General features: G+C 45.0%; 3 protein-coding genes and 1 non-coding gene across 9 annotated transcripts; all 4 read left to right on the forward strand.

Annotated features, from left to right (window-relative positions):
- Positions 1 to 18,479: 18,479 nt before the first annotated feature.
- Positions 18,480 to 19,067, forward strand: LOC118663558 (cystatin-B-like). The gene has a single exon (XM_036323308.1). The coding sequence runs from the start codon at positions 18,507 to 18,509 to the stop codon at positions 18,816 to 18,818; it is 312 nt and encodes a 103-aa protein (XP_036179201.1). The 5' UTR covers positions 18,480 to 18,506; the 3' UTR covers positions 18,819 to 19,067.
- A 1,090-nt stretch (positions 19,068 to 20,157) lies between these two features.
- SNTA1 (syntrophin alpha 1) lies at positions 20,158 to 48,238 on the forward strand. Its single transcript, XM_036323102.1, has 8 exons — positions 20,158 to 20,596; positions 24,312 to 24,497; positions 39,679 to 39,883; positions 43,289 to 43,496; positions 43,633 to 43,763; positions 45,702 to 45,898; positions 47,338 to 47,525; positions 47,610 to 48,238. The coding sequence occupies exons 1-8, from the start codon at positions 20,287 to 20,289 to the stop codon at positions 47,700 to 47,702; spliced, it is 1,518 nt and encodes a 505-aa protein (XP_036178995.1). The 5' UTR covers positions 20,158 to 20,286; the 3' UTR covers positions 47,703 to 48,238.
- LOC118663869 lies at positions 23,356 to 23,480 on the forward strand. The gene has a single exon (XR_004970173.1). It is a non-coding gene; the product is annotated as a small nucleolar RNA SNORD22 (small nucleolar RNA).
- A 6,035-nt stretch (positions 48,239 to 54,273) lies between the features above and the next one.
- Positions 54,274 to 90,720, forward strand: CDK5RAP1 (CDK5 regulatory subunit associated protein 1). Of its 6 annotated transcripts, XR_004970027.1 has the most exons (15): positions 54,283 to 54,392; positions 57,658 to 57,988; positions 60,244 to 60,347; positions 61,504 to 61,538; positions 62,945 to 63,045; positions 65,589 to 65,799; positions 68,400 to 68,520; positions 72,952 to 73,182; positions 73,418 to 73,515; positions 74,347 to 74,402; positions 75,903 to 76,033; positions 79,246 to 79,395; positions 85,456 to 85,596; positions 89,952 to 90,269; positions 90,376 to 90,720. XR_004970027.1 is itself a non-coding variant. In XM_036322910.1 (14 exons), the coding sequence occupies exons 2-14, from the start codon at positions 57,679 to 57,681 to the stop codon at positions 90,039 to 90,041; spliced, it is 1,779 nt and encodes a 592-aa protein (XP_036178803.1). In that variant the 5' UTR covers positions 54,274 to 54,370; positions 57,658 to 57,678; the 3' UTR covers positions 90,042 to 90,720. The 6 variants fall into 6 exon arrangements, 5 of the variants coding, with proteins under 5 accessions (XP_036178803.1, XP_036178802.1, XP_036178804.1 ...); XM_036322910.1 differs by having other exon boundaries at positions 54,274 to 54,370; positions 89,952 to 90,720; XM_036322909.1 differs by having other exon boundaries at positions 89,952 to 90,720.
- Positions 90,721 to 121,160: the final 30,440 nt, after the last annotated feature.

The following is a 121,160-nucleotide window of genomic DNA, read 5'->3' on the forward strand; positions in this document are numbered from 1 at the left end:
CTGGGAAGAGAAGTCCCCATAACTGCAGGCTGTAAAAAGCAGTGGGGTTTGTGGCTGAGTGACATGGAGGCTGCTGGAGACCCACATGTCACTTTTAAAGGGCGGCAATTGGACTCCATCCCTCTGAGCTCCAGTGCTGGACAGCTTTGGGAGACCCAGACACATACGGGGAGGAACTGGATTGTCTGGCATCAGGGCAGGAACTCAGGGGCAGCTTTCTCCCAGACAGGAGTGCTCACAGGGGTCATTGTTCCTGTGCTGGGACCTCCCTGTTGAAGAGCTGATTGGCAGGAGCCATATCTGAGTCTCCATCTGCCTGGTTCATACTGTTTGCTCAGCCCTCATGATTTCCTGAGACCCGCCCCATCCAATTTGCAGCCCCACCCAAGCTGTTTGCAGCAGCTTTTCCATATGAATGGTCTGTCCTGGATCAGGCTTCAGACTTTACTAAAATCTCTCAAACAAGTTGCAGCTGGTGTCAGTGTGCCCCAAACCTATCAATAAAAGGCCCAAGGCCCAGTACTAGCACCAGCCTGCCTTGCTTCAGAACTGGGCCTGGCCTGGGTATTTCCAAGCCTAATACAAATAGCAGCCATCTGCAGATCTCTCTGTAGCACCTGCCAGGTGGCCCCCAGTCAGTAGCTGACTTTGCACCACCCTGGAGCCCCTAGAACCAGTGCACTCAGTGGACATCTTCAGACCATACCAGATCAATGTTCTACACATCCACAAATGACACACTCAAGGGGCAGACTCAGTGAGCACCAATGCCCACTGAAGCAAGTCCTCCATAGGAGTTTTTCCGGCACAGCAGCTCTCCCACTGTAGTCACATCTGGTCCTCACAGCCACTGGCTTGGAGATCAAATCCTCCCAGTGACACCAACAGCAATCAAGGCTCAATTACAAGACTGTACACACAGCCCATACAGGGGTGCACCTAGAGTGCCCAGCTCAGGTGACTGGGGAGGCTGAGCCACTGGGCCCTACAGGACACCTACTACACAAGGCCACTCTACCAATTCCAGGAGACATAGCAGCTCTACTTAATACATAGAAACAAACATAGGGAAGCAGCCAAAATGTGGAGACAAAGAAACATGTCACAAATGAAAGAAATGGAAGCAAACGAACTTCTAGATACAGAGTTTAAACCAGCCGTGGGCAAACTACAGCCCGCGGGCCGGATCCGGCCTGTTTGAAATGAATAAAACTATTGAAAAAAAAGACCGTACCCTTTTATGTAATGATGTTTACTTTGAATTTATATTAGTTCACACAAACACTCCATCCATGCTTTTGTTCCGGCCCTCCGGTCCAGTTTAAGAACCCATTGTGGCCCTCGAGTCAAAAAGTTTGCCCACCCCTGTTTTAAACCATGGTTATAAGGTTTCTCAAGGATCTTCATAAGACTTTCAAGGGACTTGGTGAGACTTTCATAGATCTTAGTGAGGATGACAAGGACATGAAAAAGGACCAGTCAGAAATTAAGCACACACTAACTGAAATAAAGAATAATTTACAGAGTTTCAACATAGAATAGAGGATTCTGAGAATTAAATCAGTGATTTGGAATATGAGGAAGCAAAAATCTCCCAATCAGAAGAACAAAAAGAATCCAAAAAACATGAAGATAATGTAAAGAGCCTATCAGACAACTTCAAGTGTACCAACATTCTCATTTTGGGGGTGACAGCTGGAAGGATGGGGCAGCCATCCTTTAGATGGGAACAACTGTGGGATTAACAGACACATCCTGGGAGCAACATCAAGACTTCAGGTTTAGAGATGCCAATAGGCCAGCAATTGTCAACCTTTTTCATTTCATGGCGCACATAAACTAATTATGTTCTAAATTCTGCAGCACACCAAAAAATATATTTTTTTCCGATCTGACAAAAAAATTTTGATCATTCACACAGGGCTGCTATTGTTGTGTTGGCTGTTGTCATTTTTTAATTTGACAGTCTAAGGGAAAAGAGATCAGTATCCCTGACTAAATAGTCAAGTATTGCATGTTTTAAAAATCTTGTGGTACACTGGTTGAATGTCGCTGTAATAGACCATCACATGGGAATGTTTTACAATTCTTGCTGTGGTGGTTAAAACTCCAGCAGTAAGGTTGGTGTATATAATTTGAAATAGTCTGAATGTGACCCATTTACTCCTTTCAGCCTCTGGTGCAGCTAAGCCTTGGCACTGAGAGGTTGCTAATCCTCCCCTCTGCTCCACACTGGGCCTCCCATCTGGTACACCTTCCCCAGGTGTCAGCTGTGCTGGAAACTGCTCATCCAGGCCCAGACGTGTTGCGTGACCTTAAACTGCCTCTGGGAGGTGGTGAGGACAGGGCCCTCATCCACATCCGGACCCAAGGAGGCTCCTGCTGGTGGCAGGGAGTTGGGTGCAGCTGTTTGCTTTACAACACAGACAATTGCGCCCACCCCCTAGGTCCTCCAGGGCACAGCTCCACACCTGTTCTCTACCTCCTGCCCAGGTGCAGAGAACAAAAGAACACCCACTCACCAAGGTCATTACCTTGATGGGGTGGGGAAAAAGACTGCAGATGGGAGGGAAAGGAAGAAAAGCTCAAGGGAATACAGAGTGTGAATCAGCATAGTCTGATACAACTTTATTGGATAATTGAAGTTGTTCTATATTTGTGCTGCTCAGTAGGACAGCCACCAGAACATGTGGCTATTGAGCACTTAAAATGTGGCTGGTGCTACTGAAGGACTAAAGTTCTATTTAATTTAATTTAATTCAATTCAATTCAATTTGAATTTAAGTAGCCACATGCACCTAGTGGCTATCTTATTGGACATCATAGGTTTTAATACTTGGCTGTGGAGGACATTAGGATGCTGATAATATGTTTAATAGCAGCTATCATCTGTTAAGCTCATACTTTGTACCAGGTACATTGCATGCGTTCTCTTATTTCTCACAACCACTCTAGAGGAAAGGTATTATTATTACAGATGAGGAAACTGAGGATCAGAGTGGCAAAGTCACTTAGCCAAAGTTCCAGAATAAGGAAATGCTGAAGGCTGAAAGGGAACGCCCAAAATCACATTCTAAAACGCCACTCAAATAAAATAAACCCAAAGATCCCTGCAGGCTTTGCAGCATCTAGCTCTCTACAAATGAATGAAGTGTGCAAATTGCTAAAGGAATGCAAATCATCCTATATTTAGGGGACAAAAGCTCAGACCCTCTGGTCGACCTGGAGTCTTTCTAGGCTGTGGGTGGGTGGGGGCGGAGGCTGAGTGACAGGGAGGGACCTGGGAGGAAAGGTTGTTGGGTGGGGGTGGGGCCGGCCAGCTGGTGTCGACAACTGAGGACATCAGCTGGCTAGCGGGCTGATGGCCTGGCAGGCTTAGACAATGCGTAGGGGGCCTGGTCAGAACGCTCTTCCCTCCACACTGGGCCCTCTCCTCCCACCTTGGCCAGCTGCCATGGGCATGTCTCTGGTCTTGGCCGAGGCCTGTGGGGCTGGTGGAGAATGCTGGGGAGGTCTCTCTGGAGTGAGTTAGGGTGGGAGACAGGGGAGGTTAGGGAGGTTTCTGGAGGTCTTCTTGGTGTGCGAGATTTGGAGCTGGGGTTTTTGCCTGCATCCTTCCATTTGCTCCTCCCAAAGTTCCCCTGGTAATAATAATAATCATTATCAACAATAGTAATCTAGAGTCTCATGCTGAGCTGGCTTGGCTGGAGCTAAAGGCTTTATCTTAGTTAATACTCTAGACTAGAGTCTAGACTACCTTAGGAACTAAAGTTTTTTATTATCTTCTTTTCCACTGGAGGAGCCCAAGACTCAGAATGGTCAAGTGACTTGGCCAACTTTACAGACCAGAGAGCACACTTCTTCACCTCAGTTTCCCACCCTTACTTTCTACTTAATAAAGCCTTATTTTGGGATTTTGGAAATTTATGAGGTGTTTACACTTTTTAACTGTTGGAAAAATCAAAGTAAGAATGTTGTTTGTGACGTGTGAAACATTAAATTTAAGCTTTAACATCCTTAAGTAAGGGTTGTTGTTTTTTTGAGACACAGCCATGCTTATTTAAATATTGTCTAAAGTTGATTGCTCCAACAGCAGGCAGACTATGTTTTACTATCTGTCCATTTATAGAAAAAGTTGCCCATCCCTACCTACCCTACCTCTTAACCCTGGAGATGGCTCCCGAAGGGAGGCTGGGGACCCACACTCACAGTCCCCTGAGGGTTTTCCTCCCTCTAGCATTCCCTGACCCTTGGCAGCTCTTTCCCTTAGCAGGTCCTGATCCATCCTGTCAGCAGGACTATGATATGGTATTCATGCATTCATTCCACAAATTGTTCTGGAGCACCTACTGTGTGCCAGACACTGGTTGAGGCATGAGGGATAAAGCAGATAGGGTCCTTATCTGCAGATATCAAACAATCATCCAGCAAATCTCTAAATACAAAAGGTAGAGAAAGCTGTGAACAGGGATCTTGGAAGTTAAAGAGCATTTGACAGGAGAGCCAAGTTAATCTGGCCATTAGAGAGAGCTTCCTATAGGTCAGTGGTTCTCAACCTTCCCAATGCCGAGACCCTTTAATACAGTTCCTCATGTTGTGGTGACCCCCCAACTATAAAATTATCTTTGTTGCTACTTCATAACTGTAATTTTGCTACTGTTATGAATCATAATATAAATATCTGATATGCAGGATGTATTTTCATTGTTACAAATTGGACATAATTAAAACATAGTGATTAATCACAAAACAATATGTAATTATATATGTGTTTTCCGATGGACTTCGGCGACCCCTGTGAAAGGGTCGTTCGACCCCCAAAGGGGTCGCGACCCACAGGTTGAGAACCGCTGCTATAAGTGATGGTAACATTTGGAAGTCTGAAAAAGTGGTAGGTTCTAGATCTTTGAGACTCACCTTTCCCCAATCCCCTTCATTGTAATTCCTTTCCCTCTCCTAGGAGCCTAGATCTTGACTCAGGTGAGATCTCTCTGTTTCAGGGAGAGAGGAGCATTGAGAGAGAGGGGAGAGACAATCCCTTTTTCAGCATGCTAGAAAAGGTATATAGATATACCTTATATATAGATAAGTTGACAGTCACTATTTTATTTTTTAATTTTTTAAATCCTCACCTGAGGATATGTTTATTGATGAGAGAGAGAGAGAGAGAGAGAAACATCTATTGGTTGCCTCCAGTAGAGCCCTGACAGAGGACTGAACCCACAATCTAGGTATGTGTCCTGACCAGGAATCAAATCTAAAATGTTTTTGTTGTACAGGACAAAGCTCCAACCAATCTAGCAACCCAGCCAGGGCGACAGTCACTATTTTAAAAAAATGATTAGAGCCCTGGCTGGTGTGTCTTAGTTGGTTGGAGCATTGTTCCATATACCAAAGTGGTGGGTTTGATTCCCAGTCAGGGCACATACCCAGGTTGTGGGTTTGATCCCTAGTCAGGGTGCATGCGAGAGGCAACCGACCAATGTTTCTCTCTCCCTCTCTCTCTCTCCTTCTCCCCCCCCACTTCCTCTCTCTCTAAAATCAAATTTTAAAAAATATTTTTTTTATTTGACTTCAGAGAAGAAGGGAGAGGGAGATAGAGATAGAAACCATCAGTAAAGATAGAGAATCATTGATCAGCTGCTTCCCTCACACCCCCAAACGGGGATCAATTGACCCTATAACCTGTGCCTTGACCAGGAATTGAACTGTGACCTCCTGGTTCATAGCTCAGTGCTCAACCACTGAGCCACACCAGTCAGGTTAAATTTTTAAAAATTAAATTAAAGCACTAGTAAAATATATTATAAACAAACAAATAAAAATTATTAGGAAAAGTATAAAAATGATTATATGGTACTTTTATGTAATAATTGCAACAGTTTATTCATTTATAAATATTCAACAAATATTTATTGAGTATCTGCTGTGTGACAGCACTGTTCCAGCCCTGGGGATACAGCAGTGAACAAGGCTGATAAAAATCCCTGCCCTGGTGGAGCTTCTTACATACTAGTGTAGGAAGCAGTAGTAATGTATTTGATATGAAGTGGCGATGACCACCATGGAGTAAAATAAAGCGGGAGCAGGTGGCAGACAGACAATTTGAAATAGTGAGGTGAGAGTGAGAAGGTGACAGTCTTTCTTTCTTTCTTTCTTTCTTTCTCCTCTCTCTCTCTCTCTCTCTCTCTCTCTCTCTCTCTCTCTCTCTCTCCCTCCCTCCCTTCCTCCCTCCCTCCCTCTCTTCCTTTCTTTCTGGGTCGCAGTTTGAGCTGAGAGCTGAGTATCCTATGTGGCTATCTGGGGGAGGCATGCATTGCTGGAACACTAAGATGCCATGAAATTAGAATCAATAGCATTCTCAACTTATAAAATTCTAAGTAATAGAATTCTGGGACCATGTAATGTTAATCAATAGTTCCCTGGTGCCATAAAATTCTAATCAATAGAATTCTCTGGTTGTGAATTCTAACTAAAAGAACTCTGAAGCCATGAAATTCTAATTAATTAGGAACCTTCCCTGTGAAAGCAGCTGGGGAGCTAAATTCTCAGTGTTCAGTGGGAGTTAACCAGGTAAGGGAGGAAGAATGCCCAGGAGGAGGGAACAAGGAGCATGTACAAGGATACTCTTGAAGGAGGATGGAGAGGTTGGGAGTTGGAAACTGTCCTTCACCCAGCCATTCAATTGGCTAGACAACCTTTGAGGGTCCATTTCTCTACCTTTGAGTGCTAACACCAGAGTTTCAACAGCAGACGGTGTGGTGAAAATATAATACTCAAAGGCACATCTGGGCTGAGCCAGTCCCATTTCCAGATTTTCTTCCAATCAGGTCTGGAACCTGCATAGTCCTCTCTCTGCTGCATGGAATCAGAGGACTCTGGAGTGACTGTGTCTAGGCCTCAGTTCTACCTCTTCCCCTTCTGAGTCTTAGCTATAATATGGTATTGTCCTGACTCTTCTCCCCACCCCGACAGTTATTATTCTTTGCTCTTTCCAATATTATTATTATCTACACTAATAAAAGAGAAAAATGGTAATTGGCGTACGACGCTACCCTTTTCATTGGCTAATCAGGGGTATATGCAAATTAACTGCCAACTAAGATTGGCAGTTAACTGCCAACAAGATGGCAGTTAATTTGCATATGTAGGCACAATGCAGGGAGGCGAAAGGGAAAGCAGGAAGAAGACCCCTGCCACTGACAGTGATCGGAAACCCAGGGGGGAGCTAAGAGCTGGGGGGCAGGGCAAAGGCGGCCCTGGGGCCGCCTTTGCCCTGCCCCCCAGCCATGATTGGAGAATCAGGTGCCTTTTCCGCCCTGGCCAGTGATAGCAGGAAGTAGGGGTGGAGCCAGCGATGGGAGCTGGGCATGGTCGAAGCTGGCAGTCCCGGGAGCTAGGGGTCCCTTGCCTGGGCCTAAAGCGAAGCCCACGATCGCGGGGCTGCTGCAGCTGCGGGTCCCCGCTGCCCGGGCCGGACGCCTCAGCCAGAGGCATCCTGCAGGGGCAGGGGCTGAGCCCGCGTGATCACGGCGCCCCCCGCTGCCACTGCGGGTCCCCGCTGCCCGGGCCGGACGCCTAGGCCAGAGGCGTTAGGCCTGGGCAGGGCGGAGCCTGCAACCGCGGGGAGCTGGGAGTCCCCTGCCCAGGCCTGACACCTCTGCTGGAGGCCTCAGGCCTGGTCAAGGGGCCGATCCGGTGATTGGTGATCAGAGGGTGATGAGGGTCAACTCCTCTGGCCGAGGCATCAGGCCTGGGCGGGGGGCTGGGGGTTCCCTGCCCAGGCCTGATGCTGGGTCAGAGGCATCAGGCCTGGGTGGGGGGCGGAGCCAGGGATTGGGGGGATATGATGGTCCCCTTGCCCAGGCCTGAAGCAAGCGATCAGAGGGAGATGGGGGTCCCCTGCCCAGGCATGATTCCTGGGCCAGAGGCCTCAGGCCTGGGCGGGGGCCAGAGCCAGTGATCGGGGGGAGATGGGGGTCCCCTGTCCAAGCCTGACACCTCTGGTGGAGGCGTCAGGCCTGGGCAAGGGGCCGATCAGGCGATCGGAGGGGGATGGGGGTCTATGCCTGAGGGCTCCCAGTATGTGAGAGGGGGCAGGCTGGGCTGAGGGACACTCCCCCCCCCCCCCCAGTGCACGAATTTCGTGCACCGGGCCCCTAGTTAATAATAAAAGCATAATATGCTAATTAGACCAGACGTCCTTCCAGATGAAGCCAGAGCTGCGAGGGAAGCTCGGTCCTGGGTGCCTGCCGGCAGCCAGAGGGAAGCCTGGATCCTGGTGCCGGAGGAAAGCCAGTGCTGGCGGGGGAAGGAAAGCCTACTCTTGTACGAATTTTGTGCATCTGGCCTCTAGTTATTAATAATAGCAATGACTGCAAGAAAGGTGTTTGCCAAGGTGAGCATAGTATTTGCCTAAACAAATTGGTTTACAAGAATTTCCTGAGGCAAATAGTGAAGTTATTTATTGGTTTACAGTCCTACCTTCTAAGGCAGTGGTTTTCAACCTTGGCTGCACATTAGAATCACCTGGGAATCTTTTTCTTTGAAACAGAATTTCTGGAGGATGAGGCCCAGAAACCAGGATTTTAAAAAGATTCCCAGGTGATTCTAATGTGCAGCCAAGGTTGAGAACCACTGTTCTAAGGTAAGAATTTCCTGGAACAAACAATCAAGTCATGTTGACATGGGGCTTCAGTTCTCAGACCCAATAGTTGAGTACCATTAAGAAAGATGGTCTAGCCCTAGCCGTTTTGGCTCAGTGGTTCAGTGTCCACCTATGAACCAGGAGGTCACGGTTCAATTCCCAGTCAGGGCACATGCTTAGGTTGCAGGCTCAATTCCCAGTGGGGAGTGTGCAGGAGACAGCCTATCAATGATTCTCTGTCATCATTGATGTTTCTATCTCTTGCTGCTTCTTCCTTCCTCTCTAAAATTAATAAAAATATATTTATTAACAAAAAAAAGAAAGATGGTCTAGGTTCTTGCATTTATTTAGTCCCCTACTGGTATCATGTTATTGCCAGTGTTTCACTATCTCACACAGGGCTGCAATGACACCTTGAGCGTGTGCCTGAGCTTTTCTCTAAAGTCCCCATATAGAAGTGAAATTGCTAGGTAGCAAGATGTGAGCATCTGCAATTTTCCTCGAGTTCTGTATTTCTAGCCCACTTCCCTGACTTCCAGAAGAGAAAGATTTCCCTCCAGGGCCACCAGATCAGACAGCAGGAACTGCCAGGGTGTTGCCCACACCGGCTGCCTGCCCACCCGCCTGTCCTCCCTTGTTCTGGCAGATTAACAGTGACCTGCGACCCCGACAGGCTGGCCACACTCCCAGCCAATTTCAGCCTGTCGAAAGGAGTCCCCAGGGATAGTCAGGGCTTGGGGATGTGTTGGCCAGATGGGCCTGGGAGGTCTTGGGTTGGCTTATCCCAGGAGGCAGAGCAGGTGGGCAGCCTCCAGCGCACCCCCCTCCTCCATTTCCCCATCATGCATCACTGGGCTGTAGCTGCAGCCAGATGGTGGGGATGGGGCAGCCTTGCAGTTTCTGGCCTGACAAAGGATCCTCTATTCTGCTTCCCCATGCTGACCAGCTTGGCTAGTCTAGTCTCTGATTGCCCAATCAGTCAGCCTTGGTCTGCCTTGCCCTGGGCAGCCTTTCTGCTGAGACTGTCCCTTCCCCCATCCTAGGCAATATTCTTGGGTAGCCTTGGACTTGGAAACACACTTATCCACTTGAGAGTGGGTATGACTAAGGCATGTTACTTCATGGTTATAATGGGTCACAGATTCAAATCTATACTAATAAAAGCATAATATGCTAATTAGACTGGACAGCCGAACTACCTTCCAGAAATCATTCTGGATGTCTTTCTGGATGAAGCTGTGGCAGCAGGGCTGAGGCAGAGGCGGTTAGGGGCGATCAGGCAGGCAGGCAGAGTGGTTAGGGGCAATTAGGCAACAGGCAAGCAACCTTCAGGACGTCATTCCAGACGTCCTTCCAGATGAAACCATGGTAACGGGGCTGAGGCAGAGGCGGTTAGGGGCTATCAGGCAGACAGGTGAGTGGTTAGGGGGGATTAGGCAGGCAGGCAGAGGGGTTAAGGGCGATCAGGCAGGCAGATGAGCGGTTAGGAGCCAGCGGTCCTGGATTGCGAGAGGGTTCACGCTGGGCACCTCCCCCCCAACCCCATGCACGAATGCACCAGGCCTCTAATTTATTAATAAGATCAAGTGCAATGGGCCACGAGGGATTGGGGCAAACTGGTGTCTGGCAAGTAGTGAGCTTTCATCCATGAATGATCCCTGTGATTACTACAGATAGGGAAACTGAGGCCTAAAGAGGAGGATGCTTGCAGAAGAGTCTCATGGTTAGGAGAATAGGCTTGGGAGTCGGGTCCACATGAATTCATTCCAGATCTGATACTGAGAGAGTAAGTCTTTGGGCAGATTACATAAACTCTCATTCCTCATTTAACATGGGGCTAATTACTAGTAAATCTTTATCATAAAAAAGAGTCCTGCCCTGGCCAGGTAGTTCAGTTGATTAGAGGATCATCTTTATATGCCAAGGTTGTGTGTTCAATTCCGGTCAAGGCACATACAAGAAGCAACCAATGAATGCATAAATTGAAATTTCTCTCACTCCTTTTTCTTTCTCTGAAATCAATCACTAAATTTAAAAAATTACCTGTAAAATAGGTTCAATAACAACGATGCTATGAGGATTAAGTAAGTTATCCCCCCGAAAGGTTATGGACCATTCTCAATAAATATTAGTTATTATTGGGAGGGAAGGGGAGGAGCTTGGGGAAGGTCTGCTAAGGAGTTTTTTGGGGTGGGCCCTGGATGCCCCTAACACCTGTCATCTGTGACGTTCCTCCTCTAGCTAAGCTTTGTAGTGTCTTCAAGTCAGATCTGTCTTGAAGTGTAGCTGAGGGGAAGTCCCTGGGTGACCAGCAACCCTAGGTCCCCTTCTAGGTGCTGCCTCTATTTTGCTGTGTGACTCGAGGCCTCTGGAGACTGGGCAATTTGATTTCTACCATTTCTCAGGAGTCAGGCTTGTCTCTGACATGGGCAAGAGCATGAGTGAGGGAAGGTGGGTAGTAGGGAAGTGAGCTGGGGTGAATGAACCGCAGGGTTGCTGCCAGGCCAGCTTTCACGCAGAGCTGACTCCAGGAGTCCCTCCCCACACATAGGGCCTGGGAACTTTTCAGTTGTCTTTTTGATGGCAAATGAAATCTATTAATATCAAAGTAATGAGATAATTACTGTGATTTGGAAAAATTACTCGTGAATGATTTTGAGGGGATTGCAGAGCAGAGGGGAGTGTGAGTGAAACATCTGTGGGAAGAAAGGAATAAAGGGTTGTTCTGAATGCAACATGAGGGTAGGTGAGCTCTGGGCCCAGGCGTGCTCCCTCCACAGCATGTGACTCCTGGAATCAGTTAAGGTTGGGGGGTTGGGGCAGTGTGTAGAACTCCCAACTCTGGGTCTCTGTGTGTGTATGTTGGGGGTTGGGGCCCTTTAATTTTCTCAGGTCATAGTATAAAGTTGTACACCTGAAATTTATATAATGTTATTAACCAATGTTACCACAATACAAAATTTAAAATGTATTCTTATTGATTACAGAGAGGAAGGGAGAGGGAGAGAGAGATGGAAACATCAATGATGAGAGAATCATTGATAGGCTGCCTCCTGCACACACCCCCTCCCCCACCACCATGGATTGAGTCCGCAACTGGGCATATGCCCTGACTGGGAATTGAACTGTGAACTTCTGGTTCATAGATCAACGCTCAAACACTGAGCCACGCTGGCCGAACTACCCCAATAAATATAATTTTAAAAATTCTTTCAGGCCCTAACCGATTTGGCTCAGTGGATAGAGCGTCGGCCTGCGGACTGAAGGGTCCCAGGTTTGATTCCGGTCAAGGGCATGTACCTTGGTTGTGGGCACATCCCCAGTTAGGGGGTGTGCAGGAGGCAGCTGATCGATGTTTCTCTCTCATCGATGTTTCTAACTCTCTATCCTTCTCCCTTCCTCTCTGTAAAAAATCAATAAAATATTTTTTTTAAAAAAATTCTTTCAGAGCCCTCCAGGCTTTTGTTTTATTATTCCCCTTTCATATATGTGGCAAGTGAGACTTAGAGGGGAAGTGAGTTACTTGAGTCAGTGGAAGAGCCAGGGTTTGAGGCCAAGTCTGCCTGACCCCCAAAGTGGTTCTCTTTCCATTGGCTGGGTCTGTGACTGAGGGGTGCAGGTGCTGAGATGGGAGGGGCTCAGTAAATGGTAGCTGGTATAATAATGGTAAGCATGATAATAATCCCACTTCCTCATATAAGGAAGGGAAGAAAGTGCTTCAAAAGTGGGAAGTTTAAGGATCCCCACTTCCCACACCATTCTAGACTCCCATCTTTCTTCTGTGGAGGCTTGATGGCCAGTTACCTAGGACTCTGCAGCCCTGACTCTCTGCTGCCCTCTGCTGTCATCTATCAGATGTGGTGCTAGGATGCTGAATCTATATGGCTCCAGCGTCAGGCTGTTTCCAGCTCATTGACAAATGTCTTTTTCAAGTGACTAATAGTGGGCTAGGGGTACAGGGGTAGTGAAACTCTCTAGGGCCTCTGGTTCCTCCCTCATCAAATGCTGGATTGGGATAAAAACTCTTAGACCATGACTATGAGTCTCCTTCTGCTAAGGTTAACACCTTCCTGGCTCCTCATTATCTTTAGGGAAAAAACCAAACCCATTGCCCTGGCTCCTGTTCCCTATACTTCCATTCTCTGAAAAGCCTCTAGATCAGTGATTCTCAACCTTGGCTGCACATTAGAATCACCTGGGAATCTTTTCAAAATCCTGATTTCTGGGCCTCATTCTCCGGAAAGTCTTTCTTTGTTACTAATGTTGTGGCCTCACCCCGTAACAAAGAAACAGAATTTCCGGAGGATGAGGCCCAGAAATCAGGATTTTAAAAAGATTCCCAGGTGATTCTAATGTACAGCCAAGGTTGAGAATCACTGCTCTAGATCCTCACATGAGCATCCTCAAAGCCCAGCTCAAACCATCACCATTACCCCCCCCCCCTCACCCCCCAAGCTTTATTTTCTTGTCCTGGGTCCAGAATTAGAGGGTTTAGGATTATTGTCTGGTTTAAGAGAAAAACCCTCTCTTAATTATATCCTCCCACCAACAAAAAAACAAACACCCAACAGCAAATGTCCTGCTTCCTGAGATGATCATCTGCTCCTCTTCTTCTTGATTTCTAACTCAGGACTCAAACCCTTGGTTTATTTTCTTTTTCTACATTCTCTTCCTAAGTTATCTTAGACCAGGGGTGGGCAATTTTTGACTCGAGGGCCACAATGGGTTCTTAAGCTGGACCGGAGGGCCGGAACAAAAGCATGGATGGAGTGTTTGTGTGAACTAATATAAATTCAAAGTAAACATCATTACATAAAAGGGTACGGTCTTTTTTTTCAATAGTTTTATTCATTTCAAACGGGCGGATCCGCGCGGGCCGTAGTTTGCCCACGGCTGTCTTAGACTGTCACACACTTTAAAAGTCGTCTGTTGTTGACTCTCCCTAATCTTCTTCACACAAGCCATCCTCAAGTCTTAACCTCCTCATAACCTCTTAATTATATTTACTCCTCTCCATCTTCTCTTCAGCCACCTCCCTAGTCCAGGTCACCACCATCTGCCATACTCAACTTCAGCAGTCTCTGTACAGATTGGACTTTCCAAAGAAGGCAGCAACAGTAGTTCCCATGCCATGTGCTCTTCTGGAATCTTGCCATTCTTCCATCAAGAGGTGGAGTCACATTCCCCTCCTCTTGAATCTGGGAAGACCTTTGTGATTGTCTTAACCAATAGAGTACAACAGAAATGATGTTGATATGACTTCTCAGCTTAGATCATAAAAACACTATGTCCTTTCACCTTGCTTTCTTGAACACTAGAACTTGCAACCCAACCACCATGCTGTGGGCAAGCCCAGCAGCACATGGAGAGGGCTAGAAACCACTCCATCTGACATTATGTGGAACAGAGATGGTCTGTCCCCACTGAGCCCTGCCCCAAGGCAAACAGTGAGAAATATAATTGACTGTCATTGTTTTAAGCCTCTAAGTGGGGTTGTATTTTGCACAGTAATATATAATCTGAATACTTCCCTAAATGATCTCTTTGCTTCCAATCAATCCATTCCCCCTCACATTGTCCACATTTTGTTTAGTGGCCATAAGGATCTTTTAAAAATATAAATCAGACTGGCCAGTGTGGTTTAGTTGGTTGAGCGTCATCCTGTACATTGAGGGGTCGCTTGTTTGATTCCCAGTTAGGGCCCAGGCCCAGGTTGCAGGTTGGGGTGAGTGCTCAATTTGCGGTGGTTCTCAACTTTCTGGCCCTTTAAATACAGTTCCTCATGTTGTGACCCAACCATAAAATTATTTTTGTTGCTACTTCATAACTGTAATGTTGCTACTGTGATGAATCGTAATGTAAATATCTGATATGCAGGATGGTCTTAGGCGACCCCTGTGTAAGGGTCGTTCGACCGCCAAAGGGGTTGAGACCCACATGTTGAGAACCCCTGGTTTAGAGGATTAGCTAATCTGAACAACTCTCTTGGTCAAAAAACAAACAACAAAAAAACCCCAAAAAATCTAAAAGTGGTGGGTAAAATCTAAAAACATACATTACTGAGCTGCTAAGCATGAAAGGGATATGGCAAAATGTATTTTTTTTAAATCAGCACCTGAGGATATGTTTATTGATTTTAGAGGGAGGGAGGGAAGGAGGGAGGGAGGGAGGAAAGTTAGAAAGGAGGGAGGGAGAGAGATCAATGTGAGAGAAACATTGATCATTGATTGGTTTCCTCCTACATGTGTCCTGACCAGGATCAAACCTGCAACCTAGGTATGTGTCCTGACAGGGAATCAAACACGCAACCTTTTGGTGCACGGGACAACACTCTAACCAACTGAGTCACCCAGCTTGAGTGCAAAATTTATTTTGATTCACAAGTATTTCTGCAACATCTAAATCATACAACTTATAAGATGTAAATAAAGGAGATTATAAATTTGTTAAGGCTTGCTACATGTAAATCTCAGTCATGACTGGACAAGAGTGATTGTATCATCCATTTTAGGTTTCTATCATATTTGGGAGCATGAGTCAAGTATGACAGTGGAATCTTTGGTTCTGAAAATGTTAAACCTTCCTTTAATTGTAGTAAAACTAGAACTATATAAATACAGTTTTATTGAGATATAGTGGGGAGATGGGTGATAAGTAAATATATGAAGCATGAAGTACAAAGTGTTATGAGTCCTGTGAAGGAAATAAATAGCATAGTTATGGGAGAATTATTAAAATTTCTCTCAACCTTGATTTGAACAGGCCTTTTAAGGAGACAGCACTGGGACAGCAAAATCAAGAAGTATGAGTTCCCTCTCCCTGCCTTGGCTTGGGTGGTGGGGAGTAGCTTCTTAATTGAAATGGGCTGCCTTGTGGAGAGGTGAGCTCCTTGTCACTGGAGGCATCCAAGCTCAGGCTAGAGGGAAAGCTCTTGGAGATACTATAAAGGGCCTTCTTGCTTGGGGTAAGGGAATTAGACTTGGTGACATTTGGTGGGTCCCCTCTTAAACACCAATATTTTATGGTACTAGCATTGCTTTACTCTAAATTTCACAAGCGTACAACTTGAATTCTCTGACAGTCTGAGAGTCTTATTTTAACTAGGATCTTGAGTAGCCCAGTAGAAGGGGCTAAAGCTAAGAAATCAGAAATAATCTGTTTCATATTCGGGTTCTGTCATTTATTGCCTGTATGACCTTGGACAAGTCGCTTTTTCTCTCTAACCTTGGTTTTCTCATATGCAAAATGTAGATTTTAGTGCCTGCCTTACAAGGCTGCAGTGAAGGTTAAAAGGTGACATATTAGGGAAGCACCTGGTTTAGTTTCCATCCCACAGGACACCATGGAGTCTTAGACTTTGGAAGCCTCCCAGCCTCCACTAAGATCCAAACCTCGCCTGGGGTACAGTATGGTGTCACAGTGATCTCTTGTGCCAGATTGCTTGGGCTTATTACATCATGTGTCTGAGTCCCAGTTTCCTCATCTGCTTAGTGGAGATAATACTAGGACCTACTTCCGAGGAGTTTTTAAAAAAAAAAATTTTTTTTTTATTGATTTCAGAGAGGGAGAGAAAGAAATAGAAACATCAATGATGAGAGAGAATCATTGATCGGCTGCCTTCTGCCCCCCCCCCCCCTCAATTAGGGATTGAGCCCACAACCTGGGCATGTGCCCTGATCTCCTGATTTGTAGGTGGACATTCAATCACTGAGCCACATCAGCTGGGCCCTAGGACTGTCTTGAAGGTTAATTGAGATGATCCAAGCAGTTAGTCCTGTTAACTTTCATTATTGCTGCCATCTTAGGGTCTAGGAGGCCAGGAGTGTAAAGAATCTCTGCTCCCTTCCTTGGAGCTTGTGCATAGAGACCTCTCTGTCTGACCAGAGTCCTCTCCTGGCCTCCTGGCCCAAAGGCTTGAGCCTGCAGGGCCTTCAGTGGGGAATTTGAAACTGGTGAACTGGAAAGTTCCCCTCCCTCCTTCCTTTTCCTTTCCCCACTCTTTTTTTTTTTCCAAATATATATTTTTTACAGAGAGGAAAGGAGAGGGATAGAGAGTTAGAAACATCAATGAGAGAGAAACAGCTGTCTCCTGCACACCCATTACTGGGGATGTGCCCGCAGCCAAGGTACATGCCCTTGACCGGAATCAAACCTGGGACCCTTCAGTCCGCAGGCCGATGCTCTATCCACTGAGCCAAACCGGTCAGGGCTCCTTTCCCCACTCTTGTCCCTTTGTAGTGAATGGGTTTCCTCTGGAAGCTCTGCCCTGAGGTTGGTGGGAAGCCAGGCGTGTGTGTGTGTCTGGGAGGACAATTTCTGAGCCACAGAGGAGAGGCATCAGCTGATCAGAGTGGAGGGAGAAGAAGAGCATTTCTCTAGCTATAGTGTTCCTGTTGGTGGGCTGAGAGGGACACAGCTGATTGGCACTGCCCATATCATGTGATCTTGCACATACACATATACACATACACACACTCATATCACTGTTTTCTTTGACTCTACATCCTTCTTCTCTGCTAGCCTCCTTTTATTCTGCACACATCACACCTCTCATTCTCCTCTTCACATTATAACCACAGAAAATAGTCCCCTAGGGCAGAAACTCTGTATTAGGGCTCTTTCTCACCAAGTTTGGCTCATTAAGTCTTTTTTAAGCAGGGCAGTACGTGGGGGGACTTTTAAGGATCTGGCTCCAGGCTTTGGTCCTGGGAAAGAAAGCTAACCTCCTCCTGTCCCTTGTCTCCTGCCTGATCCCTCTTCCCTTCCGAAGTTCCAAAAACCAAGTAGATTGTAATCCTCATTTATCACAAGTGCTCACCCCCATATTTCTTAGGCTGCTCTACAATCTTTAAGCACCATCATACTTTTAAAATATCAATGCATAAGTAATGCTATATTTCCTTCCTACATGCTTCCATCCTTTTCTCTCTCTTCCATATACTTGTTAAATATCATGTGTATGCCAGACCCTGGGTTCATTTTATTTTTAAAATATATTTTTATTGATTTCAGAGAGGAAGGGAGAGGGAGAGAGATATATAAACATCAATGATGAGAGAGAGAATCATTGATCAGCTACCTCCTGCACACTCCACACTGGGGATTGAGTCTGCATATGCCCTGACCAGGAATCAAACCGTAACCTCCTGGTTCATAGGTCGATGCTCAACCATTGAGCCACACCGGCTGGGCCCTGGGTTCATTTTATTTTTTACTTGTATCTCCCCTATTTTGACACTTATAACTATAAAACTATTTGATTGATGCTTGTGTTCCAAGATAATTACACTTCATATTTTTTCAAATATATTTTTATTGATTTCAGAGAGGAAGGGAGAGGGAGAGAGAGATAGAAACATCAATGATGACAGAGAATCATCGATCAGCCACCTCCCTCATGCCCCCCACCTGGGATCAAGCCTGCAACCCGGGTAGGTGTGCAGATGTGGTGAGATTTTTCTGATAACCATTACGCTTCACTTTATATTTGGCAACTGTCAAGCAGAGTGGGTCAGTCTCCAGGTACTGGTGTCAGAGAGGCATGAGTTTGAATCCCAGCTTTGCTCCCACTCACAAATGTGTGACCTGGGCCAATTAGAGCTTCTCAGTCCAGATTTTTCCTTTTGTATGTTGCGGGTATTCAGAGATACTCTGTGAGGCTACTGTAAAGATGAGATTACACATGAAAAATATTGACTTAGGCCTGGCCAGTAGTGAGCATTCAATAAATGGAAGTGATATTGATTCTATAGAGATTTATAGTTTTCTTTTTTAAAAATTTATCCTGAATCTCACTCGCAGGCCATTGCTCTATGCCGCTGCTCTACCGTGCCTGCTGCTCCGTGCCCACTGCTCCGCCATGAGCGCTACCCGGAGGCTGATTGGAGGGCCCTCCGAAACCCGGCCCGCCACGGCGGAGATCCAGGCCATTGCCGACAAGGTGAAGTCCCAGCTGGAGGAGAAGGAAAACAAGAAGTACCCCACTTTCAAGGCCACGGAGTACAAGAGCCAGGTGGTCGCGGGGATTAACTACTTCATCAAGGTTCAAGTTGAAGATGATGACTTCGTGCACATTCGAGTGTTTGAAAGTCTCCCTCATGAAAACAAGGCCTTGGCCTTGAACAATTATCAGACCAACAAGACCAAGCAGGACGAGCTAGCCTATTTCTAGTTCTGGATTTTGAACTGAACCTTCGCCACGTGGTTCTCTGTCACGTGTTCGCATGCTGGGGTCATAAATGAACAACGTCTCTATGCTGTGCCACTTTCAATGGAGGGGCTGCTCTGCACCAATCTGGTGTCTCTGCTTCTGCCTTTAAAAGCGTGATTTTCCTCCCAATCAGTGATCTTAACTAAATTGCTTTCCAAGAGGGCTGAGGTGATCTCTAAATAAATACATTTTAAAGTTTTTGCAAAAAAAGAATAAAATTATCTTTATTGTTAAAAGTATTATAGATGTGTCCTTTTTCCCCCATTGACCCCCATCCACCCCCACCTTCCCAGGCCTTCACCACACTACTGTCTGTGCCCATGGACTATGCATATATGCAAATACGTTCCCTGGTTAATCTCTCCACACCCACACACCCACACCCCTGCCTTCCCTCAGTCTGGAATTTACAGTTTTCAACACGTCTTCACATAGATTTAATCCTGACACATCCCTGTGAAATAGACATTATTATGACTCCATTTCACAGATGAGGAAATTGAGGCTTAGAGAACTGAAGTGATGAGACCAAGGTTGACATGGAACTAACAATGTCTGAGCAGGGATCCTAAACCAGGTCTCCAGACGTCCAGACTCAGAGCCCCACCTCCCAGTCCTCTTCCCTCACACCGGGAGTAGTTTTGGATTCTTATCCAGACAGGTCTCTCAGTGTGGGACTTCAGGCTTTTCTGTATTCGACTGTGAACAGAACAGGGAATTAATCTTCTGAACTCCCGTGGAAGTGGGGGACTGTATCCTCCCTGAACCTTAAACGGAACCAGCCATGCTCTCATCCCAGCAGGCGTGGCCGCCATAAGACACGCCCACACCAAGACACGCCCACAGACAAAAGCTCCAGACCCGGCGTGGGAAACCCGTTCCTTCCAAATCTCCCCTAGCAACCAAGCTCGCGGCTCGGTTCCTAGCTGGTAAACTCAAGCCCTGACCCTGGCGTCCAGTGCTCTACAAACGTAGCCCTGCTACAGGATTCCAAAGCCTTGCACCGGGGTTCCTGGGTCTTTTTCTTGTCTCTACGTGCGTGAGCCATGGCCCCGGACCCCGATGACCGTACCCAGCACAGTGTCTCCCCCACAGGATCCTAGGGCTCCGCTCCCAACACGAAGGCCCACCCCCGTGAGGCCCCGCCAAGCTCTCACACTTCACCGGCTCCACGCCACGATGCCCTTTTAATCCCACTCTCCAAGTGGTCCCACACTTTACAGTCTTCGGATCCTGGGCCCCGCCCCCGCCCCGCCCCACCGCTAGCCACACCCAGATAGCCCCGCCCCCAGAGGCTCCACCCCCAGCGGTCCTGGGCTGGGTGGCGGCTGGCCCAGCCGGGCCCCCGCTGCCCTCTGCCCTGGGCGCTCGGCTGGAGCTGGCAGGGGACTGCGGGGCAGGGCGAACGCGGCGGCCCGGGGGCTCGAAGATGGCGTCCGGCAGGCGCGCCCCGCGCACCGGGCTGCTGGACCTGCGCACCGGGGCGGGCTCGGGGGCAGGCGGCGAGCGGTGGCAGAGGGTGCTGCTTAGTCTGGCGGAGGACGCGCTGACCGTGAGCCCCGCCGACGGCGAGCCCGGCACGGAGCCCGGCGCCCCGCGGGAGCCGGAGCCCGCGCAGCTCAACGGCGCAGCGGAGCCGGGCGCGGCGCCCCCGCAGCTTCCCGAGGCGCTGCTGCTCCAGCGGCGCCGTGTGACTGTGCGCAAGGCCGATGCCGGCGGGCTGGGCATCAGCATCAAAGGTGGGCGAGGAGGCACCGAGGGCGTAGGGGTCTTGGGGGCTGGCAGCGCACCGAGGACATGGAGTTGGAGGGCTCCTGTCTGGGGGTAAGAGGGTTCGAGAGGACAGAGGGAACCGGAGCACCAAGGTCGTCGGAGAGGGTTTCAAGAGTCCGGTGTCTCAGTCGAAAGGCACAGGTGTGGAGGGGGTTGGGGACGCACCAAGGACACGTGGGTGGGGAGTTGTGTGTGGAGGCATAGAGATCTGAGAGCAGTTACAATTCAGGGGTTGCTTGGACATCAAGGACAAGATGGGCCCGAGGAAAGCAGAGGATGGAGAAAAGGGATTGGGGCCTGGGACTGGGAGGTTACTAGGGCCCGGAGGGGGAAGTCCCTGAGACACCAACAAGGTGGGAGCTGTGGGTAAGACCTGGAGTTCAAAGTATAGGGGTCAATTGGACACACCTGCTGGGCTCACAGACAGGGGGCAGGAAAAGACACAGAAATCTGAGAACCTAGTAAGGCTGTGAACCTAGGCAAAGAGGTGGGTTTGAGTTTCCTGATCTTACTGTCTCCTTGCACAGGACTGAGCGGGGTGGACATAGAGTTGTTACTCCTCTCTGGGAGCTCTCAGATCCCAATATTTATAAGTTTTTGTAAAAAAAATATTTTTATTGATTTCATAGAGCAAGGAAGGGAGAGAGAGAGAGAGAGAAGAGAGAGAGAGAGAAACATCACTGATGAGAGAGAATCATTGATCAGCTGCCTCCTGCATGCCCCACACTGGGGAATGACCCACAACCCGGGCATGTGCCCTGACTGGGAATTGAACCTTGAACTGATTCATAGCTGGACACTCAACCACTTAGCCACACCGGCTGTGCCTGACAGCTTTTTTTAGGGTGCAAGCAGACTGTTTTTGAGTCCAGGATCAACTGTGTGAACTCATATCACTTCCCATCTTTGAACCCCCCGTTTCCTCAACTATATAGTGAGGCTAATAATATAGTTGTGATTTTCTATGAGCACAGGAATCTAAAGCATTCACCCTGACAGCACACAGTAGGTGCCTGGTTAATTATTGCTGTTAGATGAGAGGGAAAATGGAGGCCAGGAGAGATTCCCAAAGCAACAAAAAGTAGTGCTTAAAATCTCTGCACACCCCCAGATGTTGGGTTCACAGTTCCTACCACAATTATTTTTCAGGGTCTCAGGCCAACCCTGCTATCATTCTGGATATGCTTTGTTCCTGTGCTTCCAGACCCTTTGGCCTGGGTGAGAGGGTGGGGATGGTGGTGCTAAGTGCTACAGTACTGTAGGCTCATGTCCACTTCATCCTGGCAATAAGTGGTAAAAGGTAGGGAGCATAAATCAATATTTTGCAGATAAGAAACTGAGATTCAGAAAAGAAACAATTTCCCCAGGATTCCACAGTCAATGAGTGGCAGAGCTGGGATTTGAACCTTAATTATCAGGCCACTAGATAGTGCCAGGGGAGCTGGTTCTTTCCCATGGAAGGGCAAATCCCCATGTAGTGAACCAAAAGGGTCTAAAAGAGGAAAATGAGAATCCAGGGAGTGAGCACCCATCTTAGCCCCAAACTCTAGCATGGGGTAAAAAAAGATCAATCCAGAAATTGTACACTTAATGTGTCAAAGCAGGAAGGAACTTAGAGTTCATATAAAGTTACACTTTGTAGATAGACAAACAGACTAGGAGAGAAGCAGGGACTTTCCAAGGTCACATAAAGTTACACCCTAGCGCCATACTTCCAGGTGATAGTGAAGGTACTTTTAGGAGGCATCAGGGGAAGTGCCAGCTCCATTTAATTCTTCATGTATGTAGATTGCATTCCTGTTGCCATGATGACCTGCCCTCTAGGGTCCAGTCCAGCCCAAGCAGCCAGGAATGATCATAGTTCCACATTGAACTGAAGTTCCCAGTTCCAGGCCAAGCAGGGCAGATATAAATAGAAACCTTTTCCTTTCCTTGGCCTCAAGCTCTGTGCAGAACAAGAAGCAAACGGTTAGGTCTACATGGGGATTAGGAGACTTCCAATTCTACAGCTGCCACACATTTGTTTTGTGATCTTGGGATAATGACCACCCCTCTCTATGCCACTAGTTCATCTTCAGTATTTCAGGGATGGACCAGTGGTGTGATGCCTGAGGGTCCTACTTGCAGTCTGCCATAGAGTTAACAGTATTGGTTCTGAAGCTAGGAGACCTATGTTCAAATATATACTGGCTTTGCCACTTACTAACTGGACAACGGTGGGTAACGGGCTTCTCTTCACACTTCAATTTTCCTCATTGGAAACTGAACATGTCTGTGTGATTGAGGTGTTGTGCAGATGCAATGAAACACCATTGACAATATTTAGCTCTTTGGCACTTGGAACTAACAGTAACTATTATCACTATTTTTTATTTTATTTTAAAAGGACATTCAAGAATTTAGCAACAAAGCAATTCAGTAAAAGGTATTAGCTATTTACTTATTTATCTAGGCTTTTGAAATCTCTAGATTTTAAGGTCTAGGTCTATACACTGGATTGCAAAATTTGGAGCCATGGCAATAGCTAATCCCATCATAATGCCAGATTAGGGGGTATCATTGGGTTTCCCTCACTGTGGGAAAATTGCTTAAAACCCAAAATATGTATTTAAGGGAAAATTACTGAAGCCCCTTGTAAATTACTCAAACACTGGTGAATACCCAAAGCATTGGACCAAAAGATCCAGTGACCAAACTATAACATTATGAATTTAGAAAATGACTGTCTCAGTGAGGAAACATTCGCATGTCTTAACTCCTGTCCTAGTCCCAGAGCCTGTCGAGGTGAACCTACTGGGGCTGGCTGGGGAGAAGAGGAAAGTTTGTTCCAGAAGGAACTGTCTAAGGCAGCGGTTCTCAACCTGTGGGTCGCGACCCTTTTGGCGGTCGAACGACCCTTTCACAGGGGTCGCCTAAGACCATCCTGCATATCAGATATTTACATTACAGTTCATCACGGTAGCAACATTACAGTTACGAAGTAGCAACGAAAATAATTTTATGGTTGGGTCACAACATGAGGAACTGTATTTAAAGGGCCAGAAGGTTGAGAACCACTGGTCTAAGGGGTCATAGGATTTCTAATCATGGAAAAGAAAAGAATAAATCACTTGTTGAAAGACTGCATATTTTTTCCAGGTCTAAAGAAAGAACAAAGCATGTATAATGGAATCCAACTCTTGGAAGACAGCAAAAAAGGAATTTTCAAAGAATTTATTGTATAATCTAGCTGCTCAAATTTGCATACAATCATTTCAGTCTTTATAAACAAAATGTTTTTTAACCTTCAAAAATGACATTATTATTTTATTTATTTATTTATTTATTTATTTATTTATCTATTTATTATCTTAAGTTTTACCTATGTCTCCTTTTCCCCCAATTGACCCCCCCACCCCCATCCAACCATTCCCACCCTGGGCAAGTCCCTACCGCCCCAGTGTCTGTGTCCATTGGTTATGCTAATATACATGCATACAAGTCCTTTGGTTGACTTATTAGTATTATTAATGTCCCAAACGTCTAAGATTCTTTGCTGAAATTCTCTTTACCCTCCTATCTCCCCTTTCCCAGCACTGGGCTGGACACTGCGGGAGGCCTTCAAAAATAATTTTGCCTCCATGTGACACCTAAGCATTGGAGTGTCTGCCTCAATTTCATCCTCTTTCTGTGCCTGTGCAGGGGGCCGGGAGAACAAGATGCCTATTCTCATTTCCAAGATCTTCAAAGGCTTGGCAGCTGACCAGACAGAGGCCCTCTTTGTTGGGGATGCCATCCTGTCTGTGAATGGGGAAGACCTTTCCTCTGCCACTCATGACGAGGCGGTGCAGGTTCTGAAGAAGACAGGCAAAGAAGTGGTATTGGAGGGTAAGCACTGGGGAACCCAGGGTGTTTAGCTCGTCCCTACCTCCTCCAGGCCTCAAGCAGTGGGGTCTGGGAGGTGGGCAGGATTGAAAACAGAAACAGAACTTGGTGACCTGCCTTGAGACTGCATGGGGAGGTGGGAGAGCCGGCGCAGAGCCAGGCAGACCTGGTTTTCATTTCCTCTGCCCCGCTCCCTATCTCTGTGGCCTTGGGTAAGTCCCTGCACTGTAGTTTCCTCATCTGTAAGTCAGGTCTGTAATTTTTGCCTTGCTGGGTTGTGTGAACAGAACAAAAGGTCCATGGCAGGATTTGTCACTCAATGAATGACTCTGGGGAAGAGAGAAGGGACTGGAGATGAAACTGCTAAGACTCTTCCCTGAGGAACCAGGAGAGCTCTGAAGTTCCAGTTCTTCCAGCACTCAGGGGCCCTAAGACCCTGACACCCATTCTCATTTGGGAGAAGACTTGGCCTTTATGTGCAGAATGTCAAATGAACAAGGATCAGAGAGGAGGTGTTTTTTTGTTTTGTTTGTTTTGTGGGTGGTTCCCCTCCACTATCCCCTCACTGTGTGGTCTTGGATCAGACCTTTGCCTTCTCTAAGCCTCCGTTTCCCCATTGGTTGTTATAGGCCTCTTGCTGTGGTTGTTGCGTATCTGCCTTTTGCCATCTCTCTCAAGAGATTTCTGCTTTGCTCAGCCCTTTCCTTCAACTTCAGCCTGCAATTTCCGGAAGTTGTGGGGGCCTGAGGAATGTGTCTGGCTCATGGCCCAGAACAGGCACAGGGAGGTGGCGGGGGCTGATGGAAAAGGCCATGCTGAGCTGAGCCCCAGGCCCAGATCCTGACAGGTTGCCTTTGTTTCCCCAAATGGGTCTCTAAGAGGCCACAGAAATAAACAGGCTTTGGGTCTCTGGGTGATCTTTGGCATTCTTGTTCTCTCTCAGTTCTTGTTTTTAATATTTTTAAGTGATATTTTATTTTATTTTATTTTATTTTTTTTTAGAGAGAGGAAAAGAAAAGAGGGAGAGGGAGATAGAAACATTGCTGTGAGAGAGAAACATCAATCAGCTGCCTCTTGCTCTCGCCCAGACCTGGGATTGAACCTGCAACCTGGGTATGTGCCCTTACCGGAATCGAACCTGCCACCTTTTGGTGCATTGGACGATGCGCCAACCAACCAGGGCTCTCAGTTTTCTTTTACTTTTACATTTTAGGTGTATCTATTTGAATGCTACTGGTGCAGTTTTTATTTTTTGGTGCACTTTTAACATATACAGTGTGTGTATTTATTTATTTATTTATTTATTTATTTATTTATTTATTTATTTATTTACTTATTTATTTACTTATTTATTTATTTATTTATTTATTTATTTAGAGAGTAAGTTTAGTGAAGCTGGGGACCGTGAAACAAGGAAGAGCCTAGGATAGAAGAAGCAACAGGAGAGAGACCAGTGGGGCTGCTTTGGTTCTCTAGGAACATTATGGGAAAGAAGTGAGCCAAGGCGGGGCAGCTGTCAGCTCACTAGAGAGTCAGAGAAAAGGGGGCCTTGGGGACAGGTTCTGGGAGTTACAGCCCATTGCTCCCCTGGTTGCAGGTCTGTGAGGACCCTTAGAGTTTAGGACAGGGATGGGCAAACTTTTTGACGCGAGGGCTACAATGGGTTCTTAAACTGGACCGGAGGGCCGGAACAAAAGCATGGATGGAGTGTTTGTGTGAGCTAATATAAATTCAAAGTAAACATCATTACATAAAAGGGTACGGTCTTTTTTTTTTTTTTTTTTTTTGAGTTTTATTCATTTCAAACGGCCGGATCCGGCCAGCAGGCCCGTAGTTTGCCCAAGGCTGGTTTAGGAGATGCATGCCTGCAGGGGAAGAAGAGGGGGAAGGGAAAGGCGCGGGAGTGCTCCCGGAGGGAGAGAGAGCGCCTACAGTGTATATTTTTAAAAAGCTGACGCTGCAGTGTTGGTCCCTAAAAGCATAAGTACACCAATCATATTTTAACAGCAAAGTTACATTAATGATATGGCTATAAGATACTTTTTCTCCCAGATGTCTTGTTACTTTGATATTTGTAGCCATTAATGCAATTTGAAACAGTTGAAATTTATCAAATTGTCATATTTTGGCTGACTTGAAAAGCTCTTTTAGTTTTTGCTGTTTGAAAGTCTAGCCTATAGGTGGGAAAATTTCTACTATAGACACATTTTTAATCCACATGGAGGTCCCCCTCAGCCCCTCACCTTTAGGTTGAGAATGTTTCTATTTGGGTTCTGAGTGTGGATCATTTTGAGAAGGTAGCATCTCTGAGTGTTAGATAGTTGAAGCATCTCCTGGTTTAGGAGCTAATATCCAAACCTTCCATCTAACTCATTAACTCTATTCCTTCCTCACTAAGTCAAGAAACATTTGCAGAGACCTACTGTGTACCTGGTGTGCAGAGCATTGAGTTAGAAGCTGAGCTAGACGCAGGCCTCTCTTGAAGGAGCTCACCATCTGGTAGGAGAGATAAAACATAAACACTGTCTCTTCTACACAAACTATTTAAAAATCAGTTTCTAAACTCCTGTCTACTTTGTGGCGAATCTCTGGCCTTGGAAAGACCTTTGCTTCTCTGGGCCTCAGTTTCCATATTGGCTAAGGTTAGATTAGATCAGAGATAACCAATAGCTTTCATTTTGAATGTCACCTTCTCTGGTGGTCAAGCCATACTGGCCTGGCAAGCTTGGCCTCTCTGTTGCCCAAGATAGGATTTGGCACATAGTAGGCACTTTATTAATGTTAGTAACTCCCCTCCTGTTTCACTGCATTTATATAGAATTGATATTATTTCCTCCTTAAATGTTTAGTAGCATTCTCCAGGGAAGCCACTTTTATAGAAATGTTTTTAACTCTGATTTTAATGTTGTTAATAGGGTAAGTTAGAGGATCTATTTTTTTCCTTGAATGAACGTTGGTAGTTTTTGTCTTTCAAGGAATTTGTCCTTTTCATACAAGGTGTCAGACTTATCGACATAAAGTCATTTATTATTTCTGCCTTTTAGATGAGAGCCCTCTTTTGCTTTCTCTTTTTCTCCCCTCCCTTTATGCTGCTCTACTCAGTGGTTTTGAGGGCACTTCTCAGTCTTATGGGGGAGAGAGCTGAGCAAATCTACCAGGTCACCAACATGTCACACATGCTGAGATAGGGTCTGCCCAGGGATTGGAGGAGGAAGTGGTTTCTTCTCTCTGGGTTGTCAGGAAAGACTTCCTGGAGAAGGGGTTGCTGCCACTTTATGAACAATAAGCAGAGGTGAGTACGGGGTGGAGGAAGGCATTCCAGGCAGGGGAACTGTGTGAGCAAAACCATAGAGGGGTAAAGTGACTTGACTTTAATAATTCAGCTTTATCTGAGCCTATGGTGTGAGGAAGGAAGTGGAAAAAAAAGAGGAGGCTAACCGGATTGACAGATTCTGCAGAGCCAGACAAAAGGAGCTGGACTTTCTCTGGAGAGAAAGGAGGAGCCATTACAAGGTGCTCGGCAGGGCTCACATGGCCAGCTCTGAGCTTTAGCAGCATCACTCTGGTTAGGAGGGAGGCACAAATAGATGCTCAATGGCAACGCGGAGGCGAGGCCATGAACAGGAGGGAGAAGGTGATGGGGCCATGAACAGGAGGGAGAGGGTGGTGGTTTGATTTAAGCAGGCTTGCGTAAGAAGAGTTTGGAGGTTGTGGCCTTCTTTGTTAATTTCCCCCTGGCTTTTTCTTAGTTGAAGTTTCTTTTGAGTTGCTTTCCTGGCCCAGCAAACTTACAGAAGGAGGTCATTTCAACCAAGGCAGTAAAGGGGTGGGAGTGGGCACTGGGGTCAAGAATCTTTGAGTTGCATGGATGATCTGAGAAGCTTGGAGGAGGTGAGGGAGCTAAGATGCTGGGTTGTGGCTGGTCCTTGAGATTTGGAGGAGTCTATGTGAAGGTAAGAACTGGGCAGTGGCCTGAGTCTGGAGCCAGTGCTCTTGAGAGCCTCTCTGGGCCTAGGTTCTCTGCTAGAACCCAGTCACTGGTCACATTGTTCAGAACTTCCCTGCCCCTATCTCACTCATAAGCTATCTCCAAGGGGCCATGGAAAGGGAGAGGGAGAGAGAGATAGAAACATCAATGATGAGAGAGAATCATTGATCTGCTGCCTCCTACATGCCCACAATGGGGATCAAGCCCGCAACCTGGTCATGTGCCCTGACCTTGACTTTCTGGTTCATAGGTTGATGCTCAACCACTGAGCCACACCGGCCGGGTAGGTGGCCTATCCTTTGGATGAGAACTTGGCAGGGCGGCTGGGCATCTTTCCTGAGGCCTGGGTCTTGGTAGGTACAGAGCTTCCTGAGAATGTCCTAGAAGGACAGATGTTACTGACAAACTCTAGGTGCCAGCCAGAGCCCTACTTCTTTGGCCTAAGTCAGGGGCTCATCTGAGCATAGCAACCCTAGTCTACCTTCTGTACCTTTTCCTCTGCGAGGTCAGGGGTTTACACAAATGTCTTGAGCCTGCTCTCAGTCACAGGGGTGTGTTTGTGACCAGTCTGGGCCCAAGCTGGCAGCCAACATACCTTTGCCTGCTACTTAGAGAGACCCATTGTGTGCACAGACCTGGAGCCAGGGCCAGCCTGGGCCCTTGGAGACCAAGCCTGTGGGAAAAGGGGAACAGCCAAATGCCTCCCCTCCCTCCACCTCCAGTGTGGCTGGCAAGACAGAGTCAACAGTGAGCCTGTGATGCATTAAAATATAATACTAGCCCTAGCCGGCTTGGCTCAGTGGATAGAGCGTCAGCCTGGGGACTGAAGGGTCCCAGGTTCGATCCCGGTCAAGGGCACATGCCTGGGTTGCGGGCTCGATCCCCAGTAGAGGGCGTGCAGGAGGCGGCCGATCAAGGATTCTCTCTCATCATTGATGTTTCTATCTCTCTCTCCTCTCCCTTCCTCTCAGAAATCAATAAAGAAATATATTAAAAAATGTATATATAATACTAACGGACAGTGCAAATTAATGAAGTCAATTTTGGTACTTTGTACAAAGGGAAAGTACATTCCACATAAAGATCAGGCTTTTAAAAGATACAGGAATAGCCCTAGCCGGTTCGGCTCAGTGGATAGAGCGTTGGCCTGTGGACTGAAGGGTCCCGGGTTCAATTCTGATCAAGGGCATATGCCCGGGTTGCGGGCTCCATCCCCAGTAGGGGGCGTGCAGGAGGCAACCAATCAATGATTTGTTCTCATCAGTGATGTTTCTATCTTTCTCTCCCTCTCCCTTCCTCTCTGAAATCAATAAAAATATATTTTTAAAAAAGAATCACTTAAAAACAAATTAAAGTCACAGGAATAGGGTAACATGTATATAAAAGGCACATGCCGTAATAGGAATTTCTATCATCCCTGTTACAGGCAAAGTCACCAAAGTTTGTTGAGAATAAATAACTTCCTTCAAGTCATCCAACCAGTAAATTGGCAGACTCAGAATTGAAACCAAGGTCAGTTTGGTTGCAGAGGCCACCATTGCCTCAGCCTTGAATAATACCTACCTGTATAGTTATTTGCAAGATTAAAAAATAATAGATGTAAAGTGTGTGTAACATGCTGAGGCCAGTGCCCAGAGTACATACTTATTCATTTTATTTGCTGTTTATAAGGATGAGACAATGCGCGTGAAGTGCATAGCACGATGTCTTCCACGTGGTAAGCATTCAATAAAAGTCAGCCTTTATTATCATCACATCAGCATCAGCAGATTATTGTTTTCTCCAGTAAACTCTGAGTCCTTTGAGGGCAGGAATCATGTGTAGTTTGTCTCAGAGCCCCCGGCCTGGCACTGGGCCCAGCACACATTAGATCTTGGTGAGTGTTTAGGGAATGATTACTAGGTACATCTCTGACCTTTTCTACCTTATCTTTAACCTTGTCGATTGCAGTTTACTTTCCTAAATGTTTAAGGTGAGGCTCAAGACTCAAGCTGGGCTTGATTGACTCCTGAGAATTTCTTTTCTTTCCTTTCTATTGAATTTATTGGGGTGACACTGGTTAACTGAGAATTTCTGTGATGAGTTCTTCTAACTCCACGTCTAGGCCCCTGCCAACTTCTCCCCTGGGAGATGGACACGCCAGGTGTCCTGACTGAATTTGGCTCAGTGCATCACCACCATCAAAAGTGGGATGTTATTAATGGTTGCAGCTGATTTGAGGTCACCCTAGTTGGCTTAGCCAAGTGATGCCATGCTCCTGAGGTGCCTGTGGGACTCTTGTCCTGGGAACAGAGTTGAGAATGTAGCTCCTATTCAGTCCTCCCATGGCCACAAAGACTTGTTGTTCTAATCATTGTTTTCAAGGGAACATTATTTGGCTACACACACACCACACACACCATAAACCGTACCACACCCACACAGTTTTAGGCCATGTGACTCCCCACAGACAAAATTTGGCTTAATGCAGCCCTGGCCTGTTCTCTGGATCTTGATTAAAATTCCTGTGGGGCTCTGGAGGGGGGTTCTGGCTTTGATTAGCTGTGTGAGTCTGGCTGCTGATGGTGGTAGAGGAAATAATAATGATAATGATGTAGTGTCTGCTGTTCATGGGATACCCACAACAGTGGTTCTCAACCAGTGGGTCGCGACCCCTTTGGGGGTCGAACGACCCTTTCACAGGGGTTGCCTAAATACATCCTGCATATCAGATATTTACATTACGATTCATAACAGTAGCAACGTTACAGTTATGAAGTAGCAACGAAAATAATTTTATGGTTGGGGGTTCACCACAACATGAGGGACTGTATTAAAGGGTCGTGGCATTAGGAAGGTTGAGAACCACTGACCTATAGTGTGCTAGACACTGTGCTAAGTGTCTTCCATATGTTATCTCTGTGAATTAGGTACATTATTTATTCCATTGTGCAGGTGAGAACAATGAAACTCAGAGAAGTGAAGCTACTTGCCCAAGGTCACACAGTAGCAGAGATAGAATTTGAGCTCAGATCTGTCAGATGCAAGAACCCGTGTTCTTAAATATTTATACAGCACTGCAAGTCATTAACCCCCGAGAGACTCAGCTTATTCAATTTATTCAACTGTTAAATAAGGACATAGATCCATTTCTTGAAATGGTGCGATTAGATGAAGATGTGTTTGTGAGAGTTAAGGTTGGTGTTTGGTATATAGTAGGCGCTCAATAAGTACTTCTTTTTAAGATCCTAGAACTCTTTGCTTCTGGAAGGGTTGATGAGGGTCTCATCCCCAAATCCTGGCTTAGATTATTTTGAATGTGGTGTTATATACATATTTTTGTTTTTTGGGTTTTTTTGTTAATCCTCACTTGAGGATATTTTCCCATTGATTTTTAGAGTGGAAAGGAGGTGGAGAGACAGAGAGAGAGAAACATCAATGTGAGAGAGACACATGGATTGGTTGCCTCTCGTGCTCACCTGACTAGGGCCTGGGATCGAGACCACAACCGAGCTATGTGCCCTTTACCAGAATCGAACCCGGGATCCTTCAGTCCACTGGCTGACATTCTATCCACTGAGCGAAACCAGCTAGGGCTATACATATATTTTAAAAAGTAGATTTTCAAAAAAATATAGAAAGTAATATATGCCTATTAAAAACCCAGGAGAATGAGTGTAAAGCAATTGTCTTTTCATAGAGATAACTGCAGTTGATATTTTCGCATTCTTCCAGAAAATTTCCACATTTGTTTTTATCATTTAACAAGTTGAGGACATATTTCCAACTCAGTACATGTAACTCTGTTTCGTTCTTTTTTTGTTTGTTTTTAAGAAGTTCTAGGAAACTAGAATTTCAGTGTTTCGTACTTGTATTTTTTCAAATATGTTTTTATTGATTTCAGAGAGGAAGGGAGAAGGAGAGAGAGATGGGAACATCAGTGATGAGAGAGAATCATTGATCGGCTGCCTCTTGCATGCCTTCTACTGGGGATTGAGCCCGAAACCTGGGCATGTGCCCTTGACCAGAATTGAACCTGGGACCCTTCAGTCAGCCGTTTGGTCGATTTGCATATTAGGGCTAACTAGTTAGGGCTCTGTTTCATTCTTTATAATGATTGCACAATATCATCCTATATAATAAAACCCTAATATGCAAATCGACCAAATGGCTGAACGACTGGCAGACAACAGATTCCTATGATGCGCACTGCCCCCTGAGAAGGAGGCAACCAGCGGCAGTGATGGGGGGGCAGGGCTGGTCAGCGAGCGCCTTACCTGTTGCCTCCTGCAAATCAGTAGTTGGATATCCCCTGAGGGCACAGGCGGGGCTGAGGGACCCGCCCCCCCACCCCCGCTCCCCTGCATGAATTTTGTGCACTGAGCCTCTAGTATTATTGATATTTGTACATTGATTTAACCAATATTTACTGAGTCCTGTCTGTGTTCCATGACTAGATGTAGGCACTGGTGATATAGCCAAGAATAAAACTGAATTAGGAGCCCTGGCTGGAGCTCAGTTGGTTGGGCATCGTTCTGTGCACCGATAGGTTGTCGATTTGATTCCTGGTCAGGGCACATGACAGGGTTGCGGGCTTGGTACAAGAGGCAGCTTATCGATGTTTTGCTTTCACATTGATGTTTCTCTCCCTCTCCCTTCCTCTCTCTCTAAAACTAAATTAAAAAATATAAAGTTAAAAAAAAAAGACTGAGTCAGAAAGCTCATATCTTATATTTAGCAGCCTCTACCCATGGACATTCAAGTTGTCACTAGTCTCTTGGACCAAAGACAATGGTGCTGTGACCCCTCTGTGCACTTATGAGCATTTATCTGAAGCAGGGCTCCTGCAAAGGATATTATTAGATCAAAGCTTTCACATGCCTTTAGGATCTTGGTAGATGGTGCCCCTTATGCTGCATAAGGGTGTGGTGAGGTGAGATTCTTTGGCTCAGAGTGTGGCAACCTAGGCTCTGTTGTTCAGTCCTGCTTCAGGGCCTGCCAGGGGCTGGGGACTATTTATAGTCCAGCCTTGCTAGACCAGCAGGACTTTAAAGGTCAGCCCTTCCAGAGCCTGTTGGAATCTCATGTCCACTCCATACCATTCTGGGTGGGAATGTGGGCAGCCCTGACTTGAATCTTTATAGTGCCTTACTCAGAGAGCTGGTGTATCAAGTGCCCATTATTTAGGCAGAGAAACTCAGGCTCAGAGAGACCTTGAGACTTGCCAAGACCAGAGAGCAAGTGACAGGGCCTGGATTAAAATCTTTGTCTGTCTGTAACCACATTGTGAGCTCATCCCCTTATACTGTTACACTAAGAACAGCAGCAGAAAGAATAACTATATTACTTATTGAAGATCTACTCCATGCCAGGCGGGGCGAAGTGCCTTTCAGGTGTTGAATATCAATATGCTTGAAGTAGATATATTTTGCTCCCATTATAAAGATGAGAAAATAGAGGCTTACAAAAGTCAAGTCAGCTGTCCAAGGTCACAGAGCAAGGAAGTAAAACCCAAGCCTATATCACTCCAGAGCCCAATCTGATGTCTCTTCAGGCTGAGAAGCCCCAGGCCTGTCAATATTCATTCATTTAACAAATTTCTTATTTACTGATTACTTGGTATATGTTGGTACTACTCTAGATGCTGGGGCTACCCTAATGAACAAGAAAACAGGTCTCTGCCCTCACAGGGCTGATATTTTGGTTGGAGGAGAAAGGCCATTAACTAGTAAACAAATGGACAGATCATGTAATTTCAGGCGGGGGCGAGTAAGTGATCACCTACTGAACAGATAAGGAACAGCTTGAGCTAAGAGAACAGGCTTCAGCCAAGACTCAATGCCAAGATGCTCAGTCCCAAACGTTTATTGAGCACTGGGATAAATACTGGGGATATTGTATTGAGCCAAAACAGATGCATCCCCTATCTCTTCTCAGCCTTTTGGCTAAGATCAAATGCAGATGTATTTCCTTTTCTTTGCTCCCTGGGCCAGGCAAATGGTCCTGCCTTATCTGTTCCTTGTGTTTTTATTTATTTATTTATTTATTTATTTTTAAATATATGTATTAAATATATTTTATTGATTTTTTACAGAGAGGAAGGGAGAGGGATAGAGAGTTAGAAACATCCATGAGAGAGAAACATCGATCAGCTGCCTCCTGCACACCCCCTACTGGGGATGTGCCTGCAACCAAGGTACATGCCCTTGACCGGAATCAAACCTGGGACTCTTCAGTCCGCAGGCCGACGCTCTATCCACTGAGCCAAACCGGTTAGGGCTTTAAATATATTTTTTATTAATTTCAGGGAGGAAGGAAGAGGGAGAGAGAGATAGAAACATCAATGATGAGAGAGAATCATTGATTGGCTGCCTCCCGCACACTGCCCACTGGGGATTGAGCCCACAACCTGGGCATGTGCCCTTGACCGGAATCGAACCTGGGACCCTTGCGTCCACAGGTTGACGCTCTATCCACTGAGCCAAACCAGCTAGGCATCTGTTCCTTGTGTTTTTAGAGAAGCCTGGATCCTTGGGGCCCTGGCTTCTCTCCTTGGGAGAGATGGGACTTGGGGCCTCGGGAATGGAATCTCATGTTTGTATCTGTCAGCTTCCCTGAAGAGGAAGGGCCCATGTGTCACTGCTTTATCAGGCTTCTGGGCCAGGATCTTGGCTGGGGTGGGTGTGGATACCAACTGTGCCTATCCTTGGAGTCTCAAGAATGCTGGCCACAGGACCATGGTCGTGCCCTCAGTTTTCCAGGCCATCATCTTTAGGCAACCTGGCCCTGCTTGCTGGGTGACTCAGGTAGAAATCAGAGCAGAGAGGAAGACTCAGAGCTGGGCTATTTATGGTCACACTCCGGGGCCCCACGACCCCACCCCCATCCTGGGGCAGGCCATTGGTTTGTGAAATCCAAGCCCTGTATCGAGTGCCAGCTGGTGTGCTGTCCATTTATAGCCTGTTCTTGTGGGAAAGGAGAAGGAGGACCCAGTTCTGGAACGGCCTGGGTGAGCAGGGGCTCTAGCAGTTTTTCTGACTCCGGAGTTGACAAATGTTCATTTGTGGAGCACATAGGATAGGAGATCCCTGCTGCATTCTGGGGACACAGAGATGAATCAGATGAGGTCCCTATCCTCACAATGCTCCCATCCTGGTGGGGGACAGATCTCCACACAGACACAGGAGAGTGGATCTAGGGGACTGCAGAAGTGATGGCTGAGGTGGAACCAGTGTGGGCATCTGGGAAGGCTACCTAGAGGGGTGAGTTTGAGCTGAGCTGGGACCTCTTGGAGTGTGGCACCTTCTCCCTCCTGATGAACAAATGTGTCCTGCCCTGGCATTCATGGAAACTGACTCTGGGTTTGAATTAAGCCCAGTTTCTGTTCTCTGGGAGTTCCATTTTGGTGGGAGAGACAACCCCAATGCACAAAATAACAATAGAGTTCTCAGAAGTGTGGGCAGAGGTGGCTGATAGCTAAGAAACATATTTTTTGAGTCCTTAACTTGTGCCACATTTTTTAAAAATATATTTTATTGATTTTTACAGAGAGAAAGGGAGAAGGATAGAGAGTTAGAAACATCAATGAGAGAGAAACATCAATCAGCTGCCTCCTGCACACCCCCTACTGGGGATGTGCCTGCAACCAAGGTACATGCCCTTGACTGGAATCGAACCTGGGACCCTTGAGTCCACAGGCCGACGCTCTATCCACTGAGTCAAACCGGCCAGGGCTGTGCCACATGTTTTACATAATCTCATTTAATTCTAACCTCTCTCTAAGGTAGACAATGTCATTCCTCTCTCTCTCTTTTTTTTTTAAATATATTTTATTGATTTTTTACAGAGAGGAAGGGAGAGAGATAGAGAGCTAGAAACATCGATGAGAGAGAAACATCGATCAGCCGCCTCCTGCGCATCTCCCACCGGCGATGTGCCCGCAACCCAGGTACATGCCCTTGACCGGAATCGAACCTGGGACCCTTCAGTCTACAGGCCGACGCTCTATCCACTGAGCCAAACCGGTTTCGGCAATGTCATTCCTCTTACATTATTATTATTATTATTATTATTATTATTATTATTATTATTATTCCTCACCTGAGGGCATTTAAAAAATTTAATTTTTATTTATTTATTTATTTTTAAAATAGATTTTTATTGATTTCAGAGAGGAAGGAAGAGAGAGAGATAGAAAGGGTTCTGTTGGCAAGGAGAAAAGAGCAGGGGGATGGCTTGAATGTCATATAGGCTGTGATGCGTCCCACCTTCATTGTCCCTTGAGACATAATCCAACATTCAGTTCTGGGGTAAGTCATTGCTATAATGATGATGCTGAGTTCTTTTTAGTCCTAGTCCCCAAAACTTTGGGCATAGGCTTAGTTCTGTCACAAAAACCTACTCTTATTTTCAACAAAACTTCTCTTTCAACCTCAGTAAAGTTTCTAACTCCCTCTCACTTTCACCCCTGTTTGCCTTGGGTCCTAGCTGAGCCTCCAAGGGCAGTCTCCTGTGACAGAACTAGCTTCCTATCTGGTTCTTCCAGGGATCTGGGCTAAGAACTGCTTCTTCACTCCATCTCGTCTGCCCGCTCATAGGAAGAACATACTGGTTGGGCCTTGACTGCATACATCAGATGACTAGCAAACCGGATGGCTGAAGGGAGAGGAAGGAAGGCTGCTCAAGGGGTAACAGGGATAGGTACCTTCAGTAGGGCAGTAGAGGGGACCACTTGGCTGGGGGAAGAGAGAGTAGTGCTTATAAGTCTTGATATACCATCTTCCTAGTAGCTCATTTTAGAGGTAAGGAGACTGCTGCTCATGAGAGTTGGGAATAGTTCCGATACCAGGGCACATGTGGCAGACACTGTTGCTTGCCTTCAATCATTTCCCCTTCATTATTGCTAACAGAAGCCTGATTTTTTGGGTGGATATATGCTCACTTCCAGAGGCTGAATTGTGATTGGTCTAAATCATGACTATTCCCTCTTAAAAAAAATTTTTTTTTATTGATTTCTGAGAGGAAGACGAGAGAGAGAGGGAGAGAGAGAGAGAGAGAGAGAGAGAGAGAGAGAGAGAGAGAGAGAGAGAGATATCAATGATGAGAGAGAATCATCCATTGGCTGCCTTCTGCATGCTCCACACTGGGGATTGAGCCTGAAACCTGGGCATGTACCCTGACCTGGAATCGAACTTGTGGCCTCCTGGTTCATAGGTTGATGTTCAACTACTGAGCCACATTGGCCAGGCATAACTATTTCCTCTTGGTAATAATTGTGCTAGAAGTGGGCCTGCACCCCACTTGGATCAATGAGATATAAGGCTTCATGGAAATACTAGTATTTCCCTCTCTGATAAGAAGAAGGTGTTAGGAGACAGTCTCTTTTCTGCCTGTCTCTTCCCTTTCTGCTTTGGGTGTTGTTGACTTGCTTGAGCTTTGGCCATTCTGTGGTCATGAGAATGGCAGGGCCAAGAGAATGGCACAAAGGTTTACCCTGAATCCAGTGTCATTGAGCCACTGAACCAATCCTAAAATTGCCTTCCTCTAGACTTCTTGTTATGTGAAATCAGAAATATCTTTATTGCTTAAGGCATTGTTTTGGTTGCAAATGTCATAACTTCTGTTGACATGGCAGCCTGACTTTCTAACGAACAAGTATTAGAAACTGGAACATTAGCAGGTGTTTCCCTCTGTTTCTTGGCATGCATCTCCACTAATTTTACCTCTCTGCAGACCAGCTTTCCTCTTCTTTGTCCCCACAGCAGAAGGTGGTTGACTCCCATAGCAAATCTATTCAAGACACCAGTCTCAACTGGGTAGCCTAGAGTGGGTTAGATGGTCACCCCTGGTCCAGCCTGCATAGCCAGGAGAGCAGGATCACATGTCAGAACATGACTTTATGGGTTAGTTGGGCAGAGGAGTAGGTCTGGGCTGCTCTTCTAGCAATATGAAGATGTACTGTCTAATATGGTCATAATTTGCTGCATGTGACTTTTGAATTTAATTTTAAATTAATTACAATGAAATAAAATGCCCACTTCCCTGTGTCTGTGTGGAGCTCCCAGTAGGCTGAGAGCACTGTGAAGGCGGGGACCTTATCTGACTTATAAAATAAAAACTGCAGTTCCTCGTTTGTACTAGCCACATTTCAAATGTTCAATAATCACATGTGGCTTAGTGCTACTGTATTGGACAATGTATATATATATATATATATATATATATATATATATAGAGAGAGAGAGAGAGAGAGAGAGAGAGAATATTTACATAATCACAGAGAGCTCTGTTGGACAATGTTATTCTCTAAGGCGTCCACTATACTCAGTGATGATTGTTCAGAGCTAAGAGGGCCCTTAGGCACCTATTTTGTTACAGTACAAGTTATGCTGCTATAATAAGAGACTCATAACATACTATGGCTTAAATATAATAGAAGCTCCTTGCTTTCTTAGTAACATCCAAGTCTGACATGACATCTTTAAAGTGTCAGCCTTCCTTAGAGTGTGGCTCATGTACTCATAGTTAAGATAATGCTCCACCAGCCTTTGTTCTAGCCAACTTAACCCTGTTGGGGAAGAAGTGGGGGAAAGGATCTTTCCCTTTCTTTAATAGACAGAACTTAATTGTTACACACACCCCTTCTGCTCTGACCCTATCAGCCAGACTTGATTACATGAGCACCTATATAGCTGCAAGGGAGACTGGGAAATGAAGTCTTAAGCTGGGAGGCTATCATTATACTGGAGGACAGTTAGCAGCCTCTACCACATGACTATCTCATTCAACCCCTCTTTTCTGAAGATGAAAAGACTGAAGAGAGAGAGGCAGACAATGGGATAGTGGCAGAGCAGTCACATCTCCTAACTTCCCTCTTGTTGTAGCTGTTGTCTGTTCCCTTTAAGCAGTCATCCCAAAGGTCCAAACACTTCTACTTACTTGGTTAGAACTTAGTCACATGGTGACACCTAGCTGCAGAAGAGGCTGGGAAATGTAGCCTATCTTCCAGGTGGCCATGTGTCTATAAACTGGGAAAAATGAGAGAATGGATGATGGAATGCATCTAGTATTTTCTACCATAAAATCAGAGACTTGAGCCTAGGGGAGGATAGTGATATTAGTCATAAATTGAAGTCTTAATGAATTAGTGAAAATTGTGATGTGTGCTGCATGGGAGCCCATGTCACAGTGGTAACTGCTGACCTGTCCCCTGACCAGTCAAGTACATGAAGGAAGTCTCACCATATTTCAAGAACTCTGCCAGCGGGACCTCGGTTGGCTGGGACTCGCCTCCTGCCTCACCCCTTCAGCGGCAGCCTTCCTCCCCTGGTCCCCCACCCCGAGACTTCAACGGTGCCAAACACATGTCCTTGAAGATGGCATATATCTCGAGAAGGTGTACCCCCAGTGACCCAGAGCCCAGGTAAGCCTGGAGTGGGGGGCACCGCAGACAGTCATGCCCTGGTGTTGTTAAGTGGTGGGGCCAAAGGAAAGATACAATGCCTGAACATGGTAGGTGCTTAAGAAATGTTTGTTGATTGGATGCAAGAGTGAAGTTATGGGGATGAGGGTGTGCTTGCTTTTCTCTTCTTCCTCTGGGCAGTTCACATCTGAGGAGGAACTTTGAATATGGAGAGCCCTGAATGGGATTCCAGTCCTGGTTCTCCTTGAACTAGTCCCTTTTCCTCACTGACCTTTAGATTTCCCATTGTGAAATAAGGTTGTCAGACTCAGTGATCCCCTCAAGTCTCTACCGACTCTGTTGCGATTCTGAGATGTCTGGTAATACTTGTTTCAGGGCCATCGTCCTTCACATCTGAGCAGCCCTTAACAGTTCATTGATGATAAGATTGATACCAGCCAACATTATTGTGTTTACCACAAACAAAATTATTTAGTTCTCACAGCGATCCTATGAACAAAGTCCTATTGTTTCACCCCATTTTATAGATGAGGACAGAGAGAGGAAGTAAACTGCCCAAGGTTAATCACACAACCAGGAAGAGATGGAACTTGCCTCTTTCCAGGTAGCTCTCTGCTTTAGAAGCTATGGGTGCCTGAGTGATGGTGGTGGTTGAATGGAGTGTATATTGATCAGGTGGGGTATGCGGTATTGAGGGTGGTGTATACATTGGGAGTGACAAAAAAGGTTGTGCTGTGGGTCCGAGTTATAGCTAAGGTTCAATGTCAGTCAAATGCCCAATATTGGCATCCAAATCTTCTGGCCCTACTTGATGACCCATTCCTACCCTGCCCCCATGAGGCAAGAAGTGGTAATTCACAGGTCACTTACAGGTGTTCCATCAAAGGGACTTTAGTGTTAGGTGAAGGTGAGGGTTATTAGTCCTTTCTGAGACTCATAGAACCTTAGGTTAATCGTGGTTTCCAGCCCACCTTGGACGTTACCTGAAGCATGTGTGTGCATGTATTTCTATGTGTGTGCATGTATTTCTATGTGTGTGCATGTGTAGATGACATGTAAATACAAGTGTTTGTGTGTATATGTGAGCATTTGCAATGATATTGGTGTAGATTAATGTATGTGTTGTGTATTTATGTTAATACTCATATGTGTATATGCATGTACGCATATGTGCTTGACCATGTGCGTGCATATGTAACTACATGTGTAAATTGAATATAACTGGGGTTCCATATCAGCACTATATCCCAGTCCAAGGAACACAGTCTGTTAACTAAAATATAATGAATAATATTTTACTTTTACTTAGAGTTACATTGGGCTGCAAGTATCAGAAACCCTAACAAGCAATGGCTTAAATAAATGAGAGATTTATTTTTCCACATATTTAAAAATTCTAGGGTTAGCTGTTTATTTAGGTTCTATCACTGCTCAAAATGCCCTCAAGGGATCAGGTTTTCAGCTTTTTTCCTGCCATCTTTTAAAAAAATATATGTTTTTATTGATTTTTAGAGAAAGAGGAAGGAAGAGGGATAGAGAGATAGAAACATTGATGAGAGAGAAACATCATCTATTGGCTGCCTCCTGCATGTCCCCAACCAAGGACTGAGCCTGCAACCCAGGCATATGCCCTGTCCAGGAATCAAACTGTGACCTCTTGCTTCCTGGGTCAATGCTCAACCACTGACCCACAATGGCTGGGTTCTCCTGTCATCTTTTTTTAATTATTATTAAATATATTTCTTTATTGATTTCAGAGCGGAAGGGAGAGGGAGAGATAGAAACATGAATGATGAGAGAATCATTGATTGGCTGCCTCCTGCACGCCCCCTAGTGGGGAATCGAGCCCGCAACCTGGGCATGTGCTCTTGGCCGGAATCGAACCAGGGACCCCCCCCACCCCACCCCAGTCCACAGGCCGACGCTCTATCCACTGAGCCAAACTGTCTAGGGCTCTCCTGTCATCTTTATTGTGGGTTTTCTTCTTCTTTGAGGCAAGATGGTGGCTGCACCTCCAAGCAGATGTCCATATTCTTGACAGGATGAAGGCAAAAGGGAAAGGAATTTTTCTCCTGGTATTTTGTTCTGTTGCTGCATAAACAAAGCATCTTAGATTTTAGTGTCTTAGGAGATAATGGTTTATGATTTCTCACAACTCTGGCTGGCTCAACTGGCAAGTTCTTCTGCTCTATGCAGTATCTGCCGGGGCTGGAAGCCCAAGATGTCTGTTTTATTCACATGTCTGCTGCTTCGGCTGGATGGTTGGAACAGCGAGCGGCTGGCTGAGCGTTCCTCTTTCTGTATGGCCTTTCCAGGTGGCTATCTTGTTCTCCCTCTCAGGGTAGTTGGATTTCATGGTGGCTTGGGAGTATGCCAAAATGTCACTTTTGCCACATTTTATTTGTTAAATCAGTTATAAGGTCAAGGAGAGGAGAAATAAACTTCCCCTCTTGATGAGAGAAGTTTGGACTGTGTGTACAGGGAGGGATAGATTAGTTGGAGGCCATCTTTGGAGACTGCCACATCCAGGAAAGTGTTACCCTTCATTCAGGAAGGGATTTCTATCTATATCTTATTGGTCACAACTGGATCACATGGTCAGCCCTAGCTGCAAGGGAGTCTGAGAATTAAAGTATTTTGCTTTCTAGCTCTGCAGTAGAGGAAGGCAAAGGTAAAGGGGGTTGGAGTGGGTGTTGTGAGAGCCATAATTTTGTTTATGTCCCACCTTATCTGTTACAGAAAGGCCAAAGGGGAGCGAATCTTTAATGTCCCACAAAACATTTAAAAACCCTCTCCCTGTTACTGTTCCTCTGGGTACCTCCCTGAAAACCTTCCCCAACACTTGCCTGCATGGCTTTTCATCTCCCTCCCTTTTCCCTACTCCATTACTCTAGCTCTTTTTATGTAGACCAGCTTGGCCTAATCAGTGCATCATAAAGGAAACCTGGGAGCTGACTCAGCAAGACAGTTCTCCTTAGAAACCAGGGAAAAAAGGGCAAGATAATGAATCCTCACACAGTGATAATTTTGGCCCCTATTGTATGTATTTTGAGTGTGTGTATTTGTGTGTGTATGCCTATGTGTGCGTTTGCCTATGTGTGTGTATCTAATGGTCTCTTGTCACTAGACCCCATGAGGCCTCAATAACAGGAACACAGTCTGTTACAAGGTTACAGGCTGGATCCCCAGCAGCAAGGGCTACAGCCCGGAACTCTGAAGTCTGTTGCCCAGAGAGGGCAGTGAGCTGCCCAAGGTTACAAGGCTGGATCCCCAGCAGCAAGTGTTGCTCTAATTCTTTCATGGACACCCCTGTGGTTTCTTCTGGTTTTGTGGTAGATGGGGTTTCTTGGGCCAGATCTCAGGGTTGGTCAGCTGCAGGAGTGGACACCTCATTTGTGCCTGCAGGTATCTGGAGATCTGTTCGGCAGATGGTCAAGACACCCTCTTCCTGAGGGCCATGGAGGAGGCTAGTGCAAGGTCGTGGGCAGCTGCCATCCAAGCCCAAATCAATGCTCTAATGCCCTGGGTCAAGGACGAACTGCAGGCACTGCTGGCAGCTACCAGCACAGCTGGGAGCCAGGACATCAAGCAGATCGGCTGGCTGACTGAGCAGGTGCCTGCTGGGCCAGGGACCTATTCTTTCCTCTATTCCCCTCCCCTGGAGCTGACCCCATTCCCATTGTCTCCCCACCTTGGCCCTCTGACCTTTCCCCTCCCTGCCCCTCTTCACTCTGCTTTGTCTTCTGCAGCTGCCCAATGGGGGCACAGCACCCACCTTGGCCCTGCTGACTGAAAAGGAGCTGCTCCTCTACAGCTGTCTCCCCCAGACCCGTGAGGCCCTGAGCCGGCCAGCCCGGACTGCCCCACTCATCACCACCAGGTACCCACAGGCAGGCAGGAGAGCATCACCCAGAGCTTGGGGGGATGATGCTTTAGATGGGCCTCAGCAGTTGGGGACTTTAGCCCTATTTTGCTCTGAGGTATTCCCCCCGTGGTCTGAAGCTAGTCTCTACCCTGTCTGGGTCTTAATTTCCTCATCTGTAGAATGGGGGCTTAAAACAGAAGGATGTGAAGTCCCACAAGTCACTCATTCATTGACACCTACTCTGTCCAACCTTGTGCTGCATGGTTTGGGGGACAGGGAGCTGACCCCAATAGTCTATGCCCGTGGTTGGCAAACTGCGGCTCGCGAGCCACACGTGGCTCTTTGGCCCCTTGAGTGTGGCTCTTCCTAAGCCTTAGGAGTACCCTAATTAAGTTAATAACAATGTACCTACCTATATAATTTAAGTTTAAAAAATTTGGCTCTCAAAAGAAATTTCAATCGTTGTACTGTTGATATTTGGCTCTGTTGACTAATGAGTTTGCCGACCATTGGTCTATGCGCTCAGGGAGCACCAGGTCTGGTGGGGAACAGCCTTTACAATGCAGAATTGCAGAATTACCTGGCCTGGTGGGGGAAGGCTTCAGGCAGGAGGTGACATTTGAGCTGGACTTCGACAGATGAGAAGACATTTGCTGTTGAAGAAAGGGGGAGAGCATCTCATAGAGAACAACATAGTCAAATGTTCAGAAGCATAAGGGCTATCGTGTGCTCTGGAGTTATGAGTGTGCTATATATAACCAGTGTGTAGAATCTATGCAGGAAATGGAGAGAAATGAGACAGAGAGTTGGCAGGGCCTGATTTTGCAGAGCCTCTGTTGCCAGTTAAGAAATGTTAGCTTTGTCAGAGGAGTTGTAGCAGAGTTGAAGAGTTTTAGCCTGGGTGGAGGTGACCCAGGTTGTGTTTTAAAAGAACCCCTGTGGCTGTCAGGTGGAAAACGCACCTGAGAGGCAGAATGGAGGCTGGAAGGCTGCTGCAGTCCTACAGGAGAGAGAGTGGGTAGAGGCAGCAGATGGAGAAGAAAGGCCACATTTGCATTGAAAAACACATGGGTGGTAAAATTAACCCTGGTTAGTACTTGCCAGATGGGGAGGGTGAGGGAGGTGTCCAGATGAACGGGAGGCTTGGAGCTGGTGTCTGAGCAGACAGTGGGACTAGGGGTGGGAAGATAAAGGGAGGGGATTGGAGCAAGAGGCTAAGTTGAGTCCAGAGTGTGTGGGGGATGGGTAGGGAGCTTGGGTAGGAAGCTTGGGGACTTGTGGGTCTGTAGCTCAGGGCTGGAAAGTGGGGGACTAGGTATCACCAGAAGCTCCAAGGGGAATCTGAAGCTCTAAGAGAGAGGGTATAGGGTGAAGAGCAAAGAGGGCTACAGCCCAGAACTCTGAAGTCTGTTGCCCAGAGAGGGGCAGTGAGCTGCTCGAGATTACACAGCAAGTGGGAGTCAAGGGCCCTTGTCACCTGGGCTAGGCTGTGACCCATGACAGGCATTGTTTTAGTTGCTGGGAAAATAGTGGTGAACAAATTAGTTAAAAATTTGTACCCTAGGTGATATTCTAGTGAAAAGGACAATAAAAAACCAACGGAAACAGAGATGACATTTGAGTAAAGATATGAAGGAAGTGAGGGATGAACAATGTAGATAATCAGGGAAGAACGGACTGGGCAGTGGGAACAGCATTGTAAAGGTGCTGAGGCAGGAGTGTGCTTGGTGTGTCTGAAGACACTGGTGTAGCTGGAGCTGAGAGCAAGGAGGAGGGTGGCAGAAGATGATCTCCTATAAGTCAGTCAGTGCTGGTCTGGAAGTCCTGTCCCCCCATTAGGTGGTGAAGGAGTCACAGTGTCCGTTCCTAGGACTTCCCTCTCGGCCAAGAGCTATTTCCCTGCTGCCAGAGGCCTCATGCTTAGCCCTCTGCCCTCCCCCTCCTGTGCCCCAGGCTGGTGCACTCAGGCCCTTCCAAGGGCTCGGTGCCCTACGACGCAGAGCTCTCCTTTGCCCTGCGCACGGGCACACGCCACGGTGTGGACACTCACCTGTTCAGCGTGGAGTCACCACAGGAGCTGGCTGCCTGGACCCGCCAGCTGGTGGATGGCTGTCACCGGGCCGCTGAGGGTGTGCAGGAGGTGTCTACAGGTGGGTAGGTTGGTCTGAGAGCGCCACTTTGGTAGTGAGTCTCTTATCCCCAGAGACACTCAAGCTCGCTTCTTTTTTGTTTGTTTGTTTGTCAATCCTCACCGGAGGATATTTCTTCCATTGATTTTTTTTTAGAGAGTGGAAAGTGGAAGGTACAGGGGTGGGGCGTGAGGGAGAGAGAGAGAGAGATCGGTGTGAGAGAGACACGTAGATTGGTTGCCTCCCGCACATGCCCTGATGGGGAGGCTGGGTGTGGAACCTTCGGTGCTTGGGGCCGATGCTCTAACCACTGAGCGAGCACACTGGCCAGGGCTCAAGCTTCTTTCCTTAGGGTATTTGCGGTGGGTGGAACATAGGGTTTGGGGTCTTTGAGGGTCCTCTGTTTTGGGCATGCAGGTGCCCTGGCCGGTAGTTGAGACTCGCCCCCCCCCCCCCCAGGGTTTTCCTTCCCCGAGGCTTTGTGAGTCTGCTGATGAGAATTTGAGAGATGGTATTTGGAATAGGGTTGCCAGAATAAAGGATACACACTTAAATTTGAATTATAGATAAATATTTTTTTAAGTATAAGAATGTCCAAATTATCCATTGTTTACCTGAAATTCACATTTGACTGAGCAATTCTACATGTTTCTAAGGCAGCCGTGGGCAAACTACGGCCTGCGGGCCGGATCCGCCCGTTTGAAATGAATAAAACTAAAAAAAAAAAAAAGACCGTACCCTTTTATGTAATGATGTTTACTTTGAATTTATATTAGTTCACACAAACACTCCATCCATGCTTTTGTTCCGGCCCTTCGGTCCAGTTTAAGAACCCATTGTGGCCCTCGAGTCAAAAAGCTTGCCCACCCCTGTTCTAAGGCCTCCAAGGGCCATGTTGGTGGGTCTGCTGATGCCTTTTTAGGAAGTGAGCCTCCTGTCCATGCAGAGTTTAAACTCCCACTTTCCACTTTTGGTGCTACTGGAAGTGGGACTAGAAGTGGGGTATAATTTTTCTGTGAGTCTTTCTTTCTTCCTTTCTTTCTTTCTTTCTTTCTCTTCAGAGAGGAAGGGAGAGGGAGAGAGAAAGAGAGAGAGAAACATCAATGATGAGAGAATCATTGATCACCTGCCTCCTGCACGCCCCCCACTGGGAATCAAGCCTGCAACCTGGACATGTGCCTTGACTGGAATTGAACCCTGGGACCTTTCAGTCCACAGGCCAATGCTCTATCCACTAAGCAAAACTGGCTAGAGCCCACCTTTCTTATGTTAGGGTAGCGGTGTCTCTGTGTGGGGTGGGTATACAGATGGCATGACAAGTAGTGAGCCTCCCATCCCTGGCGGTATTCAAGCCCCACTTTTGGAGCTACCAGTTGGGGTTGGAGGTAGGCTTGTGGTCTCTGAGGGCCAGCTCTGCCCATTCCACACACCCTCCCCATGCCCATGTGCCCTCCCTGCAGCCTGCACGTGGAACGGTCGTCCCTGCAACCTCTCTGTGCACATTGACAAGGGCTTCACACTGTGGGCAGCTGAGCCAGGTGCGGCCCAAGCTGTGCTGCTCCGACAGCCCTTTGAGAAGCTGCAGATGTCCTCGGATGATGGTGCCAGTCTCCTGTTCCTGGACTTCGGGGGTGCTGAAGGAGAGATTGTGAGTGGAGGGGGCGGGGGGCTATGGTCTCCTGGAGGCCAGGCTACATGGAGTTCCTGACCCTTCTCTCCATCCACCCTGCAGCAGCTGGACCTGCATTCGTGCCCCAAAACCATGGTCTTCATCATCCACTCCTTCCTCTCGGCCAAAGTCACCCGCCTGGGGCTCTTGGCCTAGAGGTCGCCAGATGCACTAGCCCCAAGGAGGGGATGTCCACCCCATGGCCTGACCTGGCCCTCCACTGACTGCCTGCTCAACACTGGGCTGAGGAAAAGGAGAGGAAAGGAACAAGGGTGCAGAGACCCCCAGCCCCTGAGGAGGCTGGGATAGTCTTGGGGACTGGGACCCAGATTCAGGACAGTGGATCCTGCTGTGATGGGGTAGTTTCCCTGTTGCCCCTGCCCCATCTCCCCACCAGTGCCTTTGCAGAGAGATATTTTGTGTACACAGAAGCCATTCCAAGCCTGGGACTGCCCCTGTGGGGATCCTGACCCCAGCCAGCAACTGCCAAGCCTCCTAGAGGCCCAAAGCCACCCCAGAGGCCCCATCTGAAGCTGGAGTTCCCTGGAGTCTGAAGCAAGAGAAAGAGGAGCCTTTCTGTTCATTGCTACCCTCAGCTCCACCACCTTGGGGCATGTGGTTTTCCCCTTCATCTTCTCTTTCCTCCTTATTCTTGGACAAATAAACAACCTGTGAGCACATAGGCAGTCTGACCTAGTGTCTGTGGTTTGTGCCTTGATCTTTGGGTCCTGTGGTGGTCCCCAAACTCCCAAGAAGGACCAGACCCAAGACTGGGGCTCCTTTCCTGGGAGAAAAGCAGGCCTTTAAGCACAGGATCAAAGAAAGTGTATTTGTTTTCTATTGTTGCATAACAAATTCCCCCCCAATTTAGCAGCTTAAAACAATAATTTATTATCTTTCAAGTTCTTTGGGTTAGGAATTTGAGAGGGGCTAAGCTGGGTTATTCTTGTCTCAGGTCCTACCATGAAGTTATAGTCATGATGTTGGCTGGGCTACACTTATCTGCAGGCTTGACTGGGGCTAGAGGGTCTGTTTCCAATATTGCTCACTCATTGCTGTTGGCAGGAAACTCCAGTTCCTCACCACATGAACCTAATCATAGGGCTGCTTAAATATGCTCATGACAGCTGGCTTCCACCAGAGTGAGTGACACAGAAGAGAGAGCCAAGAGGAATCCACAGTGCCTCTTATGATCCAGTCTTGAATGTCACTTTTGCTTTATTCTATTCATTAGAAGTGAGTCGGTAAGCCCAGCCCACACTCAAAGACAGGGGAATTAATTCCCACCTTTTAATTGATGGATTGGTTTGAGAGAGAGAGGAGAGAGGGGAGGGCGCGAGGGTGGGAGAGCAGGAGGGGGGGGGGAGAGAGAGAGAGGGAGACATTGATTTGTTGTTCCACTTATTTATGCATACATTAGTTGATTCTTGTATGTGCCCTGACCTGGGATTGAACTCAGCACCTTGGTGTATTGGGACGATGCTCTAATCAACTGAGCTACAGCCAGGTTAGTTTCCACCTCTTGAAGAAAAGAATGTCAGTGACTTTGTGGACCTATTTTAACATCATCAGAGAGAGTTGCAGGCCGCTTTCCTGCAGAAGGAAGGACACTTGGACCTGCTTAGTGGAACATTCTTTGGAAGCTGTACTGTGCTGGCTGGATATGAGTTTGCCATGTTTTTAACAACCTACTTGCTTACATTGTCCAGAAAATCACCGTGACAACAGTAATGAAAAAGTGGCTGCTGTCTGCCAGACAATGTACATATATTTCCTCCCCAGATCCTTAGCACACATCTTTGTGGTAGGCACAACGATCTCTATTTTACAAGTAAGGACACTGGGACTCAGATGGGGGGAGTGACGTGCCCAAAGTCATACAGCTATGAAATGTCTGAGCTTGAATTTTCAATGTAGGTCTTTTTGACTTCAAGCCCTTGTTCACCTTAGAGACTTTCTCTGGCCCTGCACTATCCATTAGAAATATAATGTAAGCCATACATGAAATTGCAAATTTTCTAGTACTAAAAAAAGTAAAAAAAAGATGAAAATAAATGTAATAATGTATTTAACCCAACAGGTCTAAAATACACTTCAACACATAATATAAAAATTTATTAATGAAGTGTTTTACGATTTTTCCTCATATTAAGTGTTTGAAATCTGGTGTATATTTTACACCTATACATTTATTTATTTATTTATTTAATCCTTACCCAAGGATATATTCCCATTGACTTTTAGAGAGAGTGGAAGAGAGAGGGAAAGACAGAGAAAAATATTGATATGAGAGAAGCACATTGATTGGTTGCCTCCTACACGAGACCCAACCAGGGCCCAGGCCAGGAGGAGCCTGCAACCAAGGTACATGCCCTTAACTGAAATCGAACCCGGGACCCTTTGGTCTGCCGGCCAATGCTCTATCCACTGAGCCAAACCGGCTAGGGCACACACATCTCTAGATGCCAAATTCTCATAGGAAGTACTTAATTTGTATTTAGATTTCATAAAATTTAGTTTAAAAAGTAGATTCATATATCTAACTTGTTCCTAAGTTTTCTTATAACTAAACTATCAGTTTTTATATTTAAATTAAATTAAATTAAATTCAGTTCCTCATTCTCACTAGCTGCATATCAAGTGCTCAATAGTCACATATGTCTAGAGGCTATTGTATTAGGCTAAGCAGTTCTAGTCAGACCTCTACAAGAGGAAACTGAGGCCCGCATTAAGTCATATAACAAGACAGAGTGGTTCTAGAAACCTGGGGAAATGCCATCCATCCTTCCATCTGCCTATCGATCTTTTAAAAAAGTTTTTATTGATTTTAGAGAGAGAGAGGAAGGGAGAGGGATAGACAGATAGAAACACCGATTGGCTGCCTCCTGCACGCCCCCTACTGGAGATCAAGCCCGAAACCCCAGCATGTGCCCTGACCAGAAATCGAACCCGTGACCTTTCAACTCAACCACTGACCCACACTAGGCGGACGGTTAATCCACTCTTCATTTAAGAAATATCTAGTGCTCACCTACTTTGTTCTTGTCCTTGGGGCAAGGAGCTGCTTTTCTGGCAGCCAGACTGACAGGTCCCTACATGCAGGGTAAAGAAAGCCAGCAGAAGCTCTCATAATCAAACGTGTGACTCAGATTGGGCAGACACATGGAGCTAGCAGAGTGGCCAGTGGGGATCCGACCTGCTCTGGGGGGTTAGAGTAGTTTTAGAAGGAGACCTGAAGCTGATGTCCATCTGAAGGAGCACGCTAAAGACCAGCTACTACTGCAATAATGCTGTGGAAGAAAACAACCCAATCTCAGTGGCCATCGCAACAAGCATTTGTTTTCATGCTTTTGAGGCTGCCGTTGACTGCAATTTGACTATTAGGAGCTGGGTTTGGCTGGGTGGTTTTGGTCCAGGCTGTGGGTTGGGCTCAGGTCTCTTCTATGTTCATTCCTTTTGGAGCCCAGGATGAAGGGCATAAGCTCTCAGGGCAGGCTTCTCTCATGGCAAGTCACTGGAGTTCAAAGACAAGCACCTTGCACAAGCATATTTACATCCTCTGTCTCTGTCTGCATTATATCTACTCTTACTTCATTGGCCAAAACAAGTCATGTGGCCGAGCCTATAATTATGGGGGAGGAGTAATTGCTCAGTAGCAATGAGAACGACCATCAACTTGTAGGAGTTAGTCAGGTGGAAAGTGTAATAGTATCCCAGGTAACAGATCCCAAGGTGGGATGGAACATGGCACTCCCAAACACCTGGTGAAGGATTTGTTTTCATCACCTTCACTGCTCAAGACTCCACAACATGGCTACTGAAAGTGGACCCTTTTGGTCAGAATGTGGTGAGTGATGGGAGTGGTGGGGGCAATGGTCTCTCGCCTCCATGTGGGTTCGTGTGTGTGGGGGGAAGGATAATAGAGATGTTGGGAATGACTGGTGTGTGTGTGTGTGGCGGGGGGGGGGGGGGAGCATAATAGGCACCAGACAACATCCCTCAAACTGCCAGCTTTGCCCCAGGGGTAATTAGAGCTGGTAAAGAGTAGCTCTAACATCCTCTGACCAGCTGCCCCCTCCTCTGGCCACAAAGGGAGAAGGTGACACCTTCCCATGGGACTGCTAGCAGAAGGTTCAGATTGGAAAGAGCACAGTTCTAAGAAGTCAGGAGACCTGGGTTCAAATCTTTCCTGACTTCTGCATTGGAAGCTCTAAAAGTGGCTTCCTTCTCTTCTAGAATTCCTCTCTTCTGTGATTCTAAGAAGATAAGACTGAGAATAAAGAGGGAGGGGCCATGGTGAAATAATAAGGGAATTGCTATGCCTGGAAGGACAGGCTCTGTGCTTGGGGGTCACCAGGGAAGGAGAAGGAATGTTTTCTTCACTCACTGTGGTGGGTGGGAGGCTAACCCCCTCAACATAACTTCTATTAGGACGTAGGTGCTGCCGCCATGATGGGGCTTCCCCATGGTCAAATTAGGACAGGACATCTTCCCTGGGCAGTACAAAATATGACAGTAAACCCGAATATTTCTCCATCGGGAATCTTTAGATCCCAGGGTGTCTAGGAACTTGTCTTTAGAGTTTAAGAATTTTTCAGGGGGAATTCTGGAATTTTGTACTTTCATGGTGCTGATAATTCCCCCAAATGACTTGATCACATCCTAAATTATCTGGAGAACCACAGTAAAAACAAGTACCATAATACAATGTTTTGGCCAGTGTTTGCCTTTGTATATTTGACTGAATCAGCACCCAACAATCATCTAAGGACACAGTGTAAACTTTAGAAATGTTTTTGTTTTATTGTTGACAGTATTATAGATGTCTCCAACTTCTCCCTTTTTGGGCCCTCCACCCAATGCCCACCCCACCTCATGTACACTTTTTGCAGTATGCTCAAACTCTTGAAATCCAGGTTTGTTTCCGTCATCCTCACTGCACCCAGACACCACACTGGTCCAGGAATCCACACTCTCGACAACGGCACAGCTCCCTAAATGCTCTCCTGACTTGTTCCCACTCCCACTCCCAATGCAGTGTATTCTCCACACAGCAGCCACTTTATAGGCAATGAAACTGGGAGTCAGCAGGGTAACTAACTTGACCATTTCTATAATGGTAAGCATCAGAGCCTCAGTGGGAACCCAATCAGATTGACTTTTGAATTCGTCAGTAAGAATAGTGCTTTGGGATCAGATTGGCTTGTGGCTGTCTCCCCTACCCTGTCTCATTCCCTGACTACTCCATCAGTGTTTCCTGAGATCACCAATATACATTCAAATCTGTGTCTCAGGGTATGCTTCTGGGGAATCCAAGTGAAGACATAAAACATCATTTATTAATTCAACAAATATTTATTAAGCCCTTCTATGAATGAGACTCTGGGCTAGAGCCTGAGGATATTGCAGTGAATAAGATAGAATGTGTCCCTGCTCTCAAGGAGCTAAAAGTCTGGGAATAGGCAAAGACAACTAAAAACAAACAAACAAACAAAAAGAGCTATCATTTCGCATAGTGACAAGTATTGTGAAGAAAATGATGTGATAGTGACAGAAGCAGTGTATATGGGGTGGTCAGAGAGGCCTCTCTGAAGAAATTATATTTAAGCTGATACATGAAGGATGAGAAGGGGCCAACCATTAAATAATTCAGGAGAACATTTCAGAAAGAGAGTACAAAGGCTTTGAGATAAACATGTGCTTGGGATATTGAGGGAATAAAATAAAATTATGTAGTTGCAGTTTAGTCAACTAGAGAGAACATGCTAGAAGTAAGTAGTAAGAAGTGGTTGGAGAAGTAAAAGTAAGCAGAGGCCAGACCATGCAGTTCCTAGGACACAACAGGAAACCTGAATTTATTGCAAGCCACCTTGAGTAGTCAGCCTAGGAGTGATGTGATCCGAGTTAACAAAACAAACAAACAAACAAACAAACAAACAAACAAACCCTCTTAGGCTCTGTGTGGGAAATGGTCTGTAGAAAACAAGGGAAAGGGCAGAATAGAAAAATGAGAAGTGGACAGATTTGAAACATTTTGGAGTTAGAGCTGACAGGAGGACTTGATGACAGATTGAGGAAAGGAAACAAAAATGACTTCGGTTTCTCCTAGTGAAATTGGGAGGATGCTGGGGTCATTCACTGAGATGGTCAGATTGGTCAGGAACAGGTACCACTTAGATAGCTGGACTATGTGTGGATCTGTAACTCCAACTGGGGTGAGAACTGGAGACTTGAATCCGGAATTCTTTAACCTAAAGCACAGCGCTGTGCAACAGAAATAGAATGTGAGCCAACTATGTAATTTAAAATTTCCCAGTAGCCACATTAAAAAGTAAAAAGAGCCTGGCAGGTATTGCTCAGTGGTTGAATCAGGAGGTCATGGTTGATTTCCCCTTTGGGCACAGGCGGGGTTGAGGGCTCCATCCCCAGTTGCGGGGCTTGCAGGAGGCAGCCCATCAACGATTCTCTCCCATCAGTGATGTTTCTCTCTCTCCCTTCGTCTCTCTGAAATCAATAAAAACATATCTATAAAGAGGAGACATTTTGCATTCTTTGTTCGACATTTAGAGCCCACTTAACTTGCATTCACCACATTTCAAGCGTTCAGTTGCCACATGCCGGCTACTGGGTATCATATAGTTCACCGAGTAGTGGAGGTTTTTCAAAACAAGGAACCTGCACCCACCCGGACCTTTCGGAGGAGGCACTTCCGTTGGAACCATCCGGACCGAAGTCGCGGCGGAACGGAAGTCGCGTGTGCGCCCGCAGCTGTTCGGGTCAGGCCGGGAGCTTTCGCTGCGCGCTGGGCGCTCCAGTTGCGGGAGGTGAGCCGCGCGCTGGACGAAGGTGTGCTGCGTACCCGCGCGGTGGCAGGAGGGCCTGCGGAGGCTCCGAAATGCGCGGGGTTCGGGGGGTGGGGGGTGGGGATGGCTTGCCGGTCCCGGTGCAGACCCTGGTGTCAGACTGTCGGGGTTCACACCCCAGTACCGCTGCCTACTCGTTGTGACCTTAGGCAGGACACCCTCTTCACCCTGAGCCTTAGCTCTGTCACCTGTGGAGGGGATGCTATTAGAACCTGCCTCCCAGAGCTGCTGTGAGGATTAAATACGGTAATCCATGGGACACGCTTAGCCCCACATTGTAACCACCCAGTAAAATGTTTGGGATGCTTCATTGTTTATGTTTAGATATACGGAGACGAGGCTGTTGTCTCATGGTTTTTGCCGACTACCAATTAATTTCTGAGCCCCTTATTGTGCCATGCAAGCGTTTTATTTGTAGGATCACATTTGAGCCTCACAACAGACATAGAGGTAGTACTGTTACCCCTATTTCACCCATGAAGAAATGGAAGCCCCCAGAGCTTAAGAAGCTCCCAGGTGCCCAAAGGTACCTGGCTGGGGGGCAGTTGGGTCAGACTCTAACTATAGGGTCTTAACCACAGTGTTCCATGGGAGGGGATGTGGGCTGCAGATGTGAAGTTACTGAACACTTGCCGCGTGCCAAGCTGGGTTTTTTAAGTCTTCTTTAATGCTCACATCGTCTCTGGGAGGTGGGACCTACTTTTATTCTTTTACAGCTCAGAGGCAGGGATTTGACTTGCCCAAGGTCACACAAGTAAGAAATTGGTAACTTTAAAGCTCACACTAAAAGCTGCTGTTCTCTGATACTTGAAAGTAGGTTAGCACTGTTCCTGCCTAAAGTACTGGTAGCATATACAGCAGGTGATCAGCTGGGAGAGGTAACAGGCCACGTCTGCTCAATTTACACGTACAGTGCCTGATGTAAATATGAATGAGATTGGTTTCCTGCTTTCAGGCACCTTCCAGCTTATAAGAGATGGCAAAGTGTAATGACTCTTGTGAAAGAAAGGTATAAGGAGGCCTTGGGGACCTAGAGGAGGACCCCAACCTAGATTTTGGGAGGGGGGTGGCCAGGACAGGCTTCCAGGAGGGAACAGAGACCTTAAAAGTATCATAGGAGTTGGCCAAGGCAGTAGAGAGAAGACATGCCAGCCAGAGAGAACAGCATGGGTAAAAGCCTAGAAAACTAGTGGCGATCAGTATAAAGATATCTGGTATGGATGGAGTGAGGCAGTCCCTTAAGAAATGTGGTGGAAAGTATGTCTCCAAATCTTGTATTTTGAATCATCTGGGTTTATTCCTGGGGGGCAGTTACTGTTTCTTATGCATTCTAGAGATACTGTGTATACTTACAAATATGCACCTTAATGTTCCGCCTTCCTTCCCCCACAGATTCAAGTATAGCATACTGTAGGTAGTCTCTAGCACTTTGCTTCCTTGCTGTTTTAGTTTTTTTAAAAAAGCATTTTTATTGATTTCAGGGAGGAAGAGAGAGATAGAAACATCTATAATAATAAAAGCATAATATGCTAATTAGACTGGACATCCTTCCGGATGAAGCCGGGGCTGCGAGGGAAGCCCGGGTCCCAGGTGCCTGCGGTGGCCAGAGGGAAGCCAGCCCAGGTCCCGGGTGCCAGAGGGAAGCCGGTGCTGGCAGCTGGGGGAAGGAAGGCCTACTCTTGCACAAATTTCATGCATCGGGCCTCTAGTCAATGATAGAATCATTGATCGGCTGCCTCCTGCACATCCCCCACTGGGGATTGAGCTCACAACCCAGGCATGTGCCCTGACCAGAATCGAACTCTGACCACCTGGGTTCAGAGGTCAATGCTCAACCACTGAGCCATGCTGGCCGGGTGCTTTTTTTCATTTTTTAAAAATTGATTTTTTTTAGAGAGAGAGGGAGATAAAGAGTGAAATATCGATGTGAGAGTGAAATATCGATTGGTTGCCTCCCACACACACCCTGATCAGGGACCAAACCCAAAACCTTGCTACATGCCCTGACCGGGAATTGAACCCACAACCTTTCGTTATACGGGACAGCACTCTCACCAACTGAACCACACAGGCCAGGGCTGCTTCCTTGCTTTTGCCATGTATAGATTCAGCCTCATTTCTGACAGTTCCATCTTATTCCATTGTATGGATATACCATGACTTACTTAACTAGTCCCCTATTGATGATATTTGATAGCTCCCATTCTTTTGCTAATAGAAACACTACTGCAACAAGTATCCTTATAAGTAGGTCATTTTGTCTATGTCAGAGTATATCTGTAGGATAAATATCTAGGAATGGGAACTGCATGGTCAAAAGGTTTGTGTGTGTCTAATTTGATGGAAAATGGCACATTGCCCCATGTAAAGGTAGTGCCATTTTCCATCCCACCAGCCATGGGTGGGAAGTTTGAAGGCAGTAATTTGAGACTCATGGAGGGTAGAAGGAGTCATTGATCAGGCATATGGTGCCCCATATTAGATATATTCCTTTGGTTTTCACAGTATTGGGAGACAGTGTAGGAAGGTGGCCAGCGCTGTTGCTTACTGGCTGTGGGAGCTTAGGTAAGTTCCTCAGCCTTTCTTGTGTCTTTCCTCATCTCTGAATGGCATAATAATAGTGTCTGTTGCCTATGTTGCTTAGGATTGCTGTGAAGATTTAATGAGTAAATATGCTTAAAGCCTTTCGAATTGTTCCTGTACAAGGTGCTACTTTATTTTGTCAGGGCTTCTCATCTCATCTCTACCACTCCTTTGTTTTGAAAATACAGTGGGGCCTTGACTTACGAGTGTCCTGACTTACGAGTGTCCTGACTGACGAGTTTTTCGAGATACGAGCCGTCTCTCGGCCGATTTTTTGCTTTGAGTTGCGAGCTAAAATTCGGGTTACGAGCCAGCTTCAGATACCCCACCGCTAGTTGGCGCAGCGAACGTCACAGTGAACGCCACAACATCAGCCCAGCATCACGTGTCTCACTCGTTCACTTTTTGATTTGACGAGTAATTTGAGTTACGAGCTCCGTCACGGAACGAATTAAACTCGTAAGTCAAGGCCCCACTGTACACTGCCTGGATTTGCATCTCATCTCTGGGACTCCTTTGTGTGATCTTGGGCAAGCTGCCTCAGTGTTTTCACCTGTAAAAATAGGGATACTATTGTTAAAGGTATCATCTACTTGAAGTCCTTAGAGTAGTGCCCTCTACATTGTGTTCAATAAATGTTGATGATGTCTGTTATTTTTTTGCAGACTTTGAGCTGTTTTAGCGCCATGCATCATTTCCAGTGTATCCTCCAAGCACAGAGGTGTCTGGGGTGGGGGCCCTTGGCCTCTGTGTCCTGGCTGCTGCTCCGGACCTGCAGGGCACACAGCAGTTTCTCCAGCACCACATGTCCCGGTCCAGAGGGACAGCAGGAGGATGGAGTTCGGGAGGATTTCAGCTCCAGGCTGGCTACTGGACCAACTTTTCAGCATTTTTTAAGAAGTGCTTCAGTTCCTCAAGAGAAGCTGGCTTCTTCAGATGTGGTGGACCCACCCCCATATCTCACAGTGGATGAACTTTTAGGAAGGCAGAGAAAAGGTTGGTTTTATTTCTTGTCTCTCTTTGGGCTTTCTGCTTTGCTCTTTTCCAGCATCCATAGCCTGATTCTTAACTGTTCTTTTATTACATACCTGGCTTTGGAAGTTTAACAGTGTGGGAAGGCTTGCTAAGTTATGGATTCATTAAACTCCACCAAGTGACATTAATATGAAGGAACTTATAGTGTTGGTACACACAACTAGGGGATAGAGTCCTGGGTAGTCCTCTCTTTGGTTACCTTTGGAAATCCTGTACTTTCTGTTCTAATTTTTAGATTGTCTTTAAGTTTTAAGGAAGCTTTCACAATTGGTATTCACTCTTTATACTTAGGTAGAGGTTTCCTTAGAAACATTATGCAATCAGTTAAATGCCTTAAAAAAGTTTGTAGAGAAATTAAGGGACAATCAGACCTTTCCCCCTTGCTCTGTTTCAAAAAACTATTTCCCTTTATAGTTCTTAAAGATTTGGTTGCAATCATAAGGTGAAAATTATTTGTAACTTGTTTTCATTTAACATTTTCCCCAAAACTACATTATTTATAATTAAATTTTAAAAAATTAGTGCAAAATATCACATTTTTTCTATATCATGATGTTTCTCAGTCTGTCCCCTATAGTTGGACATTAGGTTGCTTCCAAATTTTTATATTATAAATAATACTATGTGTCTCATCTCTATCTACATCTCTATCTATATATCTATCTATCTCTGTCTCTCAGACATCTGTTTGTTGTTGTTCCACTTATGTATGCATTCATTGGTTGATTCTTGACCATGATATATTGGGATGATGTTCTAATCAAGTGAGCTACCTGGTCTGGGCTATGCGTGGATTTAAATTTGTTTTTCTTCTGGATTGATAATCAATGCTGTCAGCTAATCCTGCTTTTCTGATTGTTTTTATAACCATACTAGAGGCCCCCGTGCACCGGTGGGGTCCCTTGGCCTGGCCTGCACCCTCTCGCAATCTGGAACCCCTCAGGGGATATCAGACTGCCGGTTTTGGCCCGATCCCTGCAGGCCAGGGATTCGTGCACCGGGCCTCTAGTCTATACCAGTGGTCGGCAAACTCATTAGTCAACAGAGCCAAGTATCAACAGTACTTCTTCAAAATAGACTCGCCCAGACCGAAAACCGACTTTTGCACATGGGCCATGAAGTTTCATTCGCACTGTAGGCACGCCCGCACGTGGTATTTTGTGGAAGAGCCACACTCAAGGGGCCAAAGAGTCGCATGTGGCTTGCGAGCCGCAGTTTGCTGAGTATGGGTCTATACTAATAAAAGGGTAGTATGCTAATTAGACAGGATATATTCCGATGACCATCCAGACGTCCTTTTGGACAAAGCCGCAGAGGCTGCCTGAGACTCCGGCAAGCCACGGATCGTGGCTGCTGCTGGCCAGGGCCGGCCCGAGACTCAGGCAAGCCGAGGATGGTGGCTGCGAGTTCAGGCAAGCCGGGGATGGTGGCTGCCCAGCTGCCCAGGGCCGGCCTGTGGCTCAGGCAAGCTGCTGATGGTGGCTGCCCAGCGGCTGGAGGCTCAGTTAGGGGGTGATCAGGCTGGCAGGGGAGCAGTTAGGGGATGATCAGGCCAGCAGGGGAGCCATTAGGGGCATCAAGCTGGAAGGCAGAGGCAGTTAGGGACATTCAGGCAGGCAGGTAGGCAAGTGGTTAGGACCCAGTGGTCCTGGATTGCGAGAGGGATGTCCGAATACCGGCATTCAGACATCCCCCAAGGGGTCCCGGATTGGAGAGGGTGCAGGCCGGGCTGAGGGACACCCCTCCGTGCACGAATTTCGTGCACCGAGCCTCTAGTATGCATATAAGATCTTTGGTTAATCTCTTCCCGCCCTCTCCCCTTCCCTCTGAGATTCAGCAGTTCCATGTTTCCATGCCTGTGCGTTGAGCCTCTTCCCCCTGGTGGTCAGTGCGCATCATAGCTACCAGTCGAACAGTCACTTAGGTTTTTATATATATAGATAGATTTCCTGATGCTTAGGTGCATGTTTTCCCCATATTTTAAGTGACATGACTTATATTTGGTGTGTGTATATAATGTAGTATTTCTTTTGTTCTGAAAAGCTGTCGTTAATTTGGTGATACATCTGGCAATTAATGGTGTCTTAGAATTGAGGCAACAGAGGACTTAGTGGATAACCAGTAGCATCAATATTTCTGGGACATTTGGGAAGGAGACCTTTGAGACATAGGGTCCCTTTTCGTCTGCCTACCATGGAATCTCCCTCTCATTGCAGTCTACCTTGAGACCTATGGCTGCCAGATGAATGTGAATGACACAGAGATAGCCTGGTCCATCTTACAGAAGAGTGGCTACCTGCGGACCAGTAATCTCCAAGAGGTACACGTATTGCCTGTTTCCCTGTTTCCTGGATCTAAGCTAAACTCTACTTATGTGCCAATTCTTAGATGCAGTTTCAGGAACAGGGTATGGCCTGGTGAGAATGAGTTCTTTTGAGTAAAGTATGTAGAATGGGGCCAAGGTGTACATTTGTTTCATTATTTTTGAAAATCTTATGGTGGTGCTCACTTTCAGGCAAGGAACTAAGTTAAAGATAGACTGCAGGGCCAGGGTTGGGAATTAGTGTTTAATAAGTACAGAGTTTTAGCTATGGAAGGTTGATGGTAATAATTGCATAACAGGGTGGATGTATTTAATGCTACTGAACTGTACACTTAAAACTGGTTAAAATGGTAAAAGATATATGTTTTTCCACAATAAAAGATGTTTGCCTAGTATGTGGAAAATAAGATCTAATACCACACCAAAACACATGGACTTCAGACAAATCTTTATCCTATCATTTTAGAAGTTGCTAGATTTTGGCTTTTTTAAAAATATATATATATTTATTGATTTCAGAGAGGAAGGGAGAGGAAGAGAGAGATAGAAACATCAATGATGAGAGGGAATCATTGATTGGCTGCCTCCTGCATGCCCCCACTGGAGACCGAGCCCACAACCTGGGCATGTGCCCTTGACCAGAATCAAACCTGGGACCCTTGAGTCCACAGACCGATGCTCCGTCCACTGAGCCAAACCGGCTAGGACAGATTTTGGCTTCATAATAAGCTCTGTTATCACGACATTACTATGTAGTTCATTTTCTTTCTTTTTTTTAAAAGGTAACATTTAAAAAATTTAAAGTATAGCTGTCATGGAGTATTATGATATTAGTTTCAGGTGTATAATGTAGTGAATTGACATTTGCATAAATTAACTATTTTTAAATGTACAATGCAGTGGCATTAATAATATTCACAATGTTGTACAACCATGACCACTAATTCCAAAGCTTTTTTATCACCAAAACCAGAAACTGTATATGTTAATGGTAGTTCATTTTCACTGATGATGAAGTACTCAGATTTTTACATTTCCTTAAAAGTGTATTTTCCATAAAAGTTTATAAGCAGGAGAAAAAAAAAGGGTCATGGGCAGTGATTCTATAAAGCTAATTTCATAATTTTCTTTTTTCCTCTTGCTCTTTACTCAGGCTGATGTGATCCTCCTTGTCACCTGCTCTATCAGGTGGGAATTTGTTCTTTACCTAGAGAGTGAATATATCTTATATAATAACTAGAGGCCCAGTGGACGAAATTCGGTGAGGAGTTCCTCAGCCCAGCCTGCGCCCTATCACAGTCTGGGAGCCCTTGGGAGATGTCTGACTGATGGCTTAAACCTGTGCCCTGTGGGGAGTGGGCCTAAGCTGGCAGTTGGACATCCTTAGCCCTTAGCGCTGCCGCAGAAGTGGGAGAGGCTCCCACTACCACTGCTGCGCTCAGCCGTGAGCCCAGCTCAGGGGGCGCGCACTGACCACCAGGGGGCAGCTCCTGCATTGAGCGTCTGCCTCCTGGTGGTCAGTGCGCATCATAGCGACCAGTAGTTCCACCGTTTGGTCGATTTGCATATTAGCCTTTTATTATATAGGATGCCAGAGCTAATGATGCCAGGCTGTCCTACCTGTGGAGATGAGCCAATGGATTTGCAATTTTATGCACTGGAGACAGTAATGATAGAACCAGTTGACATTTGCTGAGCACGTGCTGTTGTCAGGTCCTGTGCTGAGCACTATACATGCACTAAGTAATTTAATTCTCACAACAACTCTATGGGTTAGGTGATGTTATCAAACTCATTGTATAGATGAGGAAACTGAGAGTGTGCTGAGTCACCCAGCTTCTCCTAAGGTTTTTCTTGTAGCTAATGGCACATGTTTATGATGTTGTTCACATCGTAAGGGTCAGGGCGCAGTCAGTGGCTGGAGGACAGAGTTCTTCTGAACGCAGATGAGTGGCATCCATTAGAGGTGAACATACCATCTTTCATACTTTGTTTCTATGTACAAGGCATGTTATTCTTAATGTTTTCTCAACTGGGTGTACTATCAATTAATTAATCCAACATTTTTGTTCAGAGGGTTGACTCTGTTACAAGACGCAGAACTAGGTATTTTGGGAGATTCAGAAATGAACTCTTCCTTCATATGGAGCCTAGGAGCTTAGTCTCATATGGGAACTAAGATAAATATATTAGTAGCTCTAACATCTGGTGAAAAGCACTAGGTAAAAAAACAAAAAACCCCAGAAAGGATCAATGCTAAGTACTGGGAAAATACAGTTAAAGTGACAGAGAAGTTAAAAGGAAGGAGGATAAACACTCCAGCAGTAGTGTTGGGGAAGGCTTTGTGAAATAGATTGTTTCTGAGTTTGGCTTAAAGGCTTATCAGGATTTGGAGATGGGCAGCAAGGGCGTCATTCTAGGAATGTTATAGCAAATGGTGGTTCTTCAGTTGGCTCCCTGCCTACCTTCCCTAAACCTTAAGGTTAGGTATTCATTTAAAGAGTTGAAGGTTTTTATTTATTCCCATTGTCCTACGCTTTTAGATTGCTGTGTAGTTTATTCGCAGGCTTAGGTCTACCTCTTGATCTCTGCAGGGAGAAGGCTGAACAAACCATCTGGAATCGTCTACATCAGCTTAAAGCCCTGAAGACAAAACGGCTCCGTTCCCGAGTACCTCTGAAGATTGGGATTCTAGGTATCTGGTAATTTGCAGATTTTTGTGGGTTTTGAGACTTGGGCTCCATGTAGCTTTATGTACTAGGGTTTCTCCTAGAGGCCAGATTCCCAGTGTGTGAAGAAATCTTATATACCTCATGCAACTCTTGTACTTAATGTCAGAGACTGTAGGATTAAATGAGATAAAGCTCATAAAATGGCTTTTTATAAAGCCTTGAAGTAATAAGTACTCAGAAAGTGGTCTATTCTTCCTGGAGTCTAATGTGGCTCATGGTGACAGAGTTACGGATAGGAGAGCGTTGGGAGTCTGAGGGGCTGCAAGCATTACAGTGTAGGCACATTTCATCTTGACTCCTGAAGCATGCTCGGGTGAAGATCCAGATCTGTGTTGACCAATACAATAGCCAGTAGCCACATGTGGTTATTTAAATTTAATTAAACTTCAATAATACTACAATTTTACTTCTTTAGTCTCACTTGCCACATAGTGACTGCTCAGTAGCCACTGGCTACCAGTTTGAACAGCACAGGTAAAGAACATTTCTATCATCTTAGAAATTCTATTGGACAGCTCTCATCTAGATAATTTGGAAGCATATTTCAAAAATAAAGGTTCTGTACCCTCTTGTTTCAAGAATTTAGTTAATGTATGTAACCTTAAAACAGACTGTGTTCCTTGTAGAATAATTAAATTCCTCTTGATGGTTCAAAACACAGTTGGAGTATATTCTTTTACATAGATTAATGTGTTAAGTGATACAGGAAGATGGAAGGGTTAGTGGAAATGTTTTGTTTCATTCCAGTTCCTTCATTATAGAAATCCCTGGGTAAATATTGGAATTTTAGAAATCCCCCAAAGAGGTTTTTTTTTAAATGGTAAAAATATGTAACATAAAAGTTACCATTTTAGCCGAAACCGGTTTGGCTCGGTGGATGGAGCATCGGCCTGCGGACTGAAGGGTCCCAGGTTCGATTCCGGTTGGGGGCATGTACCTGGGTTGTGGGCATGTCCCCAGCGGGGGATGTGCAGGAGGCAGCTGATCGATGTTTCTCTCTCATCGATGTTTCTAACTCTCTGTCTCTCTCCCTTCCTCTCTGTGAAAAATCAATAAAATATATTAAAAAAAAAAAAAGTTACCATTTTAACCCTTTTTAAATGTACAGTTCAGTGGCATTAAATACATTCACATTGTTGTGCAACTATCACCACCATCAGTTTCAGAACTTTTTCCTCTTCCCAAACTGAGACTCTATATCCGTTAAACAATAATTTGCCATTCCCTCCTCACCTCAGTCCCTGGCAGCCACCATTCTACTTTCTGCCTCTTTGAATTTGACTAGGTACCTCACGTATAGAATAATACAATTTTATCTTTTTGAGACTGACTTATTTCACTTAGAATAATGTCTTTAATTATGTGTCAGAATTTCCTTCTTTGTAAGGCTGAATAATATTCTATTGTATGTTTATACCACATCCATTGATGGACACTTGGGTTGCTTTTACCTTTTGGCTGTTGTGAATGATGCTGCTATGAACATGGGTGTACAACCAAGAATAGTTCTTTAAAAGATTAAAAAAAATTTTTAGAGAGAGAGGAAGGGAGAGGGAGAAAGAGAGAGAGAAACATCGATGTGACAGTGAAATATCCATCGGGTGCCTCCTGCATGCCCCCTACCGGGGATTGAGCTGCAACCTGGGCATGTGCCCTGACCGGGAATGGAACTGGCAACCTTTTCAGTGCATGGATGATGTCCTACCAACTTAACCACACAGGCCAGGGCAAGAATAGTTCTTAAACAAGTATTTTCAAAGGGTGTTTGTTATAAAATTGACTTTTTATTAATTTGATAGTCTTATTAATAATAATGGTTTTTTAGCATATGGAAGATATCAGCATAGATGGCTAATTTCTTACAGGTTTTACCAGTATCAAGTATTATGGGCAGGAAGAGGGATAAAAAGGGTAGAAATGTATATTAAACTTTATTTTTTAAAACATTTTTTAAAAAATATATTTTTATTGATTTCAGAGAGGAATGGAGAGGGAGAGAGAGATAGAAACGTCAACGATGAGAGAGAATCATTGATTGGCTGCCTCCTGCATGCCCCCCACTGGGGATCGAGCCTGCAACCCAGGCATGTGCCTTGACTGGGAATCGAACTGTGACCTCCTGGTTCATAGTTCAATGCTCAATCACTGAGCCATGCCAACTGGGCTAAGCTTTATTTTTAAAAATAAATTTCTGATGCAAAATGTTTTTATTTGTAACAGCAAGTAGTTTTCAATGAAAAAAAGAGGTGGTTCATGTTTAGAAAGGTGTTTGAATGGTGATTTAGTTTTTTTCTGGGCATTTAATTGAATTGCTCTTGAGCCCTTTTCCTGTGGAAGAAGCAGGTTCCAGTGCTATGCAAATGTTTGGGCAAATATGAGGGATGATGCTAAAGTCTTGGAGAAATTCTTGTGCCCTGGCCTCCAATCCAGCTGGAGATAATGTGTGGCGAGAAGCCAGGAGACCCAATGAATTTGGGAACAGGTGCTTATTTCTTTTCCCTCCCAGGTTGCATGGCTGAGAGACTGAAGGAGGAGATCCTCAATAGGGAGAAAATGGTGGATATTTTGGCTGGCCCAGATGCCTATCGGGACCTTCCTCGGCTGCTGACTGTTGCTGAGTCAGGCCAGCAAGCTGCCAATGTGCTGCTTTCTCTGGATGAGACCTATGCTGATGTCATGCCAGTCCAGACGAGCCCCAGTGCTACTTCTGCTTTTGTGTGAGTCACTGACCAAGAGACAGGGAGTAAACTTCTTTCTAACTTTGAAAATAACATGTTGCCCTAACCAGTTTGGCTCAGTGGATAGAGCATCGGCCTATGGACCAAAGAGACCCAGGTTTGATTCCGGTAAAGGTCATGTACCTTGGTTGCAGGCTCCTCTCTGGCAAAGGCTCTGGTTGGGGCTTGTGCAGGAGGCAACCAATCAATGTGTTTCTCTCTATTGTTCTCTCTATGTTCTACTCTCTCTAAAAAAATCAATAGAAAAATATCCTTGGGTGAGGATAAAAAAATAAATAAAAATAACATGTTAATGTTATTACATTAAAAAAATTAAGCTCTGGCTGGTGTGGCTCAATTGGTTGTGTGTCATTCCATGCACTAAGAGGTCGCTGGTTCAATTCCCGGTCAGGGCACATGCCCAGGTTGCAAGCTTGATCCACAGGAGAAGGTGTGCAGGAGGCAGCCAATCAATGTTTCTCTCTCTCCCTCTCCCTTTCTCTGTCTCTAAAAAATTAATGAAAACATTAAAAAAATGTAATGCATGCACACAGTACAAAAGACAAAAAATGATGTATAAGACTTCCTCACACCTATCATCTCCAGCCTCCTAGGCCACATCCCAGAGGTGGCATGCTAGTTGTTTCTTGTATAATCCTTTGAGAAGTGGGTTTTTTTTTGGTTAATCTTCACCTGAGGATATTTTTGCATTGATTTTTAGAGAGTGGAAAGGAGGAAGAGAGACAGAGAGAAACACTGATATGAGAGAGACACATGGATTGGTTGTCTCCTGCATGTGCCCCAACCAGGGCTGGGGATCAAGCCGCAACCGGTATGTGCTGTTGACTGGAATCTTACCCAGGACCCTTCAGTCTGCAGGCTGACTCTCTATCAACTGAGTCAAACCAGCTAGAGCGAGAAGTGTTTTTTGCATATGTATTCATATACATAAAATGAGGTCTTTTCTACCCTCCCTTCTATACTTTTATTTTATCACATAGGCTTTTCTGATTCTTTTTTCTCTTCCCTGATCTTTAAAGTTACAAAAGTAATTGACAAAATAGTTTATATTTGTTGAAGAAAATGTGGGAAAGATAGAAAAACATAAAGAAGAAAGTAAGACTTAACTCTACCTCTACCACCTAATGATAAACACTATTATTATCATTTTGGTGTATATCATTGCTGCCCTGTCCTTAGTGCTTATGTGTGTATGCTTTGTGTATGTGTTTGTTTATAAAAAAAAATAGCTCTTTGTGTAATTGGTTTTATAACTTAAAAAAATATTTTTATTGATTTCAGAGAGGGAAGGAGAGGGAGAGAGAGAGAGAAAGATCAATGATGAGAAAGAATCGCTGATTGGCTGCTTCCTGCATGCCCACACTGGGGATCAAACCCCAAACCCAGGCATATGCCCTGACTGGGAATCGAACCATGACCTCCTGGTTCATAGGTCTATGCTCAACCACTGAGCCATGCCTGCCAGGCAGTTTTATAACCTTTTGTTATTTAAAGTGGTGAACATTTCTTATGTCATTATATTTTCTCTAACAGAGATTGGCAAATTGGCTTACAGCCTGTTTTAGTAAATAAAGTTTTATTGAAATAACAGCTGTGCCCATTTGTTTACGTAGCGTGCGGCTGCTTTCATCACTGCAGCAGCAGAATTGAGTATGTGGCAGAGATTGTATGCAAAGCCTAAAATATTTACTATATCATTTTTTGCAGAAAAAGTTTGCCAACCATTTTCATTTTAATGGCTAGACAATACTCTGTTGTTAGAATGCTTAATAAAAATAATAGCTAACATTTATTTAACAATTCTTCAATGAACATCTTTGATACATATTAGGGTAATTATTTCCTTACAATAAATTGAGGCTTTCATGTATACAAGATGCAAATGAAAGAAAGTGACTTAACTTAGATACCTAGCATTTGGACCAGGAATGTGAGAAATTCAGACCCCTATGTTTTATTTTTAATCCTATGTTTAAATCCTATTTTTAAGGATATGTTTTTATTGATTTTTTTTTTGAGGGGCGGGGGAGGAGAGAGAGAGAGAGGAGAGAAACATTGAGATGAGAGAGAAACATTATTGGTTGCCTCCCACCCTCGCCCTGACTGGGGATTGAACCCACAACCTTTTGTTGTATGGGATGATGCTCCAACTAACTGAGCTACCTGGCCAGGGCTGCAGACCCCTGTGTTTTAAATCCAATGTCTCTGCTCCTTATATACACTTTATAATATTTATTTATTTTTCTGGTCTAGAAGTGGGAAGTTCAAATAATATGTAAATATAAACAGTAGCAAGCCCAAGTGTGGTATGTCTTCACCCATTCCTTCACCACTGGTCCCTCAGGGTAATCACTATATCCACCAGTTACGGTTTGGTTTCTATCCTGGGGTTAAAGAATAGTTTTTAAAGATCAAAAAATATCTGCCTTAGTTTTTCTTAGATCTCGTATTGGTCCAGTGTGAGTACCTTGTCAAGAGAATTTAGAGCCAAAGGATAATGCCAAGGGAATCGTGACCTGCTCCTTGGGTTGGACCAAGACATGCTGCTGCTGTTACTGAGTCCTGTTCTTTCCCCCCAGGTCTATCATGAGAGGCTGCGACAACATGTGCAGCTACTGCATTGTTCCTTTCACACGAGGCCGGGAGAGGAGTCGGCCTGTTGCCTCCATTCTCGAGGAAGTGAGAAAGCTTTCCGAGCAGGTGAAAAGTTCTCCAGGCTTCCTTACGGAGAGTGTGTTTATGGGAGGATGAGGACAGCTTTCTAGTTTTGCAGCCTGTGCTGTTTTTAAGCTGTACAAGTTTAAAACGGTACCTGGCCAGAAAGAAACACATGCCACATCGATGCCACAGATTATAGGCAGATCCACTGGGAAGTTTGCTTAGGAGTCAACACAGAAGATTGGAGAGGGTATGAGAGCATGAGTGTAGAATCAGATGATTAAGTATGAATTCTGACTCCACCGTTCTCTGGCTCGGTGCCTGGGCACTGGTCATTTAATACCTTCTTCGAAACATAGTTTCCCCATCTATGAAAGAGGATAAAATAATACCTTTCTTGCCAGATTATTGGAAGGATTGCTATTGGAAGGTAGTTTAAATGTTTTTAAATAGTAATTTTTTACAGAATGATTTATTGATTTGTCCATTCTAGGGAAACCTCCCATATCTTTTGTTCATTTTACCACTGGGCCAGCTTGCAGAGAATAGATGAGGCTAGTGAGTCAGATCAGAGGCTAGGTACCTACTGCCTTCTTCCTATTGGGAGCTGGTCCCTCAGCCCTTGCGGAGGTCTCTCCTCAACCCTAGGCACAAATCTTCCAGCTGTGCAGAATAGGACAGGAGGTGGGAATGTGGAGTTTTTCTTCTGGAGTCTCTGTTTCCTGACTAAGGGAGGCTAGCCCCTCCTCCAGTTCTAAGTCAGCAGTTTGCTTGCTTTCTTACTCTCTGTCAGTGCTCTCTTTTTCCCCCCATCCCCTAATTCTCAGTTTTTGTAGTTTGTTCCCTGACTGCTCACATAGGTACTGTGAGGTATTCCCCATACACTTCCTCTAGAAGTGCTTCCTGGTCTAAAGTTGTCTCCTTCCTCTCCTCTTCCATCTACTCCACAGTACCAAAGCTCACTCTCTCAAGATAGCGAAATTCTGTTTAAGTAAACTGAGGTGATGACAAAAACTCGCTAACCTTTCTAAGGTATTTGCATATAACAAAAGGAACTTAACATTGAAGTGAATCTTAGTGAACTCAGAGCCCACTAACTTGTGAAAAACTATGATTCTGCATTGTGTTTTAAAGGATCTGTTAATCACTTATTTATTTTACTTATAGAGTGTGTGTTTTTTTAATTCACACCCGAGGATATTTTTCCCATTGATTTTTTTTTTTTTTTTTAGAGAGAGTGGAAGGGAGGAATGAGGGGGAGAGAGAGAGACATCGATTGGTTGCCTCCCCCACATGCCCTGACTGGAGATCAAGCCTGTAACCGAGACATGTGTCCTTGACTGAGAATCGAACCCGAGACCCTTTGGTCCTCGGGCTGATGCTCTAACCACTGAACAACTGGCCAGGACTAGAGTAACTTTTTATTTTTTTTATTTTTATTTTTTATTTATTTTTTTTAATTAAATCTTTATTGTTCAGATTATTACATTTGTTCCTCTTTTCCCCCCCATAACTCCCCTCCTCCCAGTTCCCGCCCTACCCTCCGCCCTCACTCCCCACCCACTGTCCTCATCCATAGGTGCACGATTTTTGTCCAGTCTCTTCCCGCATCTCCCACACCCCTTTCCCCCCCAGGAATAGTCAGTCCATTCCCTTTCTATGTCCCTAATTCTATTATAATCAACAGTTCATTCTGTTCATCAGATTATTTATTCACTTGATTCTTAGATTCACTTGTTGATAGATGCATGTTTGTTGTTCATAATTTGTATCTTTACCTTTTTCTTCCTCTTCCTCTTCTTAAAGGATACCTTTCAGCATTTCATATAATCCTGGTTTGGTGGTGATGAACTCCTTTAGCTTTTCCTTATCTGTGAAGCTCTTTATCTGACCTTCAATTCTGAATGATAGCTTTGCTGGATAAAGTAATCTTGGTTGTAGGTTCTTGGTATTCATCACTTTGAATATTTCTTGCCACTCCCTTCTGGCCTGCAAAGTTTCTGTTGAGAAATCAGCTGACAGTCATATGGGTATTCCCTTGTAGGTAACTGAGTTTCTTTCTCTTGCTGTTTTTAAGATTCTCTCTTTATCTTTTGCTCTTGGCATTTTAATTATGATGTGTCTTGGTGTGGTCCTCTTTGGATTCCTTTTGTTTGGGGTTCTCCGCGCTTCTTGGACCTGTAAGTCCATTTCTTTCACCAGGTGGGGGAAGTTTTCTGTCATTATTTCTTCAAATAGGTTTTCAATATCTTGCTCTCTCTCATCTTCTGGCACCCCTATAATTCTGATGTTGGTACGCTTGAAGCTGTCCCAGAGGCTCCTTACACTATGCTCGCATTTTTGGATTCTTTTTTCATTTTGCTTTTCCGGTTGGGTGTTTTTTGCTTCCTCGCATTTCAAATCATTGACTTGATTCTTGCGCTCCTCTGGTCTGCTGTCGGGAGTCTGTATAATATTCGTTATTTCAGTCCGTGTATGCTTAATTTCTAGTTGGTTCCCCAATATAGCATCGAGGGTCTCATTAGTTTTCTTGTAGATCTCATTAAGTTTATCAGCGGCTTCTAAACAGTTCTTGAGAGACCTTAAAAGTGTGGTTCTGAACTCTATATCTTCCATTGACAATTTTGTCCTGTTTCTTTGTCTCCGCATTTTGTTATGCTTCCTTGGTGCACCCCCTAGTGGTCTTTGTTCGCAGTCTTATAATTAAACCTTGATTGTTGTAGCTAATACCAGGGAGGGTTTGACCTCCAGGCCAGGTGGCTATGAGAATCAGCTGTGTCAGCAGTGAGAGAACTTCTGTCCTCTGGGGAGGTGCTAATCTAGCCTTTGCCTGAGGCTATCCGGCAAATGCCTCTGCAGGGCTTGGGCGGGGCGGGTCGCACAGGATCAACAGGGTGGGCCGGAGAGAGCAGTTATGGTGGCTCTCAGTCCTGTCCCCAGGGGCTCTGCCTCTCTGAGTCCCAGCACCCGCTGCAAAGCTCGGAGAGAAAGCTGCACTCGCTCTGACCGAAGCCAGACAGTCCCGCTTCTCCCGTTTGAGTCTGGGTCCCTAAAGACTCGCCCGGATCTGGAGCTCAGATTCTGCGACTCCCTCCCGATTGAAAACGCCAACCGCGCCCTCCGCCGCCAGCCCGCTCCGCGCACTCCGCACCTCAGAATTTGACTTCAGCACTGCGCCTCCTCTGAGTGTCCGTATGCGTTTCTCTTTCCTCCTAGTTGTAGGACTTCCACTCAGCCAGCGTTCCTGTGGTTCTGGGTGATGTCCCTTCCGTCTTTTAGTTTCACTTTTGAAGTAGTTGTTCAAAGCAGCAAACTCCGGCGTTAACCTATGCCGCCATCTTCTAGAGTAACTTTTTAAAAGATGTTTCTTTCATTTAGATTTTTTAGACTACAGTTACAAAGAGAATAGAATGTTTTCCTTTAACAGAATGTTGTTTATTCATTCAAACAATGGTTATTGATTGGAAGTCATTTAAGTATGCAGCCCTTTTTTAAGCCTCTTTATTATCTTTTTATATGAAAAAAATTTACACAAGAAAGAGAGAATAGTATTGTGGCCCCTTTTCCCTAGCTAACAGTCACTTAAATTTTTAAATTTAATTTTATTTAAAAAAAAATCCTCACCTGAGGATATGTTTTTATTGATTTTAGAGAGAGAGGAAGGGGGGAAAGAGAGAGAGAAAAAACCCCATCAATGTGAGAGAGAAACATAAATCAGTTGCCTACTGTATGCCCTGCCTGAAACCTAGGTATTTAAGTAAGCCCTGACCGAACCCACAACCTTTTGATGCATGGGATGAGGCTCCAACAAACAAAACTATCACTTAAATGTAATAATTGTTACATTTTGCCATAATTGCCTTATCTATTTTTTTGTTGATAAAATATTTCAAAGTATAGCATGACATTTCACCCTTAAGTTAATACATCTCTAAAAAATAAGGAAATTTTCATTACCATAATTCTTCTAATGAGATTAACAAAAATTACTAAATATCATTTTAATCCTAGCCCACTCATACTCAGATTTTCTTAATTGTCCCGTGACTCTTTGCATTTGACTGTTATGTCTTTTTATCTGTGTGTGCATTTTGCTTAGTTGTATATCCTTCTTTGTTTTAATAAACTTTTTAAAATAAAGTTTTGGAATAACTTTAAATTTACACAAAAGTTGCAAAGATCAAGTTACCTCTTAATGTTAACATCTTACTTAACTTTGGTACATTTGTCAAAACTAAAATGTACCAAATATGGTACATTACTATTAACTAACTTTAGACTTTTTTCCCGATTTTGCCATTTTTTAATGCCATTTTTCTTTTTCAGGATCCAATCCAGGATCCACATTGCTTTTAGTGTATCCTGTTTTTTTAAAGTTAACATTATGACACGGCTAATTTTAGTTAGTGATTTGGCATGAAGCTACCAAACTATTTTAAATTGCTCTCAAAATATTTATTTCCGGCTTTCCAGGGGCTGAAAGAAGTGACACTGCTTGGTCAGAATGTTAATAGTTATCGGGACAATTCAGAAGTCCAGTTCAACAATGCAGTGTCCACCAACCTCAGCCGTGGCTTCTCCACCAACTATAAAACCAAGCAAGGGGGCCTTCGTTTTGCTCACCTTCTGGATCAGGTCTCCAGAATAGATCCTGAAATGAGGATTCGTTTTACCTCTCCCCACCCCAAGGATTTTCCTGATGAGGTAAATATTGACAGTTAACTGTGCCAAACTGCTATCAGTATCCTTAAGCATTTCTGTCTGGGACAGACAACATGGTTTGAGCAAAAGTAGAGCATTTGGGTAATTCATGTGTTTGGTTTAATTAGCCTCTTAATTACTTGAAAATTAACTTTGGCAAAGAACAGAGGGAGTGGGTATTCCTTTCTGTAAGGTTCTTTGGTGAGACTTTGATGACTAATGTGTTCTATTTGACCAGGTTCTGCAGCTGATTCATGAGAGAGACAACATCTGTAAACAGATCCACCTACCAGCCCAGAGTGGAAGTAGCCGTGTATTGGAAGCCATGAGAAGGGGGTACAGCTTTTCAATGTCTCCTTTAGGAGCAAACAGTGTCTAAAATTCTAGCATAGTGTACGGCACATAGTAACTGCTCAATAAATATTTGTTATATGAATAAACCCAGGGACATTGTAATTTGCTTTTGTTCACTAAGAATGTATAGACTAAGGACTGGATCACTCATTTCATTTGCTTAGCATGTTTTTTTATTAAGCACCTACCATGTGGCACACTGAAATTTTAACATGAAGGTTTTTTAGGTCTTGGAATTTAGTATAGCTCTATCTGTTCACTTACTTTGGGGATAATAAATATTGCTGAGATAAGACTGAAAGGAGAATGTGACCGATGGCAAGCTGTATGGAACTAGTGTTTTTGACATTGGCAAAGACTTTTAGATATTTATTTATTTATTTTTAATCGGCCCCTCCACTCCCCCCCAAAGGTCAGAGTTCTCAGGCAGACTTGAAAACACTGTTAAACAAGTCCTTGTCAACCTCCAAGTTATTCTTGGTGATCTTGATATCCCTCTGGCCATCATCTTGGAACCAGAGAGCATATAAAATCATCTAGATCCTTTGAAATGTTTAATCTATTTTCATTACTAGTTAAATGCAGAAGGCTATTTAAAATAATTTATGTTCATGAACTAAACATTCATATGCCCTAAATTAGGTTACAGTATAAGTTTTGGATCAGAAGATCTTTTGGATAGTTTAACTGATGGTACTGTCCTGTGTGGGTGAGAAGTGATTACATGTGGTAGTTCATAGTGTTATCTTTTTATAGCATTCATTTAAAGAAGATTGGCTCATCTAAGTCTTTTCTTTCTGTTCTTTATTGTAGCTATTCAAGAGAAGCTTATGTGGAGTTAATTCATCATGTCAGAGAGTCTATTCCAGGTACATTTAAGAAATGTATTCTACTGAGCACATTACAGTGACCTTAGTCTTAAATACAGGCAACACCTGTGGTAGTATCTTGTGACACCTTTTACACTTATTTTGCTTCTCTTCATCTCTCTCTCTCTCATCTTTTAGAAGAAGGGGGAGAGAGAGAGAATCATCGATACGAGAAAGAAACATCAATTGGTTGTCTCTCGTATGCACCCCAACCGGGGACCGAACCTGCAACTCAGGTATGTGCCCTGACCAGAAATCAAATCCACGACCTTTTGGTGTATGGGACAATGCTCCAACCAACTGAGTCACACCAGCCAGGGCTCTTTCTCTCTTTTACTTCTTTCTGATTTTTTAATGTTTTGGCCTTGCTAGAAATACTCAGAGATGTGGATCAGCTTATGGCCTCAGGGCTAAAGAGATTCATTTTCTATAGTTTTTGTGTTTCTGAGCATATGGGAGAGACCTTGTTTTTTCTTGTTAGTTGGCAGAGTTATATGTGGTCTGAATTAGTTCTGATTTGGGGGCAATTGATATCTTTAAAAATGTGTACTTAGAGGTTATTCCTTTCCTATTTATCTTAACCCTTTTTCTTTCCTCCTAATAAAATTACTCTGTAGTCTTTTATTTTAGATTTGGTTGATAATGTCTACATTTTGTCCAAATTTCTAATGATTGTAACTTGTATTATGCATAAATACTTTCATTTTGATGGGACAGGATAATGTGGAAGTTCTCTAGACTGCAGTTTTCTCATCTATAAAATGCAATAAATACTACTCACCTCATTGGATTTTGGGGTAATTAAATAGGTTAAGTTGCCCTGGCTGGTTTGGCTCAGTGGATGGAGTGTTGGCCTGCGGACTGAAGGATCCCGGGTTCGGTTCCGGTCAGGGGCATGTACCTTGGTTGCGGGCACATCCCCAGTGGGAGGTGTGCAGGAGGCAGCTGATCGATGTTTCTCTCTCATCGATGTTTCTGACTCTCTATCCCTCTCCCTTCCTCTCTCTAAAAAATCAATAAAATATATATATATATATAAAAATAAATAGGTTAAGTTAAATAGATAGTAATGTGTAGCACTTAGTAAGTATTCAGTAAATAGTAGTCATTGTTACTATTTTAAATGAGCATTGTGTTAAACTAACTTCAAAAGTGTATTTATATGGGGCACTGCCATGTTTTTACCAGATATAAGTACAAAGCAGGACCAATTTGAAAAGGTGAACTCCTACTGTGCTCCCAAATCCCACATTTGAAGTGAAAATACCTTTTCTGGTACTGAGGGGAATGTAGCCTGAGAAGCCAGGCTCTGGCATGGGCACATTGTAGATAAGCAGGCCTATTCCCTCCTCGCTCCGCAGTGACCTGATGACACTTGCGCATGGGCTGAATAGCTCCGAAAGCCCTTACAATTGCTGTCCCTCCCTCTGTAGCCTGCAAGTTCCAAAAGCCTCTCTTGAAAGTAAGCAGCTGTCCTTTGTCCTTGGTTGTGTGTCGCAGGTGTGAGCCTCAGCAGTGATTTCATTGCCGGCTTTTGTGGTGAGACAGAGGACGATCACCTCCAGACAGTGTCTTTGCTGCGGGAAGTTCAGTACAACATGGGCTTCCTCTTTGCCTACAGCATGAGACAGGTGAGCTCCGGGATGGGGAGTAACTACTTCTGTGCTGAGACTGACCTCATTTCTGACCAGTTTGGGGTTCACTGTAGATAACTGGAAAGAAAAATAAAGGGCAGCAAGGCAGTCCTTGAGAAGCCACAAGGATCTTACCATTCATTTCTTTATTTTATCTAATCCACCTGTCTGCTATTTTACATCATTCAGCAATTGGAGACGAATAATAATTACCTATGCCAACATTTCTCTTTATTAGAATATTTGAAATTATGTGTAGATTGTTTAGAATTGGAATGGGGAGGGAGGGACATTATTCTCTTTACAAGAAATCTAAGCTCATTTCTCAACATGCAGAACTTCCTTTTGGCCTACAGACATGATTTGTTTTAGAGGCTCCTTGTCACCCTCCCAGCCATCCTCAACTATTTTTAGTTTCCATTTTTATAGGTCAGGTGACCTCACTGATACCCACTTTGGAGTTTCTCCTATAACAGTTTTCCCAGGTAAACAATACAGAAGGAGACGAGAAAGGAAACAGAGAATAATGTTTTCTTGTAGAAAGGGGATAGTCCTGGTCTGCTGCCTTTTTCTTGGTGGTAGGGATGAATTGCCTAGGTCCGAGGTTGGCAAACCGCGGCTCATGAGCCATATGCGGCTCTTTGGCCCCTTGAGTGTGGCTCTTCCATAAAATACCACGTGCGGGTGCGCACGTACAGTGCGATTGAAACTCCGTGGCCCATGCACAGAAGTTGGTATTTTGTGGAAGAGCCGGTATTTTGTGGAAGAGCCACACTCAAGGGGCCAAAGAGCCACATGTGGCTCACGAGCCGCGGTTTGCCGAGCCGCAGTTTGCCGACCACTGGCCTAGGTCATTTCTTATCCCCACAGTCACATTGGGGGTAACTTGCCTTGTGTTTGGGCTGGAGTTTGAGGAGCCTCTGCTGCCATGGGCTCAGGAAAGCTGACTGATGAATGAGTGAACCTGTGACCTTAGCCTCTATCAACTCAGCTGCCATCAGTCAAGCTAACTCATTTATTTTAAAGCCCACTGTCCCGTGTTCTGCAGGCAGTGTACGTGGGCTGGTGTGTATATTCATGTCTCTTACAGAATTATTTCAGGGATGAAGCTTTGGAGGAGCTCTTGCTTATTTTCCATGAACATCACAAACATGCCGTAGGAATTCTTATAAAGTTAGATTTGGGAAATGGGTTTTAAGTGTGTTATGGAAGCATATTCTATGGGCATTGGGCATTGAATATGAGTGTACACTTTGGGATCTAATTCCTGGGTTAGGGTTTAGGTTATAGAGACTTAATCAAATAGCCTGTAGAAGAGAGCAAGCACTTAAATGACTCTTCTCTCATTTAATAACTATGTGACCTTGGGAAAGGTCCGTGGTTTCTTCATTTGTGAAATGGAGATAACATTAGTACCAACTCAGGTGGTTTTGAGGATTAAATAAGATAATATGTGTAAAGCACCCAAGATAGTGTATAATAGAGGTAAGTTGTTAATAAGACAGAATAGCGTAAACCCTGTAAGTGAATTACATTTTAGGATTCTCTACCTATTCTCCATATTTTTCTGGATTTTGTAGTTCTCTCAAAGGCAGATTGATTTGAATACCCAGACTTTGGTGTATTGATTTTTCTCTTATTCCATAATTTTGTCTTGCTCATTGGTTCTCCAACTGTGTTAAGATTTTTAAAAAATATATCTTTATTGATTTCAGAGAGGAAGGGAGAGGGAAAGATAGAAACATTAATGATGAGAGAATCATTGATTGGCTGCCTCCTGCACATCCCCTACTCGGGATCAAGCCTGCAACCCAGGCATGTGCCCTTGACCAGAATCGAACCTGGGACCCTTCAGTCCGCAGGCTAATGCTCTATCCACTGAGCCAAACCAGTTAGGGCTGTTATGATCTTTGTGTGTGTGTGTGTGTGTGTACTAGTATAAACATGCACGCATACCATGGTGTTGGATGATGTAAAGGCTTTTCAAGGATACATTTTCTTTTTTTTTTTTAAAGAATAGTTTATTGATTTTTAGAGAGAGAGAGAAGGAGAGGGAGAGAGAGAAACACCCATCTGCTGCCTCCTGCACACCCCCTACTGGTCATCAAGTCTGCAACTGCTGTATGTTCCCTGACTAGAATTGAACTGGCAACCTTCGGTGCCTGGGATGGCGCCCAACTAATTGAGCCACACCAGCTGGCCAAGGATAAATTTTCTTTTCTTTTTTTTTGAACTAGGTAATATATGCTCATGGTATAAAACTCAAAAGGTCAAAATCGTATGTAGTGAGATTTCTTCCCAGGTTGCCTAGTTTTTTAGTTCCTTCCCTGAAGGCAGCTGCTCTTAGCAGTTTCTTCTGCAAACTTCTAGAGATAGTTCATGTATTTAAAACATATTTATATGTATTCTTTGTACCCCAGATTTATTATACATGTTCATTTGTACCTTGTTTATTTCTGTTAAGAGTATATTTTGGGGCCCTGGCTGATGTGACTCAGTTGGTTGGGTGTCATCCTGTGCATCAAATGTTTGCCAGTTTGATTCCTGGTCAGGGCATATGCCTGGGTTGTGAGCTTGATCCCTACTTGGGGCGCATATAGGAGGCAACCAATTGATGTTTTTCTCTCACATTGTTCTCTCTCTCTCTCTCTCTCTCTCTCTCTCTCTCCCCCCTCCCTCCTCCCTTCCTCTCTCTCTAAAAATCAATTTAAAAAATCTTTCAAAAAAGTATATTTTGGAGAGCAATCATATCAGTATATATAAAACAATCTTACTATTTTTTAACAACTGTATAATATCCCATTATGTAAATAATAATTTGTTTTACTAGTTACCTATTGATAAACATTTAGGCTGCTTTGCATCTTGTGACTTTATAAACACATGGCTAAGTAACTTGGTACATGAGTTACTTAGTATATGTACAAATGTAATCTTTATTCTTAGGAAATTCTATAAAAATGTCGAAAACAATTTTGAGTCTGTAATTTTCATGTGCTAAATTTAAAGTTTAGGCCTTGCAAAAATGGTGATTCCACTGCATAGCTACCTTTTTCTCTTAGAAGGCTCTCAGAACTAGAGAACCCTCGGGGTAGGGCCTGGGTTTCTTGTACACATGTCTGTAACTTGCAGGTGGAATGAACATGGTCTCCCGCTGTGAATTCTATAGGTCCTTGGTGACCTCCCTCTTTAAAAAATGTTTTTTATAGAAGACACGGGCATATCACAGGCTGAAGGATGATGTCCTGGAAGAGGTAAAATTAAGGCGTTTGGAGGAACTTATCACTGTCTTCCGAGAAGAAGCAACGAAAGCCAACAAGACCTCTGTGGGTTGTACCCAGCTGGTGCTGGTGGAGGGGGTGAGACCATATGTATCTACATACATTTTGTTTATTTTTTGTAACATAGTATGACTTCCTTTATTTAGATTTTCTTTGATTCCTTTTATCAGTTTTTGTAGTTGTCAAGTATACAGATCCTGTATATGTTTTGGTAGATGTACACCTACGTATTTCCTGTTTTGTTTTTTTTTTTTAAGGTATTGTAATTGGCTGTTGTTTTTAATTTCAGGTGTCTGTATGTTCATTGCCATAATGTAGACATAATTGAGTTTTGTATGTTTATCTGTATCCTGTGACCTTGCTGAATTCATTTAATAGGCCTAGGTGTTTTTTGGGTAGTTTTCTGTGTAGATGTTCTTTTTTCCTTCCTGATGTTCCAGGGTTCCCCCTGTTATTGTTTCCTTTCTCTGTGCAGCAGTCGCCAACCGATGGTCTGCGGACCACTGGTGGTCTGTGAGGTCTGAAAGGTTGGCGACCACTGGTTTAGAGGACTTCCTTTCGAACCTCGGGCAGCAGATTCCCTTTATTTTCATTTATCTTAGAATGTCTTGATTTCTCCGTTCGTTTCTGAAGGATATTTTTGTACTAAGTGAAAGCATTAGGGGAAAGTATGTGTGCTCCATCTTTCTGGAAGCTGTATCATATGTATATTTTTAGAACCAAAGTTACTGTCTGTCTTTAATTCTTTCTTAGAAATGTACTGAATTTCAGGAAGTTTGTGGTTTCTGTAGGCTTCTGTGGTCAAGCCTGGGGACCTTGCCATCATTTAGGGAGAGCACTAAACAGATGGGATAAGGAGTGAGTTTGGGACCCTGACTACTTGTGAAGCTGCATGCTGCAGCCAGTGGAGAAGAGGGAAAAGAGAGAAGCCCTTTCTGTGACCTTTTCCGAGTTCTGGTTTGGGAGAGGAGACTCCTGCTCCATGCCGCAGGATATGGCAGCATCAAAGCCACCAATTGCCTGGTGTTCGTGTTTGTTAGGACTCTCTGGTAGTGAGTAACAGTAGAAATTTGTTCAAGTCATTCAGGCTAAGCTAAAAAGAGTTTTGGGTTTTTTTGGTACAAAACTTTATGGAGCCCAAGGGCAGGAATACATACTGTCAGGGTCTGGAAGGGTCTCTATCCAGCCTGGGAAGCCCTTGAGGCTCAGACTTTCTTGTCTCCTTAGACCCGCTTTTCCTGCTTCTTCATTTGGGTGGCAGAATAGAGCAGTCCTGTAATTCATGCATTTTCATGTTATTATTCCAGCTATTCACAGACCAAAGTTTTATCTCTCAGCCTCAATTCAAATTTCTAGGAGTGGGAACCTGATCAGTTTGGCTTAGGTTAGGGATTTTCCTGTGATTCGGTCCAGCTGTGGCTGATGGATGGTGCTGCTGAGCTGGTTAATACCTCGGAAGGTGTTTGCCTCACTGAGAGCTTTGTGTCAGTTGTAATTCTGGAGAAGTGTACGTGTTCATGTCTGTTAGCAATCTACATTTTATCCAGTAGGAATTAGGTCTTATTATATTCCCAGCTCTCGTCACAAAAGGTATACTGTACTTGTCTTTTAAATGAATGAAGGTTAAGTATTGAAATGTTGCTAATCTTTGTTCCTGATTTCATTGGCCCCACAGAGAGCCCATAGTAATTAAATGAACCAAAACAAGGTTTTCTTATGCATCGCACATAAGCCATTATTCACTTGGGGCTAGATTGCTATATCCAGAGTGGCAGAGAAGATAAAGATAACGCATGTATACTGAGCACTTATGTCTGCCAGGAGATATACACTTAATGGTCATCAACACATGAGTCTCACCACAGTCCTTGGAGGTAGTGCTGTTATTAGCCTCCTTTTATACATGAAGAAATAGAAAAACTATTGATCAGCTGCCTCCTGCAAGCCCCACACTGGAGATCGAGCCTGCAACCCTGGCATGTGCCCTGACGGGGAATCGAACTGTGACCTCCTGGTTCATAGGTTGATGCTCAAACACTGAGCCACACCAGCCGAGCTCCTCCTTGTGTCTTTGATCATTTAAGAATACATGTAGTCAGAGCTTGATTTTCTAAGGGCAGATTATGTGCTCTTTGGATTATTATTTTAAACATTTTTATTGATTTTTTTTTTTTTTTTTTTTAGAGAAAGAGGAGGGAAAGGGAGAGAGAGAGATAGAAATATTGATGAGAGAGAACATCTGTTGGCTGCCTCTTGCATACCCCTCACCAGGGATTGAGCCTGAAACCCAGGCATGTGCCCTGACTGGGAATTGAACCAGTGCCCGCTTGGTACATGGGTCGACACTCAATCACTGAGCCACACCAGCTGGGCTGGAGTTTTGACCAGTTGTTTTTATCCCAGTCAAGGCATCACTCAACCTGTATAATGTAAGACCCTTACAGTAATGTTCTTCTGTCCTTTCCCCTTATCTTTTGTGCTCTTGTTGTTACAGATTTTTACTTTATATTTCAAAATATATTGATATTTTTGTTTGAACAAGTATTTTCTAAAGATATTTTTTAAATGAGAAAAAAATCTTTTGTATGTACCCCCCTTTTTTTAATCCCTTGTGTACATTCAAGTTTGTATTTGTTATCATTTCCTTTGTGCTTGAAAAACTTCCTTTCACATTTCTTTTACTGCAGATCTTTTGATAATGCATCTTCTCAGCTTCTGTTGGTCTGAAAAAAATGTTTTTTCATCTACCTTTTAAAATATATTTTCATTGGTTATCTATTTATTTTAATTCATTGATTTTAGAGAGGGGGGAAGAGAGAGAAACATTCATTTGTTGTTCCACTTATTTGTGCATTCATTGGTAGATTCTTTTTAAAAAAATTTTTGATTTTAGAGAAAGAGAGGAAGTGGGGAGAGAAAGAGAGAAATATCGATTTGTTGTTTCATTTCTTTGTGCATTCATTGGTTGATTCTTGTATGTGCCCTGACCGGGGATTGCATCCACAACCTTGCGTATCGGGATGATGCTCTAGCCAACTGAGCTCTCTGGCCAGTGTCTCATTTCAGTTATTGTATTCTTCTTTTCTGACTGGTTCTTTTTTATGGTTTCTATCTATTTATGCAAGTTCTTACTTATTTCATATATTCTTCCCCTAAGTTCATCAAACACCTTTAAAACCAGTGTTTTGTACTCTGTATCTAGTAGATTGCTTGCTTTCATTTTGTTTAGTTCTTTTTCTGGAGTTTTGTCCTATTTTTTCATTTAGGACATGTTCCTTTGTGTCCTCATTTTGGCTGCCTCCCTGTGTGTTCCTGTATGTTAGTTAGATCTGCTACGTCTCTCCATTGTGGCAGTGTGGCCTTATCTAGTGGGTGTCCAGTGAGGCTCAGTGGTGCAGATTTCCTGGGCTGGGAGGTTGGTGCTCCAGAGGTGTCTTTTGTGTGGCTGTGTATGCCCTCCTGTTTTAGCTGAGCCTTGATTGCTGTCGGCACATCAGTGGGTGGGATTGACTTTCAGCCTGACTGGCTGTGAGAACTGGCCGTGACTACAGCAGATGAGCTGTAGTGAGGGGGTTGACCCCACGGAGTGGGAGTGGAATTCGCTGTAGCAGGGCTCGGGTGCCTCCTGAGTTCACCCTTTGTGTGTGTTGTTTGTGCAGCTAATTGTGTGCTGCTCTGGTCTGAGGCCAGTCACCAGGTATTTTGTTCCTGGGCTTCTTGGGAGGGGCTCTCGGTCTAGACCTCCCAGGTCATTCGCTGCCTGTGCCTGGCCTGGGTCCACCTCAGAGGAGCTACAAAGTGATACGCAGTTGGATATGCCTGCTCTGGGTTTAAGAATGCCTGGGTGAGGCTAGCTGTGAGCTGAGGTCGGCTGCCACTAGTGCCAGGCTTGGGTCCGCTTAACAAGAGGTACAGTATATGCCAAGACCAGCCATTGTTTGGGGTTTGTGGACCTTTGAGAGATTTTAGGAAAGCCCTCAGCACGGGCTGAAGCCGGCCACTTGTGTAGGACTGCCACTAAAAGAGAGTCTGCTCCAGCACGAGTTGGCTGGGGTGGGGTCTCAGGGAATCAATCACCAGGGTGTTAGGCAGTTTGATGGAGGCTCAGACTTGGCACCCTCCTCTGCCTGTGCCTGTGGGCTGTGTGTGGGGAGGGCTCAACAAAGGAATCACGGTCCCTGCCAGCACTTCTGTCTGGGAGAGTGCTTTCCCTCCAGCCCTGGTTCTGAAGCTAGACAATTCAGTTCCTCCCTGTAAGTCCCTGGTGCTTTTTGAGCTGCTGTCTCTTCACTGGAGCTTAGGGTGAGTATGAGTCAGTGCGGCCCTGTGTGGGCTCTTTAAGAGGATGCCCGGGTCTACAGCAGCCTTCTGTCTCACCCAGTCGAGTCCCTGCTGATTTTTACAGCCTGATGTTGTAGGGACTCTGTCCTGGCACTGGTGCTCTGGGCTGGGGAGCCCAGTGTTGGACTGGGCCCCCTTGCTCCTCACGGGAACCTCCACAGCTGAGATGTACCTCCCGAATCTTCTAATTAAAAAAAAATTTAAATTATGGTTTACATTCAATATTATATTACTTTCAAGTGTACAGCATAGTTTTCCCCTGAATCTTAACTGCCACACATGAGTGTGGGACCAGTCTGTTTTGCATCTCCACCCCTCTTACCAGTTTTGATGTGGCTTCTTTTTTTCTTTAGTTATAGGAGTTCGTTCAGCTCATCTTCAGGTGGTTCTCAAGGGTGGTGGTTTTCTAATTTCCTGTAATTTTGATGTGGTTGTGGGAGGAGGCGAGCACAGTGTTTATCTACTCTGTCATCTTGACCAGAACTCGGTTGGTCTATTTCTATTGACTGGTTCTTCTGCTGATTGTGGGTCACATTTTCCTGCTTCTGGGTATATTTAGTGAGTTTTGATTGGATGTTGGACATTGCAGTGTTCACTTATGAGCGTCTGGATTTTGCATTTGGCTTTGTTCTGATAGGCAGTGATGTTACAGTTCCGTTTGATCCTTTCAAGGCTTGTTTTTAAGCTTTGTTAGAAAAGCTTTTTTGTTATAGGGATAGTTTAGCCTCATTACTAGTTTTTGGCTCTTGTGGAGTCAATACTGCGTGTCCCAAGGAATCAATGAGGACTATTTAGAGGTAGATCAAATGATTCCCAGCCCCATGTGAGCTCTGGGAGTTCTCAATAACTTCCTTTTGCCCGACTTCACGGAGTTTCCCTCTATAGAGGAGCATGTAGTAGTATTCAGCAAAGACTCAAGGGATCCCTTTGCACACTTCCATAGCTTTTTTCTGCTTATCTCCCTTGTGTCTAGAACTTGTCCCACAATTTCTAGTTATGCAGGCTTCCTTCCTGTACTCCAGTCCTTCAGTGCAGAGAAATCACCATGCTCTGCCTTGAGATCTCCCTCCCTGCTTTGCATACTCCGTGCCTTCTGGCAAAACGCAGGGGTGATTGGAGGGCTCATCTCATTTGTTTTCCTTCTCTTGGGGATCATAGTCTTATGTGATCTCTGTTCCAAATCTGAAAAAAGTTATTTCATACCTTTTGTCCAGTTTCCTGATTACTCAAGGCTTGAGGATAAATTTGGTTTTTGTTACTTCATCATGGCTGTAAGAAAAAGATTTGTATATAGTCTAGAAGTTAATTCCATCATTCTGGCTTTATTATTCTCCTGGCCTTGTTTTCTGCATGTGTGATGGAGACTCTGGTTTCAAGCCTATCTGTTCATCAGGGGCATGTAACCCGGGCCAAACAACCCCAGAACATTCCTGAGTGATTACTGTGAAACTGCTGGGTAAAGTGAACATTGGTTTGCGAAGAGCATCACCTATATGTCCTTGGTTTCAGGCCGGTTTGAGGGCCATTCCTGCTGAAATGAGTTCTGTAATCAGACTCATTGATTGAGTCATTCACTAATGTAGAGTCAGCAAAACTTTATTGAATTTCTGTTGTGTGCCACGTATTGCCCTTGTTGGTGGGGCAGTGGCAACACTTAGTCTTCTTCAGAGATTCCTTGGTGAAGGAATGCTCTCTGAGTAAGACCCTTGGGGTCTGAGACATAGAAGGTGTACTTTCTGCTTTCCAAGAACTGGTGACTATGACAGGTTCATACAGTCTCCTCTGTTCTTTCTGCAGCTCAGTAAACGCTCTGCCACTGAGCTATGCGGCCGGAATGATGGAAACCTTAAGGTGATATTCCCTGATGTAGAGATGGAGGATGCCACTGACTCTGGGCTCAGGGTCAGAGCTCAGCCTGGGGACTATGTGCTGGTGAAGGTAAGGTGTCCTTTTGGGCTTTTGGCTTGCCCTGTGAGTGGGGTGTTGGATTGAGTAATTTAGGGAAATGAAATTTTTTCTTGGAGAAATTCTTTAGTAAAATAAAAATCTCTTCTCAATCTAAACAATGGAAGAGCACCTTGAATTAAATTTTAGACTGTTTCTAACTAATGCCTTCTTGTTTTTCTTCTCTTTGTGGGGATTTGGTGAGGTTGGAGTACATGGTAGCATATAGTTTCTGGGTGCAGAGAGGCCAGGAAGGGTAAGTGATTTTTAGTGGGTTGGTAGTTCTCCGAAGCACCAGGAGTTTAAGTAGCTTGCTCAGGGTCACACACCAGCATGTGGTAATGTAGGGATTTAAACTGAGGCAGCTCAGATCCTGAGTCCGCATTTTTAACCATCGTACTATTCAGTCTTTCTCATAGTTCTCTCTGCCAGAGATCAGCGTCTCTGATGCTTCAAGGTCTCTGATGCTCCAGGCATCCCTAGCTTACATGTGCTCCAGTTTCCTGGGTCTCTTCCCTGGACTGACAGATCTAGCTGAATGGCTGTGGAATTTCGCCTTTCTTCTCCCCCACCACTCCCACCCCCCAACCCCTTCCCCTTCACTGGGATAGTCCTCTTTTCTTCTCTCCTTTCTTCTTACTCTTTCACAGGTCTGCTGTTGCCATCTTCCTTCCCTTCTGGTCCTCATGTCCGCTTTGCTCCAGAACCACACTAAGGAGGCAGGCAGGAGCAACGCTGCTTCTCCAACACTGAGCTCTGGAGCATCTGCAAAAGGGAGAGCGGAGAGAGGGGTTTCTTTTTCTGCTTATGTTGGTCAGTGTTTTGTTCTCTTACCTATTTCTTAGTGCCTTACTTTCTACTCTGCTTTCTGTGCGTGCTCTTACTGTCACCTTCGTCTTAAATCATGGGAGCCATGGTCCATGGCTTGCAGCTGAGGGAGGCTCATTCCCTGGCACATAACGTTTTTGAATTGACCAGGAAATTTTTACCAACATGGTACTTTTTCTGTCTGTCCATCTGACAAAAACTTACAACACAATCATTTAGCTAGTTGGTGACTTTATGATCCCACTCCCTTCTGTCCTTGTCCTGACTGGGGATTGTTTTACTTAAACGTTGCCTACACATTTTCTAAGTAGAATAATTCCTACTAGGCAGCAATATGATTCATCTAGAAACAGTCCCTACACTTGTTCTTTTTTTTACATTGTCTTATTTTCTTATTTCTCTCTCTTTTGAATGTTTGTTTCTTTGATTTTCAGTTGCCTTCCCAAACCTCTTCCTGTCTTTACACTGTAGCTAAGGGTTATTTGAAAAAAGGAATGAGGTTGGTGGGCTGGGTTTTAGTGTTAGTATGATATTCTTTTGTAAAATGGAAAAATTCCATTTGTTAAGAAAGGTGGAAAGTTATGCTGTGTTGCTTGGTAACTCTCTTTTATTCCTAAGTGACATAAGCCCCACAAGTCAGATTTAGTGGGAGCATTAAAATGAAAAAGAGCCATGGAACCAGGGATCTGTTGGCTTTTGCTCTCTGTTGCTCATCTCTGCTTTTCTCCTTTGTCTTCACTTAAAGTTTCTGGGCTGTGCTTTAACCATTGTACTACTCCCTCATAAATTTCACTTTCTTATCTCTCTTCTCTGGTGCTTATTTGATTAGACCTCAACCCTGGTAAAAGTTGTTATCCACATCTGCCACCCTATCAGCTGAACATTTCTGGGTGAAAGCACAAAGTTAACCTGTATTATGTAGATAGGTCAGATGATGGTGATTGAAAACTCAAAATATAGGGGGCTTAAATAAGGTAAGCATTCTCCTTCTCATAAAAATCTAGATATAGAAGGTCCAGGACTGGTGATTGTGATGGCTCCATGATCATAAAGGGTCCAGGGCCCTTCTGTTTGTGTTCTCTGTGTGTGTGTCACTTCTGTTCTGAAGGTTGCCTCATGATTACAGTGTGGCTGCTCCAGCTACCATCCCCATACTCTAGGCAGCAGGAAGGAGGAAGAAGAAAGGGGAAGGGCATGCCCTCTTTCTTTCAGGACACTGCATAAGTTCCACACACTATTTCTACCATAATAACATACCTCACCAGGCTTCAAAGAATCTGAGAAATGTGGCCTTTCATAACCTGGGCATGTGCCTTTGACCAGAATCGAACCTTTCAGTCCACAGGCTGATGCTCTATCCACTGAGCTAAACCAGCTAGGGCTCCCATTCTCTTCTTAAATCTTCATCTACCTATCCAAACCCTAGTCTCAGCTGATGTCTGCTGTATATTTTATAGAGAAAATAGATACAGTCAGATGAAACCTCATTGTGTCATTATTTCCACCAGCTCACTCACATCTCTACCATACATGCCGTCTGCTCGCCTGGCACTCTGCAGGGAGCATCTGCATCTTCTGTCAGTGCTGTTCCTTGTACCTTCTCTCCCTTCCCATCTTCTCAAGATAATTTCACTTTCCTTTCTCTCTTGCATCTTAATGAGGCTAAAATAGAATGAATTCTTCCCACTTTCCTGCAATTTTTGTCTTTTTAAGACTTCTCCATCTTAATAAATGGCACCACTCACATGCTCAAGGCAAAAATCTGAGAATCATCCTAGATACTTACTTTCTTGTACTCCCATCCACAGTCCATCTGTTTCAGCTCTTATGGAGTATATCTTGAACCTGACCATTTCTTTTCATTTCCAAGTCACCATCGTTTTGTAGCTGGGAGATTGCAGTATCCTCTTCATTGGTCTTCTGCTTCTGTATTTTAAAATTGAATTATTTTATTAAAGTATATCATAAATGTAGAAAATTGCCACATTATAAGTGTACTACTTGGTGAATTATCATAAAGTGAACCTACTCATGTAACTAACACCCAAGTCAAGAAATAGAATATTTTCAGGACCCCAGACACCCCCCTTATGTTCCTGCTAGTTGCTCTGCATCCTGATTTCTAATGACATAGTTTAGTTTTGCCTATTTTTTATTGTTATATAATTAAATCATACAGTACATATAAATTTTAAAAGTTTTTTTAAAAAATTTTAAAAGTTTTAAAAAATAAGTTTTTATTGATTTCAGAGAGGAAGGAAGAAGGAGAGAAAGATAGAAACATGGATGAGAGAGAAACATCAATCAGTTGCCTTCTGCAGGCTCTCTATTGGGGATTGAGCCTGAAACCTGGGCATGTGCCCTGATTGGGAATTGAACTGGTGACCACCTGGTGCATGGGTCAGTGGTCAACCACTGAGCACACCAGCCAGGCCAGTATATATTTTTGGTGCCTGTCTTCATTCCCTCAAACTTATGTTGTGCAGTTCATCCATGATTATACAGGAGTGGGCAAAAGTAGGTTTGCAGTTGTTTGTATGGAAAAAGACATGCAAGTTATGATGATTACAATAGCTTTATTAAATCTGTGTTTCAGGTACTCATAACTGTAAGCCTAATTTTGCCTACCCCTGTATTTATCCATATTATATGAATATACCACAGCTTATTTATGCATTATACTGTTGTTGGCCATTTTGGTTGTTTCCAGTTTGGAGCTATTACGAGTGGAATTGCTATGATTGTTCCTGTACGTGTGTTTTAGTGCACATACATTTTCTTTTCTGTTGGCTATATGGCTTGGAATTGCTGGGTTATAGGGTTTGTATAATAGAAATAGCTGAGGGGGGAGGGGAGGGCGAGACAGGAAGAGATTAACCAAAGAATTTATATGCATATATGCATAGCTTTTGGACTAAGACAATAGAGTGGTGAAGGCCTGGGATGGTGTGGGAGCAGGGTGGAAGGGGGGATGGGGAGGGGAAATGGGGGATATCTGTAATACTGTCAACAATAAAAAATTAATTAAAAAAAGAAATAGCCAAAGTGACTACCATTTTTTTCTTAATATTCACTTGAGGATATTTTTCCATTGATTTTTTAGAAAGGTACCCACTGGTACCTTTGGGGTTACATGCTTTTAGCTCTTCATTAGAGATGAAAGAGAGCCTTTCTCACCAAATTTTGGCCTTAAATATCCTAAGGAAGGATTTGACTGGTCCAGCCTGGATTACAGTTTACTCCGGAGTTAGGAGGGCAGGGTCTGTGATGGGCAGCTCACAGCTGAACCTTTGTTCAGCTGTTTGGGACTGACTGCTTTTGGACTTTTAAAATCATATGCATTACCATTGCATCAAGCATCTCTTCCTCCCTGGATTGGGGGCATACAGGAACCACACAGTGTCTGCTGGCCTGGCGCCCCCATCAGGTCCTTGTTGTGGCCGCTCCTCTGGAGGATCCACGTTATATACCTGTGGTGCAGTCTTGGTTACCTTGCCTTCTCCTGACTGGTTTCCTTTCAGATTACCTCCGCCAGCTCTCAGACACTCAGAGGACATGTGCTCTGCAGGACCACTCTGAAGGACTGCTCAGCCCATTGCTCACCTGAGTGATGGCTGCAGAGTTGATGGGGGCAGTCCTTCCACCAGGAAGGGGGATATGACTGGCCACTAATGAAAGAAGTAATGAAGCATTGAAGACAAGCTGCAAGTGGTGAAGCAACTTTGTCAAATGGAAAAATGCATCTCGTTGCTGCTATATGAACAGCCATTATAATCATTAAATGTATCTAAACTAAAGTGGTCCCTCTGTCTCTCTACATGATTATCATTTCTTCACTGGTAAGTGTTCCTGGGATTTTCTCTAGAATGTCTGTGTTAAGTGATTCCCAAGCCACTTTCTGCTGTGGACACTGCTAACCCCTCTGTTTTCTCCCCTGAATCCTAGGAATTAGAAACTGAAGAAGAGGCCAAGGTGGAGAGAATCATTTGCTTGGGAAAACTGCTCTAGATCTTTCTAACATTTTGGTTTGATGACATTGACTCACCTGCTTATCTCCTCATTTTATTCTCATATTTTACCTGAGGATTTCCCTCTGGGCCTCGTTTTTAGCCGTCAATTCATTCCTTGCCTTCAGGGCTGACAGCACCTGGCGTTTTGGAAGACATCAGTACCTATTAGTAGGCTTTGGACACTCATTCTTGGCCCATTCACTACTAAGGTTATGCCATTCTCTGAGTAGCATGTATTCTGAAGCTCTGTTAATAGGAGAATAAACATTTAGAATTTTTATGTTCCCTTGATTGATTCCTTTGTCATTATAAAATGACCTCTTTAACCCTAGTAATATCTTTTGTTTTGAAATCTACATTGTCTAATATTACTATAACCACTTTGGCTGACTCCTTCCCTGCCTTTTTATTGAGATTACTATTCACATAGCATTGATTTCACCATTTTAAAGTGTACAATTCACTGGTTTTTAGTATATTCACAAGGTTGTGCAACTGTCGCCACTATCCAGTTCTCTAAAATCTTCATCTCTCCAAAAGAAACCCCATATATGTTAGTGGTCACTCTTCATTTTTCCGCCCCTCCATCCATTGGCAAACATTACTATATTGTCTGTCTCTGGATTTGCCTATTCTGGACATTTTGTATAAATTTAATAATACAGACAGTCCTTGGGTTACATCAGACTCGACATATGTTGTTTCGTGGTTACGTCGCCATCTCCCATTTATTTATTTTTATTTTTATTTTTTAAATATATTTTATTGATGTTTTTACAGAGAGGAAGGGAGAGGGATAGAGAGTTAGAAACATCGATGAGGGAGAAACATCGATCAGCTGCCTCCTGCATGCCCCCTACTGGGGATATGCCTGCAACCAAGGTACATGCCCTTGACCAGAATCGAACCTGGGACCCTTGAGTCTGCAGGCCGACGCTCTATCCACTGAGCCAAACCGGTCAGGGCGTACTTATTAAAAAAAAGTTCCGTCATTTCAACGTATGTACATATGTGCTTTATGTTTTTTATTATTTATTTACCACAAGTAAAGGTCAGGAATTGTTATCTTTCTTGTAAATTTTTTTACTGTTTCACTTCATTACTGCTGTGTATGTGCTCCATGTGAGTGAGGTAGTGCTTATGTAGGTGGGTTCCAATTTATGGCAAAAATCACGTTACGTCGTGTCCCATAGGAACAGATTTCCAATGTAACCCGAGGACCTGCTGTATAATATGTGGCCTGTGTCTGGCTTCTTTCACTAAGCACAGTGTTTTCAAGGTTCATCCATGTTGCATACTGTGTCAGTACTTTGTTCCTTTTTAAAAAATATGTATTTTTTGATCGACTTCAGAGAGGGAGGGAGAGGGGGAGACAGAAACATCAGTGATGAGAGAGAATCATCGATCGGCTGCTTCCTGCACACCCCACACTGGAGATCAAGCCCGCAACCTGGGCATGTGCCCTGACTGGAAATTGAACCATGACCTCCTGGTTCATAGGTCGATGCTCAACCATTGAGCCACACCGGCTGGGCTTATTCCTTCTTTTTTAATGGCTGCATAATGTCAATGTAATGCTAATAGAATGTATTGATTATTAGTTCAATCTCCTTACTAGTTTTAGATCTACTTATATTTCCCATTTCTTCTTGAGCCAGATTTGGTAGTTTGTGTGCTTCAAGGACTTTGTTCATTTCAGTCAGGTTATCTAATTTGTTGGCATACAATTCGTCATAGTATTCTTTTATAATCCCTTTATTGCTCTAAGATTGGTAGTAATAGCTCCTCTTTCATTTCTGATTTAGTAAGTTGAGTTTTCTCTCTCCTTTGTCAGTCTAGCTAAAATTTTGTGAATTTTGTTGATTGTTTCAAGGAATCAACTTTTGTTTTCATCAATTCTTTTGATTTTCTATTCTCTAGTCTCTGCCCTAATCTTTATATTTCATTTCTTCTGCTTCCTTTGGGTTTAGTTGGTTCTTCTTTCTCTAAAGGCCTTCAGGTGGAAGATAGTTTATTTATTCAAGATCTTCTTTTTCTTTATCTTTTAAAAAAAGGATCTATTATTTTATTTTATTTTATTTTATTTTATTTTTTTAAATATATTTTTTATTGATTAAGATATTACATATGTGTCCTTGTCCCCACGTTACCCTCTACCCCCCCACCCCCCTGCTCATGCCCTCACCCCCCCGTTGTCCATGTCCATTGATTAGGCCTATATGCTTGCATATAAGTCCTTTGGTTGATCTTTCCCCCTTACCCCCACCCTCCCCTACCTTCCCTCCAAGTCCCGACAGTCCAATCAATGCCTCTCCGTCTCTGGATCAGTCCTTGTTCATCAGCTTATGTTGTTCATTATATTCCACAAATGAGTGAGATCATGTGGTATTTATCCGCTCTCCAGTTCCATCCATGCTGTGGCAAATGGTAAGAGTTCCTTCTTCTTCTTCCTCTTCTTAAAGAATACCTTTCAGCATTTCATATAATGCTGGTTTGGTGGTGATGAACTCCTTTAGCTTTTTCTTATCCGTGAAGCTCTTTATCTGACCTTCTATTCTGAATGATAGCTTTGCTGGATAAAGTAATCTTGGTTTCAGGTTCTTGCTATTCATCACTTTGAATATTTCTTGCCACTCTCTTCTGGCCTGCAAAGTTTCTGTTGAGAAATCAGCTGACAGTCGTATGGGTACTCCCTTGTAGGTAACTGACTGTCTTTCTCTTGCTGCTTTTAAGATTCTCTCTTTGTCTTTTTGCTCTTGGCATTTTAATTATGATGTGTCTTGGTGTGGTCCTCTTTGGATTCCTTTTGTTTGGGGTTCTCTGCGCTTCCTGGACTTGTAAGTCCATTTCTTTCACCAGGTAGGGGAAGTTTTCTGTCATTATTTCTTCAAAAAGGTTTTCAATATCTTGCCCTCTCTCTCCTTCTGGTACCCCTATAATTCTGATGTTGGTACGCTTGAAGTTGTCCCAGAGGTTCCTTACACTATCTTCATATTTTTGGGATCTCTTTTCTTTTTTCTTTTTCAGTTGGGTATTTTTTGTTTCTTTGTATTTCAAATCTTTGACTTGATTCTTGGGATCCTCTTGTCTGCTGCTGGATCTCTGTAAATTATTCTTTATTTCAGTCAGTGTATGCTTAATTTCTAGTTGGTCCTTTTTCATGTCCTCCATGGTCTCACTATACTTATTGAGGGATTCATTAAATTTATCGGCGGTTTCCATAAAATTCTTGAAAAACCTTATAAACGTGGCCTTGAACTCTATATCCAATCGTTTGCTTTCCTCCATTTCTGCCATTTGTGACCTGTTTCTTTGTCTCCGCATTTTGGTAGCTTCCCTGTGTTGATAGAGTGGCCCTGCGCACCAGGTGTCCTGTAGGGCCCAGTAGCTCAGCCTCCCCAGTTACCTGGGGTGGACACTCTTGGTGCACTCTTGGTGCCTTGGTTGTTGTAGAATCACTGGGAGGAATTGACCTCCAGGCCAATTGGCTGTGAGAATCAGCTGTGTCTAAAGTGGGAGAACTTCTGTGCTGAAGACACCCTTCTGGGGCAAGACTTGCTTCAGTGGGGCTTTGGTGCTCACTGAGTCTGTTCCCTGAGTGTGTCCCTTATGGATCTGAGGAGTTGCAGTCTGGATGGTCCCCCTCTGACCACTGGGTACAGTGGCTCCTGGATCTAAGGAGGTGCTAATTCAGCCTCTGCCTGAGGCCACACAGCAGGAGCCACGAAGAGGCTCAGCTGTGAAGCAATGCAAGCCGCTGCGGGGCCTTGGGCCTTCTCTTGGAAGTTCCGGGTCTGCCTGACTCGGCTGCAGTTAGGTACATTCACATGCAAAAGCCTCTGCCGCAGCCTGGGTGGGGCGGGGTCTCAGGGAATCAAAGGGCGGATCAAGGAGCTATGGCTGATTCTCCGCCCGGAGTCGCGGGTCTCAGTGACCCGCTAATTGCTGCAAGCACCTCTGAGGGAAAGCCGCCTTCAAGTTCGCCCGCTGCCGGACAGACCAGCTTCTCCCCGTATGAGTCCTGGGTCCCCAGAGACTTCCCGGAACCGGAGTTCAGAGCAGTCGGGAGCTTGTGATTCAAAAAGACCGCCACGTCCTCAGGTGCCACCCCCTTTCCTCGCGCGCGCGCGAGCCGCCGTACCTCTGCACTTCACCTCCGCACCTCTGCACTTCACCTCCGCAGCGCCTCTGGCTCTCAGCGTGCTTTTCTTTCCTTCTAGTTGTAGAATTTACACTCAGCCAGCCTTTCTGTTGTTCTGGATGATGTTTGCTCAGTCCTTTGCGGTAATTTTCAATTGTTGTGTGAGGCGACAATTTCCCGGTGTTTACCTATGCCGCCATCTTAGTTTCTCTCCGGATCTATTATTTTAGAGCAGTTTTAAGTTTACAGCAAAATTGACTGGAAAGCACAGAGAATCCCCATATGCCTCCTGCCCCCACACATGTATAGCCCCCTCACTATCACTGTCCCATATCAGAGTGTACATTTGATGAATCTACCTTGACTCACCATTAATACCCAAAGTCCATAGTTTATGCAAGGGTTCTCCATTGGTATACACTCCGGGGTTTGACAAATGTATAATGACTTGTATCCTCCATTAAAGTATCATACAGAATAGTTTCATTGCTCTAAAATTCCTCTATGTTCTGCCTATTCTGTTTTCCACAGAGGTTGAACCATTTTTACATTCCTACCAGCAATGCATGAGGGTTCTGATTTTTTCATAGACTCATGAGCACTGGTTGGAAGGTTTTCAAGTAGGGAATGTGTATTTTTATAAAGAGCACTCTGGCTGCCAGGTGGAGGATGGATTATAGGTGACAAGGGCAGGGAGGCCAGTAGCCCTACTAAATGATGTTGGTGACTTGGACTAGGATGGTGATGGAAAGAAACAGAAAAATGGGGGAAAATGGAAAAATCAACAGGACAGGATCTGTTCCTGGGAGAGGGAGGAATGGAGAACAATTCTCAAGTGGCCGGCTAGGAAAGCTGGGTGGATTGTACTGCCGTTTACCAAGATGGGATTGACTATGAGGTACTGGCCTGGGAAGAAATCAAGTCCTACGGTTTGGACAGAGCTGAATGTGATAGTGTGATTTGGACTTTATTTTGTGGGATGCTGCCCTTTACTGTGAGGAAAGCCCAGTCTCTGGTCCTGCTTGGCACCTCTAGTCTTGGTGTCCACAGTCTGAGCTCTTTTGTTTCCAGAGCAGATATGTTATGCAGACACTGGACATAGGACGGAGGGTCTCTGCCTGGTATAGAGGTCACAGTTGTGTTTCTCAGCACCCTTTTCTGGAGTTCTCTTTATTTACAGGTTTCCTATTTGGCTTGGCTTCCTCTAACAGCCACTTGGCATGGCCTGCAGTTGCTGAGCTGGGACCTAGATCCTTTGCCGCCTTGCTCATGGTAGCACCAGGCTCTTACTTGCTCTGTTCCATATATCTTTTAGCAACTGGTCTGTGCCTTTCCCTGTGTAACATGTGGTGATGGGGACATTGGATCCTAGTGTGATTTTGGGCCAATGGGCAAAAGAAAGCACTTCGAGTTGGAGAGGGGAGGGCACAGGTATGGGAAGAAAAGTCTTAATCATGGTCATGATTGCCCCTTAGTGCCCTAGATAAATTAATCCTGGCCATTGTTGCCTCATCATTCGCATTATTGATTTTAAAAAAATGTTGTTGTTTATTTTTTAGAGAGAGAGAGGAAGGCGGGGGGGGGGGGGTGCGGAGGGAGAGAGTGAAACATCAGTCAGCTGCCTCCTGCACACCCCGTGATGGTGAATAAGCCTACAACCTAGGCATGTGCCCAGACTGGGAATTGAAAAGGCAACATCTTGGTGAATGGGTTGACGCTCAACCACGAAGCCACACTGGCTGGGCTCATTATTGATTTTAGTATGTGTAGTGCTTTTACTTAACATGAACACACTACAAAACTCCTTTTTGTAGGAATTGAAGACACGTGAGTCATTTTCTGCATGAAAACAGGATAATTATTAAAGAAATGATTACAAAATGCCCAAAACCCTATTCTTGATTTTCTTGCACTTGTTAATTCAAGGTAGCACTGGTGAAATTCCAAAGAGTAGTTGACATGTTCAGAACACTATTCAACTTGGCTCCTTAATCACAAGGATGCTCTCACTCCATATTTCTTCAGAGATATTTCAGAGTGCTTTCATTCTCAGAAATTCTTTAGTATCCCACGTGCTGGGTTTAGTTTGCTGCCTGAAGGTCTCTCTGTGGGGAGATAAAATAACTAATTATACTCTTAATATATAAGCTGGCTGCAGGCACAGGCGGTGCCAGCTGGGCCCTCCATCTCCCTGAGCACAGCACTTGCCCTGAGGATGGGGATAGGGAGCAAGTCAGGCCAGTGGGAGCCCCAGAGGTTATTTCTCGGTGATTGTCATTTGAGCTATTCCAGAAAGAATTGGATGGTGAAGCTCCTGGTAGGTGGGAGACCTCCACATGGAGCCAAAATAGAGCCCACCCAGAAGTGGTGGAGCCAAGACATGGATTCTGGTGTCATCCTTTGGGCCCGGAATCGAGCCACTGCTGACGCTAGTACCATCTCTGAATGTGCAGGACTGCCGATTTTATTATTGTTACACCAGTTTGTGTTGTGCTTTCTGCCACTTGTAGCTGAAATAGAGCTGGCATTCATCTGATCCAATCCCTTGACTCAAGGCTGACTTAGGGAGTCTAAGTGATGTGTCCCAGGCCACCCAGAGGAATGGGGTGTAGGAGCCGGAGGTAGGACACCAGCACTGAGGCAAATGCTGATTTCACCACCCTCCCCACTCTAGTAATTGATTTGGCCACAGATATAGGACTTTGGGGTTGAAATAAATGTGGGAATATACAACTTCTGAGGTTTGAGCCAACATAAAAGAAGTTATTTTTTTTGTCAGATATTACACTCATGAAGCACATTTATTAAGAATGGAACATCTAAGGGTGATAGGGATTTTAAACTTTTTTACTCTTTTATATGTCTTCCCTAGTTCTACCCTCATCATTTATTGTTTTCCTGGTGACAAATTTAAATAAACATCTCATTCTATTAATGGTTTTTAATGAATGAAAACCTCCACAGGTAGGAAAAGGTTTCTTGCACAGACTGTTTTTCTTCTACTCTGGGCATTGTAAAATGTCACCGTTTTCCTCATTCGACTGTCTTGTTGGCTGCTGTCTCACCAACTCCTATTATTCCAATTTTCTGGGATGGTTGGGACATTGAAAGGAATTTCTGCCTCTCAGCCTCCCTGGTGTGAGGGCCTGGGACTGCTCCTTGCTCAGGCTCCACGCACATGTGCACTTTGCCAACCATCTGGGCCTGGGGAGCTACACCGAGCCTCTAAGGGGCTTTTTTCCCTTTATGTCCTGATAACGAGTCTCAGTAATTTGGAGAAGCAGGTAGGCTGTCACATTGTGTGCCCTGAGTGTGCTGAGGAGTTGGTTGGGTGCTTGGAGGTACCCAGTGTTGCAGCTCACAGCCCCATCTTCTGTCTGTCACCCAACGGGATTCCTATGGGGCTTGGCCGTCTCCCTGCATTGACCTGGGCAGCCCCAGGGAAGTCAGGTGTTTGTACTCACAGTTCTTGCATTCGCTGAAATCACTGAGGTCAATGTCACATGAGGTTGATTCTTTCATCTGTGAATTAACCACCAGTTAGCTTTGCAGAGGACATGCAGCCGTCCCACCCATCTCCACACCCCAGCTCCTCTTCTTCTTCCCTCTCCTCCTTCCCTTCTTCCTCTTCTATTTCCTGGCCTTCTTTTTGGCAGAACTCATCCTCTCCCCCTGTCCCCGCCAGCTTGAGCATTGTCCTATCCCACTGCTGGGGTCAGAGGGAATGTTGCATCCCCCAGCCTCTGGACTCCTGAAGGCTGATGTGTCCTCCCCACGTCTTTCCCAGCATCAGGTCTTAGCTGAGGAAAGGGCTTCTTCCTGTCTTCCCACAAATCACATAGACCTTTGTTGTGGTGCCCGCCCCTTTCCTATGACTTACTTTCTCTTTTATGGCAACTGTCAGCAGTTGAGGAATGACATCATCCAAGGGCAGAGGGATAGGGAGAGGCAAAATATCTGTGACCCTAGGAAGATACATGTGGAGAGCTGTGTGATTTTGCATTTCTGGATTTTGTCCCACATTGGAGATAACCCATCCATTGATGATACAGCTGCAATGATGTCCTGCTGCTTACAATTTGCAACCACCTGAGCCCTTTCACCTTTGGTTATAGTCATGAAGGAAGAAGCGAGGATACCTGGGAAAATCACCAAAGCTGGACATCTGACCCAGTGTTTCACATGGAGGAATTTATCCTTCAGATACTGTGCACATTAATGAGCAGATATGTATGGTACCTTAGTAATTAGAGTTGGGCAGAAAGTTAATAATTGGAAGAAAATCCACTATTTCATAAGGGACTGCTAAATAAATTATAGTGCATCTTCATAATGGAGTTCTAGGTAGATTTAACATAAGAAGCCATTTACTGATGCAACTAATTCCATGAAAAAAATGTTTTATGTGAAACAATTGGAGTGCAGACAGGTGTCTATAATATCTGCCCATTTCAGAGTGTGTGCATGTTCACGCATATTTATTGCCAATGCAAATATCTCTGAAAGATAACAAAAAGGATAGATTCATTGGTTGTTTCCAGGGAGTACCATTAGCCAGCTGGTGTATATGGATGGGCAGAGACTTCACTGAATAGCCTTTTGGATCTTTTGAATTTTGACCCAGGTAAATGCATTGCTATGCAACAAAACTGGAACAAAATAAAATGTGTGCTTAGTAGGTAGAATGTAGGCCAAGTGAGGGATGGCTGTTTCCATATAGTGGTCTGTTCTTAAGCAGAGACCCTTCTCTGGGTCTCTTTTATAGATCATTGAAAGCATTGGGTTGGCTGAGCTGATCTATGAGGGTAACCTCCTGTGTACCAGGGGGACATACTAACATACAGGCTTGTTGATCCAGAAAATGAGAAAAATGGTCTCACGTACGTCTTTACCAACTGAAGGTACACTTTCGTAGCCTTGATGACTTTGTCCTGGACTTGGAGGCTGACACACTGGGTGTCATTTGTGGAAACACCAATTTTCAGAGTCACATCGCCATTCATTTGAAATCCCAGTATGCTGATTACAGGTCCTAACAGGCTGTGGAGAACAAGATAGAAGTGAAACCAGACCTGGCTGCAAGATGTTGCTCAGCCAAAGTGATAGGCATTTTGGGAGTCAGCCTCATGAATTTGTCCAGGTTATTGGAGAGAGGGAAAGTCTGGTGCTTTCTAATGAGCATGAGCCAAGGTTGAACATCCCCTGTACACAGGACTCAGAGGCTGGCATTCCATAAACGTTGGAAAATCCCTCTCCTGACCAAACTTCAGGAAATCTTTTTTTCCTGGAGGCACCAGGCTACCTTGTAACTGGATGCCCATTACAGGTTCACTTTTGTGCCCAGCACCCCAGCTGTCTATTGTGTGAGTGACAGCATCAGAAAAACCCACCATTTACCACACCTGGTCTTATTAACATCACATGCTCTGAAGAAGACAAATGGCTCTTCCTACCACTGCTAATGGTGTTGGTCACAGACATGGGCTGTGGAGGCAGAAGGCCTGGATTCAGGTGTTGTCACTGCCACATGCCAGCTGTGTGACATTGAGCAAGGTTTATAAGCAGTTTGTGGGTCTCAACTGGTTTCCCAATCTTGAGACAGGACTGCTTTCTTGATGAGGTTGTCCAGAGACTTTGGAAGTTGAGTGCCTCAGTTAAGTGCCTGGATGGAGCTCAGTCAGTGAGAGATATCAGTGCTGGGAGTTAGTCCAAGGAGTTTTCTTCTCCTAGGGGGGTTCCTGCCCTTCTCATGCCTTCCTGTGTGCCCTGGGCCTGTCCTGTGAACGTGTTCCTCTCCCACATGTCGACTCTCACCAAGTACAGGGCCCACTTTTAGTTCCTCCCTCTGTGCCCAGCATGGTGTCTGGTACAGAGTAGTACATGATAGGTGGATGAATGAACATGTGCATGCATGCATGTTTGCATTGGTAGCTACTGGAGTGCAATGAAACATCTCTGTCTCCCCCAACTGCCTAGGACAGTGTTTGTGAGAGTGGGCTGCTGCTCTTTGGAGAGTGCAGGTGGTTTGGAAGCTACACTTCCCAGGAATCCAGTGCGGTCAGTAGGAGGTGCACTCTGTGGTTTCTCTCTACATTGGCCATCTGTATAAATGTGCATGTTTCACAAGGAATTTGCATTTCTGGCTTTGTTTACACTCTTTGAAGATGGAGTTCCATGGAGTCATTATCCCTCCTCGGTCCTCTGGGCTGGAGGAGGGGGCAGCTGTGCCCAGTGCCTAATTTGCCCCATCCTCAGACATCCTGCCTTTCTCTGTGTTGTCCCTGCCTGGCCCTTTGGATACTGGATATTAAGGGTGTTGTCCAGGGCAACCCAGGTGACTGATTTGGAGACAGGCTCACCCTTTTCCACCTATGAAGGCAGTAGTCACAGCCTGAACGAGGATCTCATCATCTGTCATGGTCAACATCATGTTCTCCACAGTCGCTTTTTGAACCTCTAATCTGCAAAATGACAGCATCCAGGGTCAGTCCCGACTCAAGGAATCAACCTGAGCAGCAGGAGAAATGCCTTTGAAGCAGCCAATTAACAACCTACCAACCCATCCATCCCCTGGATGGCCTAGTCCTGTTAGCCGCCCCATTCCTTATGCTCGAGAAATCTTGTTCATATTTCCCCCCAAAGGACACAGAGCTGGAATATTGCTTTGTGCAAACATGGCTGTCCCTTTCCATGGGTTTGTAGGAGGCTGAACTTCAGTATCCCCAAACATCACTTTTCTCATGTGCCGTACCTTAGGGGCAAGGAAGTACTTACCCTATCAAGAGATCTTTCACGTTAATGTTTCCCAGCACGCCCGAGAGTGCATCATTGATGCCACTTGGCACCGCACTCTTTAGTACGCCCTCGGCGGATTCTTTGAGCTCGCCGACTTTGTTGAGCACACCACCCAGGGGCAGGGGCAGGGGGAGGTTTGAGAGAAGAGAAGAGTCCGGGTCAGCTTTTTTTGCAGGATCCCTCGCCACAGTGTTGGGTAGTAGGCCGCTCAGGGCTCCTTGGGCCAAGGGTAGCAGGTTGCTGACAGCATCAGTGGCTTTTGAGAGCGAAGGCAATGGTGACTTTGAGGACTTGCTGTTGCTTCCCTTGCCCAGGACACCAGTAAGGCCACTGTCACCAAGGATATTGAGGGAGGAAGAGAGGTCTAACAGAGACAGCACGTCCAGGTTGGACACTGTGTCTAACACTGTTCCAAGCACACCGGCCAGATCCACATCCGCACACATCAGCATCTTCTCAATCTGTGGTGGCAGGGTGGTGTTCAGATCTGAAAATGGTGAAGAGACACATTTCTACTGTTAGCTGCACAGCTGGTTCAGTCAGAGGAACCTTCCCAGCTGGAGAGCCAGCACCTGCAGCGTTATCATCAGGGTGGAGGAGGCGCTAACCATGGGTTTGCCTCCACACTGGAGAGCAGCAAGTCAGGGAGAACTCAAATCCTAGAAGAAGGTGTGGAAGGAAAGGACCGTCTAGAGCCAAGTAGCAGAGCTGAAGTCACAGGGTCCTATCCTATCATGCTGCCCTTGATGGCTGGAGAAAGGAACTCAGAAGAGCTGTCTCACCTGGATGACAGTCATCCTTGGCTGCCTAGCAGGAAAGTGAATTGGACTGAGGGACAAGATTCTTGTTCCAGTAGAGTAGCAGGAGGGAGAAGTCTGTTAGTACCAGCCCCTGTGAAGCTTGTAGGCCATGGCTTTTGGGGCCTTGCTGCTGCTTTCCGTGTGCCCTGGGCTCTGCAGTCTGGAGGGCCTTTGCCTGTGTGGGGTGATGTGGACGCGCCTCCATCTTTTGCATGTATGAACCTCCAGACCCACACAAGAGTGTTTTGGTCAGCATTGTTCAGAGTGGAACACAATTGGACAAAAACACAGTTGATGTATATATCCTGGAGAATTTATCAGGCAGAATGTCTCAGAGAAAATGGACAGAAGTTTCTCATAGATAAAACATGTCACATACATACATATGAGAGACAGTCAAGCAGGCCACCTTTTGAGAAACTTTATGACATGTAGTGCAAATTTTAGATTCAGAGTGAGTAGCCATATGACATAACAATAAAGAAATGTCAAGGGAAAAACATTCAGGCTAGAAGCTTCCTCTGGTTGGGAAAGAGGGGAGGCCAGAAGAATATACAGGACGGTGAATATATATTCACTCCCTGTGTGAGTGAATGATCGAGTTAACCAGGTCACATTGCCTTCAGCCCAATGCCTGGTTTTATTCTGAATGTAGATTTTGATTACAAAGGTATTTGCTGCGTATATCTTTTCAGTTTTTGTATGCTTGACAATGAAATTCACCAACACCACCACTACCACCAAATACTGCTTGATGGGTGCATAGCTGTCCTTCGTACCACTGTCTGAACTTTTCTGTATATTTGAAGTATTGCATAATAAGGCAGGATGGTCAGAAGAGTGGGGTACATGTTCTTAGAGAAATGCAGTGATGGGTGAGTTGTGGTCAGTAGGCAGTTGCCGAGTTTCTTTCTGTCACCCTGGCCTGTCATGCTGGAAGGTTGACCTAGGCCATGACTATAGGACCGATAATGGTAGCCATGAGGACTTACCTATGGCCTTTGTTTGATGATGAGTCCTATTCCCTTCTTATTCCCCAAGTGGACTAACTTCTTTGCCAAGTTTTGCAATTCCTGACTGACTTTGTCCTCAGGCCCTGGGAAATAGCTGGGGGACAGAAGTCCACACTGAGAAGGGAGCTTGCAGAGCACGAATCTGGTCAAGGGATTTGGACGCGGGCCTGGATTTCTTATTTTCTGGCTCCTGTCAAGCAGGTTGATGCTTTAAGCACCTATGGGTGTCTGGGCTGAGCTCTGGGCCCAGCATTGAGAAACTGTGAGATTTCCTGGCAGTGTCCAGGTGATAAGAGTCATAAAAGGCAGGCAAATGGAGAGGTTGCTGGATCCAAAAGCTCCCTTCTCCAAGCTTGCTTTGACATGTCCTAACCAATGTGTGGACTGCAGACAAGAGCCTCATCATCATCTTGATCTTATTTGAAAACCAGTACTGCTGACTGGGTAGCTCAGTTGGTTAGAACATTGCCCTGATCCCTCAGGTTGCGGGTCAATTCAGGGCCAAGGCACATATAAGAATAAATTAATGAATATATAAATAAGTGGAACAACAAATCTCTCTCTCTCTAATCAATAAATAAAAATTAAAAAAAAAAAGCCAGGCTGTTGTGGCTCAGTAGTTCAGCACGGACCTATGGACCAGGAGGTCATGGTTCGATTCCCAGTCAGGGCACATGCCCGGGTTTTGGGCTCAGTCCCCAGTGTGGGGTGTGCAGGAGGCAGCAGATCAATGCTCTTCTCTCATCATTGATGTTTCTCTCTCTCCCTCTCCCTTCCTCTCTGAAATCAATAAAAATATATTTTAAAAAATTTAAGAAAAAGAAAGAAAACCAGTACTGCTGTGCTATTGCTATAGCAGAATGTCTGGGAGTGGGGCCCCAGCAGCTTGTTTTTTTTTTTTAAATCTTGGTAGGGGGGATTTATATTCTAATAGCTAGAGCACCTGAATTAATCTGAAAAATAATCATTATTTTAAATCTTAGAACACATATACTAGTACTTATATGAATAGGGGGTTAACTTTCTAATATATGAATAGGGGTTAAGTTTTTCTTAAAGTTTCCTTTTCAAGGCTTGTGCAAAACGATTAAGGAGGTGACTCAGCTGTGAATCCAGCAAGCAGAACAAATAAACATGGTCATACCAACCCACCAGGAGTCAAAACATCATCTCATCGCCTGATGACTAATTACAATAGCTAACGTCTGCAGACCCCCAGGCCTGCACGTAGCTGTATTCCTCATCCTATCCCCTTCCCCCTTATAATCCTGTCCCCTACACCTTGCTGGAGGCAGGATTTGATGCTTGTAAGCACCCTGTCTTTTGGTTGGCTAGACTTCTCAATAAACACCTAATATGATTCTACCCTGCCTTTGTTACTGGACACAGTGACAGGCAGCCCGAGCCTAACCGGGGATTTATCTCACTTGAGTATATGCTTTTTAACACCCCCCCCTCCCCCCACCCCGCACACACACACGACTTTTTAGAGAGAGAGGAAGAGAGAGGGAAACATTGAAGTTAGAGAGAAAGATTGATAGTTTGCCTCCTGTACTGGCCCCACTGGGGATTGAACCTGCAACCTAGGTATGTGCCCTGACTGAGAATCGAACCTGCAGTCTTTTGGTGTATGGGTCAACGCTTCAACCACATGAGCCACCAGTCAGGGCCCAGGCAGCTGTTTGGTTAACAAGCTCCTGAGTTGATTCTACCATTTCTCTTTGAGAATCACTGTTAAGAAGGAATGAATAGTCTTTGAATTTGGAAATGAGAAAGTGTGAGGGATGTGAAAGTCAAACTATAGATGAAATAATTTTTACTTACAGTCATAGAGCTTGCTGCTAGACATGATGTTCTTGACCACAGGGGGAGTCTCAGCTAGACGTCTTGTAGGGGGAGAACCATTTGGAGCTGGGAGAAGTCTGCGGAACTGTACGGGAAGTGGAAGGGGTCTTTTGACAGGAAGTTCTCCCAGCACTGAAGGTGGGGTCAACAGGTCAAGCGCTTGTGCCTGGACAGCCAGTGTGATGGCCAGGGCCAGGAGGGTTAGCATCTTGGCGGCTGATATCTGCAAAAGAGGGCTTCGTCAGACACCACATTCCCAGTGGACCATAGAGCTGCCAGTATGTTTATATTGGATGTACACACAAGATCCTACCTCTTGTAGGGGGGTGTCATTCACATTGCAGGTACTCTAGCCTGCATAATGTATTCAGGGAGCAATGTTTCATCACATGGACATCAATATCTTGATAAGGGCTTTTTTTCACTTCTATTCACCTTTGCATAAATGTATCTACGGGCTGGTGGCATCCTTTGAGTACAGGCCTGCCCTTTTACTATAGGCCTTACCTGTGGCGTCCCACATCCTCCTGCCAGTCCTTTTGACTCAAACATCCTTGGAGTGGTCTGAGTCAACTTCTGGGTAACTGGAGAGTTTTGAATGCTTCAGCTACAAATATAGGGTGTCCCAAAATTCACACAAGATTTGAATTTTGCGTGAGCATTAACAACAAAAAATAAAAGCCTAATTTTACTTGGTTTATTGAATCAGATTCTAATATCTGTTGCCCTTTGACTTCAATCCCTTCAATTTGATAAGCATTACCAAGTACCAATTATGGCCCAGGAGCAGGGACAATGAAGACCAATGAAGACCATGGCTTTGCATATGTGCCAGCAAAGCCGTGGAGGCCATTTACCCAATGTGCTATTCCATACATAACCCTATACTGTATACTTTATGAATAAATAAAAAATTTACAATTTTTAATTATAAACCTGTGTTTTCTATCAGAATTACTTTTTGCGTGAATTTTGGGACACCCTATATTATCTCTCCAGTGGTCAAGCTCTCTCCCTGCTTTTGGTCAGGTAATGTATAAGCAGTGGCTTTGTTGGTGTGAGCTTACCAAGTGCCCATCTCTTTCTGAAGTACAAATGATGTGATATGAGCTGTTTTAAACTCTCTGTAAAACCCTGAGAAGGAAGGCTTGTGTCCTCATCATTCAGATGGTGAAACTTATATAAGCAGGCACCACTATATACAGGTGGCAGATTGGCTCATTGTCCAGCCCCCTAGTAATTACCATGGTCAGGATCATTCAACCACCCAATCAACCATTCCCAGGCTTGGCATTCTTCACCATTTTGGTATTTGGGCTGTCTTGGCAATTTAACTCAGTTAGCAGAGGCCAGAGCCATCTCCTTGTGAGTGAAACCATCTAAGGGCTACTCTTGTCTTTTGAGGCCTGTTCTTCTGGTTTTGGGAGAGCACTGGTATGTTTCAGTGGTGGCATGAGCCAGTTCACACAGTTGTATTAGTTCTCAGCACAAATCGGGCTCCCTGTGTGAGTGAATGATCGAGTTAACCAGGCCATCCCCCTTCTGTGGCCCGTTCTGTGTGCAGGGCAATGGGTGATCCTATTGACCACAGGTCACATGGCCTCTTCCTCTTGGCTGGGGTTGAGCAGCCATAACTGATGTGATTGTATAAATGTGTAAGTCTCAACTCTACCTCTGTTGGATGGGATGTGTCTGTACATATAGCTTTATTGAGTACTGGTCAGTGTTTGTACTTGTTACTGTGCTAACATCTGCAACATCTTATACAATCCTCCCAGCAAGTCCAGGCACTAAGGTAGTATTATTACTGCTGTTTCCAGCTGAAGGCAGAGAGCTGGGTGCACTCCCAGACAGGAAAGCCCCACTTGACTCTGAGCTCAGCTGTTCACTCAGTGGCTGTCAGATTCTTCCCTTACCATGATTCTCAAAGTCTGGTTGTCATTGAGAATCATGGGTAACATGGAGGCTTGTGTCTTAGGGCGTTTTCCCTCAGTGAAGCAAGTAGACTTTGGAGGTTCTCTCTGTTTGGATTTTTTTATCCAGACAAGTTTAAAAAATCAGACTTGGGGACCTTTGTTCTTGCCATGGGTAGGTAGGCATTGCTCAGATCTAGCTGCCTGCCACTTAGCATCATCAGCAGAATCGCTATTGCAGAAATGTTGGGAAGAACATAATCAGAAGCTAATGCCAGTCCTTCACACTGAACAAATTAGGTGTTATAAAAAAATCGTCACATTTTCATTATTTTTCTGATTTCACCTTCCTCTGTGTGAAATTGGCCTTTATTGTCTCAGGTGACATGTAAGTGTCCTGTGAGGAAAAAATAATAAAATTCTGTGCCTGTGACTGAGTTGATGGCAATATTGTTAGACATCATCTTTAGTGGGACCCTTGGAGAGTCCCAGTAACAAATCCCCCTTTTCTAAAAGAAGTTGCATAACTAGCAATTGCGACACCTACTGTGCTAGGCAGAGTGCTGTGTGGCTTAGTAGGGAGGGGGCTGAAGAGATTCTAAATGCAAACCCTAGTTTTCGTCCTCTGATGAACTGTCCTAGCTTGTTTCCACCTCCGAATTTCAACCCGTACTTTTGTGAACTTGATTTAGTGAGTTCTTACCTTGTCCAGTGTCGATGGGTCGGTGTTGATGGGCGACCTTTTTCGGATGCTGCCTCTCCTCCTGCTATTGCTGGGACTGTCGGACACAAAGCTGCATCCCTCATTTATAGACCAATGTCTCTAGGGAAAAGGATCAGACATGAAGGGACGCCATTCAAGTGTGCTGATAAGGGAGGCGTGATACAGGCTGATTTCCAAGATCAGCACCTGCTAATGGTTGTGACATTTGTCAGTGCCTTTCTGAGAGATGTTCATGGTGCCTAGACCTTATTCAGAGGGCTTGTCTGTCCGAGTACTGTCATTTCTATTTAAATCTTTAAAGACCTATTATCTCTGAGTCATGTGGGTGCTGGTTGAATGGCAGCATAGAGCAGTCTGTAAGGCTGTATACAGGTGCCCACTCATTGAGAGCCTGTTAGAAAGGTACGAGTGCTGGGCCCTGTCCATGCTATGCACTCAGCATTGAGAGACCAATTCTAGGGCAAGGACTTGTGAGGGAGGGCATGGGTCACTTTGGATAGGGTGTTTCCCTGTTAAGTAATATTTTACATCAGGTGTGTGTGATAGGCCATATTCAAACATGCACAGATTTAGGAATAAGTGATGGACGCAGGAGGATTAGAAAGTACACAGTGTCTGAAGTGGGCGAGAGCCTGAATGCAGGCCTGGGGATTGTAAGCATGGCTGTTACAGAAATTCCTCAGCCCCCGTTCCTTTCCCAGAAGACCTCTGGGATGAGAGTGAAATGTTCTCAGATGTCTGCTGTCCTTTCAGTTCTATTTTAGAAATTTCAGTCTCTATGTGAGGCTTCCTCTCACCTGTTCTTTATTTAATGGCTCCCAAAATTCTAGAGCCCATTCTCTGGGCCTTAGGCTTTCCTCTATTTAAGAGGTTGTTCTCAGTCATCTGTTCAGTTCCTACCACTAGGATCTTTGTGATTTTGTGGATCCTGTCACCATCTTGCTGTGTGGTGTATCACAGCTTTACAAAGCAAGAGTGTGGGAGAGGGAGATGATTTTGACAGAGTGTGGCTAATGTCTGCTTCTGCTCACTTGATGTGGAGGCATTGGTTTGGGTTCCTGCCTCCAAGCAGGCTCAGCATGTTTACTGCCTGGCCCTTGCCAACCCCACTGCGGTTCTCAAACTGTGGACCTCAAGTGTAGTTCTGGTTGCCAAAGGCCCCATTTTGGGATTTGCTGAAATGTCAGATGCATAGAACAAACAATAGTTGACCTTTTCCCAGAGACTAGAACCATGGGTTTTACACGTGATGATAAGGAGGACAAAACCCAACTGTCCTGGATCTTATTTTTCTTGGACATTTGAGAGAAAGTGAGTGATTCTTTAGTTGAAATTTGTGACACCCATTAGTGGGTGTGGCCCTTGATTTTGCTAATGGTTGCTAATGGTTTCTCTGGACCCAAGGAATGAACCCTACTCCAGGCGTGGGGAGGGGCACATCCGGGATGTAGCCTTTGAAGGCCCCTTGGGGCTTCCTGGTTCCTTGTCCTTTCTCTCTCCCTCAACCCTAGGAGGTGGGGCAGCCATTGACTTCTTTCTGCTAATCCAGGACCCACATGAGCGGTTTCTCAGAAGGTGGCTTAGCAGGCTGAGCACTGGGGCTCCCTTGTTGTCAAGCCCTAACTGCTAAGTGATTTGACTGCTGACTCTTGAAAGGGAGGGTCCTTTCAAGGCTGGCCAAGGCTTGGCTGGATCACAGTTGCTGGTGATAACGCAGATACCAATTCTTAATTGCCTCTGGGTGAAGGTGTCACCATAGCCCAGCTGAGCTGGGGTGTCCTGGTGACAGAGGCATCAGAATTTTGACCTTTCTTGTGTTTTTTTAGTGAAATGCACACATATGTGTACACATTTGTACTTTATTTGTGTATATGCTTGGTCTGTGCCTCTCTAGGTCCCTCAGCAATCTTTCCAGACTCCTGCCTTGGTTTCCTTCTCTGGTGTAATCAATCTCAGATCTTTGTTGGTATTGGGTGTTCACAGGGCCTCTAGCAGCAAATCTATGTTCCTGAATTCTCTGGAGTTTTGTGTAAACTTTGGGTTAATTTTTATTTCTAAGGGTACATATCTCATGGGTTTTTTACTGAGCCTTGTGTTTTATTAAAGGTGATGAATCAGTGTTTTGGGGAAGGCAGAGTTTCTGTGCACAGGGTTTGGGGCCAGACAGACATGTGTGTGAATCTTGGTTCAGTGTTCGGCCTTGGGACATTATCTAATAATTTTCTCTGGCTTAGTTTCCTTTACTCCCCAATGGATCCTTTCCTTATCAGAATGAAGGCAGGCATAGAGACTTAAAAAAAAATTGATTTCAGAGAGGAAGGGAGAGAGAGAGAGATAGAAACATCAATGATGAAAGCGAATCATTGCAGGTTGCTTCCTGCACTCCCTCCACTGGGGATCGAGCCCACAACCCAGGCATGTGCCCTTGACCGGAATCGACCCCAAGACCCTTCAGTCTGCAGGCTGACACTCTATCTACTGAGCCAAACCAGCTAAGGCATTATAGAGACATTTTAACCTCACTCTGAAGTTTATATTTTCAATTGGGGATAGAGTTTGATATATTCTACTATACCCATGCATGCGTATGTACCCTGTCATAAATGTTTAAGAGGTTTGAAAAGGCCAGTAACTTACTTTAAGAAATGTTTGCAGATGTCTGTGTTTAGGCTTTGTTCCTTTTTTACCCAGTTTCCCCACTGATGTCCACATTCAGTGTTAGGTCTGTGGATTGGACTTCTGCTTTGGAAGTCAAAGTGGAGTATGTGTGGGCCAAGAGGCGCTTTTCATTCATTCCCAGAAGGGGAAGTGGCTGGTGGGCACTTTCTTTTTGCTGCTTTCTCTCTGAGCATCTCCTGCTGGTTTGCCATTCACTGGCTACACGTTGCTGCTAGTTGGCATTGTTTTCTGCAAATGCAATAAATTGGCTCCATATGTGGCTGCCGGTGGCACCATAGTGGCATTTGCCTATTGATTCAGGCACCTTGAGTTTCACATGGAGGAGAAACTGCTTTGCCTGAGATGCAGAGAAAGGTCATGTCATGGAAGCCACACTGAAAGTTGAATCTTAATGTTGTGGTTACAACTACCAAACCCTTACTAATGAGCCCCCAGAAAACTCTTTTCACTCTACAACAACCCATCGTCATGGTCAGCAGCATAAACAGCCTCACGTAATCACCCACATTTCTTTTTAGCGATGAAGAGACTGTAGCTCAGAGCACTTCTTGCTCCTCTGCCAAAGTGGCAGAGCTGGGGCTCTCGTCCAGATGTTCCTGAAACCAGAACCTTGACCTAGGACATGCCGTTTGTCTTCTTCTTGTCTGAGAGATTCTCAAGGGCTGGGGCGTACATCCTGTGTCCACCCAGAGTGCAGCAAATGTCGAACAAGTGAATGAATGAACTAATAAACAGACCTACTTCTCTGAGCCTCAGTTTCTCTGTGTGTCACTTGCCTGCTTCTCCTACATGGGGCTTATGAGAATCAGATAAGACAGCAGCTCTGAGTATGCCAAGTGGCAGTCATACCTGAGCCAGGGAGCTCCCTCCATCTTCAGGCCTCCTTTCTCCTGTCTCCACCCCCTTTCAGAATGCAGTGGGCGGGATATGGGCTCCTGTGGGTGGTCAGTTTGGACACCTCAGGGATGAATCGCCTGAATTCTCATGATGAAACAGACGTTGTTATCCGCCTGCCCACCTCCCCCATGAGGGTTTGTTGCTTTGTAGCTCTGGCTTACTCTTCTCTCCTAAAATGTATGACAGAATTGAGATCATGTCACTTTCTTGCTTACACTTGTCAGTGATCCACCATAATAACACATTTATCTTTAGCCCTGGCTATGGAGGCTCTGTGTGGTTTGACTCCTGCCTTCCTCTGTGTCCTTCTTTCCCAACCCTTCTTGCTGATTTCTTTAGCTGCACTGGCTGTTTTAGTGTTTTCGTTATCCCTACCTTGTTGCTACCTTAGAACCTTTCCACATTCTGTTCTCCTTGTTTGGAACCCTTTCCTCACACTTTGCCTAACTCACTCATCCTGCAATTCTCAGCTCACCTACCAGTATCTCCCTGAGGGGTCTCCCCTGGCACCCTCTGAGTCAGGTTACAGTGCATCGTTAATCTTTTTTTTTTTTTTTTTTTTTCCAGCATCCACCTGTAGTTTTCCTTTTTCATGGAATTTGTAGTCATGTGGCCTTTTGCTTGCTGATTTGCTTAATGTCATCTCCCTCACAAGCTTCATGAGGGCAGGAAGCATTCTTGCCTGGTTTTTGCTCAAGTGGCGCAGAGTAGGTGCTAGATACATATTCATTGAATAAATGAGAACATTTTCCTCCTAATGGTAAAAGTCAACCATGTTCACCATAAATAGTTTGGAGGAGATATGAAAAAGGAAATAGAAGTCATTTGCAATCTTACATCTGTGATTTGGCAATCACAGCCAGCATTTTGAATTAATTTATTTTATGTAATAGTCACATCTGGAATCATATTCTAAATCATCTTGTATCCTAATTTTTTAGTGAGCATTTGCTTTTAACACTAAATACTCTATCAAAGCATGAGGTTAATAGCTGTGGGATATTTCTCACTAAGAATTTGTTATAAAAAAAAGAAAAATCCTGTATTGTTGGACATTTAGGTTGTTCCCAAATTTTCACCATATAAACAAGGCTGTAGTATCCATTCTTGCCCTTATATCTTTCTCTGCATCTCTGGTTATTTTTTAGGGACTCCCCAGACGTGTTAATTTATCATACACATTTCTAAGAATATGAATATTGTCAAGATTCCCAATTTGTGTGAGATGTGGCTTTGTGTTGCCAACCTCAAGCATTTGGACTTATTGTAGGGGAAAGTGAGTGCCAATTAGTGAGATTTCTGAATTATAAGTTATTCTGGAAAGGAGAGCAGTTTGACTCTGTTGGACATCTCAAAGTAGGTTTTGTTTGTTTTACAGCACTACCTAGAAGAGCTCTCTGCTCCAATAAACAGATAAGGGTTATTTGTCCTTGGAACATATCCTTGTTTTTTCTTTATTTAACAATTTTTTTTTTTTTTTTTTTTTTTTTTTAGTACGAGATAGGAAGGGAGAGAGGAGAGAGAGAAAGAGATAGATAGATAGATAGATAGATAGATAGAGAAACATTGATTTGTTGTTCCACTTATTTATGCATTCATTAGTTGATTCTAGTATGTGCTCTGACCAGAGATCCAACCTGCAACCTTGGTGTATTTGGATGATGCTCTAACCAACTGAGTTACCTGTCCAGGGAAAAATATACCTTTATGTAAAGGGAAAGTCTGATGTCCCTGGCCCCAGCCTCTCCTCTTGTTTTCAGTAATGTTATGTCCTTAGGTGTGAGTGGGCCTGGATTAGTGGTAATCTATAATAATAAAAGTGGAATATGCTAATAAGACTGGACATCCTTCTGGACATCCTTCCAGACGGCCTTCGGACGAAGCCGAGGCTGCGAGGGAAGCCCGGTCTCAGGTGCCAGAGGGAAGCCGGTGCCAGCAGTTGGGGGAAGGAAGGCCTACTCTTGCACGAATTTTGTGCATCGGGCCTCTAGTAAGTTTATATATCCATCATTCATCCACCCACATATTCCTCAGATATTCATTAAACACCTACTATATGCCAGCCACCAGGAATGCATCCGTGAGGCACGGTTTCTCCTCTCGTGACTTGTAGTCAGACAGACAGACACAGAAGAGTAAACTGTCTCTTTAATAAAATAATAAACGTTTTGAAAGAAATGAAGAGTTGGGATGGGAATAGTGGAGGACTCCTTAGATGAGGTGATTTTTAAGTTTACTTAAAGCAGGGGTGGGGAACGTCCTGCCCGCAGGCCGCATCATTTGGTCTGCCCCTGCCAGGGCAACCACAGGCATGACTCAAAAAATCCAATAAATTTAGGAGCTTTTTTTCATAGAAACATAATTTTTAAATTGATAGTTTTGTATGGCCCTTGAATGATGTTATAAATATCTAAATGGTCCTTGGTGGAAAAAAGGTTCCCCACCCCTGACTTAAAGGATAAGAGGAAACTACTCACGCAGGGTCAGGGGAAGAGGGAGAGGGAAAGGCTTGTGTATGCCTGCTGTCTGCAGTGGGCAAGACCTGTGGTGGGTTTAAGCAACTCAGCAGTGCCAGTGTGACTGAGTAGGGAGGGGTGGGAGAGAGCGCTGGAGGGGTGGGGAAGGAGAGGAGGCTGGAGGCCCAGGCCCAGGACCCACCTTGTGGGCTGTGGCGAAGAGTGTGGATTTTCTTCTGATTGGGATGGGAAGCTGTTGGAGGGTTTAACGAGGGAGTGATGATTCGGTGTATGTATTGAAAAGTCATTCTGGCTGCTCTGTGGAGTCTGAGGAGGGACAGAGTGGAAGCAGAGAACCTTGCTGGTGGATTTGATGATGATTTAGATAGTAGGACAACAGGATCGGTCTCGGCGCTGGACTAGGCGTGGGGGAATCAGAGACTTTCTGTGTTTTTAGCCTGACCCACTAGCTCGGGGATGGTGGTACCTTGTCGTGAGTGAGGAAGAGTGAGGTACCTTCTGTGTTCTCCCTTCTAGGCCCCTCGTTTCTCCCAATGAATTTCCCCCCATATTTAGTTTATTATCCCTCTGTCAAAGGCATCTGTCCTATGCTCACCTCCCTCAGCACTCTGCTCCTTGGTTCTTGATGGCTCACACACTGGGGCCTCCTCCTGGGTAACTCAGTGCCTGAACTCCATGGAGCACAGAGGTTCCTTAGAGGTGCTCACTTTGGGGGTTAGAAGGGGATTCTAGATGGGGCAGAACCACAGTCCCCGGCCTCTTTCTAACAGAGCAGCTGTCTCGTCATCTGTTTCATATATCAGGTTTGTTTGTAAGCTTTTATTCGAAGAAGTGGGTCATGAGCCTTTTGGAAAATTTGAAAACCACTTCTTAAAAGGTGTTATTTCCTTAGGAAGACCTCCAGGAGTGATGCCAGTGGGGGAGCCTTTAGGCCACAGGAGCAGGTGAGTGGGAAAGGTGTTTCGGGCTGTTTACTCCCCAGCTGAGCTTAGAAACCTGGGGGTGGGGGTGGGGGCCAGAGAGGCCATATGGGGTGGAGGGAGGAGGAGGGTGGTCTTTCGAGCCAGCATCCTGACTTTCAGCATGAGAAGTGGGTGGGCTACTCGGCCTGGCAATGGGGTCATTCATTGCACACCCTGTCAGGCACCACCCAGCGTTACCCAGAGTCTCTAATGGAGACACAGGGTCAGACTGCAGAGTGAGATGCACCTGTTACAGTCACGGGGGGAGTGAGGGTCTCCATGGCTGGAGCAGAGGTGTGCAGAGCAAGCCAGGGCCTACCCAGCTTTCCTCACCGTCCTGAGGAAGACGGCATTCGATCATTTCATACTCAGTGTCTACCACAGGCCAAGCACTGTGCTCACACACAGGTGGGGAAGTTCTGGGCTTGGGGTGGCACTCAGCTCTCCCCTGGGAAAGTGTCTCCCAGCCTTAGTTTATCTCATATACACACCAAGGGCCAGGAGACTTTGCAAGGTCAAAGTGCAGGGTTGTCCTACCCTCTAGCTCAGAGACCCCTTGGGGGCTGCTGATTGGGGATTTTTTTTCTTCTTCAAGGCTGGGCTTGTTGTTCATATTTGACAGAAGGTCTGGAGTCAAGTAACAAACTCACAGCATGATTTGCTCTGGGCTCAGACCCCTACTACAGCACAGGGACTCTGCACAGGCCCTGGGGTCCCTCCATGGCTTGTGCTGCACGCTAGAGAACCGGCCTCCGGTAGGGCCTCTCTCACAGCTCCTGTTTCCCGAGGCCAGCTGGGGCTACTGAGGGAGCCGGACACTAGTTCATTCCCAAGACAGAGTCCATCCTAAGCCCCCGTTCTCCCTGTGGTGGGGATTTTATGACAACCCTAAGTTTCTCCTCAGCGGTCTTTTCCTGGGGCCAGGCCTTTTGCTGTCGGCTTTGGCCGGTGCCCTGAGGTAGGGTCATGTTTGTGCTTTGCCATTTCTTCCCGCTTGGCAGTTATGGAGCTGTTTTCATCAGAATGCAAAGCCCTCGGGTTCCCTGCCGTCCTCTGCTCACAGCCCTGCCTGCCCAGGCTACATGGGACTGAGATGTTGGTGGGAGGGGGAGCTCCAGGCTCTGTCCCTCAGTGGCACTGCTGTTGGGCACATGAGAACTCCACTGCTGCCTGCTACACTCTGCAGGGCCAGGGAAGCTCCGAGGGCCAGCGGTGAGGTGCGGCGTCTCACGGTCACCCACCTGGACCCAGCTTTTCTCTCGGTGGTCTGGCTGCTTTTCTTTGCCTCTTTCCTCTGTACGCAAGGCCTCAAATATCAAATGTGCTTTACAGTCCTGTATTTTCTTAGGAACTCCAAAACTTCTCTTCCCTGCTTCCTCCCTCTCTCAACGAGGGGACCTCTCCTGTGCATGTAGATTTTCTGTGTGTCTTTCTATACCCCATCCTCTCAGGGCCTGGACTTGGGAAACTCAGGCTCTTGGTCCATTTTCTGAGGAACCCTCCCTTCTCTGAGGCACTGAACACTGAATTCATAATATTCTCTCAGGGGCCAGAGGAAACAGGAACTATCAGGGAGAAAGCCCTTATCAAAGCAGAACCAGCTACTTTCTGTGAGTATAAGAAGCTCTAGGGCCATCTTTCATATTTCCTCTCCAGCCCTAGAATTAGCATTTTCCCCAAGGAGCCCTGATTACTTTTACGAAGAATGATATCACAAAACAATACGGGTGCTAGGTATTCTTTTTGCTATTCTGGGTTGGGAGGTGTTTTGTTTTAAAATGGAAGTGAAATTCACTCAACATAAAAGTTAACCATTGTCAAGGGAACAATTTAGTGGCATTTAGTATATTGAGAATGTTGTGCAACCACCACCTCTATCTAGTTCCAAAACATTTCCATTACTCCTAAATAAAACCCTTATTCTGCCTTACCTACTCTCTGTTCTTCTGGCATTCACAACTTTGTATTCTATTTCTACGCATTTAGCTAGTCTGAATATTTAATATAAGATAAACTGTACAATGTGTGGTTTTTGTGCCTGGCTTTGTTCACTGAGTTTAATCTCAAGACCCTGAGCCCAGTTTTTATGGTATCACCAGACTGTTACCTGCTGTGTTCTCTCCAGTGTTTAGCAGTTGGTCTGTGCTTTTCCCTGTGTAACATGTGGTGATGGGGACATTGGATCCTAGCCCCTGTGTGATTTTCATGTTGGGCCAATAGGCAAAAGAAAGCACTTGGAGAGGAGAGGAGAAGGCAGAGGCATGGGAAGAAACGTCTTCATCATGGTCACGATTGTCTCCTAGTGCCCTACATAAATTAATCCTGGCTGTTGCCGCCTCATCATTCACATTATTGATTTTTATGTCCTTAGTATGTATAGTGCTTTACTTATCATGAACACACTACAAAACTCCCATTTGTAGGAATTGAAGACAAGTGAGTCATTTTCTGCATGAAAACAAGATAATTATTAAAGAGATGATTACAAAATACCCGAAACCCTATTCTTGATTTTCTTGCACGTGTTCATTCAAGGTGACACTGGTTCCAAAGAATAGTTGACATGTTCAGAACACTATTGAACTTGGCTCCTTAATCACAAGGATGTCCTTGCCTCCATAATGAAGTTTCAAAGTGCTTTCATTCTCGGAAATTCTTTAGTATCCCACGTGCTGGGTTTAGTTTGCTGCCTGAAGGTCTCTCTGTGGGGAGATAAAATAACTAATTATACTCTTAATATATAAGCTGGCTGCAGGCACAGGCGGTGCCAGCTGGGCCCTCCATCTCCCTGAGCACTGCACTTGCCCTGAGGATGGGGATAGGGAGCAAGTCAGGCCAGTGGGAGCCCCAGAGGTTATTTCTCGGTGATTGTCATTTGAGCTATTCCAGAAAGAATTGGATGGTGAAGCTCCTGGTAGGTAGGTGGGGGACCACCCAGAAGTGGTGGAGCCAAGACATGGATTCTGGTGTCATCGTTTGGGCCCGGAATCGAGCCACTGCTGACGCTAGTACCATCTCTGAATGTGCAGCACTGACGATTTTATTGTTACACCAGTTTGTGTTGTGCTTTCTGCCACTTGTAGCTGAAATAGAGCTGGCATTCATCTGATCCAATCCCTTGACTCAAGGCTGACTTAGGGAGGCTAAGTGATGTGTCCCAGGCCACCCAGAGGAATGGGGTGTAGGAGCCGGAGGTAGGACACCAGCACTGAGGCAAATGCTGAATTCACCACCCTCTCCACTCCAATAATTGATTTGGCCACAGATACAGGACTTTGGGGGTGAACTGTGGGAAAGTACAACTTCTGAGATTTGAGCCAACATAAAAGAAGTTGTTATATTTTTTTTGGTCAGATATTACACTCATGAAGCACGTTTATTAAGAATGGGACATCTAAGGGTGATAGAGATTTTAAATTTCTTTACTCATATATCTTCCCTAGTTCCATCCTCATCATTTTCCTGATGTTAAATTTAAATAAAAATCCCATTCTTTTAACCGTTTTTTTAGGAAGCAAGTTTTCCTTCATATTTCCTTTGGCGTGGGGAAGAGAGGTGGGAAGAAGGGGGGTATTTGTGTCAGGGTGGCAGAGAAGGAGAGGCTCCAGCAGACACAAGGTGACTGTGTAGACGAGTCAGGCATATGCAGTGGGCATGTTTCTGAAGAGGTGATTGAGGCATAGTCAATGAAGTATGAGTCCGCATGAGGACAGCGGACAGATTATTTGATTATAAGAATATGAGTGTCTCAATGTTAGGGCTTGTATGGTGAGGAAAGGGGCAGTAGGTAGTGGATCTGCCTGGGAAATAGATGGCCAACGGGATGGAGCTGTTAAGGCAGCTTGGAGCTGCCTGTGATGCCAGGGCCCACTGGCCCCATTTAGTCCTCTGAAGATTGAAGCGCAGAGGGGGCTTTAGTGCAAAAGGAAAATATTTGTATTTCTTTCTCTCTTACCGATTTAAGTAGTTCAGCCTTGGCATTGTTTAGCAGATTTGAGGCTATTTCTGGTGGAATATTCCATTGACTGGAAACTTCTGAAATGAAGAAGGAGCATTTTGAGTTGAGAGAAACAAAACAAGGACAGGTGCTTCCTCGTTGGTGTCCTATCCACAGTCAACTGGAGGGATCTCTGGGCAGTATATGGCTCTAGGAGAGATCACCCCCCGCCCATTCAACATAGCGATTTGAGCAAGACACGTGTCTCTCAGTCTTTTGTGTGTGTATTGGTGACTTCATAAGGACCAGAACACACCCTAGAAGTAACTGGAAACCTGGTGAGCATTCTATGCGCAAAGAATTGATACCAAGAGATATGTTGGTGTGTCTGCCCTCACTATCTTAAGAAACAAGAAGAATTAGGCTCTGCTGTTTTGGTGCCATTTGTACTATGTTGAACCCCCTTAGAGTTCATCATAAATATGTGTAGGTGGCATGGTCACAGGGTTATGATTTCAGACTCTTGAATTTCCAAAACCCTAGTATCTGTGTGACTGGTGACCTGGCTCCATCTTTCCTCTAAGTGGCATGATGCTGTTGCTCAGAAGATACCCCGTGGGCTGGGTTTCATTTGGACTTGTAGAAGAGACATTTTGATTTGGTTTTCATGTTTTGCCATCTGACGATGCTGAAGTCCCTATCCAAAAACAAAGAAGTCCAGTCCAGTCGGCATGGCTTAGTGGTTGAGCATCGACCTATGAACCAGGAGGTCACGGTTCGACTCCCAGGTCAGGGCACATGCCCAGGTTGCAGGCTTGATCCCCAGTGTGGGTGTGCAGGAGGCAGCCGATCAATGATTCTCTCTCATCATTGATGTTTTTATCTCTCTCTCCTCCTCTCTTCCTCTCTGAAATTAATAAAAATATATTAAAAAATAGAATAAATATCCTCGGATGAGGATAAAAGAAATAAAACATGAATAAAAACAAAAACAAAGAAGTCCTCTGATCCAGATGGTGATAAGATGATACTGTGCTCACTGCCACAGCACATTCTGTGGTGTGGCTTCACACCCTGTACATTGCTTGTGACACTGACTCTTCTAGGTGTTCATGTTATTAACTCCACATACCAGTAATGGTAGATATAAATTTCTTCATAACTGCAGACATCACATCTCTTAGCTCATCCATCTGGAAGAGATGGGAGGAACATTTTATCAGTCAATCTACCAGTCTCCCAGCTAGTCCCCACATCAGGGAAAGCAGTCTCGGGTGCCTCTGTGTATGTGGTTTGTTTTTTTTCTAGTGGAAGAAGTCTGTTATTGGACGGGGTTCTGTAGGGAGGTGGGTTTCAGTCTATCTCTCAGACCTCTAATTCTTTGGGGGTTTTCAGAGACTCTCTTCAGTAGGTTTTAATGCCTTAGATAATTCCCAATACATGTTTATTGGGTTCTCATTATGTTCCAGGCACTGCGGTAGGCATAGCTGTGCAACTGTGTGCCCTCAGGACAAACACTGAGGTCAGGACTGGGGAGGATTGGTTGCTGCTGAATGCTTCCTCTTTTGTGTCCTATCCAAGTCCCTCCCTGATCTGGTCCTCCCTGCTGATGCTCCATGTATCTTCCTTTGCAGTCCCCTCCTTCTCATGCCTATGAGTCCCTGCTGCCTACCCTTTCTACATTCTGTTTCCTCTACCTGGTACACACTTTTGGTCTGTGTTAAACTCCTGCTCCTCTTTCAAAGCTGAGTTCAGGCATTGTTTTTTTTAGTGAACCCGCTGTCTGCCTCCCAGGTGGTTCTCCTCCACCATCTTCTTCATGCTCAGCTATTTGCATAAATGTCTGTGTCCCTGTCAGGTAGGTGGTTACATGAGGCCAGAGACCATGCCTTCTATGTTCCTTTCACTGCACAGAGCCTGGCATATCACATGCCTCCCCACTAACAATGAGATGAAAGAACTCTGGGCTTGCAATGACTCCCAGAGTTTGCCTCTTGATAGACCCCCCACTATCTCAGGACTGACATATAGGACACAGACGGTTCACACATAGTGACAAGGTTGTTCACCTCAGTGCCCATTGTGTGCTTCCACCCAATGTGTGGTTACCAGTCCCTTCATGATTTGGCTTATTTATTCTCTTAATCTGTCTCTGTTTTTCCACTTAAATTAGAGGGTCACTCCTGGGGTTAGGGAGTTGCATTTTTAGAGCTGGGCTCATAGCGGTGCTCACTAAATGCTTGTTGGATGATGCTATGTATGAACGTGTGCAAGGTCAAATGTGTTAAGTATGGGGTTGGTTGGTGAATCGTCTGTGAGTTTCCCCCCTGTGCCTGGAGCCTAGTCACTGGTGCTACCCTCACTCTTCCCACTTCCCTGTCCCCCAAGCTCTCCTCTGGTGATCCATGTGCTTGCTCGGTAGGACATGGGTTGAAAACCTCTGATGGGAAAGGTGAGGCCATGGGAGATTGGACATGTTTTTAAGAAACTCCCATGAGCCGAAGGAAGATTAGAATCTAGATAATCTTTTCATCCTT

The sequence above is a fragment of the Myotis myotis genome, unplaced genomic scaffold (assembly GCF_014108235.1).
Source record: "Myotis myotis isolate mMyoMyo1 unplaced genomic scaffold, mMyoMyo1.p scaffold_m19_p_9, whole genome shotgun sequence".
Classification (NCBI taxonomy): Eukaryota; Metazoa; Chordata; class Mammalia; order Chiroptera; family Vespertilionidae; genus Myotis; species Myotis myotis.

What these genes read in the sequence shown, in the direction of transcription:
- LOC118663558 (XM_036323308.1), top strand. Translation starts at nt 18,507, where the DNA reads ATGAGCGCTACCCGGAGGCTGATTGGAGGGCCCTCCGAAACCCGGCCC.
- SNTA1 (XM_036323102.1), top strand. Translation starts at nt 20,287, where the DNA reads ATGGCGTCCGGCAGGCGCGCCCCGCGCACCGGGCTGCTGGACCTGCGC. An exon ending in CCCAGTGACCCAGAGCCCAG is followed by an intron (nt 39,884 to 43,288) that starts GTAAGCCTGGAG and finishes TTGTGCCTGCAG; the next exon opens with GTATCTGGAGATCTGTTCGG. An exon ending in TCGGCTGGCTGACTGAGCAG is followed by an intron (nt 43,497 to 43,632) that starts GTGCCTGCTGGG and finishes TGTCTTCTGCAG; the next exon opens with CTGCCCAATGGGGGCACAGC.
- CDK5RAP1 (XM_036322910.1), top strand. Translation starts at nt 57,679, where the DNA reads ATGCATCATTTCCAGTGTATCCTCCAAGCACAGAGGTGTCTGGGGTGG. An exon ending in TTGCCTACAGCATGAGACAG is followed by an intron (nt 76,034 to 79,245) that starts GTGAGCTCCGGG and finishes TGTTTTTTATAG; the next exon opens with AAGACACGGGCATATCACAG. An exon ending in AGCTGGTGCTGGTGGAGGGG is followed by an intron (nt 79,396 to 85,455) that starts GTGAGACCATAT and finishes TTCTTTCTGCAG; the next exon opens with CTCAGTAAACGCTCTGCCAC.